Raw genomic sequence first — 134,760 nt, forward strand, 5'->3', positions numbered from 1 at the left:
CGGCTCCAGCGTTCCTCTGACACGCCCTCCTCCCGGTCCCTGGGTCAAGGCAGGACGCAGTCTGGTCCCCCTAAATGAAGTCTCACCGACAGCCGCCTAGAGGATCAAAGCGAGGGCCGGACCCTGGAATCTGGGTGGGGTGGGGTGCGGCTCCTGCTTCTAAGCCGTTTTGGCCCGAGGTCCGTGGAGGCTGCGGGTACCCAGGGGAGGGCGAGGTAAGATGCCACTTTCCCCTTGTACAGACCGCGCTGCAGAGGCGAGGGCACCCCCAGCTGGACCCGCCTTCCCCAGTGCCTCTGCCATCAGTGGGGTGAAGACCCTTGCTCTGCCTGAAGGCACAGATTTCAGAGCCTCTTCAAGGCCAGAGCTACGCCGCCTGCCTCATCCCCGTCGGCCAGAGCAGGGAGAGGTCATTCTCCAGGACAGCAACAGGGCGAAGCGCCTGTCCCCTCCCGAAGTCCCCATCACAGGCTGCGCCCATGTTCTTCCCGGCTCCCCCCACACTCGTGGGTGCCCCCCGAGCTCTGTCAATGCTGGGCTCCTCTCCTGGGGGACTGGTCTAGACCCCTGGCCGTCATCTCTACTGGTGACCCCAACCTGTGTCTCCACTCCATGCCACCTGCAGCGAGAGGGCACTGCCCCTGGCCAGCAAGCTAACCAGCCAAGGGGGTGCGGGAACCTCGGGTCTGGAGCCTCTGGGTCAGAGGCACAGACAATAATCTGTGCCACAGGCAGCTGAAGGCTGAGGCGGGTCGGGGCCTCTGACCCACAGCCGCTGGCCAGAGCCTGGGCTTGCTGGGGCTGGCCACCGGCGTCTGGACTGGAGGCAGCTGGGAAGACCCCCGACCTGTGGAACGGACCCTGTCTCTGGCCAGTGGGTCTAAGTGAGCTGAGCTCTCCCGGGCCCTGCTGCTGTCGGAGAGCTGCCTGCTGCTGTGGGGAACCTCACACCCACACCCTCACTGCACTGCGGGACACCCCCAACTGTGCCATCCCTCTGGGCGTTCAGACAACACTCTGGCGCCCCCTAACCGCCCGGCCTCTCTCCGCCATGTCTGATCAGACCCCCAGCGCCAGCTCCCAGCCGGCCCCGCGCGGGTCCCCACCTTGCACACTGAAGGCCTTTCTGTTGGCCCCATCACACCCCCACCCCCCCGCCGCTTGCCTCAATGCCGAGCAGAAAGCAGAGGTGCCCCCCACGACCCGACCTGCGACCTCTCACAGGCCTCTGCAGCCCAGGTTGGCGTCTGCCCCAGCGTGCCAGCCCCGGGCTGCCACTCTCGTCCCTTCTTTTCTGGACCCTGCTTGACCCCAGCTGCTTCTCTGGGCCCCCGTCTGGCCGATACCCAGGGGTCTCTGCCTGGATGGCCCTCCCCCACGCCGGTGCACTGGTCACCTCTCCTGGCCTCCCAGACCCTGTCACTCTCTGCCCTGGCCCTGGCTTCCTGTCTCAGGCCAGCACGCGGCTCCACCCAACACCACCGCCGGCTGTGGACACGCTCCTTCCCCGCCAGTGGACCCCAGACACAGGGGGATTCAGCCTGTGGGCCCTGTCCCCTAGCATGGGCCTGGCTCACCCCAGGGGTTCAGCCCATGTGCCTGGGGCACCGCAGAGCAGAAGCAGCCTGGTGGGGGAGTGACAGCCAGCTCCCCTGTCTTCATGGGGGCTCTGGGGTCCTTGCGGGCACCAGGCCATGACTGGACCCCAGCACCTCTTGCCCAGCTCCTGCCAAGGCCACCACTCGCCTGCCCCAGGGCCACCCCACTCTCCCTGCAGGTCCCCAGGTTTTCAACAGCATCTGGGGAGCTGCATTTTATGTGAAGCCTCCCAGTTTTGCAACCTTAGTCCAGATGTCCTAATTCTGTGTGTGTCAAAGACCTGGGCCCTGCAGTCAAGTGAGAGCTTTGTTCTCCATCCTCCTAAAGTGGCGGTACCGGGTGTCTTCACGCCCGCCCTCTACATCTAGGTCAAAGGACGGCTCAGATACCAGACTGTGACCCAGCACCACTCGGGGAGCAGAGGATGTGCGGGGCTTGTTTCACCCCCTCCTAAGGCACCTGCCAGGGACCTGTCGGGTTACCCCCCTCGGCTCCGGGCACACCCTACTTGTGCAGTGCCCAGCCCAGTGTGCTGTCCATGGCCGCCCGGGTAGGGATGGCTCCGTCTGGCCCAGCGCAGGCCTAGACCGGCTTGAGAGTTGTCTGAATTCCCTGCTCCCTGGAGAGCACAGTGACTTGTCTCTCCCTGCTCTCCTCAGTTCGCACAGCCTCTTCTCTTCATTCTCTGGTGCCACCTCCACACCCAGAAATTTGATCCTGTGCGCAAGCTGAGGACGCCCAGAAAAGTCAGCGATTTGCCTCTGAGATTACAGAAGCCAGCGCAGCAAGGCCCCGGGACGGGCCCACGTTCTTAGAAACCGGGACCCAAAGCAAAACGGCCCGTGAGGAAAACGGTGTGGCCCCAGGTGAGCTGACATGAAGGGGAGGTCATGGCTGAGGCAGATTTCAGGTCCCCCTCAAAAAGCCACCAAAGTCCTAAACATGAAGACCCCAAACATTTCTGAAACGAAACAACTGTCCCTTCATTCCCGGCCCCCACTCCCTTTCCAGGTCGGAGGCGAAGGAGCCCCCCACTGCTCAGGGCCCGCTGGGGCCGCCTGCACAGACCCCCGCCGGCAAGGCTGCACCCCCAGCCACGCCACTGCCCTGCCTTTGGGACTGGGGGGACCCACACAGGCGTGGGGGACAAGGCAGTTGGCGCGGGGGACTGAATCAATGTTTTCTCATTAGTGTTGCCGGGAAAGAGCGTTGTGGGGACCTGCGTGGTCACCGGTGGGGTGGAGCCCTCCGTGGCCCCCCAGGCCAGGTCGCTGCTCCTGGGCGGCTCTGGAAGCTTCCGTCCCACCCAGCCCCTGCCCACCTCGGGGTGGTCACCGGTCCCTGGGGGCAGCACGGGGTGGAGCCCTGCCTCAAGGACCAGGGTGGCGAAGCTGAAAGCAGATTCTGTCCTCTCCACGGCACAACCATTCACAGCCTCGCGGGTCCTGGAGAGGGACAACGGCTCCTCTCTCCCCGCCTCTGGAGCCGTCTGCCCCCGGCCAGCTCCAGGCCAGCTCCAGGCCAGCTCCAGGCCAGCTCCGCAGACCGTCTGTCCATCTGTCCGTTATTATCGTCAGGCGCAGGCCCCAGGCCAAGCCAGCAAGGGGCCTCCCGGCCTTGGGGCGGGCGGTGGGGGACTCTGAGGCAGGCTGGTGAGGCCTTCCAGTTCCTCCATAGCCCCTGGTGGGGGCGGAAGCAGCCCCCCCACCTCCCGCACCCCCCATGGACAGACAGTGCAAGGGTAAAGGCTCCTCAGTGCGGACGGGGCTGTTCGGGGGTGTGTGTGAGTCAGTCTCTCTTTTTATTATTATTTCTCAAATTTATGTTTTTATTGATTGAGGCGGCATCGGTTGTGACACTGTGTATGATCCGGAGTGTAAGATCCTCCCCTCGGGTGCGTGTCACCACCCACACCCCGCCCAGGCTCCCCCCACCCCGTCTCTACCACAGGCCACCCCCTCACCCCAAGTGCTCGCCTCAACGCTCGGATTTCTAGGGGTCTTGGGTTTATTTGTTTATTTTTTTGCTTATTTTTTTACTTTTTTTTTTTAAGATTTAGTTTTTTTATATATGCAAGAACTGGGTGCAGGCCAGAAGTACGGGGGGTGAGAGCACTCACCAAGAGACAGTGCGGAGCAGAACAGGTGGACCCATTGAAACACACTGCTGAGGGGAGCAGCGGGGAGTCAGGAGGGGTCTGCTGCGCCATGTGGGTAGCTCCCTGGTTGAGGATTGAACTCCTGCAGCAGAGGCTGCGCACAGAACAGCTTCATAGTGCTGAGACTCAACCCCTTGCACCACCAGGGTTTCAGTTTTAAAGCAAAGATTCATGAACGCAGCTGTACACCAGTAAGAAAAAGGACACAGACGTGCACAAATCATACGTAGATGATGTCATTGGTGAGTTTTGGGTTCAGAGTGCAGGCCCCTGCGTTTGGGCAGAGTCCCCATTTCAGAGCACAAGGTCAGTTTACCCAGGGGTCAGAGATGTTTGCACAGACACAGGTGAGGCTGCATTTCTAAAGGACAGGTTTACTAGCAAACAGAGAAAGAGGCTCCTGCAAGGCCCCAGGGGCACCGCCTCTTGCCAGGCAGAAGTGGCCGGGCAAAATGGTTGTGAGGAAATCCTGTTGGCCCTAGGTGAGGTGACATGCAGGGGAGGTTGGCGACTAAGGCAGATTTCAGGTCTCCCCCACAAAAAATCACCAAAATTTTAACACCTTGAGCAGCAGCCGCTGCGAGGGCAGCTCAGGGGCTGCTTGGAGCTTCTGGGGCCCGGGGAAGGGACGGGGTCAGCGCTGTCACAGCCTCAAGAACCACAGGCCACCTGGAAGGGCTCTCAAGCCTGCACCCCCTGCCCAGCCACAGGGCAGCAGGCTCCTTTGACCTAAAAGTTTCTTGGAAGAAAGAGATTCAGGGGTATAATGAAACTCCCAGCCGTGCCCACGAGAGAGAGAAAACAGGCCAAGTGCCCCAAGGGGCAGGGGCAGGTCCTCCATCTCCAGGCACGCAGCAGCAGGACTAAGACGTGGGGAGCCCGAATGTTGACTCAAAGTGTAAAGGCGTTTTAGTGGACGCCAAGGGATCCCTGGAACATCAGCAGGCTTGACGGAGGATGAGGACGGACGAGCTGGGAAGGAGGCACCGCGAGGCAGAAACGGCTCACCCAACGCCGGCAGCTGGAGGCGGGCAGGAGGGACGAGCACAGTCGCTGGCCCAGCCCTGGGGGCCAGAACCCTCCAGCGCCAGACCAGCCCAAGAGGGGTCCGAGGCCAGTGGCGGGGGGCGCGGACCGGATGGAGCTACGGAGATGGGGCCATCGAGGCAGCTCCCATCCCTTTCAGATTCGACCTGGTCACCCGAAACCAGCAGCCCTTCCAGGCCACTCCACGAAGGCGTGACCCCCCCAAAGAGAAGACTCTGTCAGGGCAGTCTCTGCCCTGGCTCGGGGCAGCGGCCTCCTGCCCGCCCGTGACCTGTGGCCACGCCGGGGCTCCTCTCCACCACCCCCTCAGCGGAGGCCGCTCCCCTCAAGGCCGCCCGCCGGGCACCACGCAGGCCTCTCTCAGCAAACCCGTCCCTCTCGGGCCAGCCCTTCCCGCCCGCTGGCGGCTGTGCCAGTGGCCACTTTGCGTCTCCCTTTCATAATCACCTGCCCTCTGGATACAACCCATGTCTCTGCCCCCTGGAGAATCTCGCCAGGGAACTCGCCGGTGCTGCTGGGAGGGGAGCTCTGGTGAAACTGCTACAGGACAGGGAGAGGGACACCCCAAATCCCCCAAACCTGGACCACCCTATTGCAAAATGTTTCCCAAGGAGTGAACCCAAGGGCCTCGCTTTTCGATCCCAGCAACTCCAAAAATGACTTCAGCTGGCTTGATTTGTTTTTAGAAAAAGTTATTTGCATGTATTTTAGCCAGAAAAACTAAATCGGGGATAAGCATGGAAAAAAAAAAAGCCTGCTTTAGGATGAGAAACACTTGGGGGATAAAACCTTTGAATTTGGGATCTTTAAGAATCTATGAACGGAATGTTTCTAACACTTCTTTCATCCTTTGAAGATAAAGTTATCCAGATCATCGGCCCCCCCCTGAAGACACTTGTCTTTGTAGGGAGGAGGTGGCAGGAGAGGGAAGACTCAGGGCTCACGTAAGGGGTTCAGGGGGGCAAAAAATGCAGCTGCATTTAGTAATATGTGTTAGTTTCTCTGGACAGATCGTAGGGGAGGTGCAGTCAGAAACTCAACACTTTAATAGAAACGGCATTTTAGTAAATGCTGCAGAGGGAGAGGGGTGGGAGAGGATTTGCCAATGGAGTTAAGAACCCGTCCCCTGGATTCCAAGCACAGGAGCACCTCCCCCACCCAGCACTTCCCCCACTTGCACACCTGGGGGGAGGGGGCGGGGCAGGAGGCAGAAACCGGAATGCAGCTCATCTCCTGTCCTGAGGCCCCACAGACCACCCTGCCTGAGATCAAACCCAGATCCGGAGCGGTCAGCCCTACGCCAACTTTTGAGTTATTTTGACCTGTAATTTTCCTTAAAACTCTCTATCCTGATTTAGGCATCAATGCATCATTTTCTATTTTCCTATTTCTTTTAAATATTTTATTTATTCATTCATTCATTCATTCATTCATTTATTTATGCATACAAGAGCTGGGGCATGGGCCGGAGGTGGGGGGTGGTGAGAGGACTCCCCAGAGACAGAGTGGGGAGCAGAACAGGCAGATCCACTGAAATCCACTGCTGAGGGGCCAGCGGGGAGACAGGAGAGGTCTGCTGTGCCCTGTGGGTCAGCTGCTGGCCAGGATCAAACTTAGGCCATAGTGGTGACAGCCTGAGACTTCACCCCGAGGCCACCAGGGAGGTCCCAACCCATGTTTCGTATTCATCTTTAGATTTTCTCTTTTATTACATTTTCAGCATACTTTAGTGAACACACTTCGTGTCCTCTGGGTCAAACTGCCAAGATCTGAGGTCTGATTCTACTGCCTGCTATTTTTATTGATATTTTCATTTGAATTGCTTTTAATAAAACATTTTAATTGTAACATTTTAATTTAACATTTAATTGTACACAGGAGTTTTTCCTGGATTGAGGGGTGTACTAGGGCTCTCTAGAGGAAGCAGAATAGCGAGTGTTTATTATAGTTGATTCACACCCTACGGAGCCTCAAGGCCTGCCCTCTGCAGCTGACGAACCAGGAAAGCTGGTGACATATTCAATCTGAGTCCAAAATTCTGATAAACAGGGACGCCGGATCTGATCATGAGCGTCCCAGCTACATCAGGGAGTCAGGTCACCCTTCTGCCTTTTTGTTCTAATCAACACCTCCAAGGGCGGGCGATGCCGCTGCCCATCCCCACTGGCGAGCACAGACCTTTGCTCAGCCGGGGTCCCGGTGTCAGCCTCCTCTGGAGACACACCCAGAACGCTGTCCCGTCGGGGCGCAGCCCGGAGGACACGGGCGGCATTTCTAGGGCCTCTTCAGACTGAATTCTTGGCTTGAAGTTTTTCTGGCCATCACCGTGCGCCCCCGGATGACCTCTTTCTGCAGTCAGATTTCAAGGGTTTCTTTGGTTCGGTTTTGTCCCTTCCTCTGCTTGGTTTCTTTATATTCCACACATGAGTGAAATCACCCGTATTTGTCTTTCTTCTTATGACTTACACCTTTCATCTGCTGTGGCTTTTGAAGGAGGAGCCGCAACAGCTTCCTGGTGATGGACGCTGTGAAGTCGCCGTGACGACTGCTGCGCCTTCCTCCCAGCGCAGTGGACAGCCGCAGCCCGTCCACTCCTGGCTCTGGTGGCCTAGGGGTTAAGTCCCAGCGCCGTCACCACTTTGGCAGTTCCCTTAAGAGTGAGAAAATGTCCCCTCTTGCCCCCAGCCCCGGGAAACTCCCCTTCCACTGGCCAAAGTGGACCGTCTGTCCATCTTTGAAGTGAGACTTCTGGGAAAGAATGGAGTTCGGCTCTGAGCGGGACGAGCCCCGGGCCCTCCTGGTCTGCTCCCTGGAGGTGTGCGGATCCCAACACAGATTCCAGAAGGTTGCCGAGAGAAGGGGACAGGAAGGCTGAGACAGCCACGCCAAGGGGGCTGAGGGAGAGACGCAGGGTGCAGACAGGCCCCCCACCCCCACACTATCCAGTGCAGAACTCGGGGGCTGGGGGGAGAAGCCGGCAGCCTGACTCTGCTGCTGCTGGAGGTGCTCTGGGGCCTTTTTCGGGGACAGTCCCAACACCACTGCGGGATGAGAGGCTGGAAGACTAGGGCGGGGAGAGGGACTTTGGACTCGGGGCAGGAAAAGGTCCCCCATCCTTTTCCCGCGAACAGGAGGAGGGCTGGGGTGGGAAGCTCCTTGGCGCTGGGCGCTGGGTCTCCAGGGGCTGCCGCCTGATCCCTGGGGTCGACTCCTGGGTCCTCGCTGCGGACACAGGCCACGAAGGTCCCCAGGGACGGAGCAGGGCCTGGCCAGCGCAGCACACAGCCCGCAGCGCCGGGCTCACACCCCACGGGGCCAGCGCTCTCTGGAATCCCCCCAACCCCCTAGTGCAATGCGAGGCTGGGTCTGGGGCTTCCCTCCGGGAAACTCCGCCTCCGGCCGCCCCCGCCCCGCCGGCCGCAGCCGGTCCCCTCCTGGCTCCAGGGGCCTGAGGGCGTCGCCCGGGCCGCCGACACCGCCTCCCGGGGTTAAAGCTGGAGGCGGGCGGGCCGGGACTCCTGCCGGGCAGAGGAGGAAGCCGGCGGAGCGGGCGCAGCACCGGGGAGGTGCCGGCGCGGGAGGCAGGGCGCGGGCCGCGGACCCAGCCGCAGGTGAGCAGGTGAGCAGGTGTGAGCGGGAGGCCGCGCGCAGAATCACCTGAGTGCCCTGCGGGCCAGGCCGGCGGGACTCGAGCCCGGAGCGGGCAGCGCCAGCGCGGCAGGTGCGTCCTCCCCGCGGGCTCCCGGGCCAGCCGGTCTTGGCACCGGTGCCCGGGGCAGGCGCCCGCCGTCCCTGGCCGCTCGTTGGGAGAACAGGGTGCCTGGAGGTCCCTGCGGGCGGGTGCCCCGGTGGGAGCCCTTGCCTGCTCCCCTGCCCCGCGGGCTGGAGCTCGGGTTCTGGGGGCGCCTTTTCCCGTTGGAGACGCACGAGGAAGAGGGCGGGTTGTGGATCTGTTTCTTTGTTTCGGGAAAATCTCTGCAGCCCTGAGTGTTACTTGAACTCCTGCTTCTTGGTGGGAGAAACTGGAAACTCGCTTAGATGCCGGAGTGATACCACCGGCACGGCGGGGACGGCGGGGCTGGGGGACGGTGGGGCTGGGGCCTGGGGCCTGGGGGCTGGGGACGGCGGGGCTGGGGACAGTGGGGACTGGGGACGGTGGGGCTGGGGACGGCGGGGCTGGTTGCGGAGGCCCCGGGGATGGCCGGCCGCAGTCTGAGCCCACTTTTGGGCTACCCAGCGGCCATCAGGTCCAGCTGCTGGCGTTGGCTGCCTCAGGATCCGGTCCTGGAGAGGCGGGCTGGCTTTTAAGGGTTCCCGCAGGGGAGAGGCTGGCTGGGTGTCCCAGCACCAGGACACAGGGCAGGGGACCAGCCTGGCTTGGGTGCGGGCCCTTGGCCCGGGAGTCGGACAGCAGGATTGCCTTAGGCCCCAAAGTTGCGCCCTGGTGGTGGAGGCGGGTCAGGAGGGATCTTGGTGCTCGCCCGGAAGGCAGAGAAAATCAGGGGCTGAGGTCCGCCTGGAAGGCAGGACTCACTGGAGCTTGGCCCCGAGGCTGGGCGCCCCCGGATTGGGAAAGGGGCACGTAGAGGCTTGAGTGCAAGGAGCTCCCAGCTGTAGAGAACCCCCAAATCATGGAAAGTTACAGAACCGAGAAGTGCACTTCCAAAGAGTCGTAGAAGCGGGTGTGAGGGGCAGGTTGTTGACTTAGCCTGAGCTGTGTGGAGTGCTCTCCAGGAAGTGCCGCTGGAGCCAGCCCCGCCTGGGGAGGGGGCTGGGAGTGTGGCGCACTGGGCGACCCCAGGGAGCAGGACCTGGGGGGGGACAGAGGCCCCTAGGCTGTGGGCTGCTGCTGAGTGGGGAGAAGAGGGCCCGGTGGGCCTGGTGACAGGGACCCCAGGAGGTCACGGGGGTTACTTCAGGCTTGCCCAGCTTTCTGGGGGTGGCACCGCCTCACCCCAGCGACCTTACGGGGGTGGGGGGGCCGATGAGGTCAGAGAGGCAAGGAGCACCCAGAGAGCTAATACCCCAGGGCCGGGGAAGTTCCCCAAACTGGAACCTGCCCGCCCACACTTCTGCTCTGTGTGTGCCCGTGTGAGTGTGTGTGTGTGCCTGTGTGTGCAAGCGTGTGTGCATATATGTAATTTCTCTGGCCCAAGCCGCAAGGGCCTTGGTTCTTTGCTGGGATGTTTGTTTGCTCCCCAGCAGCTTCCCTCCATTCTACCCCAAGGTCAAGATTGTGCTATTGTGGGAACTCACCCAGGGCTGCTCTGGGCGGGCCCAGTCACCTTCACTGAGGGGCGCACTTGGCCCCACCGGTTATAACAACAACCACAAAGGTGTTGGGGCACTCTCTTCCAGCCAGGCGTCACCCCCATCTCTTTATAACACTGAAATCAACATAAGGAAACTGAGGCAGGCTGGTCGGGATTGGGGAAGAGGAGGGCCAGCCAGACTCTGGGCACGTCGGGCAGCCAGGGGGACCCCCGGTCTTGTTCCTGCCCCCAGGAATGCTTGCTCCCGGGCACCAGGGCTGCAGAAGCTCCCAGTCCCTGCTCTGCCCCCCTGGATCCCAGCCTCCACCATCCTGAGGCTTTGTGGCTCTTCCCGCACCCTCCTTACTTTCCAGGGTGCCTGCCAGCGACTCCCCCCCAACATTGGATCTGCTCCACGATGGCCTGTAAGAGGCCACTGGGGTGGGGTGCAAAGGTGTCGCCTGCCTGAGCCCTACACTGGGCCTACTTTGGTGGGCCCCTTCCTGGGTGGGGGCTGGGAAGCCCTCTGGCCTTCTTGGGGAGCCTTGACTTGCAAAGCCTCAGTGCCAGTGAGCCAGGGCATGTTGAAGGGGGGCCACAGTTCTCCCTGTGCCCTGAACATTCTGGCCCCAATTACATGTGGGTCTCAGGGAGCAGCAAGGGCAGTTCTGGGTGCAGCCAGGGGCAGAGCTGAGGGTCAGGGCCTGGGAGCTGCTTTGTCTTGCTGGCAGGTGCGCGCAGGAGCAGAGGAGCGGAGGCTGGGGGTGTCCAGGCAGCACAGGGTCTTGGGAGAAAGACTGGACTCCTGGGGGCAGTGCGGTGACTTGGATTGGGAGAAGGTGACAGGCGTGGGGAGGCGCGGGGGCCAGGGCTGCTAGAAGTGAGGACGCCAGGCGTGTGGCTGGCATGTTCAGAGGCCGGGGTCAGGCACGCATTGTGTGCGTGTGCATGCGTGTGCGTGCATGCGTGTGCATATGCCCGGGGCTCATGAGGCAGAGCAGAGATGTTTGAAGAGCCTCGTGTGTTTGTGGTAGCGGAGGTGGAATTCTGGAAGTTCACGCAAGGGCAGGCGGAGAGCTCAGGAGGGGCTGAGAGGAAGGTGTGGCCACTGGTCACATTTGCTGGAAATGTGTTTCCCCGGGGAAAGGGTGGGGCATGAGCTGGCTGTCACTTCCCTGTGTGCGGGCAAGTTGCTTCCAGGGATCCTCCTGGCGGCCTGTCCCCTCCTGCTCGCCTCCCTCTGAACGGGCACAGGGAGGCTGTCCTGGGGGCGGCCAGGAGCTCCTGACCACGACAGTCTGCCCTGCCACTGAAGCCCAGCGCTGTTCTAGGATGTTTGCAAAATGACCTCCAGCGTTGGGTCAAGGAGTTGCTGGTGAGGAAACCCACTTTCCCAGACCACCTCCGCGGTATTCGAACTGTCTAAGCACCGGGAACTTGGTTTCCCTACCTTGACTTAAATCCGCCTCTGGTGTTTCTGGCCGCGGTGACTCCGCGCTCACCGTCAGGGTGCCTTAGCGCCGGGAGGGCAGCTCCTGCACTCAGGGCGTCCTGCTTCTGCGCCTCCTGCCGGGACCCCAGCTGGCAAAGCCACAGGCCCAGCCCTGCAACCGCTGTGCTCCTTTAGGGCCTCACTGCGGTTCGACCTGGGCAAGCTCTTTCTGACTCCCAGCCTTGGCAGACTTAAGGACTCCTCTGGCCTGCGGGACACAGGTGGGGGGCCTGGGGGTGGGGGGCTGTCACCTTAGGTCTGCGGGGCCACTCCGAGTGCTTCCCTTCCCTCTCTTAAATCTCATCTCACTCCTTTGAACTCAGGAAGTATTGAAGGGCCTCCCTGGTGGTGCAAGGGGTTAAGACACAACCTATGAAGCGGTCTGCAGCCTCTGCAGCACGAGTTCAATCCCCGGCCAGGGAGCTACCCACAGGGCGCAGCAGACCTCTCCTGTGCCCCGGCTGCTCCCCTCAGCAGTGGATTTCAGTGGATCTGCCTGTTCTGCTCCCCACTCTGTCTCTGGCGCATCCTCTCACCCCTGCACCTCTGGCCTGTGCCCCAGCTCTATAAATCTTAAAAAAAAAAAAAAAAAAAAAGACACTCATTGGGACGCTGGCTGCATGGCACGAAGCTGCATGTGAAAGATAAGCCCAGGGGGTGAAGGAAAACCCAGACCCACTTCCTGCCCTAAAAAGTTTTCTCTTGGGCCTCCCCGGTGGCGCAGCGGTAGAGCGCTGGGTTGTGAAACTGCCCGCAGCCTCTGCAGCGCTGGTTCGATCCCCGGCTGCTCCCCGGCCACCGGAGGAGGGTCCCACATGGCGCGCAGACCTCTCCTGCTGCCCGCTGTTCCCCTCAGCAGTGTCCTTCGGTCCTTCTGCCTGCTCTGCTCCCCGCTCTGGCTCTGGTGAATTCTCTCACCCTCCCGCGCTTCTGACTGTACCCAGTGCCTGTATAAACAAAACAAACAAACAAACAAACAAATAAATAAATAAATGCCTCTATATAAAAAAAAAAAAGAAAAAATATTTGTAAAAAAAAAAAAAAGTTTGCTCTTCTCAGGACAGCGAGGTGTTGGGGGGGAAGGAAAGGTGGCGCGGGCATCCGTCTCCCCTCACCTGCTCTCCTGCCCCTGCCCGTCTCCCCTGCGCTCCCCACCCTCCCCCCTTCCCGCGCCCCCTCCTTGCTGGGTCCGCGGCTGTGCCCCCTGCGCCTACACGTGTAGCTCCTGACTCTGGTCTGTCTCTTCTCTACTCCGTCGTGACACCCTGACAGGACAGGACACCACACGCTTGCTGGGGTGAGGCTAGGGGTGCCCCATTACGTGTTGGGGGTGGGGCTTGTTGCACGGTCAGAACGTGGAAATAGAAGCTCAGGGCCGGGGTCCTCGTCTGGGCCCCAGTCTCACCTCCCGTTCTGGGGTCTGGGAAGTCGGCACCCACTGGGGGGTCCTGAACGAGCACCCAGTGGGTCCTGAACGGGCTCCCCCGCAGCTTCATGAGGGCCCCCCACCTCCCTAGATGGAAGTCAGGCTGGTGGACACGCCTCACGCGCGCGGGTGGGTTTCAAGATAAGGCCCCGGCAGGTGTGTCTGGACCGTCAAGGGAAGACGCGGAAACAGAACCTTCCTGTCTGTGGCCGGTTTCACCCTGTCATGGGGTTCCAGGCACCATGGTGACCTGGTGCGTGACGAAGGGGTGACTCAGCCCCAAACAGCCTCTCCAGCCTCTTCCAGGTGGATGGGGAGGGAGCTGGGGTGGCGAGGAGCTTTCTGGCACGTTTCCTGGGTCCTCCGGGACAGGGCTGTGGGCTGGCGTGGAGGGCAGCCCGTCCTGAAGCTTCACGGAACAGGCGCTGCTGTCGGTTCCGGGCACCCGGGGGCGCTCACTCCGGGCAGACCGGGCAGGTCCACTGTCTGCGCGGGCCTGGCGGTGGGTGCCTGTGTCCAGACGAGCCTGGGGAGGCGGCTCCTGGACTCTCTGGACGCCAGCGCTTCCTCCAGCCCGGCCCCGGCCCCGCGGGAGACAGGCCCGGCCCTTCTTCTGCCAGAGGGAGACTCCCGGGCGGCTGCACTGCCCAGGTGGTGGCTGCCCGACCCCCTTCCTGTCCTGGCTCCTTGTCCCCACCGTGGGATCGTGAATGAATCGGAAGTGAGGATGTCCAGCCTGGCTCTCCCCTCCTTTGAGAGGGCTCTGAGCCTGGGAAGGCTGCCAGGGGGATCGAATTCTCAGTTCCTGAAACCTCAGCAGAACCTATAGCTGGGGACATGGCTGCGGACTGTTTGGAAAGTGATCTTAGGAAGGTGCTGGGTTTTCCCTGCTTAAACAAGAGCGGAGGGGAGAGCGGGGGAGGCGGGCAGGTGCGGGGGGGGAGGGTAGGGAGGGGGGCTCTGGAGTCTGTTCCCTGCAGAGCAGAGGTGGCAGGCGATAGCCTCTCCCGCGTTAATGGCCCGAGAGGAGCCGGTCCTGTGGATGGTTCTTTCTCTTTCCTCATGCCAGGAAGTGGTTTCTCTTTATTTTCCATCTAGAAAGGTTTCCACGTTCTGCGGAGGGCCTGGCTCTTATATTTCATCTTTTTTTTTTTTTTAAGATTTATTAATTGATGCATACAAAAACAGGGTGCAGGCCAGAGGTGCGGGGGGTGAGAGGATCCACCAGAGACAGAGTGGGGAACAGAACAGGTGGATCTACTGAAACACACTGCTGAGGGGAGCAGCGGGGAGTCAGGAGAGGTCTGCTGTGCCATGTGGGTAGCTCCCTGGCTGGGGATCGAACTCGTGCTGCAGAGGCTGCGGACAGCTTCATAGTCTTGACACTTAACCCCTGCGCCACCAGGGAGGCCTCTTATATTTTATCTTTACGTGAGGAGACGTCGCCTGTGGCTGGGCTTGCTCAGAGGCTTTAAGATGAGAAGACCCTCCGTCCTACTCCTGGCCAGCTCGTGTCTCTGGGTTTTATTTTTTGTGTTTTGTTCCTTTGTTTTAGTTTAACGAATCAGATGATAATTTTGCTCAGAGCACGCTGAGCTGCTGGGTCTTCACAGCTGCTGGCTGCACGCGGAGCCTGGGGGTGCTTTCTTGATACTTGCTGCAAACACCACAGATCTGTCTTTCCCGCCCCAGTTTGACATCTGCCAGCTTTAGGGTCATGTTTATTTAACAGAAATGTAGGTGACACATAGGGAGGGCTGGGCTCTGGGAGCTCATTAGCATCCACTTACCTCACACCCACCACCCATGGCAGGTGCTGCTGACTTGTGGGAGAATCTGCAATGTGAGTCAGCTTGCCCCAAGGCACAGCTCGAGGTCGTCCTGGAGGCTCAGCCTTGGCCGCTTCCTACTGCCCCTGAGCACCTGCTGTGTGCTGGGTGCCTGCAGGTGGGCTGCCCAGCCCAAGCTGGCAATCCTGGAAGCCCAGCCCTGCCTCCTGGAGCCATCTTGGGCACGGAGATTGCGAAGCTCGCTCTTGGAGGCTCCTCTGGTCTTTGGGACAAAAGGGAGCCTGGACAGAGCCAGGCTTTGGCTCTGGAGAGTGGGGGCAGGTGGGGTGTCCCTGGAAGGCATTTCACGGTGACTGTCTTTCTAGATATCTCTATAGCCCTCCACAAAGTCGGCAGACACCACTCTCTCTGCTTCAGTCTTCGAGACCATCCACATGGTGATAAGCTTTTTTAAAAAAGATTTATTTTGTTTATTTATGCATACAAGAGCTGGGGTGCACGCCAGAGGTGCAGGGGGTGAGAGGATTGGCCAGAGACAGAGTGGGGAGCAGAACAGACAGATACACTGAGCTACACTGCTGAGGGGAGCAGCGGGGAGACAGGAGGGGTCTGCTGGACCAGCTCCTGGCTGGCCGGGGTTGAACTCATGCCACAGTGGCTGCCAGTAGCTTCATAGCGCTGAGACTAACCTCTGCACCACCAGGGAGGCCCCTGATTAGCTCTTTACATACAATTTTTATTGATTCACAAAACAATCTGAACTTTGAGGTGTGACTTCACCTCGCTGGGTGTTCATGCAGCACCCCTGCCCTTGGTGCCACCCCACTCCGTCCCTGCAGGTGGCTCCAGGAAGAGGGTGAAGGTGAGGGCAGGTAAGCAGGGCAGGTGAGCACAAAGCTGCTGCTGGTTCTGGGGAAAGGTGACTCCCCTGGAAATCTCCTCCTTCTTTCTCCATCTGCCCTCTAGACCCCACCAGAGGAAGCAGCACCGCCTGTGTGTCTTTCTCCTAGGTCCTCTGGAAGGTTCCAAACCCTCCCATCACCTGATGCTGCTGGTCACGTCGGGATGGCGTTAAACTCGGTGAGTTTCTCTGTTACTGAGATTCTTGCTGGGTCCGCGTTCAAGTTCAAGTCCACGCTGGAATTCCCCTACATGGGCGGCTTTGCTGGCGCGGCCTGGCTGCCACCAGCCTGGGCGGGCGGCGTGTTCTTAGATGCTCCAGATAGACAGTGAGCTTGTGTGCTCTGGGCTGTTTTTGCCTCTGTACCCCTATTAAGATTAGCGATTACAATTTTTTTTGCCTTCTTTTAATCTCCCGCTCTGGTCTCAAGTCGTACTCTTTGGACTTTCGGGCAGCGCTGGTGAGCTATTAAACCGACCGGCTGCAGCAGCCTGCCTCTGGCTCATTCCTTTCCGATCACGCTTCCCCGGAGCCCCATTAAAAATTCTGAGCGTGATGTTGCCCCTGCTCAGAACACCGGTCTCTGTGAGCTCAGGCTTGACAGAAATAAGGGGAGCAGTCAGGGTGGGCAGGTGAGGCTGGGGTCTCAGCCCCCCGGGGCGGCCCCCCGCTACCCCGGGCGGAGCAGGACAGCGAGGAGCAGGGAAGATGGACGGGTCCAGAGCAGCTGACGTGCTGGGTCTGGGGCGCTGGCCTGGCGAAGGCAGCTGTGGGGAGGCAGAAACCAGCTGAAGGCGGAGCTGGGGATAAACGCTGAGGGCAGAGCCGAGCCCAAGTCCTCCCCCAGGGCCGGAACTCAGAAACCCCGCTTGTCCCCAGCAGTGCTGCGCTGCCCGCGGCCACTCACTAGCCCAGGGGTCCCAAGTCGTTTAAAAGATAAACGCTGACACCCCTCCTCGGGAGAACAGACCTCAAAGGGGAGCTTGCAACGCGACATGGGTACTATGAGGTGCGGTAAATGGCTGGCCCCCGGCCCTTCACACTCCTCTCTGGAAAATGGGTGTATCCCTCGTCCCTGGGCCATTGTAGGGCTTGCGGCCAGGTTGCAAGGAGCTGGTGAACACAGACACCTGGTGGCAGGTGAGTCCTGGGAGGGTTGGTGTTGCTATCCTCATCCTAATCCTGGGATGGCTGGATCCTGCCCCCCGGTTCTGCAGGTACGGGGCGGCAACTCGCTCTCAACCACCACACGCTTGTTCTGTCAATGTCTGACTAATCTGCTATGTCACCCATTCATTTTTTCTTAATTTGAGAAGCCAGCGACTGACAGTTCATTGAAATTGCTGATCATTTTCCTTTTTTTTTTTTTTTAAGATTTATTTATGCATACAAGAACTGGGGTGTAAGCCAGAGATATGGGTGTGTGTGTGAGAGGATTCACCAGAGAGAGTGGGGAACAGAACAGGCAGATTGCTGAAATGCACTGCTGAGGGGAGCAGCGGGGAGACAGGAGAGGTCTGCTGCACCCTGTGGGTCCCTGGCCATCGGGGATCCAGCTCTGGCGATAGCTGGATGGCGTCGTCTTTAACTCCTGCACCGCCAGGGAGGCCCTGCTGATCACTTTCACTCCAGCTAGCGGGGTGTCTGGCACCATGACAGACCCCAGAAGCACCCGCAGCCCTCCTCCCCCCTCCCTGGGGGAGATGGCTGAGAGCCTGGCCTTGGGGTACTCTGGTTCCCAACTCAGCTTCTCTCCCCGTCCAGGGATCGCCGCCAGGTTTCAGGCCTTACTATGAGAACCATGGGTACCAACCGGAAAGCCTCGGCCCCTCACCGCCCTCCGAGCCCTCCCTCCGCGGCGAGTACTACCCGTCGGCGGTGCCCGCGTACTCCTCCAGGGTCCTGACGCAGCACTCCTCACCGGCCGTGGTCCTCAGGGAACCCAAGTCCGCGCCCGGGACCGTGTGCACCTCGGGTAGGCCTCTCCCCCGATGCCTGTGACGGCGCCCGCTGGCTCCCTGTGCCCCAGCCTGCGGCCTGCTCTCGGGCGCTGCCCCCTCCCCTGCTCCGCCGGGCCCTGCTGCGCCCTCGCCTCTCTTCTCTGCTGCCGCCCGCTGTCCCCCGCCTCCGGCTGTCCCCCGCCGCCGGCTGTCCTCTGCCCTCTGCAGCTGGCTGTCCTGCCTCCTGCCGCGTGGTTTCCCAGGGCATCGTCTTGAGTCCACGGGGAGGTCCAGATGCAGGCAGGCCGGGGTGCCTTTGCCCAGAGCCGCAGGTCCCCCTCCAGACGCTGCCGAGGGCCGTGGGGCGCCGTCTCTCTCGGTTCTCACGATGTTTAGACACCGCGGGGCGGGCGGGGGAGAATCGAAGCCGTTCGTCCTTTGCTTCTCATTTTCATCCATCTCTTTCTTTTTTAAAATTAATTAATTAATTTTTAATTATTTTATTTTACATATTTTTAACGTCATTTTCTACTTTTGTACAATGTGCATTCTCGTCCCTCTCTTTCTGGCCCCGTCCCTCTCCTTTCTCGGCCGATCATTCTGCCTGCCTTCTCCCTGGACCCTTGCCGCCCCCGGCCCTCGTCCCTGGGGGATGTGGGGTGCAGCGGCGCCAGGTGGAGCCGGCACACTGTCAGCTCGTCCTGCTGCGGTCCCGGGAGACACCACACGGAGACGCAGCTCGCACACTCGACCCGGAGCAATGGAGCACGTTGGCGCGCCGGTGTGTGCCCACCACCCGCGCGCCAGCCCCCTCCCCGCCCCCCCACGTGCCCACCACCCACGACCCCCCAGAGTGCGCCCACCATGGGGCTCCTGCACTGCTGCCCCCTCACCCCCGGGTGCTCTCGGGCTTTTTCTCAGCGATTGCTGCACCTTTCACACACGGCTTGCGCCCCACTCTGCCAACCTCTGCCCCTTTTATTCCCGAGTTTCTACCCCTGGCGGCGCCCCGTCTTTCCTGTGTGGCTCGCTGAGTCCCTCTTCCCTCTGCTCGGGGAACGCTGTCTTTCTGCTGCTTGGCGTGGAGGTGGGGACCAGTGGTTCTCAATGGGGGGTGATGCTGGTCCCCAGCGACAGTCCAGGGTGTCTGGAGACTGTTTGGATTGGTGATAAGTACAGGAGGGTGTGCCTTGCGACCCCTGGGTGGGTGCCAAAGACGCTGCCCGCATGCCAGGGTGCACAGAAGGGCCCCCGTGGCCGGGAATGGTGTCCTTGAGGCTCAGTAGTGCCAGCGCTCAGCGCCATGGCCGCCCTCCCGCGCGTAGGCTGGAAGGAACTCAGGGAAGAGGGGTCGGAGCTGGGCACTGGCACCTCCTTCCTCTGCAAAGAAGAAGGCAGCGTCAGCAGCCGGGGTCCCTCTGGCGGCTGCACCTTGAAGGCTGGTGCTCATATCAGGCACTGCCCGGCCCTGGGGCAGAAGGAGCCACACTTTCCACTCACGTAGGGGAGACGCGGGCAGGGGCAGCGGCAGGCGTCCCTGAGCAGCTTTATGAGGGAAACACTGGAGCCGCCGCCTGGGATTCTGCATTATAAAAATGCCCTCGGACTTAAAATTCACTTCGTGAACTACCTGGTGTTATTTTTAAAAGTATCGCGTGGACTCAGGGCCGAGGGGAGTGCACGCGCCTGGAGGGCCGTGGCTGGCATGGAGCTGTTATTTTAAATTAATCGACTCTCTCTGAAGTAGTTTCGGGCTTACAGAAAAATTGAGTATGGACGTCCCATCACCCCCTTCCCACCGTCTGTCCTAGTGGGGTGCAGCTGTTACAGCCCACGCCGATACATCCTCTAAGCTGAAGCCCGAGGTTTCCGTTAGGAACCCGGCTCTGCTCGCCCGTGGCTTTGGGTAGGGACCCGTGTCCTTCGGCCCCGTGGGTGACAGAGGAGCTTCGCTGCCCTGAAGTTTCTTGTGTCCCACCACCTCCGAGTGTCCTGCAGCTGGACCCCAGCCCAGCACAAACCAGGACAGTGGGGACACTCTCGACCTTAGCCTGTCTTTTGCATTCGCGACAATCCGAAAAAAGGAGCCGCCCCCTTCACAGAGGCGCCGGTGCTCCTTGGGACCCCCGGGAGTGGGGTCGGGGCTCATGCTGTGGGTCTATCTGTCCCACTAGAGCCTGGACCGCCCGTCCCCACCCCCAGGACGAGCCTTTCCTCACAGCCTCACCGGTACGTGTTTCTGGCATTTTCCACACGGGCCACGCAGAGTTGACTCTAGAAACTAAGGCCGAGCCCACAACAGACGAAGCCGATCATGACCAGGGCAGTGACCCGTGAGTTCATGTTAACCCCAACTAGCGAGACAGCCGACCGGGGCTGCTCCAGCCCGAGCCGCCCTAACCCCAGAGGTGGGGCTCCGTTCCTCAGGACAGGGGGCCCAGCCTGTGTGCCAGCTGACCCACACCGAGAGGGGTGCAGAGCGCCCCGTGTCATAGCCCTGACCTGTCCCGCCAGGTTGCCTGATCTCAGGTAAAACAACACACAGGCAGGCGTCCATGGGGCGCGTCCTCCGTCGCCAGCGGGGCAAGTGGCCACTACCTTGTCCCCCGCCTGCGTTGCCACCTTCTTATTCTGTGGCTTGGAGGCTCAGAGGCTCACCCCAGACCTGTGGCCTCACCTGTCAGAGCTGCAAGCTCATGCCTGCCCCCCAAGCGACACCCCTGCCGGGAGTGCCAGGAAAACAGCCCTGGAATCCGCGGAATGTGACAAGGAAGTGGGAGGCGAGGCCTGGGCCTCATCAGATGGTCCCGCTCTGGTCTGGCCAAGTCCCACGTGGAAGTTCTTGCTCTGGCTGACTTAACATGGCAGCTGGGGTGCACCTGGCCCCTCACTGCCCCCGGCCTGCTGCTCGCCTGTCTCAGGCGCTGGGGGTCCACCTGGGGCTTCTCCCCTCTACCCCTCCGCCCTCCTTCCTGGGAGCTCCCGGGCGGGGCTTGCTGGCCGGGGCGGTGCGTTGGTGGTGGGGCCCTTCCTGCGGTCTCGCCAGGTGTCGGGCACAGGTGTGCCATCCCTGGTCTCACCTCAGGTTGAGCTATGTGGGGGCAGTGGAGCTGTGGCCTCGGGGCTGTGCTCTGAACCCACACTGCCCGCCGTGGTGGCTGCACGCACCCCCCCCCCCCACCGAGAGGCCCCTATTCTCCATGAGACGTGAGCCCAACGTGACTGCTGGGGGTCGGGGCTGGCGCTGGCTGCCAGCAGCTCTCCGCAGTGCTGGAATGTCCAGCGCCAGCCCTGGCCCCACGGGAGCCACGGCCTCAGGCGACCTGGAGTTGATGTAACTTACACGCGTGCGGCGGTCGTCGTGGAAGTGACACAGCCACGTGCAGCCAGTCCCGCGAACGGGCAGGGGCGGGCGGGCGGCCCCTGGCTGGACAGTCTTGCTGAGACCAAGGCTGCGCCCGGAGGCCACGCCGGGGCTGGCCTGGGGGAGGCGCCACCATGCTGCCCGCCCCTCCCCGCCAGCGCGTGTGTTAGATGACCGCCGCCGGCTCTGCGATCCGCACCCTGCGGCCGCTCGGGCTCTGCTGCCCCCCACGAAGTCAGCCTCCCCCGTCCTGGAGGGACGGGCCGCCCCGGGAGCGCAGGGGTGTCATTTCCTGCATCCGCACTGCGGGCCTTGGGCGCGTCCTCCGGAGCCTGCGGCTGACGGCTGACGGTGCTCTCCCCGCAGGGAAGAAGGTGGCGCTGTGCATCTCCCTGGTCCTGCTGATCCTGGCGGTGCTGGGCGGGGTGGCCGGCTTCCTGCTGTGGAAGTACAGTAAGTGCGGGGCTAACGCCTCCTCCCAGAGAGCTGTCTCCTCTTCCCTTCTGCTGCCAACCGACACGCGGAACCCCCTCCCGGCGCTGCGGGGGGCTCCTCGGCGGCCCCACTCGCCTGCTCCCTCGTGTGCGGGTTGTCGGAAGCCCGGGCACCTGTGGGGAGGACCCTGGTGGAGAAGTGGGGAGTTTACCCAGCGCTTTGGGGCACTCAGACCCTGGTTCCCCGCCCGGGGATCATACTGTGGCCGGCCTCCCCGGCCAGGCCTCCCCGCTGGCTCTCAGACAGCACCGTCAGGAGGTGGGACCGTCGTCCAGGTCTGAGCACTGGCCCCCTCTCCTCTGGCCCCCCCGGAGAGGCACCGGGGCCCTGGCTGCCTCCAGCCTCGTCCTGTGGTCCTGCAGGGCACTCAGCGCCTCCTTGTTAAAGCTCGGGCACCGAGATTCTTCCCTCTTGTTCTGGCGGGGGTGGGGGTGCTGGGCGCGGGGACCAGGGAGCTCTTGGCGGCACCTGCCGGTCTCAGCCTGGCGGGTCTCCCCTCTCCGCAGTGGCGAACAAATGCGCCTTCTCCGGGATGGAGTGTGGCTCCTCGGGGACCTGCGTCAGCCCCTCACAGTGGTGCGACGGGGTCCTGGACTGCCCCGGCGGGGAGGACGAGAACCGCTGCGGTGAGTCTGCGCCCCGTCTGCCCCGGGTCACGGCTCCCTGCTGGCGGCTGAGCCCGGGCTCCGGGCTCTGGGGGGGCTCCAACCCCCCCCAGTCAGAGGCCCCGAGGGGAGCCTTAACCACCACCGGCAACACCCCTGGCGGGCCGCCTGCCCCACAGCCGGGGTGCGCGCTCTTCTCTGCACAAGCTGCCTTGCAGGTTCGGGACACACATCTGTTGTCCGGGAGCGGCGACGGCTTTTATTATTTCCTTGGAAAATACTATATTCATTTCGGATCACAAAGCACAAGGGGGGTGCCAGGGCGATGCCCGTGAGCTCTTGGCTGCACCTGCCGGTCTCGGCTTCCACAACACCCCTGTCCCCGCCCCCGCCAGGCGCACAGCTGCGGGCAGCGCCCAGCGGGGACTCTGGCCTCCTGGGAAGCTGAGCAGACGCCCGCCCGGCCCAGCCTGAGGTGCCCGCCCACTGTACAAACACCGAAACCGACCCCCTTGCGCCAGCGGCGCTTTTCCTAAAACTCTCAGGATCGCGTGGGCCGCGGGAGAATGAGGCGGACACGGCTCGTAGAACCGCCCAGGCTTTAAAAGGCACTCGCTGCGCGACCGAAGCAGCAGAGACTCGGGCCCCTTCTGTATTCCCAGCCGCCTGAGCCCCAAGCTGTCAGTCCCGGGGTTCCCCATATCCCAGGGCATCGGGGGTTCCCCACACCCCTGGGCGGTGATGGAGGACAAGGCCACACGAGGGAAGAATTTCCTCCCTTCCTCCTTCTTTTCATCCTCCCTTTATTATTTTTTTAAGATTTATTTTCTATTTATTTACAAGAGCTGGGGTGCAGGCCAGAGGTGCGGGGGTGAGAGGATTCACCAGAGGCAGAGTGGGGAGCAGAACAGGCAGACTGATGAGATCCACTGCTGGGGGAGCAGCGGGGAGACAGGAGAGGTCTGCTGCACCGTGGGCAGCTCCCTCGCGGGGGATGGAACGCGTGCTGCAGAGGCTGCGGACAGCTTGATAGCGCTGAGACTAACCCTGCGCCTCCAGGGAGGGCCCGTCCTTTATTTTTTGTTTGCTTTGCTTTTGGCTTTAAAAAAAAAAACAAACCAAACCTTTAGAATGGCAATACCCACACATGGTACTAAGGGCGCGCAGTGGAAAGTGGGGCTCCTTCCCACTAATTCCCTTTCCAAGGGAACCGCTTGGCCAGTTCTTCTCTAATTTTAATGGTCCCCGCTTTTTTTCCGAGTGGAGGCAGCCAGCTCTCTGGGGCTGGGCCGGCCCGGCCCCCGCAGGCCGCTGTGAGCCGTCGACGTTCTTCTCCACACTCTTCTCCGCCTGTGTCCACAGCCCGTGAGCTGCTTTCTCTGTAGCGATGGGTCTTGGCTTTCTCCCGCCTCCTCTTCTCCCGGCCCGGGCTGCCCTGCGCTGCCAGCTCACCGCGCGAGCTTGTGCCCTCCCGAGCACACCTTCCTGGATGCGTCAGCCATGCAGCCTCGAGGCAGCAGACACCACCGCCCAGTGTTCTTGTCCCGGGGGTAGATGCCGTCACACACCTGGCAGCGGGCCGGGGCCGGGGCGGCCGGGGCGGGTGGGTCTGTTGGGGCAGCTGCTGCCGGGGCCAGGACGGGGCGGGGCCCCAGATGGGGCTGGTGTTCATCCACTCCCAGAGGAAGTCCAGGTCCTTCAACTCGTTGCTGTAGAAACTGCCAGAAGTGTTAATGCCCACACGGGGCACTGCCAGCCCCTCGGCCCGGACTCCAGCGGCTGCGTGCCTGCCAGGTGGCCTAGGAGATGCTGTGGTCTGGGCCCTGCCCTGCCACCTTGGCCAGCCACCAGGGGAAGCCTGTTCACCTTGAAGGTGATCACTGGGGGTGGAGGGGTGCTCCCAGCCTTGACGCCCTGCCTGGGGCGATGGCAGGCCATGTTTGCTGGGGCGCGGGTGGTCCTGGAGGATGAGGAACCGAGGCCCCCTCTGGCATGCGAGGGCTTGGCTCTGCTCTGGATGACTCTCTCTGAGGGACTGTCTCCTCTCGTGAGCGCTACCCAGCACGACCAGGCACCCCAAATCCACGGCGCTGGTGGCTGTGTACCCACATTGCCCTCCCCCGGAGGCACATCATCGGTATGGTCCCCCAACATCGCTTATTGTAAATACAGGTGGCCGCGGACAGGCTGTGCAGGAGGGCGGCGTCCTGGGGTCTCCATGCCCGGCCAGGGCCTTGGAGGCGCCGTGGTCCTGGCTGTCAGTGTCCACCGCGAGGTCTCCTGTGCCTCCGCTCCCGCGTGGACAGCGTGTCTGTCCCTGCAGCTCGCGGCCCTGCATCCCGAGCCCTAGCGTCCGGGGGTGACTCACCTCCTCTTTGTTACAGCGATGATGCGTTTGTCGCCATTGGCTTGAAGGGAGATTTTGGGGTGGAGTCGCACGCCCGTGCAAGAGAAACTAGCCAGGCACACGCAGCGTCCTCCAGGCAGGGCCTGTCTCGGTTGTCTGAGTCTTATTTATGCATTGAAACACCTTAGAGTTAAAATATGCACGAAGGTCAAAGTGCAGGAAGCAGCGAAGGGCAGGTTGTGACGATTCCCACCCCCCACTGTTTACACTCGCGCGCACACCTGGAGGTGGTCGCCACCGCGTCTTCCTCAGGGAGGATTAAGTGGGCGTCCTGCCCCCGGCCTGGAGCTTGTCCGCTCGGTGACACTCCTGCCGCCCAGCTGGCGGCCGGCGCCTGCTCCTGACTGTTGGCCCGCGTAGCTGCGGCCGTGTGTGGACACAGCGTGTTTCCACTTGGACAGCGAAAGGGGGCGGATGGGCGAGGACACGTCATCACAGGCCCACACGGAGCAGCCTCGCTTCCCCGGCACCCCTGAGCCCAGCCCACTCGCCGCCCCGCCCTGTGCGCTCCCCTGGCCGTAGCAGACCGCAGAGCTGGGGTCCAGGCCGCTGTCTGGGGGTGCCCACGCCCATGGGGTCAGGACCTTGCATCCGGAGGGCCGGCCATCCGTCCACTCGGATTATTTCCCAAGCCTGGGCTCTTGTGGCTGACGCCGCTAAGGACGCCGTGCGTGGGTTCCGTGTGAACACTGCTTCTCAGTCTGCGGGGCACTGAGCGCTCTCCCCGGGGAAGACCACGGAGGGGGAGACTTCCAGCCACGGGAGCCGGGGTGCTGGGCTGCTGGGTCGCCGGCCGTCAGCTCCGCTGGCTGAGACGCACATGCTCCTTCTGCAGTTCGCCTCTACGGACCCAGCTTCCTCCTGCAGGTGTACTCGTCCCAGAGGAAGGCCTGGTACCCCGTGTGTCAGGATGGCTGGAGCGACGCCTACGGCCGGGCCGCCTGCCAGGACATGGGCTACCGGTGAGTGTGGGCCCTGCCGGGCGCGGCGCCCAGGGTCAGTTGCGGGGTCAGAGGGCCCAGAACTTCCCTCTGCCTGCCTGGAAGTGCCTGTGTGAGTGCGGGGTCAGCTGTCTGCTTCCAGAGCTGGGCCCCGCCATCCCCACCCTGCCTCTCCTGGAGGTGAGGCACAGGCTCGCTGCCCCCCTGCTGGGCCTGCGTCCACTCCTGGGATCCAGCGCCACCACCCCCAGGTCTAGATGCCGGCCGGGACCTGGTGTGAACAGGGCTGGGGAGGGCCTGTAGGGACAGAGACAGCTTGACCTTCACTGCACGGCTGTAGGAGGAGTTTAAGGGGAGAGAACTGATTGTCAGCTTCATACCAGAGACAGTAGATTACGGGGTGCAGCCAAGGAAGGTGGGAGAGGAGGCAGGGGCACTCGGCCCAGGTGTTCAGCTCACAGTGTCTTGTGGGGAGGGCTGGCAGGCCGGCTTCGCGGGGAAGGCTGTGTGATGGTCCTTTCTTGAAAGTCATGGTTATTGAAGTAGCGTTGGTCTACAACACTGTGTATGGTTTAGGGGTACAGGTCACCCCTCTACAAATACATGTTACCACCCACACCCACCACCAATGCCCAGTGACCCCCCACCACAGTCCACTGCGTTGTGTCCCTATGCTCCCTGCTCCCCACCCTGCCCTTGGGTAGCTCCATCTGCAGTCAGATTTCTAGGTTGGGTTTTTTTTTTTAATCTTGTTTTGCTTTTGTGTGTTTCTTTGCTCTGTATATGAACGAAATCATTCAATATTTGTCTTTTTCCTTCTGACTTAGTCATCACTGTCCATTTTATCCATCTTGTGGCAAATGGCAGGATTTCATCTTTTTCACAACTGAATAATATTCCACGGTGTGTGGACCACACCTTCCCCATCCACTCTTCTTCCTCGGGCGCGGGGGTGGTTGCCGCTGGTGCTTGTGCATAGTGCTGGGTGAACACGGCAGAGCATGTGTCCCTTCAAATGAGTGTTTTTACTTCCTTTGGGTAGGTTTCTACACAGGGACTGCTGGGTCCTATGAACAATTGCTGTGTGGTTTCACTGCCACCTTCCCTTCCTTGGGTGTGTGCCCATGTGGTCTCCATGTAATTCCGGGGTGTTCTTGTATGCCAGTTTTCAAAATGGATTGCCACTTGCCAGAAAGTTTGTCTTAGCTGGGGAAGAGCTCAGCCCGCCACCCCAGCAAGGTGGATGTCACGGCAAAGCCTCTGGCCCTCAGAACCTGCGGGAACACTAGCTGGGGCGTCTCGCGCCCCGTAAAGCATCCTGGTGGTGGCCCTCCCCTGCCACTTGGCGCAGGGACGGGGCAACTTCACATGTAGTGTCCTTGATGGGGCCTGGGGCTGCTTCCCACGACGCCAAGGTCCCTCTTGGTCGAAGGCCACCCAGGAGGAGGGTGCCCTCGGCCGGGTGATGGTGCCGGCGTCACACTGCTTCACCTTCTCTCTGCTGCAGGAATAGCTTCTACTCGAGCCAAGGAGTCGTGGACGACAGCGGGGCCACGAGCTTCATGAAGCTGAACTCCAGCGCCGGCAACATGGACCTCTACAAAAAGCTCTACCACAGGTGTGGGATTTCTTCATTCGTTTGCAGAGGAGGAGCCTGGGGACTGCTGTCCTGAGCCTGAGGTCGCCAGCCTGTGGCTCTGGCGTGCGCGGAGTCTCTTGCTGGGTGCTGACCAGGCTGGTCCTTCCTGGAGCAGTGACCATTCATCGGCCGTTTTCTTTGTGCCTTCTGCCCTGTGCCCTGTGCCCTGGCTGCCAGCAGACAGCGCAGCCGTCATGGGAGTCCACCTTTCAATGTCTTCACTCCCAGGCCCTGGAGCTGTGCCTGCTGTGCGTCGGGGTGTCCCGAAGAACGGAAGAACATTTCAGGCCCCAGCCCAGGGGATCAGCTCACCCAGCTTGCCCTGGCTCTGCCATCAGAGGGGTGGGCGGTGCTGGGTCTGGCCGCTGCAGCAGCTGGTCCAGGTCAGCCAGCATTTCCTGTACCCCCACAGCCCGCTGGCCCAGAGTGGTCATGGTGTGCCCAGGTCCCATGCCTGGCGGCCTGCTGGTCAGCAGTGGGGCAGGGGAGGGGCTTCAGCTCCCTGCTCGTATTGCCCGTTTGCAGTGCCTTGCGCTGTCCCTGCCATCCAAATGTTCTTGAAGCGAAGACCCTAGACCTATATCTCCGGGGCGCCCAGGTCCCCAGGCTCAGCCCAGGTGGCTTGCCAGCCACCACCCCCTGCCAGCCAGGGGCCAAGCGCCGTGTTTTGGGGGAGCTCAAGCTCTTCATGCCCCCTCCTTTTCTCTGGGTGGAGGTGGAGGCAGGTTTGCATTCCTGTGGCTGCAGCGTTGGGGCTGGTGTCCCCTGGGCCTCGGGAGCCTGGAATGCGCAGACGAGGGGTGAGCATGGCCAGGTGTACCTCAGAGCAGCTGGCAGGCCGTGCCGCCAGGGCCCAGCACAGCTGCCCAGGCTCGGCGGGTGCGGTGTTTCCTGTCCAACCAGTGTGGGGGCCGCTGCGGAGACCCGGGCAGCTCGGTCTCTGCATCGGTGGCTCCACGAGCAGCTGCAGAGCTCACGGGGAAGAGGAGGTCGTTGCTGGCTCGTGGTGCTGCGGGGTCCAGGGCAACTGCTTTTCTTGAAGAGGCTGCCCTGAGTCTCCACGCCCGCGAGGCTCCCCTGGACGGCCGCTGTGAGCCGGGGCCGGTGCTGCCCAGCGGGCCTCGCGGAGGGGTCGCCCTTAGTAAACGTCTTCCCTCAACGGACGTGTCCGCTCTGGGCACTTGCGGCCCCCTGTCCCCAGCCAGCGTCCCTGGACACACCTGTGGTCACGGAACCTGGGTGTCCCCGGGCAAGGACTCAGTCTAGGATGCGGGCTCGTGGGCGCCGGGGGAAGCCCCAGGAACCCGCTGTCTGTGGAGCGACGCTGTTCGAGCGGGTGACGGTTCTAGGCCGCGGGCGGCGTGTGGCCGGCCCCTGCCGGGCTTGGCAAAGCGCGGCCATCGTGTTAGCTGGCCCGGGGCTGCTGGTCACTGTGTGGCCAGGAAGGTCCTGTCAGTCCATGCCCAAGAGCGTGTCCTGCCCCTTCGGTGCCCAGGTTGGGTGTGGACGCGCTTGGAGCGGGCTCTGCTCGCCGCTAGTGCCTGGCGTCAGCCTGCTTCGTCCTCGGCTCCTTCGGGAAACGCACTTGTGCCAGACGGGGGGTTACCGCTTTCTCATCTGTAACCTGGAATGTTCTCCCAAGTAGCTTTTCTTGCACTCCCAGGGTATTGGTTGTTCTGGTTTTTTGTAGCAAGTGTACAGTAGAAGCAGGAGCCTAATTCCTTCCTTACGAGGTTAAAGGCGACTTTAAACCCCAAGAATAAAATTGGTGGTTAATGCGACGGAGTCTGTGCCGTTGTTACCCCGTTTTACAGGTGGGAGAAGCCAAGGCACGGGGAGGTCGTGCCCAGGGTCGCACAGCCGGGACTTGAGCCCGGTGCTCTGACCAGGGTCTGCTCTGACCACGGACCGCTGCGCCCTCCACAGGGTCACTTTCCTGTCTGACTCTCAGCCGAGCGCTCTCCGTGAGGACTCTGGGGAAAGACGCGTTTCTCAGTGTCTCCCTGCCTGAGGGTGACCCGCGGCCTGTCTTCTTTTGCAGTGACGCCTGCCCTTCCAACACCGTGGTCGCGCTCCGCTGCGTGGGTGAGTGGAGCCGCCTTCCTGGCCGGGTCTGAGTGGGGCCATTCCACGCCTCAGAAACCAGCCCCCCGTCCCCTGTGTCTGGGGTGAGGAGCGGGAAGGAGACAGGGCCGGGCCGGCCCAGCCCCGAGGTCTCTGTTGGCGCCCTGGTTCTGCTCAGGGAGCACCTTTGTGGAATTCTGGGGGACACTTGTTCCTGGAACAACTCGGGGATGGGGTGCCCGCGCCCTCCCCCATTCCAAATCCGCGTGTGGCAGACTCACCTCTGAGTCTGCAGGTTCAGCCGCTGATGTCACGTGTGGTTGAATCCGTGTGAGCCTGTGGATAGGACCCCACAGAGCATGACCCGCCGTCCACTCTTGGGGTTCAGGCTGTAGGCGCCTTGGCCCCACAGGGATGGCTCTTGAGACCCCACGGCGCCCTGTGCCCCGACAGAGGCGGAGCCGGCGGCCTCTGGCCTACCTCTCTGCGTGGGGCTACTTGCAGTCCCCAAGCCTGCTGCCACGATGGAGGGCGCTGTGTCCCGTGAGGACCTGGGCCTGCAGCTCAGCGGTCACTTGGAAGAGGGGGAGCTCCCAGGGGCGCTGGGTGGGCCATGCTGTCCCTGTGGTGCCGGCAGGAGCTTCCCGGCCAGCCTCCACCTCCTGGCACCAGCACCCCCAGGGAGGCACAGAGCCGAGGGATGCATAGGGAGACACTTTAGAGGCGTCTGGCCTTGACCTCCATGTTGGGGGGACCGAGGACAGGCAGGGGCTCGAACACCCAGGGATTTGCCTGGGAAGCCCCGCCCTCGGCCCCCGCCCTTCCTTTCCCACCTGGCTCCAAGAGTGAGCTTCTTGGGTCTCTGAGGCTCCCCCTGCGCCCCCACCCCTGGGGCCCATCCGGGGCTGGGGGGACAGGCTCTCTGCTGATGGGGCGAGGGGGTGAGGGCTCAGACAGGAAGGCCGTCTCCCGTTCTGGTGAAGACTGGGTCCTGCAGCGCCCGCCGCCTCCTCCGCGGGGCCCTGGGCTGGGCGGCGGGGGCTGGCGTGGGGTCGGGCCAGTTCCCAGCAGCTGCCCTTCCTCTTCAGAGTGCGGGGTGTCCTCCAAGATGACCCGCGAGAGCCGCATCGTGGGCGGGAGCAAAGCCCGCCCCGGGGACTGGCCCTGGCAGGTCAGCCTGCACGTGCAGGGCATCCACGTCTGCGGGGGCTCCATCATCTCCCCCGACTGGATCATCACGGCGGCGCACTGCGTGGAGGAGTACGTGGGCGCGGGCCGGGGCGGGCGCGCGCCAGGGTGGGCCTCGGCAGGGGGAGGAGTCTTGGCCTCGTGTGCCGCGGTGGAGGGGTGCCGGGTGCCAGGGAGCAGTGCTGGTCCCGGGCTTGAGCAAGCTTGGGTCGGGGTCCCATGCGTGCAGGGTTCTGGAAGACGTGGGGTGCAGCAAGACTGGGGGGTCACTGAGATCAGAATTCTTCCACGGAGGTGCTCTTCTCCACCTCCCCTCCCCTCCTTGAAGCCCTGATGGCTTGGGGACCCCCAGGGTGCCCTCCGGGAGGGATGCGCCAGACACACCCAGGGCCAGACACTCCCTGCGGGGCCAGAAGGTTCTCTGCAGCCCCAGTTAGGTTGGCCCAGGTGAGGTTGGCCACCGGCGTCTGTGTAGACGGGCAGCTGTAGGCCCAGTGCTCGCTCTCGTGGGGGCCGGCCTGGCCCTGCTGGCCTGGGACGGTGCGGGGTGTGGCCCTCCTGTGCAGGCCTGTGGGCCAGGTGCGCCGCCTCGCCCCAGGAGGGGAGGGAAGCACGGTTGTCTCCCAGGCTGTGCGCTTCTGCTACCAACGGCCCCGAGGGGCTGGGGTTGTCCAGAGGAGACGGCTGGGGGACGGTGACGCCTCATGGCCTCAGACCCTGGTTCTGCTCCTCAGGACCCCCGTGAAGCCCCTGCTGTGGTGGCGAAAGGCTCTAGCCGGTCCTGTAGGAACGAGGCTGGGAACCTCGGGGCTTCAGGCCCAAGGGAAAGGGGCCTGGGAATTCCAGGGTCCAGGCTGGAGAGAATCACCCAGGAGGGACGGAAGCTGCCCCTGGCACGGGGTAGGGGATGAAGTCTGGGTGGGGGGCCCTGAGCCGTCTGGCCTGCCTCCCTGTGGCCTGGGGAGGGGTGTCTGGGCTCGAGGCTCTTGAAATGAGTTTGGCGGGTCTTCTTCACCCTCCAGGCCGCTCAACAACCCGTGGTACTGGACGGCGTACGCCGGGGTCCTGAGGCAATCCTTCATGTTCTTCGGGACCGGACACAGGATAAAGAAGGTCATCGTCCACCCCAAGTACGACACCAAGACCAAGGACTACGACATCGCCCTGATGAAGCTGCAGGCGCCAATGACCTTCAACGGTGCTGGGCCCTCAGGCGGCCGGGGCCCTGCGGGTGGCCAGGGCTGAGGGCGCAGACCCGGGGTGGACTGTGGAGGGGCGGGGAGCCAGGGCTCTGCAGGGGCTGCCGCCCGACCCTGTGCCCTGGGGGGCGCAGCCCCTCACGCTTCCCCAAAACACAGGCGCTCTGCTGTGGGGCTCCTGACCCTCCAGGGCCCGAGCAGCACCCCAGCCTCAGCCCACCGGGGGCCAGCAGTGTCCCCCCTGTGTCGCCAAACGTCCCTGCGGGCCGTGTGCCTTTAGCTGAGAAGCGCTCTGGCCTCCAAGCCCAGAAGCACGCTGAGGTCATGAGGCTTAATTTAAAAGATGAAAAGCGAACTTGGCTTCCCGGTCTCGACCATCCGAGGTCCTTCCACGCCTGTGGGTCCAGAAGTAAACCTCACGCCTCCCACACAGTGCTTGCCTGAGAGGGGAGTCGGTCGGGCGGCGGCCAGCCCGGACTGGCGCTTTCCAGCCGGCTCACCTGTGCCTTTTCTTTCTCTCTCACTGAGAAACCTCTTTTTGAATTTCTGTTTCTTGCAGATTTAAGCTTGAAAAAGTTAATTGTGTATTTTTAAAAGCAGGTAGTTCCATTTACAAGGGGCTTAACCTCCAGAAGGGAGCGCCTCGCCTCTGGGGCAGCTTGTGGACGACAGTGGGGTGGAATCCAGAATTTTCCTGGGGTGGGGCGGGGTGGTGCCAGGCCCCCGCCCCCCGGGCTGGGTCAGGGGGGTGACTGTGGCTGGCGCACCCGTCCCGGCTCACAGGTGTTCTCTGCTTGAAACAGACAGGGTGAGGCCCGTGTGCCTGCCCAACCCAGGCCTGATGCTGGAGCCCACGCAGTCCTGCTGGACCTCCGGGTGGGGGGCCACCTCCGAGAAAGGTGAGGCCCTGGCCAGGTCCCGCGGAGCAGGGTGTTGGGCTGGGAAGTGGCAGGTCCGGGTTTTCACCCTATTCTGCTACCAGGTGATCAGATGGCTTTGTGCCTCAGTTTCCCCATCTGCTGGGTGGGGAACGTCACGCCTGCCCTGCCTGACAGGTCTTTTCAGGGTCAAATAGAACGACGTGTGTGTCTTAATAACTGTCCCAGCACACAGCCTGTGTCTGTGTCCGCGCTGCCTGCGGCTGCCTGGACCTGGGCGTGCCCGCAGCGGCTCAGGGACGGTGGGCATGGTCGCCTGGCCTGGGGTGTGTGGGCAGCTCTGCCGTGAGTGCCCACCCCCTGCTGCTCCGCTCCCTTCGGTGATAGTTTCGCCTCACCTCAGAGACTAGTTTTAAATGAAGGGGCCCCAGCTGCCCTCTTTTGATGGAGTTGAAATTACTTGGCAGCACAGAGAGACATTTTATGGGTTGTCTGCATCCTTCTTCCCAAAGGGTGGGGATGGGGCGCAGCGGGTGGTGAGGGTGGTGTCGGGGCCTTGGCCCGCAGCCTCTAGGACCAGGACGAGAGGGAGAATGGACGCCCCTATGGGGTGCCTCGTGTGGGCCGGGGGTACAGCAGTGAGCAGGAGCAGACGGGAACCCCTGCCTGGACCTTCATGCTCTCCTGGGCAGGCCGGGGGACAGCGTGGCCAGGCCACAGGAAATAGCAGGACTGCGGGCTTCCCAGCAGCAGAAGGCCTGGCTGCTCTGGAGGGGTGGTCAGGGAAGACTGCTCGGCAGAGGTGATGTATGAGCTGGTGCTGAGTGACAGGGATGTCTAAGGAGCACAGGGCCACAAGGAGCCAGGACTGAGGTCAGGGGGGGTGTAAGGGGGACCTCATGGGCTGTGGTGAGGGGACTGGCTCTTAGCCAGCGAGAGCCAGGGAGCCGGGACAACCTGATGGGAGAACAGACACCAGATCTGCTGATGGACGAGGTGGGCAGGGAAGAGAGTGGGAGGCGAGGGAGCGGGCCCTGCGGCACATTGTGCCCTTTCCAAAGCTGGGGTGTTCCAGGGGTGGGGTGGAGATTGAGCACGCCAAGCCTGATGTCCATCCGAGCTGAAGTCCAGACAAGATGGGTCTGATGGGCAGGCGCTGGAAGGGAGACAATGTGGGTGATGGAGGTTGTTGGAAGGCAGGGAGCCCCCACAGGGTCCAGGGAAGAGGGGGCGAGGAAGGAGGAGAATTGAACTAGTGGCTGGGGCTGAGAGAGGATAGTTCTGGAACACAGCGGAGCTCTGTGGCTCCAGAGGCAGGAGATTGTCAACCAGGCTCTGGGGTGTAGGGGTGACCCGGCTGTGTGGGGAGGGCTTGGTGTTGGGAGGGGAGGAGGCATGGCTGCCTGTCTAGTGTGTGTATGTGTGAGTGTGCATGTGTGTGTGACAGTGTATGCATGCTGTGTGTGTGTGCATGCGTTTGTGCATATACATGCAATCGTGCGTGTGAGTACATGCATGTATGCATGTTTATGTGTGCATGTTGTGCATGCATGAGGGTGTGTATTCTGTGTATGCATATTTGTGTGCGAGAGTGCATGTGAGTGTACGTGCACGCGTGCATGTTTGTGTGTGTGCATGTGTGTGCGTGTGCGCGTGTGTGTGAGTGTGGAGTGTCCCTGGGGGCTGGGAGCTCCTCGCGGGACCTGCTGCAGCTGAGCGCTGTGGTCTCTTGTGCGGCAGGACAAACCTCAGACGAGCTCAACGCGGCCAACGTGCGCCTCATCGAGACCTGGCGCTGCAACAACAAGGCCGTCTACAGCGGCCTGATCACGCCGGCCATGATGTGCGCAGGCTACCTGCAGGGGACCATCGACTCCTGCCAGGTGACCTCGAGTGCAGATCGACCCCTCCAGGAAACCTCAACCTTTGGGCCTGGCCGGGTCGCCGTAGGGATGCGCGACGCCTGTCCCCGGGGCGCCCGCGCTGGGCGGCTGTGGGAGGTGACGCCCACCCCTGCCTTCTCCACGAGGCCGTGACTCTGTTCAGGCGTCGGCGAAGGGAAATGCATACTTTGACTATTTAAACATCTGGACAGTGACGTGTTGGGTGCCCGTTAGCTGGTGGTCCAGATGATCCGATGCCGGCTGATCCCCGCTGGTGTGGAGTCTGTTGGGGGTCCCGTTCACGTTGCCTCGTTGGAGGAGGGGTGACGCCCTGGAGCCCCGGGCCCTGCCCGCGCCCGGCAGGGTGTGGACTGCGCTGTGATCTGTCTGTGACTTGCTTGTCCCAGGGTGACAGCGGAGGCCCTCTGGTCACTTTGAAGAGCAGCGTCTGGTGGCTGGTCGGGGACACGAGCTGGGGGTCCGGCTGCGCCAAGCCTAACCGGCCCGGGGTGTACGGGAACATCACGCTGTTCACCGACTGGATCTACCGGCAGATGCGGGTGCGTGTCCGTCTTCCCACCGCTGCCTGATGCCCTGGGCAGCGCCGTGGGCGGTCCCGTCCGGCCGCAGGGGAGGGACTACTGCCGCAGGCGGGTGACGTCCAGGCTGCCTCCTGGCCTCGGGTTTGCGGTCCGCACGCCCTCTGACCCCTCCCCTCCACCACCTGCCAGGGGCACGGGCGAAATGGCTGACAAGCAGCATCTGGCGGCTGGTTGGAGACACGGGTTGGGGGTCTGGCTCTCCCGACGAGTGTGGGGTGCAGAGCTGACCAGATCTGGCTTGTGCCCTGCTGGCCGCACTTGGTTCTGGCTCAGCCGACTGCGTCCACCCAGCCAGACCTTGGGGAGGCCAAGTCTGGCGATGTCCACGGGCGGGGCAGGCGGCTTCATCCCCACTGCAGGACCCCTCTGCATGCCCTATTCTCTCCCAGGGCATTGCCCACTTCTCCCTACCCTCGTGGCCCTGCGGGGGCTGAGGAGACAGCCTCCCTCGAGTCCCCTTCAGAGTCAGGCAGGCCCAGGCATGAAGACAACAAGGAATGGGGTTCAAGACCTGCAGCAGGGGCAGGGCCAGGGCTAGCCCTGGGTTGGGTGTAGGCAGGCCTCACCCAAAAGGGGGCTCCGGTACTGTTGAGTACCAAAAAGGAAAAAACATTGCACCGAGCAGTTTCCATGAACGCATTGATTCTTGAAGGGGCTTCAGTGTGTGTGTGTGGGGGGTGCTCCCAGAGCCAGGCTGGTGTCTCCCTCATGAAGAGGGCAAGACTGGGGGCTCTAGGGGACCCCAGAGCCCAGCAGGGCCGGCCGCAGCATAAAAAGTCTGGGTGGCAGGAGAGAGAGTGGCAGAAAGAGGAAAATGGCCCCTTTCTCCAAGGTTTCGGCCAACCATAGCCCCAAAAACGCTGTCCACAGTGAGATGCTTTGCGAGAGAAACCCCGTTCACGTAACTCTTACTGCCGGGTGTGGTTAGAATTGTTCTACCTTCTTATTAGCGATGGCTCATCTCTTCCTGGGCCTGTCTTACCAGTTAGGCTGTAGCGCCGTGTGTGCGCCGAGCAAAACCCGGCACGTGCAGGGTCTGTGCTTTCTGTCTTTCTGTAGCTGCTGGGAATTTGGGGGTACGAGGGCGAGGGTCAGGCTTGATTCTCCCAGAGGCCTGTGTTCCAGCTGCTTGGAGGACTCGATTCCCCACCCGCCACTTTCTGTTCGCCCCAGGGCCTTTGCACAGGCTCATCTCGCCTCCTGGAGCTCCGTTCCGCGCTGGGCCTAGCACTCGGCCCTTCCTGGCTGCAGAAGCAGGACCCTTTGTCCCAGCCAGCGTGCTCGTTGGGGCGCTAAGCGTCTCCTTTCAACCTAGGGGGACATAATTTTCCACGTTTTTTTGTCTTAAGAAAATCACACCGTTTCTTTTTCTTTTTTGAACAGGCAAACAACTAATCGGCACGGCCCTGTCCTGACCCGGGTCCACCAGAAAACCAAGGACTGACTTTGCCTCCCTATGCGTACTGTGTTTTTACGAGTGATTCGAGGTCCCCATCTAATTAAATCATGAGCTTGTCTGTTTCTGGCGCTCTCCACAGTTCTGTGCAGGCCACACGTGTGGCTCCTCCCCAGGCTCCCCACCCTCCTCCGGGGCTGGCCCTGGGTGCAGGCCCCTTCTGCACAGGCAGAGCAGCCGCGTGAGTCGGCCCCTTGGGGTCTTCCTTCCGTGCCTTTTTGGGGGTTGCTTTGGGGCTGCACACGGTGCTGGTGCCGTCCACTGCCCGGCACCTTCAGTGGGAGAGGGACGGGCCAGGCAGCCTGGGGGCCGCTCTCAGGCTCAGCCTGTCCCCCTGGACTTCCGGCTGCTCATGTTTAGGGCCCCAGATGGAGGCCGGAAGGAAAGGGCCCAGCTTTTCCGGGGTGATGACTGATAGTCACCCATGGGGACTAGGAATCTTCTAACCCCGCAGGGGTGACAGCCTGGCCGGCGAGCCTGGGAGCTGGGGAGGCCACCGCACACACGACCCCCCCTGCACACCTGGGCAGGTGACCCTCCCAGGGACACCTGCCTCACTCCCGCTCCTCGCTGCCTCTTGAGCTTGTGCTCACCCACCATGGCGCTTACCTCGGCGGAGCCGGGTGCCTGCGGACCCTCTCGGGCCTGCTAATCATGTGGAAATTAACATCACCTGGGGAAATCGGGGGTGCGTGATTGAAGTCCCACTTTCCAAGTGATTTCTCCATGTTACTACCTCAGTGTTTGTGGAATCTTGATGGCGATGTCTGTGCTCCCTCCAAACCATCTCTCTCCTTGCCACGGATGCCCACTGCAGGCGGGGGCCGCTTTTACCACCTGACTGATGGAATGTTCTGGAAATGAGAGCTTTGAGGAACAGCCTGTGGGCACAGCCAAGAAGAGACGGGGCTGTGGCCACCCCCAAGGGGTCCCAGGGGCTTTGGCCTCAGCAGGACTCGCCTGTCCCTGGACTCCTCTCAGGCACGCTGCTTTCCAGGAGTTGGAGAATCCCGCGGCTGGGACTTGCCTGCAGCGGGGTCCGTGGTCCCGCTCACAGGGCACCCCGCCCACCTCCACGCACCGGCCGCCCCCGGGCTCCTAGACACGCAGCCCCCCAGCGGCCAGTGGCCTTGCCAGAGCTTCCCGCTTTCCGCCTTAGGGCCTTGATTTATTTATCGACCACCGTTTGTCTTCTGTTCTGTATCTTTTATAAATTGTAAAATTCAATTGTGAAATGCTGTACAAATAAATTATGCATTTTTTCCAAACAAGAGTGAAGTCTCTGGAGAGCAGCCTGGTGAAGCTGCTCTCCTTGCCGGCAGTGATTGTGGGCGGCAGGGCTGACGCGGCCACGGTGGCCGGTGGGGCCAGCAGCTCTCTGGGTGGTCCCCAACCAGCTCAGCCGGCCCTGCTCTGTTGGCACCCTGCCTCTAGAGTCACGCCCTGAGCCCAGCTCCCCGCTAGGCCTCTGGCCCTGTGTCCCCCAGGTCTGCAGACCCACCTGCCCAAAGGCCAGCCGAGTCTCCGTCCCCTCTCCTCCCCTCTAGCCACCTCTCTGAGGTGCTGCTGTCTGCTTCCCCGGGAGCCTGCACCTCAGGTCCTGCAGGGCGGTTGCAGGTGAGAGTGGGGTTTTGAGTCTGTTCTCGTTCTTTTCCTTCTCCACCCCAGCAGGTGGCGTGGACTTGCCAGGGGTGGGGGAGGTGGTTTGTCTGCTTTAGCCCCAGGTGTGTTAAAATTGTGGGGACAGATGTGACAAAAACAGGAAGGACAGCACACGTTCAGTGAGAAGACACCTTCATCTTGCGACGCCTGGTGGTTACGTCCCATAAAGCCGTGGTGGCCTGCACTGCACCGAGTGTAGCCGAGGGGCCTCCCTGGGGGCGCAGGGGTTAAGTCTCAGCACTACGAAGCTGTCCACAGCCACTGCAGCAGGAGTTCGATCCCTGGCCAGGGAGCTACCCACACGGCACAGCAGACCTCACCTGTCTCCCCGCTGCTCCCCTCAGCAGGGGATTTCAGTAGATCCACATGCTCTGCTCCCCACTCTTTCTACCCCCACCCAACTCTGTCTCACCCCGCACTCTGGCCAGCACCCCAGCTCTTGCATGCATAAAGGAAAATAAATCTTAAAGAAAAAGATACTGCGGACAGCCAAGGTCAGCTGCTGGTGGCCACCCAGCCCTTGTCAGCCCGCCAGGCTGTGGCCTTGTTTTGTGGCCAGTTCTGTGGGGCCACTTTGGGGTTGAACAGGTGCTGCTGGTGTTAACGCTACAGGGAGCTCGCTCCTGCGGGGGTGGTCTGGCCGCCTCGTCCCTGGGCTGGGGCCACTTTAAACAGTGAAGCTGCCAGCAAAGCACACATGTGCTCGACAGGCCCGGGGTGTGCCCCGAAAAGCGCCCTGTCCACAGCCCCAGCGTCCCGCGGCCCCAGGGCCAGCGGGAGCCCAGGGTGCCGGGGCAGCGGGGCACATTTCCAGTTGCAGTTTCCACTGTGGTCTGTGGGTGTCGCCAGAACGCTGGGGTCTGCAAAGGGCTGCCGGGTTTATTTTGAAGCTTTAAAAAAGCCTGCAAGGCTGCGGGAGGAGGCAGCAGCTCCAAGGGGCACGGGACACGGGTGGGGTCAGGACCCCAGGCTCCGCCGCCACCCTCGCCCGCAGGCCTGGCGGTGCCAGAGCTGGCGTTAAGCCTGAGTCGAACTGGCTCCTGTGAGCGTGTGTGTGTGTGCGCGCGCGCCAGGAACCCCTGGAGAGGCACGGAGGTGCTGATGCCCACTGTTTCCCGGGGACCCCCTCTGGACCCACCCCCAGATTGCCCCAGAGAAGAGACCTGGGGGGCATGCATGGCAGGTGTCCACCTTCCCCCCAGAGCGCTTGTCCTGCTTGGCTGGACACTGGTCAGTTTCCAATGCCCGGGCTCACTGCTGCCGAGTCAGCCCCTGCGCCCCGGACATTTGGGAGAAGGCCTGCCACCTGCAGCGGGGCCATCCGCACCAGCAAGAGGCCACTGGGCCCGGCCAGACCACACGTGTGGCCGCTCAGTGCCCACGGCCGCTTCCCGTTCTGTTTCATTTCTTTTCTGCGCGAAGGGATCCCAGGGTGTCCAGTGACACTTGCAGACGGGGTCAGAAACGCGTGTTTTGGGGGCGAGATCCAGCAGATCCGCTGCTGCAGGCCTTCAAGACTCTCGGGAGCCTGGAGACTGCAGCCCCTGGACTCCGCACCGGCTCCTCCCGGGGCCCTGGGCTTTCCACTTCCTTCACCCATTTCTTTTCTTCAACTTTATCCTGCTGCCTCAAGCCTCCAGCAAATAACCGGGCCCTGATGTTTTTTTCTGCTGGAGTCTTGTGCAGCCCAGGGGAGGGAGCTTCCGTGCCTCCCATCCCCAGCCTCTGGGGGGTCCCCACCTGCTGGGGTTGTCAGGATGCTCCCCAAATAAAGAAGGTGTCAGAGCAATGTCTGGAGGAAGGCGTTTATTATACACAAATGGACTGGCTTCTAGAACAGTCACTCAGTGGGCCAGTGTGCCCCAACACAGAGGGACACAGACACCCTCTTCCTGGGAAGCTGTGTGTGTGGGAGGGGGGATGCACCTGCTCCAGTGCCCATGGAGGTCACCTGCTTCTCGGGGGTGGGGGTCTCTAGTCTCCATGCTTGACCCGAAGTGAGGCCCCAACCTCTTACTAAGTCCATCTGCTGGGAAGACAAGCACAGCGGTGATAGCCGGAGGCCCTAGGAACCGCCTGTCTGTAGATGGGTATCTAACAAGGATGCTGGGGTGCTGCGAGCAGGGGTGGGGGAGCAGCCCGGTGCAGACTCCCCGGGGCGTGGCGTCTACCCCGGGAACTTGCCCAGCTCACGCAGAGCCTGGGACAGGCGCGCCAGCTTCTCCTTGAGGTGCCGCCTCCTGTCGCTGGTGTCGCCGCGCTCCTTCAGGAGCCAGTCGTAATTGTCCTTGTCCTGCAGCAGCTGCAGCATGCTCTTCTGCAGCTCCTGGCTGAAGGTCTGCAGCATGTAGAACTGGATGACCAGCGGGACGTGGCTGGAGAGGCGTTTGCTGACCTCCTACAAGGAGGGAAAGAGGAGGGTCACGGCAGGGCGCAGGGGACATGGCCGTGAATGGCTCGGGCCCCTGAGCCCCGGGGAAGGCCTCCCGTGGGCTGAGCCGCCAGTGTGGGTGGCAGGGCCTGGTTAGCAGGGTCTGGCTGGGGGGCAGGTGCCAGCCAGGTCCGTAGTGCCGCCTGCTGCTCCTGCTGGAAGAATTTGGGCAAAATGTGCTTGAGAAAGGGAACTCACGGCGCACAAAACTGCACCTGCAAAGTAAAGAAGTTGTGCCTTTAAAATCAACACTGAGACTCTTCAGCAGAAGAGGCTGCGCCCCAAAGCCACAGCAGGGGCCTCTGAGTTTTGTGCGGGACCCCCGCCCCTCTCCGGCAGCCACTGGGAGGGACACATGCTGGGTGGAGATGGCGGGTCCCGGGGGTCCCTCATCCTGGCTCCTGTGCCAAGCTCTGCGCCTCAGGGTCCCTCTCCACGCAGCAGGGAGGACATCGCACCCGGCCGCCTGGAACACCAGGAGAGCCACGGCGGGCAGACGCGGGCACGGGGAGGCTTTCACGGGGGCTCATGGGCAGAGCCTGGGGCGCAGGCTGCGCTCCCAGGTGGAGAGGGAGGCAAGGAAGAAGAAAGGCCGATGAAGGTGGCCCAGAGGGTGAGGGGCCACCGCGGCCGAAAGGAATAGGCATGTCTGGGGGGACGGAGCAGGTACCCAGGTGTGTGCTGTGACTTCTGGTGTGAACACGGACAGAGCCACTGTCCCGAGCCACGGGCCCAGCTCCGGGCCTGGAGGCAAGGGCTCAGGGGAGGGGCAGTGAGCAGAGGACACCCTTTCCTGGAGACGATCTCCCCGGTGAGCCAGGGCGCGGGCGGTAGAGCTGGATTCGGGGAGCACAGGAGGGGGCCGCGCGGTGAATCACACAGGTGGGCCCTGTTGCCGCGAGATGACTCCGCAGCGCTGGGAACAACCTCTGAGGGTGGAACCCGCCACCTCCGGACCTCCCGGGGACCTCGCTCGGCCCAGTGCCCCAGGGGCGTGGTACGAATCCACAACCGGCTCTGGAAAGAGATGGAGCAACACTCCGCAGGGCCGGGCCGGGCCTGCCCGCGCTGCCTTACAGCCAGAGGGCACGGAGGCTGCGGCGGAGCTGCTGGGGGCAAGATCAGGCAGTGACCTGGTGGTCGGGGGCCCGGCAGGAGGGAGGCGGGTGACTAGGGGAGAGGCAGCGCGGCCGCGGGCTGGTTCTGAAGACAGAGGATGGGCCGGGAGCCCAGGGCCACCTCAGGAGCTGGACACGCACAGGAGCAGCTGTGCTCGCATCCCGGGAGGCCTCCGCCTGCCCCAGCCTGGACGGGCGAAGCGGCCTTCTGTCCGAGCCCGAGGCCGGGCTGCCGGGAGCGCCCCACTGTCCCAAGCTGCACTGGAAGGACTGAGGCTGGAAAGGGGCGCCGGGCGGGAAGCAGCCACTGACTGCAGAGGGAGGAGGAGGCTGGCAGGCCTCGGGGCCAGGGGTGCTGCAGGGAGGGCACCCGCGGGGGCGGGGCTGACACCGCACACAGAGGCCACGTCCACCAGCGTCATCAGGAGACAAAGTCCTTTCCAAGTCTGATAAAAAGCACAGACACCCCCAAAAGCAAAGGTTTAAATCCACGTTAGAGATCCTGTCTCGTCTAATGCGAGGCACAAGGTGGAGCCACTCGCAGACCCCAGGGCTCACCCCTGGGCTGAGCCCGCTCGCAGGCGCCCCCAGGCGGACAGTTTGCCGACAGACAATGGAAGCGAATCTCGGGCTGGGGGAGCCTCCCGAGGGGCCGTCACCTCTCCCCTATCAGACTCGAAACCAGCCCTTTCTGCAGACTGAAGCGCCAGGGAGAGGAAACCGGCTCCAGCTAACGCTGACCATCCAGAACACGTGTTCCCTCGCTATGGGGCCGGTTTCCCGTGTCGGCCCGGCCAGACACTCATTCAGCCAGACACCTGTCTAGGCGACGCTTATTCCCGGCTCTGGGTCTTCAGCAAGGGGGGGTCTTTGTTGGTGGAGGGTCTTGTCAGGACCGCAGTGCGTGCCAGGCACAAGAAAGTGGGGTGCATCTCGTGGGCTACATGGAGACAGGCCAGCGTGAGGCAGGTGTCTCCGGCTGAAGCCTCCGGGGAGAGCTGCCTTTGCAGGCAATGCTCAGTCAGGGGCTCACCCCACTCGCCCCGCTGGGCACGCGAAGAGGCTGAGGGAGACGCCGTTCTACCAGGAAGACAGCTGGGGCTCAGAGAGGGTAAGTGGCGGGGCCAGGGCCACACAGCCAGCCGAGACAGGCTGAGATACTCCAGCCCTCCTGCTCCCTCTGCCCCACTCTGGGGAGGCGCAGAGGACTGGCAGGCGGCCGGCTGGTCGGCCCTGCAGAGACAGTGAGACTCCAGGGAGGGGCATTCGAGGTCAGCATCTTTCGGAAAATGTCCTTCCAGGACGCCCTAGACTCACCTTGTGGTAGGCTTCCAGGTGCTCAAAGATCTCTTCCATGGAGGACTCCGGGGAAATGAAGGTTTGGAAAGACTGTTTAGGCTTCTTCCCTCCTTCCTTGTCCTGCTCTCTGACCTGCTGCAAGGCCCCCCGGTAAGTCTGGTCCTGGCAGTAGACGATCTGCTCCATCTGGAAGTGCAGCCGGATGCACTTCTCGGCTGCTTGTTCTTGTTCTGTTTTAATGTCCTCGATTTTGGTCTAGGGCCAAAGACAGACACAGGCTCACCGGGGAAGGGCTCACCGTAGTGTCGGGAAGTGGGCTGTCTGCTAAGTCCACAGTGGGGTCCCCACTTGAATGGAAATGTTCCTGGCTGAGGATCTAAGGGGCTCCCATCCGGGAGGAACAGAACCTCCTGGGGAGCCTAAGCTGCATAGGGACCCCTCACCCCCAGAGCCCAGATTCTGCGGATCCATCCTCTGCCTGAGTGCTTCTCCACCCCAGCGGCACTGGCGTCAGAGCGCAGGCTGTGCAGGGCCGCAGTGACAGCTGGGACTCACCAGCACCCTGCCCTGGAGTCTGCAGATGCAGCTGCCCAAGAGCGGGGCCTCAGACCTGGTGGGGGGAGCCCCACACGTGACCCTAACCTTCTCTTCCAGTCCATCCGGGCCCCAAGGAAGGTGCCTGGGTGCCTTCCGCTTTGAGTGGCAGCCCCAGGCCCCAAGACCCCTGTGCTGGGTGCTAGGGATGTGCCCCCAGACTGGTGGGTTGAGAGTCTGAGACTCTGCTCGGAGGCGGGCGCTGGGGAGGCCACGGAGGAGGCTGAATGCCCGAGGGGAGACTGTGATGGCTTCAGCCCTGAGGACACCCCAGAGCCTGCCCAGTTTCTCCCTCCCTCGAGCCCCTCCCTCCCTCCCTCCTCCCTTCTGGTCCTCCCCACCCCTGTGAGGACTCCCGGGAAGGCCCACACGCCAGGAGCTGGGGCCTCTTCAGACACCGGCTGGGGTGTCCTGGCCCCAGCACCATGAGAAACCCATCTGGGGCGTTTAGTCAGAGCAGCTGAGCTGGCGCGGCCCTGTGAGGAGTCTGGCCTCCCGAGGAGGAAGGGGCAGACTCTCCTCCTCTTCAGCTCTAGCTTCAGCCCTGAAAGGTGCCCCCTTCCCTCTGGACTTCCCCATGCAGCGGCCAGGGTCAGGCCATCCCGGCCAGAGGCGCCAGCGCCCTGCATGCGCCGGGCTCTCTCTGCCCCTAGGACTGTAACGATGCGCGTCCTGGGCTCTCTCCGGGCCCTGCCGGGCACCTGCTCGGGGCTCGGACCCAGGCACCACCTACAAAGTCGCTAGTGAGGGCCACCGTGCGCTCGGTCATTACATGGAGAACAGGAGCGCCGTGACAGTCTTATTCCAAGAAAGCAGGTTTCCAGAGTCAGGCTTTTCTTGAATAACCTAGTCCGTTTACCTTGCTCGTTCTGAAGAGGTTGAAAAATTCGTTGAAATTATTTTCCGAAACGTCTACAAAGGCATGTCGGGTCAGATCTGGTGAAAGAAAGAAAAGCCCCCGGAGTTGGAAGAGTCGGGGTCACCTCCACGGGCCACCAAGAAGAACAGGACACAACGCTCGTGGCCCCCGCCCAGCCCTTGGCGGGAGACAGGAGGGGGCCTGCCTTTGCTCAAGAAAACCCCGGAAAGAATTCCAAGGCTAAACGTCCCCCCGGCAATGCATCTGACAGTTAAAATTTTCATCCTAAATATAACTAGTTGCAAAGAATGCAATGTCTGCCAAGGCCTAAGTGTGACGCCACGTCACAGACCACGACTCATTCTCTTCCCCTCTCGATGGTGTTTAATGGCCACGTCGCCCATCTGAAGAGAAAGCCACTCCGAAGCCCTGGCTTTCATCAGAAGATCCGCATCCGTTTCTTTCTTCTCGAAACTCCCATTTGCATTTGCCTTTTCACAGAATTCTATCCCGCCCCCCAGGCACCCTCTCACGCTGGGGAGCTCGGACTTCACGGTGTGCATCTCTGAAGTGTGCACACACACTACGTTGCCTTCTAGCTTTGCTGCGTGATTGTGCGGCTCTACACGACACGCTGCCTCCGGGAGTGGAGTCGGAGCGCACGGCCGACCGAGCACACAGCTGGAGCCGTGGCCGTTACTCAGCCCAAAGAAAGCATTTATCACTGGCACAGCTGTTTAAAAAAGTTTTCAGGGCCTCCCTGGGGGCACAGCAGGTTGAGCGCAGCACTGTGGAGCTGTCTGGCGCAGCCTCTGCAGGGGGGATTCGATCCCCGGACGGCCAGCGGGCTACCCACAGGGCGCAGCAGACCTCTCCTGTCTCCCCGCTGCTCCCCTCAGCAGTGGATCTCAGTAGATCTGCTGTTTTGTTCCCCGCTGTCTCTGGGGGATTCTCTCACCCTCCTGCGCCTCTGACTGTACCCCAGTTCTTATATAAATAAATAAATCTTTAAAAAAATAAAAATCAAAATAGAAAAATAAAAATGTTTTCAATCAAATGTTATAAACTTAGAATTCCTTCACCTAACGATATAGTTGCAGGACTACAGCTCCACCATGACTCTGTCTGTGCTGCGCAGCCCCCCACCCGGGGCTCAGGGCCCCCCACACAGACCCCAGGACCCTCTGCCCATCCCCTCACGGCACGGCCATCATTGCCAGAGTCTAAGAGTTGTTTTCATTGTGTTCTGCCAGTTTGTTCTGGCAAATGAGGGGGAGTGTGAGCACCCTGACTTATGGATGACCGTGGGGAGTAGAGGGGGCTCAGAACGGTGAGCGCCCCTGAGCTAGGGGCCCAGGACAGTGAGCGCCCCTGAGCTGAGTGCTCTGAGCTGGGGGGCCCAGGTCTGTGAGCGCCCTGAGCTGGGCCATCTAGGGGCTGCTGAGGGTAACTGGCAGCCAGCAGGGAGCCCCGGGGCTGGTCTCCACGGGTGGCTCCAGCCCCCCCACCTGCAGGGAAGGCCCGCGGGCAGGCCCGGAGCTCACCCGCCACCTTGTGCAGCATCTGGACCGCGGGCTCCTCCAGGGCCTTCACCTGCCGCCGCACAATCGTCTCGAACGTCTTGTAGTTCACGAAGCCCGGCAGCTCCCGGCCGCGGTACTGGTTTTCGAACTTGGTGATCTCTCTCCGGACATCGAGGTAATCTACACGGCAGGGAGGAGAGCTCTGAGCCACGACAGCAGCCCGGGGGGGTTCCTAAACGCAGGGCTGTTCGGGCCACTCAGGCACCAGGCACCAGGCACCCTGCCCGGCGCGGCAGCCTCGCCAGCGGGCCACGGGGAGCGCCCAGGCCTGGCCTTCCCCTGCGGGGCCGCTCCCACCTCTGGCTGCTGCGAAACCGTGCAGCCTGCTGCTCCGAACGCCCTATTCGCGCTTTCCGGCGAGCCCACGCGAACACACGCCTCCTCTCGGCACATGCCCGCGGAGGCCGCCCGGGTCGCGGCGGCTCTGGGCCTGCTTCTGGCCCGCTTCCAGGCTGCTGTCCGCTTGCACCTCTCCCGCGGGGAGTGGCTCCGGCCCCCTCACAGGCTGCGGCCCCCTCACACCCTTGCCAGTGCTTCTACAGCCCAGGGAGTGTGAGGAGGGGCCCCGGGGGCGGAACCCGAGGCCAGGGTGCTACTCTGCTCTGTGGGCTCACTGGCCACTTCGGTGTCTTCGCTTGGGAGATCCGCCTCTTCCAATCACTTGTCCAGCAGCAGTTCTTAGCGGAAACTGCACCTCTGGATGGTGTGCAGGCGTTGTCTCCCATTTTGAGGGGGCCGCCACGTTCCTGTGCCCTTTGACACACAATAGTTTTTAGTTCGGGCAAGTCAATTTCATCTGTTTTCCTGGTAGCTTGTGCTGATGTGTCTTATCCGAGGGCTCACCGCTGCACCCGCGGTCACGCACGTCTACACCTGTGTCTCCTTGGGCGCGTCGCGCAGCGGTAGCTCCTACATTTTAGTTCCGGGGCCATGTTGAGCGCTGATTCCCGGAGCCCGTCTAGGCCGTCGTGTCTGCGTATACACAGGGTCGCTGTTCTGCGCCCTGTCCAGACCCCGTGCCCTCTGCCAACGAGGAAACAGACTCGAAGGCGGCGCCTTTGAATATGTGAAAAATGAGTGATTCATCCCTCCTCCCCCCACGTTCGTTACTCACAGCCAAGAAGGGTCGATTTGAACCTCTGCTCAGCTAAAGTAAGTCGTGGAACCCACCAGGTTGTTTGAACCAAGTAGTCCCCTCAGTTCTTACAGCTTTACCGCTGCTCGAAGTACACCTTCCTTAGGCTTCTGGAAACACCCCAAAATAAATTTCAGATCACACTTTCTACTTTTTTCAGACTGTTGAGGACTCGGAGGCAGGAGGGTGGCCCCAAGCGCTCTCTCTTCATCGCTGCTGCTATACGATCCACTCGGACGCACATCAGGCCCAGACTGAGCTCGTGGACCGAGATGGGCCACTTGGCTGCCGTGTGCTGGACTCTCAGAGCATGGTGCACATCTGGTGAATCCTTGCTGGGGAGGGGGTGGGTTCTTCCAGAAGCTACAGTTGGTTCTAGCCAATTAATCTGCATTTTCTCTCTGGGTGTCACGTGAAATAGTAAGAAAGGTGCTTGCTGGGGGAGCTCAGGGGCAGGTCTCAGCAAAACTGGCCTTTGCATCACGAACTCCTTCTTCTCACCAACCGACCACCTGCATCGATCCCACCTCCTTCTGCCCCACGCCCCATCTGGCCCCCGGCAGCACCCAAGTCTCTGGGGCCACCATTGGCACTTTGGACTCACCGTTTTGGAAATTCCGTTCAACCACCATACTCCACTTCTGAAACTCTTTCCGGATTTTGGTAAAAAGTCTCATTTCAGATGATTTCACAGTTTCTTCCCCTTCTACTAAGATGGCGATGTCCTCATTAAATGCTTTAAGTTTCTGTCAAGAACAATAACATAAGTATAAGTGGAGGAAGATTGGAGGGCGTGTGCATGCAGAGGAAGCAGGGAGTCATTCTTCACTACCTTCTGGGCCTCTGCGGATTGTGGAAAGAGCGGGTGTCAGGCCCGTCAGCCCCTCACTGCCTTAAGGGTCTGGATGAGTGCTGGTGACAGAGACTCCGCAGCTGACTGTGCTGCTCTGCCCTGCCCGCCCACAGCCCCACATGGCCTCAACACCAACCCTTCGTGGTGCTAAGCCGACAGAATGCGTCTGGTTCAGCCGTAGGGGGTGAAGGAAGACACGCACAAGGCACACAAGTCCTCTGCGGACACCGATGCGTGAATCTCCCCTTGACACGACGGCGCACTCACCTCTATCAGGAAGAACAGCTTCTCGTTCTCCACCTCGGGGATGTCCTTGCCGCACTTCTGCAGCTCGTCGTTGACTTCCTGGTGGCTCTCCTTGATCTGACTTTCTAACCGTGGCAGAGATTTCTGGGTGGAAAAGAGAGAAAATGGTGGAAATACATAAATAGGGACGGGAAATGGAGACGCAGCTCCCGGGCCCTCTGTAAGGTCGGGCAGGGCGTGCTGGCACATCTGACTTGCTGTGTCCTCTCGAAGGAGGGCTTACGGCGCGGGGGGCCACAAGAGCCGCACCGCTCTCCTCCCGGCCGCCCCCTCTGCCACTGGAAAGAGCTGAAGCGCCACAGGCCTGGTTCCCCTGCCTGGGAAGAGCGACCGAAGGCAAAATTCCCTCAAGGGTCATGTCACTTAAACTCGGCAGGGAGATGAGGAGAAGTCACGGGGCTAGCAGTTTCTGAAAACACTGAGTTGGGATAAGTTGAGATTCAAACACATTTATGCTGCTATAACAGATTAAAAGTTACGGGGACTTCTCTCTCTGACAACACAGCCCACGGCACTGCCGGCCGCCCTCCGGCACAACCTCACCGCACTGGCTCCAGTGGCAGAGGCACCACCTCTTTATTCTACTTTATTGCTTTTTTCCATTGCCTGGTTGGTTTTCTGTTTGTTTGTTTTCTTTAACCAAGGCCACAGCGGTCGACAGCTCTGTGTATGATTCAGAGGGAGGGGCTCACCCTTCAGCTGTGTGTCACCCCCACCCCCACTACCCAGCCCCTCAGTCCTCCGTAGAAGTGCCCCCTTGAACGTGCCACTGAGCTGGCAATTAGTAAGGACACTTAAAGGTGAAGGCCAGGTGGTGCTGGGCACCCAGGGGTGCGAGATGAAGCTGCACTGGACTCAAGGTTATTTGTAGAGAAGAGAAAGAGAACTGCCTGGTGCCAGGATGAAAGATTAAAAACTCAGTGGGCTCACGTGAAGCGGTGAAACCTAATCAGCAAGCCCCTTCCTTCTGCATAGAGCTGGGGCCCCAGAGAGCTGCGTCGTCACAGTGGTGAGTGCCGGGCCCTGCCCTGGCCTGTGAGTGCTGCACCTCAGCGCTGCGTTGGGGGGAAGCACAGCTCCTCTGAGAGGCCGGCCAGTCAGCCTGCAAGCCCATTTGCTGCTCAAATTCACACTCACTGGTGTGCACCAGATTCAAGCTGAGCATCTAACGTGGTTCAGACTGTGGGCCTCCCCCAGGCCTGGCAGAAGCAGGCCTCTTCCTGGAGAGACCCACTTGAACCCCGACTCCCCCAATGCCCACAGATAAGTCCCCGTCAAAGCCCCCCAAGTTGTAGGGGGTCATGGCAGCCCACCCAGCCTCCCGACACCAGGAAAACGTGCAAGAAAACCTTGTAAAAGGGGTGAGAATGTGAAAAAGCAAGAGCCCTGTCCAGACAGACTGGAAACAGGACCTCTTAGAACTTTCTGGAGTGAAATAAAAGTGTTCCAATTACGAAGACATGATGCTAGGGGCTGGGGAAGAGAAGATCAGTCAGCACAGGCTCATGCTATCTTAGTTTCTGTCCAGGCCGAGGGGGTGAGGTCTGTTGGCCTCCCCTGGGCATGGTCCTCTGACCAGCAGGCTCCACGCCGCCTGGCACCTTGCTAGAAATGGAGACCCTGAGGCCACACACACTCCACCCCCTGACAGGAGCCTGCACCATTGCATGCTACACAGAACCAGCCTGGCTGGGAGGGGTGGGGGGGTGGGGGTGGAGGGAAGATGGGCAGCTGGGCTTACGCAGATGTGTGTGATGAGCTCGGAGGTCAGCCTGTCCGCCAGGTTGGGGATGGAGGCCCTTCCTTCGTCCAGAAGCTCCCTGCAAGAGAAGACAAGGTCCACGCCCACTTGGTGCAGCAGGAAAATGGCGTCAGCGCCTGCTTGGTCGTGGACAGTTGGGATCCGGCCCCTCCCGCTAGCCGGGACAGCCTGCCTGGGTGCCCTGAGGCCCAGGCTGGACCGCACTGCTTTGTGACTGACGTTCAGGCATTTCAGGTCCACGAATCATGGGACAGGAGGAGCCTTTCCTGCCGCCGCGGTACACCTGTCTCGGGACGCCTGACTGCAGAATCGGTCTTTCTAACAAGACACCTCGACTGACACCCACAGACTCGCTTCACAGCACACACCTGTGAGTAAGAGACGGGCGAGAATCGGCACCCTAGGCGCCTGGGGGCTGGCTCCGGGCACCCCGGCCCAGGGCTGCTCGAGTCCTGGGCTTGCCTGTCCCCGCACATGTCCGAACCCACTTTACATCCTCTCTGGACTACGCACATACCCCGAGGCCCAGCAGTGCTATGAAATGGTGGGGTGCTGTTCCGTGGCGTGGGGTTCAGTGCAGACACAGCTTGAGCACGTGGCGTGGGCACGGTGGGGGGCCAGGCTCCCCAGATGCAGGTCCCGGATGGAGACAGCCTGGGGCTGTCTGGACACAACACATAGCTGGACGCCAAGGGGGTCACGCTTCCCCAAGACAGGAACGTCCACCCCACTGCTTGGGGCGAGGAGCCAAGTCCTCCCTGCCCTGCCCCGGCTTGTGCTCCGGGAAGGCTTTGGCAGGGCGTCGCATTCTAAAGGACTTTTTAAGATACAAGCTGCGGGGAGCCGGCAGGCCGGCCTGCAGAGGCCTCACACCTAAGCTTCCGGCTACCCAGGTCAAAACTCTAACTTGTGGTGAAATATCCGTAACGGGAAAGTTCCCGCTGGAACCATCTGAGCGCACAGGTCTGCGGCGTCACGCCCGCGCACACGGCTGTGCCCCACCCCTTCACCCGAGCGGCTGGACATCCCGGACTGTCTCCAGGGAGCACCCACCCACATTGCCCTGCCCTCCCCAGGCCAGCGAGCCTGCGCACCTGAAGTAGGGGTGCTCCTCGAAGAAGGCCCGCTCCTTCTGCAGCGCCTGGGCCAGGCTCAGCCGATCCTGGATGTCCTTCTGGCCCCGGCACTTGACGATCATGTAGCCTTTCTTCAGGGGGCAGATGAAGTTCCTGATCACGTCCACCACCTTGTCTTCCGTGCCTCTGTCCACCAGGTCAGGCTTGGTCAGGATTCCTGCGAGCCAGAGACTTTCTGTCAGAGACCGGAGATCTCACAGCTGCCACAGAGCCCGAGGAGGCTGTCAGGCCTGGACGCAGCTGCCCTGCTGCCTCCCAGTGCAGTGGGGAGCTGGTCCCCGGTCTGGGCACTCAGGCCCGGAGATGGCAGCCTACAATGCCTTTCACTTTCCTTCTGCATGCGGGGTGCTCATGCTGTCTGGCAGGGGCTCCGCCAAGGCACCCCGACAAGGCTCGGCCACCAGAGGGCCCTCACAGTGCCGCCCGCCGGGCCACAGGGAACCCACGCCCCTCGGTGCCACTGAGGAATTGGCATTTCTAGGACAGCGGCTCAGGTGGGGCCTGGTCCCCTCAGAGAGGCAGGTCCTGTCAGGACCATCTCGAGCTTTTGCAGGGCCCACTGCAAAATGAAAACCAGAATCCCATCCGGACTAAGAGTGGGTCTTCGCGTGGGGGCCCGTTTGACCACCCAGCGCTACAGGGACCTTGCACGGGTCAGACCTAACCCAGAGGCCAAGAGTGTCTGTGCCCAGCCCAGCACGTCCCCAGCCCGGCCCTGGCTGGCCGCAGCACAAGCAGGCCACAGGTGGGGGCGCAGAAAGGCTGAAGAGTGGGGTCCTGACAGTTCCAGGGACGGGGGCACATGGGGCTGCCTCCGCCCGGACTTCTTGTCGTGTGTGAAGGTGAACGACTTTTTGTCGCATCACCACGCTCAGGCAGTCTGCTGTGCTCAGCCAAACACAGATTTTCACATCAGAGTCACGACTGCAATATTTTGCGGGGCCCAGCTCAGGCAGGAAGAGCTCACTCACCTGTGTGCAGCTGAGCTGCGGCCGCCTCCAGAGCACTTCCATCGTGCGAGACGGAATCTCTTACTAAATCCCCCTGCTCCCCACCAGGCCGCTGCCTCTCCCCCCTGGCTCCCGGCCCTGTGCTTTGATTCTGTGGATTTGACCCATGTAGAGATCTCACATTCGCAGAATCCTGCAGCATCCACCCTTTTGTGACTGGCTTACCTCACTCAGCAAGCGTGTGAGGTCTCATCCCTCCTCGACAGGTGTCAGAATGTTCTTCCTTTGCATGGCTGTATACTATTCCACTGCATGAATGGACCCATGTGGTTTATCAGTCCATCTGGACACAGGGGCTACTTCTACCTCAAAGGCACGAACTAATGTAATTTGCTTTTTGGTTCTGTCCCCGCCTTGGGCTCACCATGCCCTAGACAAGCAGGCTTGTAGGATCAGGAGCCAGCCGTGGCCAGCAGGAGCCAACAAGGCCCATTTCACCTGGGCTCACTGGGCCCCAGACCCACTCCTTCCAGGTTTTAAGAGCTAGGGGAAGATCCTCCCCTGGGGTGTGTGTGCTGTGAGCCAAGGGATGCCCTTCCACTCCCCTCACACCGGGGGGTGTCCCCACACTCACCCAGGGTCCTGTCGCCGTCGGGGTCCACCTCCCGTGCCATGCTCAGAGCCTCGGTGGTGGCGATGTCCACGTTGCTGGGCACCACCACCAGGTTGATGGTCTCCTGCCTCTGGATGTACTTCCTGATGAGGCTCTTGATCTGTGGGGAGGTGAGAGGAGACCTGTGTCTTCTAGACAGGAAGGGGCATGGGCAGGCCTGGCCCCGTCAATGCTGCAGGCCCTCAGAGTCCCAGGCGTTCCCAGAGAAACCGCCCTCAGATGCCTCCTGCTGGCACCTCGCAAGCCTGAGTGTTGAGAAAGCCAGTTCCCTGCTGGGGGACCAGAGCTCTGGGATTGGGAAGCTTGAGGGTTCAGCCTTTCCCAGACTCCTAGGACCTGACCTCTATGGTCACGATGAAACCACAATGCCAGAATTGCTCCATCACTCCTGAAACCCGTGATCCAGAGGGCAGGAGTCCCCGACCCAGAAAGTCCCTCTTCCCGCGTGACCCCCCGCAGACACAGCCCGGGTCTGCCCGCTTAACCTGCCACAGAGGTCACTGAGGCCAAAAGTGACTTGCTGTGTAAAACACAAAATCCGTATTAAATGCATTTGTAGTTCTCCCTGTTGGCGTCCGGCGGGGTGGGGGAGGTGGCGCCACCCCCGCTCACGCCTGTGTCCACGCGTCACGGCCAGCGTCCACGCGCCCTTGCTCCGTCGCCCCCCATAGCCAAGGTCGGGGCAGAGCCCGGGTCCTACCTGTGCCCCGATGTCGGCTGGCTGGTTCCCCACGGCCACCCTGGTGATGCCGGGAAGGTCGATCAGGGTCAGATCCGGGACGTGAGGGGAGCCGATCTCCAGGCTAATCAGCTCGTGGCTGATCCCCACGCCCTCCCCGGCGATGACATTCTGGGCTAGAGGGAAGGAGAAACAGACCCTCAGAGGGCGGTTGGGGAGGGACGCCTTCCAGGGAGCCTCCCCACGCCTCTCCCCAGTGGGTTGCACCATGAGGGCATAAGGGGGCAGGCTCCCGATTCTGGAGCTAAAGCTGGAGCCAAAGGGGACCTGAAAAGGGGCCTGGGAACTTCTCTGCCAGCCGCCGGCTGACCGCCTCGGGGCTTCCCCAGGCTGGCCCTGGTGCCGCCAGGCCGGGACTCCCTGAGGGCCCCTAAGGGCCTCCCACTGACGGATTAGGAAACCAGTGACGAAGTGAAGTTAAAATAAACGCAGATCCACGGAACTGCAACACAAGGGGTCACGGAGGGACGGGCTTAGTGAGTGCAGGCCCCGCCATGCTCCTTCCCCACGACCTTCAAGACAAGGCCTTACTTCTCTCAAGGAGCAGCTAATGCCACTGGACTCCTTGCTGCGCCCATTTTGAGCACGAGTGTGCTGTGTACCATGAAGGACTAGAATGGGGGGAGGGACAGGAAGAAGGGGAGGGAGCACCATGGTCCAGGGAGGACTGAGAGCTACGGGACACCCCAGGGAGGACTCTACGCTGTGAAGGAACCATCCTGGCTGTAAACTAAGGTCACACCACTAAGAACAAATTACAAATACACAACCATAGATGGAGACAGTAACACCAGCGGGGCCGGGGCGGGGCATAGCCTGCCACCACCCACCGCCCCCCTGCCCCCATTCACCAGAGGCGTCTCGAGGTCGAATCTTCCAGCAAAATGCTTAGAAGACGGCCCGTTCGCCAGGGACCGGAGGCTGGAAGGTGGACTTGCTGACTAAGTCATGCGGGCTTGGGAGCGGACGCCCCCGGATGGGAAGCGCCTGGAACCCAGAAGCAGCGCTGGGCGCCCACCTCCAGGCATTGCTGCGGGAGAACCAGACGTCTGTGTGTTCCGCCCGCGCGACGGTGGCCAGCTCGCTCACCGGACCTCGGTGTCCCCGCCGGCGGGCACTGCCCTGCTTTCCAAGTGGCCTGCGCCTACCCCAGGGGGGCCTGGCCGAGGAGGGAAGTCACAGGTGTGGTGCCGCAGAGAGGGACGTGCCGGCCCCAGGCGTCGCCTCTCTTGGGGTTTACAGGTTTAAAAGCTCAGTCTCCCTGGCCCAGCAGGCATGACGTTGGAACCAGAAAAGGGGAACTGGAGAGTGAGAATGACTGGGGCTGGCGATGGAACCAGATGTCTGTGGCTGGAACAGGGCCTGTGCCATGAGAAGCTGATGGAAATTCGAAAGCAGCGCAGGGACCCAGCAGGCCCGACGCTTTAACACACATCAGCAGCAGCGCAGACCTGCGCCCTGGGCCTTGGAGATTCGGCGCCAAGCACAAAACGTGCTCAGACGCCCCTCGCTGCGCAGACCCTGCCTCTCACTCTGCTTGTCTAGCAGGAGGTGCAGCAAATCTGCTTTCCTACTTTCCACATCACCCCCAAGCCCCGTGATCTCCCTCTCACAGCAACCGCGTCTTGCTGCTGGGGACCCTTGACCACTGCAGCAAAAGCCGGAGAGGATGATCCGCCCCCGAGAGAAGGACCTGCCAGAAAAGGGCCTGGGCGAGTGAGGCCGTCCCGACCGTGTGCGCAGCCCAGCCGGTCCAGAGCTCTGCCCGGCGGACCTCCCAAGGCGCTGCTGCCCTCGGGACAGTCGTGCCCGCTCTCTCCCACGGCTGGACGTCAGCCAGCGCCGGCCACTTAGTCTCGCTACATGGCAGGCGGTTCATGCACCTCCCCCAGCACGCGCGGCCACGAGCGGGGTTGCCCTTTGTCCTCATCTGCTCTCCTGGACCTAGTTCTCCTTCTGGATGCTTCCCACTGGTCTGTGTGGCTCCCCCGACACCGGCCACAAGTCGGCCGGTGTGTGCGAGAGGAAGCTAACACGCGGAAAGGACAGGCCCCGGCCCTCACCAGGGCTGCGGGCATTCTGAGATGCCCTTGGGCCAGGCTACCGGGGACAAGGCTCCATGGCCACACCCTCTTCGTCTCTGTAAGGGCAGCTCCTGAGTATCCGGGGTAGGAGCGCTCGGGAGGCACATGGCTCCAGGTCTGGTGACAAACCAAATTTTAAATCCTCATTGTTCTCATTTTCTTACATAAAAGCTACAGATTACTAGGGTCAGATTCCGTCAAAGCTCTGGTCTTAGTAAAGGCAAGGGGAGAGAAGACACAGGGGCGCTGGGGTCTGCCTGGAGGGAGTCCCGGGGGCGTCCCTGGGGGAGGACAACCCCTCCCCCACTGGACATGGTCTCACCTTTATTGACTTCCTGTTCCACCTCCGAAGCATCTGAAATCTCAGCCTCAAAGTCCTGGTAGCTGATTTTGCCTCTCCAGCAGTCTTCATGCATCAACTTCTTCAGCCGCAGCACCAGGGGACACCGCGTCACGATCCCTAGGAGGCCACAGGCAGGTCAGTTCTAGAGTCTGCTCCTAGCGGCCGCGGAAGCCCTGGGCTGGCTGAGCTCACGCTTCCACATAATATCCAGGGAGCCCCTGGGAAGGCTGCGGCATCTGTCTGGGAGGCCTCGAGCGTGTGCATGTCGAGTGCACATTCCAGGTGATTTTTTGCTCACTAATTCTTGAAGTCACCATTTGAGGCTTCCTGCTTCACCCCAGTGCTCTGCCATCATGTCAGGTGACAAATGGCAGAGGGAAACCCCCAAACCATGTAGATACCACCCCCACCCCTGTAGTCCCACCACACCTATCAGGAAGGAACTCGGGTCCCACCAGACGCCAAACACAACCCCCACCTGCAAACTCCTTCCATGTCCTACATGCATTTCTGTGTTCCACCTCCTGTCCAACCTCTTCCCTGGAGCCCACACAGATAACCTTGGCCTGGTGGCTTAAGCAGCACCCGCCCCCAGAGGCCCGCCTTCAGCCCCGACGGAGTCATCCCTTGGAAAGAGACCTGAAAAGAGTCCTGGGATGGGGCCCAGACAACCTACCCAAACATGTGCAAGGAGAGGCTGTGATAGGCTGAACTGTGTCCTCCCCAATTTATAGGTTAAAATGTACACCCCTCACGCCTGCAGTGTGATTGAATTTGGAGACAAGGCCTTTCTTTAAAGAGGGCATTAGGGTGAAACGTGGTCACAAAAGTGGGACCCTAAGCGATATGACTGGCATAATTTTAAATAGAGGGCAAGACACCAGGCCATATGAAGACACAGGGAGAAGACAGCCCTCTGCAAGCCAAGGAGAGAGGTCTCAGGAGACACCACTCTGCTGACACCTTGATCTTGGACTTCTGGCAGAACCGTGAGGAGCATATTTCTGTTTCTTGAGCTGCTCAGCTCACACTACTTGGTCAAGGCAGCCCGAGCTGACTGATAGGAGGGCAAGTGCTCACCGCTGCCTCTGGGCAGGGCGACCCCGGACAGGGCCTCCAGCACGGAGCTCTTGCCCGAGCTCTGGTCGCCGATGACGGCGATGGCGGGCAGGGCCAGGTCCTGCTCCACACCGAGGGCCCGCAGGGAGTCGATGAGGTCGATGCAGGGCCGCACCTTCTCCTCATAATGGCAGTACAGGCTGTTGTCGGGCTTCTGGAGAAAGCAGAGTCAGAGGATTTTATCATAGCTTGCAGGTGACACGGCATCAAAGGCAACTTCAACTGGTCTAATATGCAGGCTACTGGGGTTCCCAAAAGAGAGTGGAAGAGGAGCAGAAGGAAATATTTGAAAAATTAATGGATAGAATTTCCCCAAATTTGGAACTATTAACTCAAAAATTCAAGAAGTTCAATGAACCCTAAGCATAAGAAACATGAGATAAACTACATCAAGTCACATTATAGTCAAACTGCTCAAAACCAGTGATAAAGAGAATACATTTAAAAGCAGTCAGAGAATGACACACTACATCCAGAGGAACAAAGTTGAGATTTACAGCGGATTTCTCATCAGAAACAATATAAGGGAGAAGTCAGTGGAGAGGCATTTTTAAAGTACTTAAAGCAAGCCCTGTCAGTCTAGAATTCTATACCTAGCAAAAATATCTTTTTAAAATGAGGATGGAATACATTCATGTGTTCCTTAACGACAGAGGCCTTCTATTCTGAGCATGTGCTGTTGAGCCATTATGCCATGATACACCATCATAGAGCGCAAATCACACGTCAAATGGATGAGCCTATTGACAAGTCTACACTATGGTGCAGAGCCTACTGGGACCACCATCATACAAGAAGTTCATCTCTGACCAGAATATACCCAAGCGATGCATGACTGTGAGACTTCTTCAGACAAATGAAAGGGGAACGGCTTCATCACCAGCAAGCCTGCACCACAGGAAGTGTTAAGGAGGGAATCAGGGTAAAATGAGGTCATAAGTCCTTCAGGTAAAAGGAAATGATTCTGAACAGAAATCTTTATCTATGCAAAAGAATCTACACCAGCAATGGTGTAACTAATACATTTTTTTTATTATTTAAATATTTTAAAGGATATTTGAACCAAACTACTAAGTACATATTGTGGGGGTTTGATATAAGTAAAATTAAAGCACATTAAAAAAAAGCATAAAAGCTAGGAGAGAGATGGACACTTGCTATTGTAATGTTCTTATATTAAATATGAAGTAACACACTGTCACTGAAGAGGCATGAGATAAACCCTCAAACAATTATACGTAAAAAGTCAAAAAGGCAATAAAGTGGAATCATAAAAAAATGTTTGCTTGATTAATTCAAAAGAAGGCAGAAAAGGAGGAAAGAGAAAATAAAGAACATATAGGGCAAACAGAAAACAAAAAGCAAGATGTTCTTCTCAATTATATTAACAATCAATTATATTAACAATCACAATAAATAGAAATGGTCTAAAACCCCCTAGAATTTTCACAGTGAGCTTGAAAACGAAAATGAAAACAGGGCTATCATTTGGTTTCAGTAATTCTTGTACAGCTAGAGTAATCAAAATAATTTTGATGTAAAGTGGGAGAAAGCAAAGTGGAATACACATCTGGAGATAAACTAGCCCACACAAGAACAGTGCGTGAATGGTGCGAAGGGAAGAGGAGCTTCTCGACAGATGGTGCTGGTCTCCAACCTGTATTTTGCACCATACACAAAAATCATCCACAACGGGGCCTCCCTGGTGATGCGAGGGGGTGAACACAGCACTGTGAAGCTGTCTGCAGCCTCTGCAGTGTGAGTTCGATCCCTGGCCGGCCAGGGAGCTACCCACACAGTACAGCAGACCCCTCCTGTCTCCCCGCTGCTCCCCTCAGCAATGTATTTCGGTCAATCTGCCTGTTCTGTTTCCCACTCTGTCTTGGTGAATCCTCTCACCTCCCACACCTCTGGCCTGCACCCAGTTCTTGTAATCATAAATAAATAAATCTTGAAAAAAGAAATCATTCACAGCGGCTCATAGAAGTCAATGCAAAGCCAAACCTGTAGAACTTTCAGAAGCAAAGAGAGAAGAAAATGTCTGTGACTGGGGATCAGGCATATTACCTGTGCCCCCCAAACACAACCCATCAAAGAATCAGCTGATAACTTGGGCTTCATCAAAACTGACTGATAAGACAATGAAAGCCACTGAGTGGGAGAAAATCTATGCAAGATGCCCCAGCTGACCAAGCACAGGACCCTCAGCATCCCGCCCAGGAGAGGTGGGGGAAGGGGAGGGCAGCGCTGTACAGACAGGCAACCTCAAATGGACGTAGCTCAGCTCTGTGTGCACAGGGGTTTTGGGAAGCGAGCACTGTTACCTGATCTTGCGTCCCCGTGATAGCTTCTCCATTGAGCACCAGGTCAAGGTCAGCAGCAGAGCCCTTGGCTGGGTTTTCTCCCTTAACTTGCACCATCTTTTTCTTCTTCCTGTGGTATTTCTGCTGAAAATCCAGCTGGTCACCATGACCACAAATCAGAAGCAGGCACTTTTCATCACAGCCCTGACCCCCCGCTAGGCTCGTGGGGGCCCCGTGAGCCCACCACCCTCTATTGACTGAAATGACGATGATGGGAGCACCCCAAAAGCAGACAGGGGACGACACATGCTACATTCCTGCCTGGAGGGCTTCCAGAGCATGTTTCCTCACCCCCATGTTTTTACAACATTGGCATTTTCTGTCACAATTTTAGGTTGAACAAAAATAGTTTCACTATTAAATTTAGTGGCAAAGATGCAATTCTGATGCATTCTTTAAATCTACATTTGGGGCCTCCCTGGTGGCGCAGGGGTTAAAGGCAGCACTATCAAGTTATTGGCAGCCACTGCAGCACAAGTTTGATCCCCTGCCAGGGAGCTACCCACATGGCCAGCAGACCTCTCCTGTCTCCCCACTGCTCCCCTCAGCAGTGGATTTCAGTGGATCCGCCTGTTCTGTTCCCCACTCTGTCTCTGGTGAATCCTCTCACCCCCACACCTCTGGCCTGCACTCCAGTTCTTGCATGCATAAATAAATAAATAAATCTTTAAAAAAATAAAATCTACATTTAAAAATAAAATTGTTATGAAACTCTTTCCAATGAAGCTGAGAGGATTTCTGTGTGACGGTCATTTGCTACCCAAATCTATCGTTTAAAAAAATGCATCAATTCTTAAATCTTTTGCTCTGTTCCTCTAATCCTCAGCTTCACATTTTCACTTTACTCCCCTCACAGAAGCGCAGCTTAATGTCATTTATTTTAGTTATAAAAATGGTTCACTGACCACTTCATCATCCAAGAAATGGACAGGCGTCCTTCTGAAATTCATTTAAAGATTGTTCTGAGATCACGAGTATCTAAATATTAAATTTTACACATCTGACAATCTGGATTAAAAGTAAATGAAAAAATTTTTTTCCTACGACTTACAATACATGTTAGAAAAAATTTTATAAAGTCCTTTCTCACGTCCGAGATGCCTTCTTTTTACTTGAAGGTACAGTTTCGATGTGTTAGCGTCACTGCTTTGTCCTAGCTGTCCAGGAAGTCATGAAAACGTCCACGAGACCAAAACCCAGGTGAGCCCCGAGCGTGCCCAGAGGGGCGTCCCCCGCGCTGGGAATGGCTTCGGGAGCAGAGTCACAGTTCCGGAGTCTCTATATAACTCTTGAATATTTTATTTTATTTATTTATTTTTTATTTTAAAAAGATTTATCTTTTTATTTATACAAGAACCAGGGTACAGGCCAGATGTGCGGGAGGGTGAGAGGATTCACCAGAGACAGAGCGGGGAACAGAACAGGCAGACGACAGAAATACACTGTTGAGGGGAGCAGCGGGGAGGCAGGAGAGGTTTGCCGCGCCATGTGGGTTGCTCCGAGGCCGGTGGGGATTGAACCGGCGCTGCAGGGGCTGCGGGCAGCTTCACAGCGCTGCGCTCAACCACCTGCGCCACCAGGGAGGCCCAACTCTAGAATATTTTAATTCTAAGATAGAAATGAGGGCACAGACGCTCAGTGACTGACCTTTTCCCAGAAGTCCCGAGGCTGTCGTCTCTGCGTCCCCTGTGTAATCTTTGGTCAAGAGCAGCGCTGTTGACAGAGCAAGGTCCATAAGCAAAATAAAATAAATAAAATAAAGGCGAGAGGCATGGGAGCCTTTCATTGGAAATGGGGAAAAGGTGATTTGTAGGGAGATGAAATTTAAAGAGGACTTTGGAAGCTGGGGGTCTGCCACGGAGCCCGGCGGCGGCAGCCCTGCGTGGAAGACCACAGCTGCCCCCAGGTGGCCTCACTGGACCCTGTCTGGGCCCCACGGGTGCCCAGGGCTAGCACCCCAGTGCCCTCGAGTGGGCCGAGAGCACAGGGTTGTGACCGTGCTCCTGTCCACTGTTGCACAAAGCAGCATCCCCTGAAGGCCAATCCGGTGGGTTCTGTCTGCACGTCCTCAGTGTCCACCCTTCTAGCACCACCTGAGTCTGGTGCAGGAACAGCGCCGCCTCAGCGCTGGAAACTGGTTTCTTCCTCAAGCCAGCAAGCTCGCTACCCAGACTCACTTGTCAGAGGAGTCACTCTCCAGTGTCGGGGGAATCAAGGGGCGCTCCCAGCCCCAAACTGCTTGTGAACTAACCCGTACCCCCCTTTGCAGACAAGGCGGGGGCAATCCAGGCCCACCCCGAAACTCTCCCCTTTCCAGCTTTCTGCTTCCTCACTGCTGCTCAGCTCGCTGCTCACGCTGGGCCTCCATTCTGGCTCCCTCGGGGCGGGGAGGAAGCGGGGACTGTCCAGGAGCAGTGGGCTCTAACCCTTCCAGCAGGCAGGTCGTGTCCACTCAGGTCCACTGTCCAGGGGGTGCCTGGTCGCCTGCCCCTCTGCCCCAGACCAGGAGAGGAGAGTCCCCACGGTGGGGATGGGGATGGCATCAGAGGGGTGTCCAGGGGTTCTGCCCATGTGGGGACACTGTCCCGGCAGAATAGAAGGGCAAGGGTGGGGGGCCAATTCTGCACCCCTGGAACCCCAACAAGGACCATCTACCAAACAATTCTTAGAAAATGCCTGATGCAGAGAGTCCCCCTGCAGCCTCTGCTCAGTTTGCAGAAGATCCCGGCAGGTCTCACATTCTCCTTTTCTCCCGGAAGCGTTTTGCCTTCCCAGAGGCTGACGTGTAAGTGTTGGCAGATTAGAAGGGCGACATCTCCGGCTCTAGCTACTGCTCTCTGCCAATCAGAGCAGCCGGGGGCGGGCTGGGGAGGAGGCCTGGCGGGGAGGGCGTCCGCACAGGAAGGAGAGGCCGGGCTCTGCGGCCAGCAGCGGCCGGAGGAGCAGAAAGGCGACCGGGCTGGACATTTTAGCAGCCTTTGTACCTGCTCCGCAGCCAGCCTGGGGGCGGGGTTCACTGTGCCTGCGCCTCCTGTGAACCGCCAGCGTCTCCTGCCTCCTTCCAGCCCCACAGTGGTTACCCCGTGACTCCGCCCCTGGCAGTTGCACCCCATCACCTCAGCCCTCAGCGTGGGAAAGGAGGCTGGGCATTCCCCACTCCACCGAGGGGCGCCCGCCAGGCAGCGCCCTCTGCTCACGCCTCCCCTCTCCCACCCGCCTTTCCTGCCTGTCCGGCCCCCAGCGTCCTGCGGGGGCTTCTGCTCAACCGGCCTCTGCTCAGCAGGAATAGCGAAGACCCCGGTCTCCCCAGACGGCTGTCCTGCCTGGCTGGTCAGCCCTCCTGGGCAGGAAACACAAACCTCGCTCAAGAGATGCCCCAGTCCGGGCAGCAGAGGTTTTGAAACTTTCCGGTGGGCACCCCTCTCAGACACGCCCCTGGAGACTCTCTGAGCTCCCTTTCCCTCCACTGCCCACCTCCTCAAGCAGAAAAGCTGCAAGTAAGGGGAGAGGCTTTTTTTTTAATGGGTCACCAGGAGCCTCGGCTCGTGGCCATCCAGACTCAAGCCGGCCCTGAGTCCAGCCCCAACACCATCGTCATCACCGGCCTCCGCCAGCACCAGCCCGGTGGGTGCCAGGCAGCCCATCGCCCCGGGCTCCCACCTTGCTCGCCAGAGCCGCACTCACCTGCCCTCACCTGCTGCTGCCCCGCGGCTCCAGAGGAAACTCAGCTGGGCTCTGGGCCTCCGCTTTAATCTGCGCCGCCCACCTCCCCCTCCCGACCCCGCTCCCGCCCAGCGCCGCGGAGAAACGAAACTGCAAGGTCTGATGGCTGAAGATCAGAAACGAAACCTAATCCTGCGCCAGCAAACCCTCCCCCCCCCCCCAAGGCGTGCTGGGCCACAGCTCTGTCCCTGGGGCTCGGGGGCGCACCCAGACCCTCTGAAGCACATCTGGGCGCAAACCAGGAGCGAGACTCACAGTCCGCAAAGCTGCACTTGGCCGGGATCTGGGCACGCCCTGAACCGCACCCACCTCCAGGGCCTGTGTCCCTGCCGGCCCCTGCCAGCTTGGGCGGGCGTGGGGTGGGGGGGGGATTCCTCCATGGCCCGGCCCCTCTCCCCATGCAGACCCGCACCACAAGCCCCGCTGCTGTGTGGCTCATGATGGCTCTGGGCAGAGAAGGGTGGGCAGGGAGGTCTGAGGCCCAGGGCTGTGGCCCTCCTGGGGGGCTGTGCACGGCTCTGGGGGTGAGGTGAGCTTTTCCCTTTGGAAGGGACAGGCACCCCACCTCCAATCTCCTTTGCTCACACCCTGCCTCCAACCTCCTTCACTCAGCTCAGAGTCCCTGGGGACCCTGCCCCAGCTCCAGCACCCCCTTAGGCAAAGCCAAATACACCCGGGGCCAGGTGAGGAGAGGAGGGGAGGCCAGCACTGCCCCCTGCAGCCCCGCAGGCACCAGGCGGGTCTGGGCAACCCCGTGCAGCAGGCCACCGCGCTCCTGCTCCTGGGAACGGCCTGACAGCCCTTTCTGCTGGGGACAGTGCAGCCGTGGCGGGCGCTGGGAGGAAAGCTGTGGCCTTGCCTGCACGCCGAGCAAGATGCTCTTCCTGCGGGCTCTGGTTCAAAAACCACAGGAAACCAGATGACGTGAGAGTGGTCTGGCCTGGCAGGGGGACGTGAGAGTGGTCTGGCCTCGCAGGGGCAGACCCGGGGGCTCATTTTCGGGAGGTGCAAGTGCCGGGGCCTGGGGGGCTCGTGATGACTGACATGGCTGCTGGTCTCAGGCAGCTCCCTGGAGCCGCCCGGGGCTCGGGTGCGCTTCAGTAATAACACAGGCCTGGCCCAGATGCAGGTGCTTGGCTCGGTGTGGCTGCCTCTGCGAGACAGAAGCGCCCCAACAAGCCAGGAGGGGTGAGAGGATGGGTCTCTCTCCATGGGAGTCAGGCTGGGCCCCTAACTGCCCCTCCCGCTCAGCCCCACAGCACCTCACACTTCTGCACCCCACCCCCAACGTCGGCTTCTTCTGGGGATAAATTCTCCTTCCCTGCCAAGTCACAGCTGCCATGTCCGTCTACGCAGCGGCCCAGGTGTTAGGGGGAAAAGGCTGTCCTAAAGCTCATTCCATACAGGCTTTGTGGCCTCCACCCCCACCCCAGGCCAAAGCCAAAGACACTGGGAACTCCACATCCCATCCCCACCCAAGGGAAGGTGGCTGGGACCTGAGGGTGGGGTTCAGCAGCCAGGTTGGTATAAAGCCAGACACGTGGGTTTTGGAGGGGTCCCCCATGTTGGCTCCCCGCCAGCTCGCAGCGTTCGGCCAGCTGAGAGTGCCTTTGGGTTTCCAGGTCGGCGGATCGGGTAGGACGCATGAAAGACTTTATTTCCCTATTTTCTCCCTGAGTTGTCCATTTTCCTTCTTTCCTTTTCCCTTGTCAATAAACCTTTTATGAACCTTCTGTGTGTGCCTGTCATGGAGTATTCATAAGACCCTTGTAAGCACGCGGGTGAGGACCCCTAGCCAGGAACCCGTTCAATATCGGGGCTGCTCTATAACACAGGGAGCTCCCTCCAACTTGGAGTCACGCTGGCGGCCCCACCAGCCTTGGCTCAGGCTAAGATGCCTTGTCTCAGAGGGGATGGGCCAGTGGGGCGCGGCGGGGTGGGCCGCCCCCTCCACCAGGTGGGCCTTCCTGCACAGAACCACGTGCGTCAGCAGGGTGGAAAGTGCTCCCAGGTGTGGCTGAATCAGCAAACTGCAGGACCCCAAAACCCCGGCACCTCCCACATGGGTGATACTGTGTCCCTCCCTTGAGACTGAAGGGCGGGTCCCCCAAAGGTTATGGGGGCCTCGGGGAAAGCTTGCTGTCTCTCCACCTGCCTGTTTCCGAGGAAGCCCTGCTTGTGCCCGGAACCACCTGCTGCTTCCTCAGCTCATTGGTGCCTCCCAGTCACACTCCATGCTCCTCTAGTTGCTCCGTGCTCCTGGGCCCCACCTGGTGCAGCCACACCTGCCTCCTGCCCTTGCTCCCCCTCCACGAAAGTGCCTCTGGCCAACGCAGGACGTTCACAGGGAAGCAAGCATGGCCCGTCACACGATCCCACCCCCCTACACCCGCCCCCTTGCCTGTCTTCCCTTGGCCCTGTTCATCCCCTGCAGCCCACTGGCCTGCCCCACCACAGGGAGGGCTGAGCTGGTGTCATGGTGACCCCAGTCCTGTGCACCCACGTGTGGGCCCCAGCTCCAGTGGTACATTTCCCCAAAAACCTGTGGGAAACTGATAGCACCCTCCAAAGGGGCTGGGGTGCCCCACTGCAGGGGAGGGATGGGGTCTTCCAACCTGCTCTGCTCGGCATGTGCAGCCCACAGCACCCTCCTCATGGAGTCCCACACGCTTGTGTGGATGGGTGGGAGGCTCCCCAGTTAGGGCGCTGCACCCCACACCTGCCGGGCTTCTCCTTAGAACACAGCTTCTCGGGGCTCTCCCCAGGCCCAGACTTGTCTCCTCAGAACCTCATGCCCCCCACACCTGCTGGGTCGACCTCAGCCTGTCTTGGCTCCTGGGGGGGTGCATCCTGCCCTGGGCCAGTCAGACCCTCTCCCCCCCAACCCCCCCAGGGTGCAGCACTCGACAGATGTTCCTATGAGGAACGAAGGGCGTGTGCGCGAGCACAAATGGCCGCATGAATGGACAGCGGAGTCCAGAGCGCTGGCCCGCGGCCCGGCCTCAGGGGAGCTCGAGCTCGGGAGCAAAGCCCCAGGCCCCTGGACTTTCTTTCCAGCCCCTCCCCCGCCGCCCCCACAGCGCCCATTTCTGTCAGTTCAGGCTGGATTTCGGTTTCTTTTCTTCCTTTTGGTTTCCAGAAAGGAAAGTCAGCCAGCTGGACCAGCCTGGATGGAGTTCAGGGGCGCGGGAGGGAGCTGGGAGGAGCAAGTGGTGCTGGGAAGGGCGGGGAGGGGCAGTGCTGGGAAGGGCGGGAGGGGCAGGGCCTGCGGAGACCAGCCTGGCTGGGAGGTCGGGCAGAGCCTCAGGGCCAGCAGCTTGGGAACCCCAGGAAAGCACCTGCCTGGGGCAGAGCTGCCTTCTCCACGCTGCGGGCCCTTTTGTGCCACCCAGGCCGGTTTTGTCGCTGGTCGCTGGTCAGGGACCACTGCCCATATTGCCCAGACCCGCCCCCCAAATCAATCTGCATTTTCTGGGGCTTCTCCCAGGAGACATTTGCATCCCTCCTCACTGGGGCTGCCTGGTCAGGACCAGCCAGAGAAAGCCAAATCCCCACCCGAATCCGGCCCCTTCTTAGCCACCTCCGCTTCTCTCCCCCAGACCCCAGGCCTCCGCCCTCTGGAGCCCGCGCCCAGGGCTGTGAGGCCACCCCCCTGCACCAGCTGCGGGCGCCGCTCGCTCTCACTCGTCTGGGTGGGCTTCTTGGGCCTGCACCCCACTGGGAACCAGACCCTGAACCACAGTCAGCAGGGGAGGGCGCGTGTGCACGCGTGCGTGTTCACAGTGACAGCGGGGGAGGGCGCGTGTGCATGCGTGTGCATGTGTGTGTGTCAGGTGTGTAATGTGTGTGGTGAGTCTGGGGTAAGAAGCAAGAGCAGGGAATACATCTTTGTTTTACTCCTGCGTTTTGTTCAGGGGCTGTGCCCGTATGTGGGGGCGGGTGTGGAAGCCCCCAGTCCCATCTGCCCCCACTGCTGTCTGCTGAGCGGGGCCACACTGCCCGGCCTGCCAGGCAGGGAGGGCAGCTAAGGCCTGAACCTGCCCACAGACTGGAGGGGTGAGGGCGCCGGTCAGCTCTGAGAGGTGCTGTGGCAGGTGCCAAGGGTGTGGCAGGCCCGGGGGAGAGGGGTGAACGGGGGAGGAACCCGGCCCCGTGATGAGGGGGGGCTCCTGGGTGATTAGACCACGAGCCCTGCAGTGCTGGTCGCCGTGGTCAGCTTACGTGGTCAGGTCCAGACCCTGCTCTGACCTGCTGGGACGTCAGGTGAGGGGCGGGTGCTGTCCCCCAAGAAGCCTGCAGGGCTTGGCTTGGAGACGGTCTCTGTGGATGTGATCACGATGCTAAGGCTCTGGAGAGGCGGCCATCTCATCCGAGCCACCAGACCCCGGGGCTGGCGTCTGTAAGAGAGAGGAGGGGACGTGGAGACACAACGGCCAGTTGAAGGTGGACACAGAGACTGGAGGGAAGCCAGGCCAAGGAACCCCGCGAGCAGCTGGAGCCCCCAGAGGCTGGGAAGGGGCTGCACAGACTCCCCCCGGCCCCAGGAGGAACCAGCCTGCCCAGTCCCTGACCTTAGACTCTGGACTCCAGAGCCTCAGAGAAGAAACTTCCCTGTGATAAACCCGCAGCGGGGGGCCTCTGCTGCGCAGCCTGAGAGACACGTGGACTCCCTCCGGCCCTGGCGCCTTCCCTGGGGCTTGCAGCTGGACCAGTCAGGACCAGTCGGGGCTGGTCCTGAGGTGGGGAATCAGAAGCCTTGACTGCGTGTATACACACACGTGCGTGTGCCTGGGTGTATACACTTGTACACGTGTGTGCGAACGTGTACGTGTGTGAAATACATGGAACCATCGAGGGGAGGGTTGGAATATTCAATTTATGGAACAAATATTAAATATCAGACTTCATTTTTCGCAAGCTTTATTTTTATTACAACATTTATAATAAGGAGTGAGCCAGGAGGCGCGCAGCGGGGCTCGAGACCCTCCCTCGTCTCTTCTACTCTGTGTACACATGGCCCGACTCACCCAATGAGGGGAAAAGCCACATCAAAAGACGTGAAGGACGCCTACACTGGGGCCAGCGTTGTCTTCGAGCCTTTCTTCTCAGAATCGTTACCTTAAATGTTGCGACACAAGTGGCAGGAAACTCAGGCAGGGGCCCCGACCTGGCCACTCTAGTCAACGCTACTCAAGTCGTGGAGCAAGCCGCTAAGCCAGATAAAAATTAAAAGGCATCCAAATTAGAAAAGTACAATTTTCTCTGCAAAACATAAAGATTTCACACCAAAAAAAAAAAAAAAACCCCGTCAGGACTAATGAACAGTGCAGCGAAGCAGCAAGATACAAAAACAACACGTAAAAATTCATTACATTTTTGTGAGCTAACAGTGCACAATCAGAAAGGAAATGAAGAAAACAGTCGCGTCTACAATGGCCACGCGCTTCGGAGTGACCACGGAAGGGGAAGCGCGTCCACTGGACATGACACAACGCGCTGGAAGGAACCGCAGGCGGGGACAGGCACAGGCCGCCTGCGCCAGGGCCCCTGAGGCTGCAGCTCCGGCAGGTCAGCACCGCGGGAGGGATCGACCCCTTCGGTGCGATTCCAGTCAAAATGCCAGTGACGGCCTTTGCAGAGACAGGACACCCAGCCTAAGATTCATGTGGGTTCTCACGGGACCCCACAGAGCCAAAGCAGTTTCTGAAAAAGCAAAGGCCGAGCTTCTCAAACTTCCTGACTTCAAAACTCACTACAGCGACAGTCCTGGAAAGTGCGGCTCGGCCTCCAGGCAGCCAACCGGGCCCAGCGCAGGAAGGAGAGGACGGAGCAGGAGCCGGGACCCCGCCCCGCGGAGCGCAGCGGGCAGGACGGTGGGGTCGGTCGAGCCCCACGGGAGAGGGCGGGCTTTTCCACAAACGGTGCTGGGAACTGGGAACAGGACACCCGCCCGTGGGAGGCAGCCGGGCTCGTGTCTAAAGCAGACGCAGAGGTTGGCTCAAAAAGCGTCCAAGAACTGCAGGTGAGAGCTGGAGGGAAGGCGCGGGTGGGGGCTGCTCGGGCGCGGGCCCGGGCAAGGAGGCCTTGTGGGTGGCGACGGCGGAACCTGACCAGGAAAGGATCTGCTATGTTTTGGGTCCGGAACCACAGGCTTCGTGCACATGACCTGCGGCACCGGCTCGGCGCGGGAAGTCTGCGGCCGTGGCGTCACTCGCGCCCGAACCCCGTCCGGGAAGGCCGCCGTCGGGGAAGCAGCTCTGTTCTTCCAGTCCAGAGACGGACGTAGCGGTGACCTCTATGCTTTTCAAAATACGGTTTTCCTTATCAAGGATCAAATTGCAGGACTCGAGACTGCCGTGGGGGCTCATCGGAGCAGAGTGGCGTCCCTCGGCTGTCGCTCCTGGCCGGCTGGACACATGGTCCAGCAGAGGATGGCGCACAGGTGACCAGGCCAACTGCCTCTGAAAGTGGCCGGCGGGGACACCAGCCCCACAGCCCACCGCTGGGACTCCGTGCTGGTCTGTGGTGTGGCCGCCACTGAGCGCTTGATAGCGACGAGCCGCGCTAGGGGCTGGAAACGAGAGGGACGATGCTGATGCCCCCCTCCGAGGACCATGGGCAGGGCACGCTGGGGGAGGCAGGCCGGGCCACAGCGGTGGAGGCAGGTGGGGCGCAGGGCGAGAACTGCGGGCCTAGGAGCAGCGCCCCAGAGGACTGGTGCGCAAGAGGAGGGTCTGCCCACAGGAGAAGGGGCCTCCTGCACCACCCCTCGCAGGCAGCGCAAGGAGGAAGGACCTGAGGGGGAGCAGCAGCTACCCCCTGGAGCTGGAGAAATTATAGAGCGCCTGCCGGGCCTGGGCCAGCCGGTCGATTTTCTCCGTGAGGAAGATCCTCTTCTTGGCGGTCTCGCTGTGCTCCTCCAGCAGCCAGGAGTAGTGCTCCCGCTCGTGCAGCACCTGCAGCATCACCCCCTGCAGGTCTTCGCTGCTCTCCTTGAGGACGAAGTACTGGATGATGAGCGGGATTTGGTTGGAGAGACGATTGCTGGTTTCCTGGAAGCGGGGGGAGAAGGGTTGGCTGGAGGGATCCCCGCCCCAGCTCTGTGGTTCTGGAGGGAAGCCTCGGGGTTCTTGGATGAAGGCAGGGTTACCCCGCTAAATCTTGCCGGTCTGTTGTCCCCACTCTGGGGCCACCCACAAGTCTTGGCAGGTTTCTCTCTGGGCTTTTGTACCCAGCTCCTCCTTCGGCCCTGAGGAGTCACCTCGTGGCTCAGCAAACCCACACGACATTCCTGCCTCCACCTAACAGGAAGCCCTCAGCCCCTCTCTGACCCTCAACCCCTCCCTGGTGGACCTTCTGACCCCACGGCCCCCGGCAATTGGGACTCACTTCAATGCCCCTCCTCATAGGCAGACCCTGTTTGCCCGACAGCCAGACCCCATGTCCTGTAAGCCTACTTGCTATCCTCTTAAGAAAGGACTTCGGGGGGCCTCCCTGGTGACGCAGGGGTTAAGTCTCAGCACTGTGAAGCTGTTGCAGCCTCTCCAGCACGAGTTCAATGCCCAGCCAGGGAGCTACCCACATGGCGCGGCAGACCTCTCCTGACTCCCCGCTGCTCCCCTCAGCAGTGGATTTTGGTCAGTCTGCCTGTTCTGCTCCCCACTCTGTCTCTGGGGAGTCCTCTCACCCCCACATCTCTGGTCTGTACCCCAGCTCTTGTATGCATAAATAAATACATCTTTAAAAAAAAAGAAATGAAAGGGTCTTGGAAGCCCCCACCCCGCCCCCGCAGCGCCTCCTCTCCACGCACCCTGATGCTCTCGCCCCTGGATGCGGGACTGGGAGCCTGAAGTCTATTGGGGCAAGGAATTAAGGTAAGGGAATTTTCATCATGTTTTGCGGGGTGAGCACACTACAGGCGCACCCCACAAAAAGGCTGAGCACTCTGTAAGCGCCCGGAGAAACTGAGTCAGTGTGAGCAATGTGAGCACGGGTCGTGTTTGCCGAGGCTGTGGTGGCGCCGTCGCGATTGACACACAGCGTAGGTTTTATCGGACTTACAAATTAGAAGGGATGTCGGGTGTGGGACTGAGTTTGAGCACAGGCTCTGCTCATTAAAAACCCAATGGGGCAGTCACGAGAGGGCCTGCACGGGGTCAGCGGGCATCACGATTCCAGCCGTGGGGCGCCCATACCGCGGAAGGGGCTGCAGAAGGGGCCACCCTGACGGCCCCTCAACTCGTGCCCCTGCACACTCACCAAGAAATACGCGGTCATGTGCACCCCGATTTCAGTGAAGGAGGAAATCGGAGATTTCGCCTTTGAAGGGTGGGCGCCCTGCAGACTCGCAAAAGTCTGGACCGCAGGGCTGAACGTCTCTTCCCGGACCTTGCTCAGAACCAGGCCGTAGATGCTGTCATCGCAGTAGACCAGCTGCTCCATGCTGAACTGAAGCCGGATCAGGTTTTCTGCTGCTCCCACTTGTTTCTGTGTGATGCTTTTGATCTTGCTCTGATTGGATAAGAACGAGAAGCCTTGGCTTCTCCCCTCCCTACACCCCTGCAGTTTCAACAACTTCAAAACTGCTATTATGCGGAACATCACACTTAAAATAACCTTAGGCCTTAGGAGGCCTGAGGCTTGACAGGAGCTTCAGGGGCTGCCAAGCCTGGCGGGCCCGCCCTCCCGCAGGCCCCTGTCCCACCTGACTCATCAGCTGCTCGGAGAGGACACTTAAGTTACGTGTAGGAGACGTAATCGAAGTTTTTTTTCTGGCTGCCCGGAGTGACAGAACGAGCTATTGATCCACTGGCCCAGGCCAGGCCAGAGGATTTTTTGTCCTGAATTCAAAGGGAGCGGGAACACCCTTCTCCCCTTTACTGCAAGGGGTTCGAGCTGCTTAGTGGAAACCCACAGAGCTCCGGAGGGGCCTTGTAGGCCCTGCTGTCCTTTTGCTAGAAAACGATTCAAATCGCCAACCCGTCCCTAACCAGCCTTGTGCTCAGGCCCCAGCGGCAGCCCCGCGCTGCCAGGCTGCGGATTGGAGGCCGTGGGCTAAAAAGCCCAGGAGCACAGGCCAACGGCTCCGAGAGGAAGCACAGCAGCCGCCTTCCCCAAAGCCGCCTGCCCAGTCCCACGGCCGGAGCCTGGGCTCGTGCTTCCAGACCACACACCCAGAGCCACGCGGGGCCAGACGCGGACAGGCCGCCGGACGATGGGCAAGCAAACTGGGCGCTCACCTGGACTACTTGATGCAGGTTCAGAAAATCACCAAAACGTTCTTTGGCTGTGTCGATGAAACTGAGCTCAATCATTTCTAATGCGAGAAAGAACAAAGACACAGTGAAATGCAGGTGGGGTGAGAAGGGGTAAAAGACACAGGCAGGTCGCGCCCCGTCGAGGGCTCAGCTCCCCAGATCTGCAGCCCAAGAGAGAAGGGGGTGTCAATCCCAGGGAGAGATTAATTCCTGCCATCTTTGTGGGGTGTGCGCCTCTGCGGGGTCTGCGTCTGACTCTCCCTTGCGGGCCCCAAGAGGGTGAGGCGTGTCGGGGCAGGACAGACATCTAGAGGCGAGGTTTCATGCCCGGAAGTGGTCCTCCCCTTGGTGTGTGAGGCCCCTCTCCCTGCTGGCCCCCGCCCCCCACGCCTGCGCTCAGGACACCGAGCCGTGGTTGGTCCCATGTACTCTGCAATTCACAGCTGTGTCCATGCCCCGCCTCTGGCCCTTGACTTGAGCCGCTGTGTCCCATGAGTCTGTCTATGTTGATGTGTTTGCTGGGCCAGCCTGCGAGGCGCCCAGGAGCGGGGTCCCCGAGACGTGTGGGAGAGGCCTCACCCGCAACGTTGTGCAGCATGGTGAGGGCGGGCTCGACCAGCTGGCTCACGTACTGCTGCACGATGGCCTCGAAGGTCTTGTAGCTGGCAAACCCGGGGAGCTCTTTGCCGCGATACTGCTCCTCGTACTGGGACACCTCCTTGTGGACAATGGTTTTCACTGCAACAACAAACGCATTCACCACCGCGAACCCTAATCATCCCACAGGCGTTCTGACACCCCCTCCCAGGGGCACCTGCAGTGTTGTTTCTACTTGGAGTTTTTTTTTCATAGTGAAAAAATATTCATGGCCTGATACCACTTTTAGAAAACACGAATTTTATTCTATGAAAATATGTTGCAATTTTAAGTCATCGCCCTGAGAGAGACATTAAGACTTCATAGTTGGGGGCCTCCCCGGTGGCGCAGCGGTTGAGCACTGGGTTGTGAAGCTGCCCGCAGCCTCTGCAGCACCAGTTCGATCCCCGGCTGCTCCCCGGCCACCGGAGGAGGGTCCCACATGGCGCGCAGACCCCTCTAGCCGCCCGCTGCTCCCCTCAGCAGTGTGCTTCGGTCCTTCTGCCTGCTCTGCTCCCCGCTCTGGCTCTGGTGAATTCTCTCACCCTCCCGTGCTTCTGACTGTACCCAGTGCTTGCATAAATAAATAAATAAACAAACAAGCAAATAAATAAATCTTTAAAAAAAAAATAGAAATTCATAGTTGGTAGAAAAGGGGCCTCCCTGGTGGCTCAAGGGGTTAACATGCAGCACTATGAAGCTGCCCGCAGCCTCTGCAGGCAAGTTTGATCCCCGGCCAGGGAGCTACCCACAGGGCGTGGCAGACCTCTCCTGTCTCCCCGCTGCTCCCCTCAGCAGGGGATTTCAGTAGATCCACGTGCTCTGCTCCCTGCTCTGTCTCTGGTGAACCCTCCCACCCCCCACACCTCTGGCTGAACCCCAGCTCTCGTACACATAAATAAATAAATCTTTAAAAAAACCATAACTGGTAGAAAAGGGTCTGATTCGTTCAATGAAAATAGACACCAAACATTCTTGTAAGAACTTGAAGATCTTCCAAGAACACGCCCCACTGTCGTTGGGGTCTTGCCACCAAAGTGGATAGTGCTGGTATCAAGTGCCGGAGCACAGGCACACATCACATGCTTGCACACACCTGTGCACACACCCACACCCACACACATGCTCACAGGCCTCTGGTGGGGGCACCACTGGAGCCCAGACTCTGCCTGGCAAAGCCGAGAGGTCCTTGCCCCACCACTGCCCCCTTTGGCCTTGGGCCGGGGGGAGAAGAGAGGGGGAGCTGGGTGCGTGCATGGTCTGTCCTCACAGCACGGCGTGAGGAGAAGCAGAGCTGGCCCAGCTGCCTCTGGTTGGGAGCGAGGGCCTCGCTCTGGGCAGGCCGCCTTGGGGGTAGGAAGCGGCTGGCGGTTGCTGAGGCCCACGGCCTCTGGAGCAAGCATGCTCTGCTCTGCGCACACGCTTTAGGTGCCAGAGGCAGCTCTACCTCGGTGAGTACGAGACCCCTTTGGGGTCACCCGGCCCCAGCACTGACCTTTTTGCCTATGGTCTTGAAGGATGAGCTCCCACTTGTTAAACTCTTTTCTGACTCGGTTACATAAACGTATCTCTTTCGCCTTTACAGTTTCTTCTCCTTCTATTAACTTTTCAATGTCACGGTTGAACCCCTTTATTTTCTGAAAATGACGTTAAAATCATCAATCTATGCTGAATTATTTTAAAGAGCAAGGACATGGTGCTGCAGTGTGGGGTGCCAGGGACTGGGGGGCTGCAAGGGGATCAGCTCATGGGCCCGCCCCCGCCCCCAGGGTAGACCCCTGGAGTGCAGCCCCAGCAAAACAGGGTCCCGGCCCACCCCGGGAGGGACACTCAGAGGACCGCCCCAAGCCGGGCCGTCTGCAGGGGCCTGCGGACAGAACCGGGCTCCGGGCGTGGGAGGCGGCGGAGCCCAGAAGCCTCACCTCTATCAGGAACAACAGCTTGTGGCTCTCGCTGGTGGGGATGCTGGACCCGCACTGGCGCAGCTCCTCCGTCGCCTGCTGGTAGCTCTCCCTTATTGTGTTGTCTAAGAGCGGGAGCGATTTCTGAACAAAATAACAGAAACAGTGAAGGGGTGTGGGTGAAACGCTGCTGGCAGCTTAGTTTACAGGCAGATCCCACTGGAACGCCAGGGGCCCCGGCTTGCCCGTCACTGTGCGGGGCTTGCCGGGACGGGGCCTGCCAGGGCGGGGAAGGCGGCACCGGGTACGGAGCCCTGGGTCCTGCTGCACAGTGGAGGGGCGCCTGTGGGCCCGCGGGGGCCTTTGGTTTGGTGGTGCTCTGCGTTCAGAGGACAGCGCCCTGGAATGGCTGTAAGGCTCCTCAGTGACCGTCTGTGGGTGACCAGCCAGGAGCCCCAACTGCGATCGTGGGTGCTGGTGTCAGGCTGGGTCCGGGCTTAACGGTCACCGCTGCAGAGGACCATGAAGACTGGGACAAGGGAGGACCCGGGCCCGCCAGGTGGCTGCCCGTGGGTCATGCAGGCGTCCCAGGTCTGCAGCGCACGGCGGGACGCAGACCCGGGGCTCAGACGAGCAATTGCTGGTGTCTCCGCTGAGCTAGGAGGCACGAGTTCCAAAGGTACCTGCTCGCCACCTCTGCAGCCTGCCCAGGCGAACGCGGCAGGTGCAGACGCCTGAGGAGACCGGAGCCAAGCTCTGCTGTGGAGAGTGAGCTCCCTGCGGCCGGCGTGGGGGCGGGTGGCCGGGAGGCGTCCGTGAGGAGCAGGCCCACACATTGGACAGGGGAAGTTCAGCAGCTCTCACGGGCCCTTCTGCCCTTTTTTTCCCTGGATAATGTGACTCTAGAGGCAGAAATGGATTCACCTTTTCCTGATTTTCAGATGATGATCATCATGGTTGTCTTGAGTCTCAAAAAATTTTTAAATGGTACAACTTTTAACTTCAAATTATTTAAATGTGGAGAAATAGTATCCAGACCCTGGGTGTTAACAAGCTCCCCAGGTGGCTCACACAGAGGGGCTGGAGCGCCCTGGCCCCCGGAGGGAGGCCTCCACCGGGGTGCCGCATCATTCCTCAGGGCCTGGGGTGCAGGCCTGGGCTCAGCTGCACGGCCGCAGGTAACAATCAGCCTTCCCTGTTGCTCAGCCCGGCAGGAAGCCCCCCCTCCCACCTGCAGGCCCTACAGATGTGCTACATCTCATTAGGCACCAGGGCCCCCTCTCCTTAATGATGCCATGAGACCTTGCATGTGGTTCCCATTTTTGAGAACCAGGAAAAACTGAACACTATTTCTTACAAGTTTGAGGTCGGGGAAATGCTTTTACACCATGAAGTTAACAACCCACGAAAAAGAAGGACAAGTTGCTAAGCCGGCGTTGGTTCCTTTGACACCGCTAAACCTTCATCGCTCTCCTCTTTGGCTTTTTTGCTGCCTCCCAGTGGACTGGTTCAACTCTTTGTTTCCGTGTCAGGGAAAGACACTCTCCTATGAGCCTCTGACCTTGAGGGTTTGGTTTTCAGAATGTGCTGGTTTGCTCCTTTGGGCAGTTTGGCAGGGTATCTTAGCCCACTCGTGACCTTGGGAGTGACTTGAGCAGCTTTGGGTAGGAAGCCCCAGCACTGGGCAGTTTTTAAAATTGCAAAGCAACCCACTGACTCACAGTGATGTGTGAGATGAGCTCGGCGGTCAGCTTTTCTGCCAGGCGGGGCACTGTGGCCTTTCCATTTTCCAGGAGAGCCCTGAAACAAGACACAGCTTCAGTTTCTGGACTGGGCTTGGAGCATGGATTGGTGAACTCAGCCCTGGGAAGGCCACCTGCCCTCAGGAAGGCCAGGTGGAACCTGAGGCAGATGGGTTCTAATTATGGAGGGAGACTATACCTCACAAGCATGGTGCTAGGAACGTTTTGGTCGTTTTCTCTTAATCATCCCAACAAACTCATAAGGTTAATGATCTTTTTATCAGGCAACAAAACAACCTAACTTTGTATATATAAAGTGGTTTGTCCAAATTCATATTTTATTCTTCTACTAATTTTGTATCCCCAACAGTTAAACGAAACCCAAGAAAATCAAAGCTCGAGGCATCATACTTCCAGATTTCAAAACATATCACAAAATTATAGTGATTAAAACAGTATGGTACTAGCATCAAGAAATAGATATTGACCCATAAAATGGACTAGAGAGACCAGAAATAAATGCATGCACATATGGCCAACTGACCTTTGATGTCAAAAATACACAATCAGGAAAGGATAGTGTTTTCAGCAAATGTGGGGAAACTAGATATCCATAGGCAAATGAATGAAGCTAGACCCTTATCTTATACCAGGCACAAAAATCAACTGACAATTGATTAAAGGCTTTAATTTAAGACCTGAAACTATAAAACTCCTGGAAGAAAGTGGGGGAGAGCTTCATGACATTGGTCTTGGAAATGATTCGGTGGATATGACACCAAAATTTCAGGCAAGCAAAGCAAAAAATAGACTAAACTTTAGACTAAAGTGGGGACTACATCAGACTGAAAAGCTCCTACACAGCAAAGGGAATGATCTACAGAGGAATAGGCAGCCTATGGAACCGGAGAAAGTACTTTCAAAGCCCGTATCTGATGAAGGGTTTATTACAAGAATATATAAGAATCTTCTAAAACTTTATAACAAAGACAATTAAAAACCCAATAATGGGCTAAAAAGTTGGATAGAAATTCCTTCCATGAAAGAAGATATCAATGGCCAATAAGTGTATGAAAAGATACGCAAGGTCACTTATCAGCTAGGTGCTGCCCATCAAAACCACTTCCCGTCTGCTAGGATGGGTCTTGCAGAACAAAACAAGCGAAAGGCAAATGCAAGGGAGGACGTGGCGACCTTGGGCGCCTGGGCGCTGCTGCAGCTGTGTGGGGAGCAGTGCCAAAGTGGCTCAGAAAAATTGAAAAGAGGACAGCCATGTGATCCAGCAATGTCGCTTCTGGGTACATATCCAGAGGAAAGGAAACCAAGATCTCAAAGAGACAGGAGCACGCCTAGGCGTGCTTGTCCACGTTCCGGAAGACGCAGACGCAACCTCAATGCTGGAGGCTGGATGGATGGATAAATGGAACATTCCACCCCGAACAAGAAGCAAGTTCTGTCGATGTGACAGCGGAATGAACGTGGAGGGCATGCCGCTGAGTGGAGCGAGTCTGTTTGAGAAGGGCGAACACCGCGTGGCCGCACACACGCCAGAGTTTAAAATAGTCAACCTTGTAGAATCAGAGGGTGGCATGCGCTGCAGGGGCTGGGCATGGGGAAGTGGGAGTTATAATCAGCAGGTGCAAACTTTCAATCAAGCCAGATGAGTAGGTTCTAGAGAGTTCTACTGAATGACACTACATCTACAGTTGGCACTAAAGGGCTTCATAGACACTGAAGTGTTTCACCACTATCCATTTCAGAGAAAGAGGCAGACATGGAAGCGCGAGGTGAGTCGCCTGCCCAGGACCACACCCCAGGCAGGTGGCTGCAGCAGGTCTGCTGATAACAGGAGTTCAGGCGGGACCCCGGGGGTCACTGCACTTTCCCTACATGTGGCCCCTGGACCAGCTGCATCCGCCTCCACGGGGGGCTTTTTGGAAACGCAAACCTTTGGATTCTGACCTCAGAACCCAGGGCCAGCCCAGCCAGCGGACACTGAGGAGCGCCTACAGGCCCTCAGAGATGAGGGCCCCACCGCAGGTCTGATCGCGGTGACTGAGGGCAGAGGACACGGTCCTGGGAGAGAGAGGAAGGGAGGTCTGTCTCCATGCACTCACCACCCACGTTTATAAAAGTGGGATGACCGGGGCCTCCCTGGTGGTGCAAGTGCTTCAGCGTCAGCACTGTGAAGCACTCCAGCCCTTGCAGCAGGAGATCGATCCTCGGCCAGGGAGCTACCCATAGGGCGCAGCAGACCTCTCCTGTCTCCCCGCTGCTCCCCTCAGCAGGGTATTTCAGTGGATCTGCCTGTTCTGCTCCTCATTCTGTCTTTGGTGAGTCCTCTAACCCCCCTGCATCTCTGGGCTACACCCCAGTTCTTGTATGCATAAATAAACCTTTAAAAAAAAAGAGTGGAAAATGTAAAAAAAAAAAAAAAGGACAACCCTCTCCTGCGTGGGTGTTGGTGTGGGGCTCAGAGGATCATGCAGGAGAGAGCACTCTGGGAAGCCACAGCGGCCCCCCACCCACCCCCGCACCGGTAATGCCATCAGGGGCCACTGGGTCGCAGGGCCCAGAGGAAGCAACCAGATGGAGTGAGCCGGGGACTCTGGCAGCAGAGCAGGAGGGCCTGGGCCGCCGGGCAGGTGCCGCTTCCGGACACTCACCTGAAGTGCGGGTGCGTCTGGAAGAAACTGATTTCCTTCTCGGTGGCCTTGGCCAGGCTCTGCTTGTTCATGATGTCCTGCTGGCCCCGGCACTTCACGATCATGTAGCCCTTCTTGAGGGGGAACACGTGGTTCTGAGCCACATTCAGCACGTTCTTCTCGGCTCCCTTGTCCACCAGGTCGGGCTTGGTCAGGATCCCTGTGGGAAGGCGAGACACAGGGGGACGGGCTGGCATGGGCGAGGGGCTCCCGCATGGCCAGGATGCAGCCCCCACAGCTGTCCCCGGCTGCGAGGCCGCCGGTTCTCTCCCTGCCTGTCTCACAAGTCTAGAGGCTGCTTCCTGCGCCCGCGGGTACCGGGTACCAGGCGCCCCCCCACATCAGACCTGTGCCCCCCATCGGGTTCTGGCCCAGCCTTCCTGCTCAACGGGGCCGGAAGCTCGAGCTCCTAATGTTTGTGGCCCATGAGGCCATCACCGCTGCGTTTCGGCTCACGGCGGACACCTGAACGCCGCCTCCTGGTCCTGGCCTGACCCCGGCTCGGTGGTCACGGCCGGCCATCTCGTCTACCTCTTCCCGCAGCACCGGCTCCTGGGCCAGGGAGCTGCTGGCTGAGTCTAACCGTCCTGCCCGAGGGCGTCCTTTCCGCCTCGAGGTTGTCACGCAGACGGTCGTGCTATGGGAGCAGCGCCTCGGGGAGGGGAGACCACAGCCCGGAAGGCCCTTCCCCGGCACCAGAAACCATCCACGAAGATCCCTGAGCACGTGTTACTCGGGGACAAAGTATGAGCGCATAAAAATTGAGGCTTGCCAGTGAGGGAGGCCCTGGTCACCCCGTGTCTTGGTGGGATCTGAGGACAGCGGCCGGGAGGACCAGGTCGCCGGCTCTCAGGCTCATTCCTGCACTCGTCCAGGGAGAGGGTGTTTTATAGGGGATTTAGGGGTGCCCAGGCCCCTGGAAGAGCCAGGCCAAATATGAATTCTGCAGACGGGCACCACAGAGGCGACTGGCAACAGGTCCACTTGTCACCCAGGCCTCTCGCACCCAGAGGTGGTGCGAACGTTACCTGTGCAACAGTGGAGCTGACGGCCTTTCTGCTCCCGGACCCTCATGGGGGACACGCAAGGCAGCCTGGCCCCACATCCAGAATGGGGGTGAGTGCAAATGAGGGACAAAGGAAGAAGAAAACCTCTAAATCCCGGCCACACACCCACGCCTGCCTGTGAGTGGAGATGGCCCTGGCCCCGGGTTCTCGCTGGGACAGAGGAGCGTGGCCTTTTCAGAGGCGGCCACATTCCAGCACCTTCTAGACCGGTGTCTCCCTCCCCTCTGGCTGGAGCTGGCTCCCCGTGCTCACCCAGGGTCCTGTCGCCGTCGGGGTCCACCTCCCGCGCCATGCTGAGCGCCTCAGTAGTGGCGATGTCCACGTTGCAGGGCACCACCACCAGGTTGATGGTCTCCTGCCTCTGGATGTACATCTTGATGAGGTTCTTGATCTGGGGCCAAGGGGCACAAGGAAGGCACGTCCTGGTCACCCCAACGCTAGGCAGGGCGGCTGTCCCAAGTGCAGCCCCTGCTGGCCTCTGGGCTGGGACTCGGCCCGGTGCCGCCCCAGCAGGTCCACCCCCTGCCCGCATCAGGCTCCCTGGTCTCCTCTCCCTGCAGAGCCGCCCTCCCCCCTGACGCCTGAGTTGCTGCCTCTGATGGGAGGAGTGTGCTCATGCGTGCGGTGTGTGTATGTGTGTGTGTGCAGGGGTGCATGCATGCGGGGTGTGTGTGTGTGTAGTGTGTGTGTGTAGGGGTGCATGCGTGCGTTGTGTGTGTGTAGCGTGTGTGCAGGGGTGCATGCTTGTGGGTGTGTGTGTGTAGTGTGTGTGTGCAGGGGTGCATGCATGCGGTGTGTGTGTAGTGTGTGTGTGCAGGGGTGCATGCTTGCAGTGTGTGTAGTGTGTGTGTGCAGGGGTGCATGCATGTGGTGTGTGTGTGCTGTGGGTCTATGGGGTGTACGTGGTGCGTGGCGTGTGGTGTGACTGTAGTGTGTGTGTGTGTGGTGCGGCTCTACGTTTGGGGTGTGCATGGTGCCCCCAAAAGCCGTGGGCCCTGTCGCGATGTGCCCTTCCCCAGCGGCGGGTGCTGGGGCGACCCCGGGCATGTCCCCGCGCAGTCCAGCCCAAGCCTGGCACCCCGCCCGCGGGCTGAGGGGGCTCGCAGGGGCCATTTCACTAGAGACTCCAACGTCCTCTCGGACGCAGGCGAAGGGAACGCGGGCGAGGTTCCCCTCAAAAGCCCGCGCCAGCGCCCTTTCCTTCCGCATGGGAGCCTGCAGGGCAGGTCGCCGGGGACAGACGTTCTTACATGTCCGTGCAATTCAGTTCACTCCTGCGCCATCCTGTGGGGTCACTTTGTGACTCACAGAATCTCGGGGCAACGACTGCTCCCCAGAACAGTCCCCTGGAGGAGGTCCTTCCAGTCATGAAGCAGTGGGGCGAGGAGCCCACGGGTGCCCAGCGGGGCGGCCGGGGGGCCGGAGGGGCCAGGCTCAGGGTCTGGGCCTCAAAAGAGGGAGCCGCCGACCCTCTGTTTCAGGCCATCCCCATGTGAGGATAAAGGCTCCTCAGACTGAGCAAGTCGACTCGTTGCAGGTGTTTCTGGTAAGTTCCTGGCTTTTCCCAGACCCTGCCCTGAGGTTCCCTGATGGGGGCGGTCCGCTTGGGTCGCACTATCTCCACCCACGGTGCTGGCCTCTCCTGCCCAACCAGCGGTCAGCCTGTGCGGATGAACGCATGTAGGGTCAATCGTTTTTTAAATTACTGCTAAAATTAGCAGACTTCAGGTAAAATCAAACTGCTGACATGCTCAGAGCATCAGTGCAGCTGGTAGCCCTGGACCTGGGCCCGCACGCTGACCCCCACCCCGCTCCCCAGGGATGGGCCGGGCCTCGTCGAGCCAAGGGCCCTCCTATTGCTTCCCTGACCCTTCAGTGGGGCTGGGGCCACCTGCACACTTGGGGACACAAGCAGAGTCCTCAGACGTCTTCTGATGTCAGCACGACAACCCCCCTAGTTCCAGACAGGCTCACCTGCACCCCAATGTCCGGGGGCTGGTTCCCCACAGCCAACCTGGTGATGCCCGGAAGGTCGATGAGGGTCAGATCCGGGACCTCGGGGGAGGTGATCTCCAGGGTGATGAGCTCGTGGCTGATGCCGACACCGTGCCCAGCGATGGTGTTCTGGGCTGCGGAGGCCAAGCGGGGAGACCCAGGGTCCTCATGAGTGAGCGTCTGAGAGGTGACGCGTGTTCGGGGCACAGGACCCCACAGCCCCCTCCACCTGGCACGAAGGCACACGGGCCAGGTGTTCCCTCTGGGCATTCGGGTCTGGCTCTCCTTTATTCTTTGTACTGTTTCCCGTGGACGCGGTGGCTTTAATATACACCCACAAATTCTTCCCACTGCTCCCCTCCCAGGTGGGGTCCCCAGTGGCTGGGCTGGAAGCACATCTCACAGGCACCGTGGGAGCCCCCGGGTGGCCAGGCCACAGGGCATGGCGACTCTAGGGGTCCCTTCATGAGGACCCCAAGCGACGCACAAAGGGTGGAATTGAGGCCCTGCAGGGACCAGCCGGTGGCCCCTCGCGAGTGGCCACATGGCGCTGAGGCCACATGGGGCTGAGACTTCCCAGACCAAAAGATGGGCCCCCCGAACCAGGACCTGTGTCATAGAGAGACACCTGTGCCATCCAGGAGGCCCGTGGCCAGAGGGTCAAAGGTCTGCTTTCGCCTGCAGGCAAGTCCAGTGTTTTGCACAAGGAGCCCTGTGCTTTCAGTGTGCACTGCGCCCCTGAATCCTGTCACGGCCCCGCCCGGGCGGGTTTCTCTGCTTTCATGGCATCTGACCCACAGGGTGGGAGCGGGTGGGGGAGGGGTCTGGGTAAAATCCAGATGCCCACTCGGTGGGTCTGGGGGGTGGCAGTGATCCTGCCCTCCGCCAAGCCCCGGGATCCTTGCCACTGGGGAACTAGGGCCAGGCTCTGCAGGACCTGCTGACGGCTGGAGACAGACTGGGGGGCCTTGGTGAGGAGATGTGGGTGCAGCCGTCACATTGCAGGGTGCGCGTGCAAAGGACAAGGTCAGGCCACAGAGATTGAGGGTCACCAGCTCCCGGTGGCGGGGGGTTGTCATCAGGCCACTGGCTAAGGGCTTCCTCGATTGCCTCGAGCTGGCCGGCCTGCCCTGCCCGCAGCCCGACCCCAGGCACCCACACGGTGAGGGTCATCCTTTGCCTGCTTGCCTGGTGGCTGAGAGCAGGAAAGGGGAGAAGCCTGGGGTACAGGGGCAGGGCTGCAGAGGGGGACGGCCCTCGGCCCCTCCAAGGGACACAGAAGAGGATGCCGGAGCCACTGAACCTCGGGGACTGAATCTGGTAAACTTTGCTCACTGACCTGTGGGCAGGCCCATGGCGGGAGCTGTGTGGACACAGGGTGACCAGGCCCTGGCCAGCAGGGCCAGCAGGGGTGTGGGCTGGGACTGGGGGTCCTCCGCAGGACACCGCCCCCCAGAGGAGGGGCAGGAAAAGACCCAAAGGAAGAGCAGGAGGGAGCCGGAGGAGGTGGAGGGGCAGGGTGGGCGGCAGCCCGCGGCAGAGCCGGGAAGGAAGGGCAGGGCTCCCCGGTGGGACTGAGGAGGCCCCAAGGCCCTGGAGGGGCAGGCGCTGGGCCGCGGCCCCCGCAGAGCCCGCAGCGGGGGACCCACCTTTGTTGATCTCTGACTCCACCCGCGAGGGGTCCTGCAGGCTGAGCACCACCGTCCGGTAGCTGAGGGTCCCCCTCCACGGCGCCCCCTGCAGCTGCTTCTTCAGCTTCAGCACCAGCGGGCACCTGGTCACGATGCCTGAGGGACAGTTCCCCAGAGACCCGCGTCACCCTGAAGAGGAAGCCTTCCGGGCGTCCTGGCTCTTCCCTCCCCAGGTCCCCGCGCCCCCACGCCCTCCCCTCTGCCCAGGACGAACCCCTGCCGGGCCTGGCGGGTGTGGGGGCGCAGGCGGAAGCTGGGAGGGGGACCCTGCAGGACCACCCTCTCCCCACCTTGACGACGCCACGTCTTCTTCATTTCCTCTATAATTATTTTATCAAATCCTACGCGCGCAGCGGCTGACCCTACAGACACCCTTTCCTCTCTCCGGGGAATCCTGCCCACGCCCTCCCCTGTCACCGGACGTTTCGAAACGCGAGGAAACGCTGGAGAAAGACGCCGCCATCCCCCGGCAGGAAGGTGAGCAGCGCAGCTGCGCGCACAGGCAGCCCCAGGAGCCCCCGGGGCCCAGGCCTGGCGCTCAGGGTGCCGAGGCGGCCAAGGGGCTCAGCGCGGGGCCGGGGGACAGGCAGACCCGCCCCGCTGAGCCGCCCGGGGCCCGAAGCTGGTGCCGGCCTCTGCGGCCGTGGGACCCGGGTGCTTTCGCCCCAGGTGTCCGGCCGCCTCTGCGGGCACTGCTGACCTGTCCCCCCCCCCGCCACTCACCGCTGCCTCGGGGCAGGGCGACCCCCGACAGGGCCTCCAGCACGGAGCTCTTGCCCGAGCTCTGGTCGCCGATGACGGCGATGGCGGGCAGGGCCAGGTCCTGCTCCACGCCCAGGGCCCGCAGGGAGTCGATGAGGTCGATGCAGGGCCGCACCTTCTCCTCATAATGGTTGAACAGGCTGCTCTGGGGCCCCTGCAAGAGGCAGCCGGGCTAGGAGGCCTTGGCCTCGGGGATGGCCATTACCCCGGGAACTGGGGGCAGAACGGGTGGCGGTGGTGGATGGCAGGGCTGAGGGGTGGGCGGCAGGGGTAGGGGTGGGCAGCAGGGGTGAGGGGTGGGCGGCAGGGGTGAGGGGTGGACCTCACATGTCCTGGGAGGCTTTGCTGCTGCCGCGTGGGGGCTGTTTAGATGGGGAGGGGTGGAGGTGGGTTGCCAGCAGCGGGGCCTGGGGTTGCCAGGTGGGGGCGGGTGGTTGCAAAGTCCCAGGGAGGAGCCAGCGCCTGGGGCAGAAGCCCCCACCCCCATCCACAAGGGCCATCATTGCCCTCGCCTGGGCCTCTCTCTGGGGCTCTCAGAAGTACCCATGGGGGCTGGGCGGCACCAGCTGAGCTGTTGGGTTGGACCAGACATGTAGGTTCTGGTACCGTGGGGGAGGGGGCACCCCACAGCCACTTAGCGCCCTTCCTGAACATCCCTGCACCCAACCGACCGCTACCATCTGTGGGCCCCGGTCCCCTCCCTGCACCTGCTGGTCCTGGGAGAGGCAGGGGGGGTCCTGCGTGCCCTCCTGCGGGGCTGGGGCTGTCTCTGCCTGTCTCGCTGCTGCCTTGTGGGGCCGTGGGTGCTTCAAGTAACTCATTTCTTTTGGGTGGTGTCAGGAAGCGAAGACAGAGGGAATCGGGGACGGTCAAGATCCCGGCCGTCACGCGAGAGCTGGTGCCCGCTCGGGGCCAGAGGGCGCGTCCAGATCTCCTGCAGGGACAGAGGGAGAGGCCCCTCACCAGGCGTCCTGACCTCCCTTCAGCCACCCCATCTGCAGGCCCCACAGGGGCCCAGTGCCCGGTCTGCGGCCCTGGGGCTGGGACATGTGTATGTGTCTGTCGCCTGTGGCTCAAGAGACAGCAGCCCGCAGGTGTGGGGAGGCGTGTGGGGAGGCAACGCCAGCTGCCCCAGCCCCCGGGCGCGCCCCTGTGGTCACGCTCCTGTCTCCTGTTCGCCATCTCGGCAGAGAAAGTGGCACCAGCCCCCACCGTGCTCTGCCCCGCTGGTCGCCCCCACCTGGGCCCGAGCTCCCGAAGGCTCAGAGACCGCCCCGCTGGACGCAGACCCACGCCAGCAGACGCTGGGCCTGGGACCGGTCCCTGCCCGATGGGAATGAGTGGGGGGTGGGCGGCGCGCCCTGTCAGCCAGGGCAGTGCAGGCGCCTCATCTGGGGGCAGGCGTGGGCAGATGGAACCCCTGTGAGGACCTGGTCCCTGGGCGGGCCCAGACCCCGCGACGGGTGATCTCAGGGGCAGCAGAGAGAGTGGACACAGAGCCGCACCAGAGAGGCTGGGAACGGGCTCGGCCCCACAAAGACCAACATTGCAGAAGCCAGAGACCCCGGGGGCTCCTTTCTGAACCACCCACCCGGAGAAAGCTGTAGAGCCTCCCGGCAAAGCCCCATCACCCACCCCCAGCCGGTCACCCCACCCCCATTCGCAGCTGCAGGGACGGACAGGTCACCTGGGCTTCTGACCCACCTGCTGCAGACCTCCCGTCCCACGCGACCCCTAGGGGTCAGAGAGGGCCCGCGGGGTTCACGGCTCAGAAGCGTTTATTGTAACAGGAGAGAGCTCAGAAAGCCCGGGGCTGAGGTGCATGCCAGGGGATGGGGAGCGGGCCACGCTCTGCAGGGGCGCCAGGCCCGGCCCCTGCATGTCTCAGCCGGGCCCCGCAGGTTGGCATGGAGGCTCCATGACCTGGACAGTTTCACTCCCGGCTTCTGACCGCTGAGCTGCCTCCTGCACCTCAGGCTTCGGAGGTGGGAGACAGCTCCAGCGCCATCACCAGGCTGGCGCCTTAGGTGACCAGCCCCACCCTTTGGTCACCTTGGGGTTAAGCCACGGCCGCCTCATTAACATAACAAGTCGCCTCATTAACATAACAACACAGCCTGGTTGCTCAGGAAACCCCGAGGTCCCCGAGGGGGACCAGCTCCAAAGCACACATTATTGCAAATCACAGCATCAAGGGACCGCGAGGCCTCCCTCCCAAAGATGGGCCCTGAGAGAGGGGTCCCTGGTCACCCCTGTGGGGCCACAAGACTTGGCCAGATGCAGGAAGGGGGGTGGGCTGTGCCCCAGGCAGTCACCCCTTTTCTAGAAGGTGCCCTGAGTGGGTCTTACAAAGGCAGAAGCTCACCGCTTTGGGATTGTGGGGCTCCCCTCCCAGCCCGACTCCTACCTGCGAGCTGGGGACAGAGCCTGCGAGCTGGGGACGGAGCCGGCAGCCGGACACCGGCCTTCCTCCACCCCTTTATATGGGTGTGAATCACTCCTCCCCATTGTTTTCCTGGAACCAGCAGATTGAGAAGTGAAACCAAACAGTCAGGCCACAGAAACGAAACCAGAAAAAAGAGATGCTGAAGCACCCTTGCCAGAACCACACCCGTGGGTGCCCGGTCAGCCCCTCAGGGGCCACTGACCGCCTGCAGGGAGCCCAGGCCGTGGCTCTGGGGCCCGGGAACCTGCACTGCGAGCCAGGGGGAGCCACCGGAGGACGTGGTGGCCTGGGGCAGTGGCGCCCTGGGGCTTTCTGCCTTCTGTGCTGTCCAGCACGGAGGCTGCCCAGTGTCCCAGATGGGGCCTCCCCGAGGCACAGAACACGCTGGCTAACTCCAGCAGCGCGGGCTGCTCAGGCGTGTGACCTGCCAGAGCTGAGACCCCCTCTGGCCTCAGGCCCAGCCAGACCAAGGCCACCCTCTGCCAGGGTCAGCGCTGGGTGCCGGCGTTCATGCACCCGGAAATCACCCCGGGAGCACATGCCTGCCCCATTCCTATAGGGAGACTATCTGATTCCTACAGGGAGAACCGAAGCCCCCAAATACTTCTGACATAGGATTTTTTTAGGTGGATTATTTGTAAGAGTGAAGCTGATACAGTTAACAAGTTTGTCTTTCCCCCATTTTTTGCAATTCCCCTTATCTAGCATTAACAGGATTGATGACTTGTCTTTCCCATTTGTTGCAGCTTCCCCTCCCCTTGGGAAGAAAAACAAGCTGGCGCCCACCGGTTTCCCTGCAGACCCTTCCCCCTCGCCCTAAGGAAAACAAGTTGGCGATCACCCCTCTCTGTGCCTCCACACCTTCCCCTTCCCTTAAGATGAAGGAGCTGACACCCATCCAGCTCCCTGTTGAGCTGGCGCCCACTGTCTCTGTGCGGACCCCTTCCCCTCCCCTTCCCCTCCCCTTCGCGGACCCCTACCCATCTCCCCCTGTATAAATACCCCTGCCCGCTGCCAAAGAGCAGGACGGTGGTTTTTCGGACATGAGTCGCCGCCCTCCTCATTTGTTGACAAATAAAACCGCTTTCCTTTTCCTCAAACTTAGTTTCCTTTTATTGGCTGAGGGAAACTGAGGCCAGCGTTGGGTAACAAAGCCCCTGGGTTGGAAGACCTCCCTCCGCCCCAAGGCGCAGAGCTCCACAGCTGTTATCGCAGAGGAGAGCCAGGAAACCTGCCGCACCCACTCCCTTGTTTATAGGGCTGGCGCGCTCCCCCCACCCACCCACCCACCGCCTTTCTGCTCCCCAGAGCTTTCTTGAGTGGTGGTGGTTTTTTTTCTTTTTTGGCTGATGGTGTTATTTAAGGGGGGCACTTGGTGCCAGTTCTTGGAGAAGCTCCCCTTTCCTGGGTCTCTCCCACGCCCGGAGGCATCTGCAGGTTGTTCAGTCCCTCCTGTGACCTTCCTCTAATGGGGAGAGGGATCTCAGCCAAGGCCCTAAGGGGCTGGAAGGAGCAGATCTCTCTTCCCACAAGGCCCCAGCTTGGAGGTTCTCCTCTGACAGGGCAGGGCAGAGGCGTGAGGGAAGGGGGAGGGGTCAGGCATCCCCACCCTGGTGCCCCAGGAGCCCCAGGTGCAGGAGAAGGAGTCCCCCGCTCCAGGCCCACAGCGCTCTCCCTCTTAGAACTAACTTTCTGACCAAGGGAAAGCCAGGCCGAGTCCCTCCTTGCCCTGCTGAAGGTCCCTGGGGGCACGCTTTCCTCTAGAGAAGGGGTGTCAGGCTTGGAAGCAGCTCCAAAGACGCTGGGGCCAGCGGCTTTGTGCATCATCCCGAGGCCTCTTACACTAGGCCTGCTCCCCCCGCCCACCCCCAGGCTGCTGCTGCTGCTGCTGGCACAGACCCAGGCAGGCACAGAAGCCTCTAGCTGAGGCGGAGGCATTAGGGGTGTCCCCACACTCCTGTCCACACAGCACGCAGCACCCCCTCCCGCCTGCCCCGACTCCAGCGGCCTCTCCTGGAGGGCTGGCCAGTAGAGTTAGGGTGTAATTTCCATAAAAAGGGAAGGTCCCTGCTCCCTGCCCGTCCTGTGAAGCTGGGGCAGAGAAGTGGGAGGAACACCTTGCAGAGGCCCCGAAGAGGGCGCCCACGGAGACCGAGGAAATCGCACTTCTCAGCACGGGGCCGGGTCAGCGACGGGCGTCCAGACGCGCAGACCAGACACTTGGCGGGGCTGACGGGGCGGCCTTTACCTGGACTGGGCTTTGAATTTGCTCCTTTCCTTCCAGACGCCTTGCCCGTCTGCCCCTGTCCTGTGGTCCCTCAGAAGGTGTCTTAGATTTAGGGCAAGCTTGGGGGGCTCAGGGAGCCCGCTCTGGGCCAACCCTGTTTGCTGGGCATTGCCCACCGGGGGCTGGGGAACTTTGGGTGTTTAACTGGAGACCTGCCTTCCTCTCGCTGTGCACACGAAGCTCCTTCACACTTAGAATACGCTTTGTCTTTATGGGGCGGATGGCAAAACCCATTTAAAGCGAGCAAGTTTGGGGTCCCGGGGTGTCCCTCAGTCTCTCCGCTCACACAGTCCCTGGCCAATGGAAAGGGCGGGGTCCCTCCTGGCTGTGGTGGGGGGGGGGTGGTGACAAGCCCCAGGAGTGACAGCCCCAGCTGCTCCCCAGGGCAGGGCTGCCGGGAGCGTGAGGAGGCTGCTGGTGGGCAGGTGCAGGCCTCCGCGGGGCGGCTGGTGTGCAGGCGCAGGCGGCTGGGGGGCAGGCGCAGGCCTCCGCGGGGCGGCTGGGGGGCAGGCGCAGGCCTCCGCGGGGCTGCCGGGCCTGGATGCGGCATCACAACAGCATCAGACGGTGAGCAGAGAAAAGCAATCAATTTAATGACGTGTGTGTGGAAATTGTCAGGGCTGCAGACTCTCAAGGCTGAAGGCGGGGTGGGGGGTGGGGGTTGGGGCTGCCTGACCTGATCTGGAGACCTGGGTGCCAGGAGAGGGGGGCGGACTTCTGACCACAGAGGAGAAAGGGGCGACCTCCTTCCTGGGAGAGCAGACGGGCTTCTGTGAGGGGCGCCGCTAAGCCCGGAACCATGAAAGGGGAAGCAGTCTCGGCTTCTCGGGTCAGGACCCGGCAGAGCTGCGGGCGGTGGCCCCTCCGTGGGCTGGGGAAGGAGGGAGGACGCGGGTGAGGACAGCTGCTTCCTCCACTCTGCGCTGGACACTGCACGCGGGAGCCGGGTGTTGAGGGGAGCCCACTTGGACCCCCAGGGCCTTCAGGAAGCTGTGGCCTGGGCCCCAACCTGCTGGGCCTGCTGAAGGTGGCGGGAGCGCAGTCTCCGGGACTTGCCCACGCAGGAACCAGGCCTGGACAATTGAGGGTACTGTGCCTGGGTGGGGGCACCCGTGAGATGGCTGGGGGCGGGGTGTCTGGGTGGGGGCCCCCAAGAGCTCTGGAGGGAAAGAGCTGCCCATACCTGGTGCCATTTAAGACAGATGCGTGTCCGGAGACCAGGAGTCCAAGGTCTGGGGTGCCCCACACCCCCGTAGGCTCTGGGAGCCGTCCTGGGTTCCTCTCCCCGCTGCTGGGGGTGCTGGCCATCTTTGGGGTTCCTTGGCTTGCAGAAGCCTCACCCCGATCCTGTAGCATCCTCCCCATCTGTGTGTCCAGGTTCCCCTTAACAGGCCCCAGCTACCCCGGTTCCCAACCACCTCTGCAGACCCCGCCCCCAGGCCGCAGCTCCAGCAGGGGCTCCGCCAGCTTCTCCTCCTCGGTCTGCAGACCCTGCTGCAGAGGGGCTCCCCTGCTGCCCGAGGGGCCGCGTGCAGCACCCCGCGATCCCATCCGGACCCAGCACGCGTGACCATGGCCGCTCCCACTCTTGCCCTCCCAGGGGAGGGCGGGGCGGTCACTCCCTCAGCGGCGTGTAGCTGACTCTCCAGTCCCCAGGGCAAGGGCATGTGCAGATGCGGGGCTTGCAGGGCTCCTGGCAGGGGCAGGGCTTTGGGGGTGTCCCTGCTCTCAGGCTCCTGGCCTACGGGTGCTCCTCCAGGGGCCCCACACCCGCGCAGCAGCGGGAAAAGCAGGGGTGAGCCACTGGGGCTTGAGTGGTCAGCGCCCTGGGGATGCTGGAGGTCGGGGTGGGCTGTCCCCGTGGCTTTAACAAACATTCTTCAGCCAAGGCACAGCACCCTGCTTTGGCTCTCCTGGCGCTGGCCTTGGGAGGTCCTGGCGCTGGCCTTGGGAGGGAGCAGGGCTGTGTCCTCATGGCTGCCAAGCGCCTCCAAGGAGCTGCCTCCTGAGAGCAGATCCTGGCCCCTCAGCTCTCCTCCACACCTGCTGGACAGAGGCCCCCCAAAATGAAGGCAGAGACGGGGTCTCCCTCCCCATCAGCTCGGGGGTCGCCGCTGGGGGTGCCCAGGTTTATGGAGAGAATGAGTAGGGCCAGGCGCCGGGCTGCAGCTGACCCAGAGCTTGCCCGGCCCTCTGCGGGCGGCTCATTAACTGGGGAGGGCGGTCCCCCGCAGGGGGTGTGCTGGTGGTGAGGGAGAAAGGCTTCTCTCTGGTCCCGTAGGCAGGGGGTCCCACTGAGAGCCAAGGAGGCCTCCAGCTCCACGGTGAACACTGGCATGAAAGCGCCGGAGCACGGATCAGGCCGCAAACACTGGCTGACAGACAAGCAGCCGCAGACCCACGCCGGCCGCCCAGACACCGGACAGGACTCTCGGCCGCTCCACGCCGCATTTATCTACAAAAGATATTTATTAAGGGGGCGCAACGCTAGCTGGGCCCTTTGGGTATGCAGCCTTCTATCTGGATCTCTGCCGGCCAGCCAGAGTATCTGTTCTTCGAAGGATCGAAGTGGTTGATCTGTGGAAAGGAAAGAACGGGGTTTTACTTACTCGCTGGTGGAGGCTACTGGGAAGGGCCAGCCTGGCAGAGAACTGCCTCCTGGAGAACCAGCTCCACCCTCCACCGGCACCTCATTTCCTCTCAATGCATTTCTTAATAGCATTCGAGCCAGAAGCTAGAGTCACTCCAGAACCTTCCGTGTGGAGCGAGTGTTCCACAGCTCACGCTTTCCAAGAGAGCCGCCAGCAGTCACCTGCGGCTGCTGCGTCCTTGAAACGCGGGGGGGGGGGGGGGGGGTTTGTGGAGCCCACGGACTGAATTTTAATTTTACTCCATTGTGACCGGTTGAAATGTAAATGCTCGTGGCTCCCAACCGGCCTCCTCCTCCTCGCTGAGCCCAATCCGTGCAGACACACAGCTCCTCCTCTCGCCCGGAGACCACTGGAGGACTGTTGTGGCCGCGAGCTGAACCCAGGAAGCTGGGTCTGGGGATGGGGGGGCGTGGGGAGGCAGGGAGACCACTGAGGTGTCCCACACCACCGGGAACTAGGGCCTGCAAGTCTCAATGTGCCACGCCATGAGATGTCAGTGGTCCCCGGCACCGAAGGTGACCCCCACTCTCAGTGGGAATGAGACACAGGGCAAGCTAGAAATTAGGCAGTTTTAGGGACAGTGCAGGAGGGGACCTCTGAAGAATTTAGGGAGGCTTCAGAGATAAGGACAACCAAGGGAAAGTAACCCATTCCACTAGGAAAAACAAACATGCCAGGACCAAGGACAACATTGTTAACGCTGGTCCTGGTTTCCTTCAGGTGGTAAAGGGAGGCGGAGATTGGAGAAATGGAGAGTGGTTTCATTTATGGACACATTAGAAGGGCAGCTGTTTAACTTCAATGCAGGGATGCCCATCGGAGGACTGGGCCATAAAGATAAAGATGCAACAAATGGGGAAAGAGAAAGCTGCTAGATAAGGAATGTGAAGATCCCCCACCCAGCAGCAAATTAAGTGAGAGAGCCGAGAACCAGCCAATCACAGAGACGGGTGGAGCTGCAGAATCATCAGGGAAAGAAGGTCTATATTCCCTGAGACACGACTCCACTTGGGCTTCCTTGCCCCTCCCTGGCCTGGCTCCCTGGCCTGGGAGTCCCACTTTATTTCTGTTCCTTTCCTCCTCAATAAACTTTTTCTTCTTCTAAACAAACCTGCCTCTTCTCGCTTGCTTGTCTGAGCGTCTGCGAAGTTCCTGCTGCGGCTTCGTGAGACACCAACCCGTGGGGGTCTAGTGGCCGGGGCTCAGCGCTGCCCTGCAGCCTGGGATCTGTTCCTGGCTGGGAGACTAGGCCTGACAATTCCGGTATCAGGACGTGTTGGGAGCCTGGCCACGGGAGACCCGCCAGCTCCCGAGTAAGCAGCCCCCAGGGGCCCGGCCCCCCACCGCGCCCCCCAGTTCTCATAGCCCAGGAGACCGCTTGCCACGGTCAGGTCTACACTGAGCTCTTGCAGCAACTGGATGATAAGTCTCAACCCAGACAGGCAGGCAGGGCAGGCCTGTTCCCGGCATTCAGCGAGAGCTGCTGGCCCCTCTCAGCCCCCTGAGCTCCGGGCCGCGCCGGGGCCTCCTGTTCCAGACACTCCCGCCTGTGAAGCACCCGCGGACCAGGGCCACGGCTCTTCTCTCTGCAGCAACAACGGGGCTTTGCTTTTGGCACGAAGCTAGACCTGTCGGCGGAGGGGCTGACCGCGCGGGTAAAGAGGGGTCTCGTCTCGCTCCTGGCTTTCCTGGTCCTGTCTAGACAGTCCCCCACGCTGGTGGGAATGACAGCCACTGGGCACCGTGTGCGTCCCCGCTGTCCCTGCGCGCTGCTGTGTCCCCTGCTCACCGTGCTCTCCCCGTAAGCGATGGGCGTTGGGGGCTGGGGGCCAGGCGCTTGGAGGGGCTGGGCGGCCGTGCAGGGGCAGGAGGCAGGGAGGGCAAGACAGCCGGGACAGAGCAGGGAGGCAAGAGGAGGGTGTGGCAGGAAGTCCGCGGGTGACCACGGAACAGATTTCCTCATAAGGATCTGCCCCAGCCCTGCGCCTCCGAATCACGCAGCTGGGCCCACCCTGGGGACTGTGGGTCCTGGGGCTGTGCGGACCTGGGCGCCCCTGCTTCGAGGGAGGCTCCCCTGAGAAACAGCAGGGCGACCCCGGAGGCCTAGCTGTCCTGGATTCCAGGACTCTGTCCGGTTCCCGGCCCGGCTCTCACTTAGTCCATAGGGGCCTGCGTGGCTGGCGCTGCCCTGGCCTTTCCACGCAGAGGCTCAGAGGTTAGGCGGCTTCCCCGAGACCACACAGCCAGGCCGAGGAAGCCTGTGGGTCGTCATTCTCCAGACTGGCGCGCGTGTGCGGGGCGGAGGAGAAGGCGGCCAGTCTGTGGAAGTTGCTGGGAATAGGGCTCTGCCCCCTCAGCTCTGGCTCTGGGCGGGCACCGAGCTCTCGCGCACAGAGCTGGAAGCCGAGGCCCGGAGAGGCTTGTTCAAGGTCACACGTGTCCCGGCAGGCCTCGCAGCGGACACAGCCCCCTCGGCTGTGCCACCTCTGGGCACGCACCCCTGGGTGGGCCCGGGCAGCGGGGCCCAGAGAGCTCCCCACGCAGGCTTGAGCTGAACCCAGGAAGTTCTCCCCTGGTGAACCTGCAGCCCCGAACCTTGGCAGCGAGGACACAAACACGGCCTGGCCCCTTCTCCTGGAGTAAGGAGGGCGCCTGAGGGGGCAGGCAGGATGGGGAGCAGAACCCAGGGGTGTTCACCTTGCGCGGGGCAGGGGGGCAGAGCCCACGGGAGCTCGGGAGGGCCCGGCGTGGCCCGGCTAGTCCGCGGGAGCCACGTGGGACGCGCTCACCTTCTCTCGCTCCACGCCGGCGGGAAGCTCAAAGCCTTTCGCTGCGAGGAAGACCCAGCTGGATCTGAACTTCATGTTCCTGATCTCCTTACTCCCCAGGGCCTCGATGGCCTTCTTGGCGTTCTCCGTCAGTCTGGGGGCGAGAAGGAAGTGAGCGACCTGGAGGCCGGGGGTGGGGGGGGTTGTGTGGGCCCTGCGCCTGTTGGGGTGGGGGGGGGGTTTGGGGGGCTCCGCCCCTGCCAGGGCAGCGGGGACCCCATGGCCCGGGAGGCTCGGCCCGGAAGCAGGCGAAGCCTCTGGGACTCGCCCCGCTCAGCTGTCGGCACAGAATCCCCGTCGGCTCTGAAAGCCCGAGTCTCGGGGCCTGGTGCCGCCGGCGCAGCCAGCTCAGCCCGCCCTTCCCGCCGGGCTGTTTGCACCACAGAACGGGCCACAGAAGCTGCCGGAAGGTGAGAGCAAATGCCCCAAACTCTCCCTTCATGTGCAGAAAAGTGAGCGTTCCCTTAGAAAACACTGCTGTTGTGAGAAGAAAACAATACACTGAGATCTTCCTAAATAAGTTCATCCTGAGCTTCCCAGGCGTGTGTCCGAGGCCGTCGGAGGGAAACACTTTCTTTCCACAGAGGAGCTGACGGCAAGAAGAGCTGCTGTGAGGGCGGCGAGGCCACTGGGCCGGGAGGCACCAGGACTGGGGTGCCCCCTGGGCCGAATCGGTGCCCGCCCCTCGCCCCCCACACCTGCAGTGAGCCGGCTCCAGCGGGTCAGAGACGGCCGCGGGGCCGGGCCAAGCTACAGGCCAAACCGGGAGGCTCAGAGCCCGCGTTCCCGCACGTGCAGGGGTCTTGCCTGCGCGCGACTGGCAATGAAGACAATTGCTGCCGCCTGCAGACGGCTGAATAAACAGGCCGCTGGACCGCAGCGAGGAGGGTGAGGGTGGACGCACGGGGATGGAGGTGCAGACCCGTGGCAGAGGAGAGCTGAGGGTGGGTGATGGATGATGGATGGACGGATGGACAGATGACAGACAGACAGAGAGGACAGGGCAGAGAGCGGCTCTGGGGTCATGCCCACACAGCCTCGTGCAGGCGAGCGGGCGTGTTACTGGGAGGGGCAGGCTCGGAGGATGCTGAGCTGGGGTGCACGTGCACAGGGTGTCAGCCACCTGGCCAGCCCCGTCACAACTGCACCCAGGGGCCTCCCGCCACCAGGGGGCGCTGCCTGAGACCTCAGAGGCTACCCCGGCCCCGCGGTGACCCTTGCGCGTGCCCACCTGGTGCTGCCGTCGTCGTGGGTCACCATGAAGATGAGGGACTTGGGGGGCACGCCCTGGATGAACTTTGTCATTGGTCCAGAGTTATCTGTGGGTCAATGCAAATCAGTTTTAGGGTCTTCTCTGGCCGCGGAGCTCCTGCCCCCACCTGCGCTCTGCCCTCGGCCTCTCGTCCACCCGACAGCCCCTGACGTGTGCATCCCCCAAGTGGAGGGAGTCCGGCCCAGGAAGGGCAGGAGGCAGCCTCCCCGCAGACTGGGTGAGGTGAGCAGTGTGCCGATTAGAGGGTGCCAGCCTTCAAGCGGTGAGCCGGCAGCACAGTGGGGGCCCCTGCAATTACCCACAAGGTCTGGGACCAGCTGGGTCAGGGCAGCCCCAGGACCTGGACATGCACCTCGGATACGAGGAATGCAGACACCCAGGCCAGCCCGGGCCTGGCTCAGTCTTTGCTCAGAGACCTGCTGTGCCTCAAGGGAGGAACACAGGCCCGCCTCCCACTCCCCCACGCTCCCTGTGGGCCCCCGGGCCGCCCCGCAGGAAGGGCGTGGCCAGGAGAGGACAGGCACCGGGGGTCCAGGAAACCGCACCAGCCCCCCAGCACCAGAACTCAACAGACGGAACAGAATCAAAGATGCCTCCTCCTGCCGTCACTGGACACGGGCTCAGGGACAAGTGTTGTCAGAGAAAGGAAGTTCCCCAGGGGACACCTGCAGACCGGTGCTCCCCTGGAGAGAGGCGTGTGGAGACGGTTCTAGAACACGCATGTGAGCCCCTGGAGATCTTTTCAAGAGACCAAGAAAGAATACTTGACATGTCTGTGTGTGTGTTTTTCGTCTGTCTCTATGCTTTTGCTTTCTGATCTTAACAAGGAGAGTGTTTTCTTACCCCCTTCGTACATATCGAAATACTGCGTGGCTGTCACTTTCCCCGTCACGTCTGAAAGGAAGAGAAAGAGCTTTCAAAGGACAGTCCAAGGGACTCAGGGTGCCTGGGGCACCGAGGCGCATCTCCCCAGGAAGCCCCCGGGATGGGGCAGTAGGGAGGAGCTCTGCAGTGGGGCGGGGCTCTCCCCACAGCCCCAGCCCCTCTTCGGGGTCCTTCAGGTTGCCCACTGGATCAGCAGCCCGGGGATGCCCCTCGCCCGACACTGGACAAGGCACCCAGGTTGCTGGGGTTGGGGGGGGCAGAGGAAACCCAGCCTGCTCCCCACTGTTCTTCCTTCCAGAGCCTCCCTGTGGCTTCACGAGGCCAAAGGAGCTTCCTGAAGGCCCCAGGGGCCTTTGATCACAGAGGAGAGAGCTGGCTGGTGGGGGGGCCCAGGGTCCCTCGCATCTGGCCTAGCTGGTCTCACCCCACCTTCTGCCCTCCTTTGTTCTCTGTGATTTTTCATTGAGATAATATTGGTTTATAACACTGTGCGATCCAGCCGTACAGTGGTTTTTAAAGTCTGCTTCTAATTGGTTTCAGGTTTTATTTTTATTAGGGACTACAAAGAATCAGTAAAGTGAGACACTGAAAAATAATTTTTATATTTTTAAGCTGCATCCAGAAATAAATCTAGACTAAATGGTAGACAAGAACAACAGGAACACAACACACGGCACACACATAACACAGGACACACCTACCACACACACCCACCACACACACAATGCATAGCACACAGACCCACATCACACTAAAGCATCTGTGAAAATCCAATCAGAGTTTTGAGCAAAATTCTAAAGAAAACATTTGGGAACTTACAGTTGACAATGGCGATATTTATTCCTCTAGCGACGTTTTTGGTCTTTTCTCCTATGAGCCTGAAATGTAAATGAGCATTAGTGGAAGACTCTGATCTTGCTTGTAGGGAGCGCCTGCTCTCAAGACCCCTTGGCAGACCCACTGCCTCGTCCACTGCCATGTCCTGTCCCCTTGTCCCCTCACGACCAGGCAGGCTCTTGAAAGCCCCTACTGCCCCCTGCACATAGCCCCCATGGGTGCACAGGTTCAGGCCCTCAGGAGCCAGGAGACGCGTGTGTCTGACCCTCTGCACAGGTGACGGAGCTGCTTTGCTTAAATATCCACCTCACTCTCTTCCCGCTTGTATAGTTTTTGAAGAAAAGCCCAAAGTAATGCTTATCCTGTTCCTTTAAAGGTAAGGTCCCCTCCCAGATTCTTTCAGTGTTTTCTCTGTCCTTACATTTTTGATGTTTGAATTGATGTATTTAGCCGGACATGTTTTAATCTTTTGTGTCGGTTTCTGAGCTTCCTGGATCTGTGGTTTCGTGTCTTGCAATGACTTTGCAAAATTCTCAGCAATAACACTGCTGTTACTCGTGTTCCTTTCTCTCTTTCTTCTTCTGACATTCCAAGGACATGCTCAGCCTTTTGCAGCTGTTCCACAGATCTCGAAGACTCTGTTCTGGTTTTTTTTTTCCCCTTCCTCTTTTTCTCAGTTTGGGAGTTTCCATCGACATATTCCCACACTTGCGGATTTCCCCTTGGCCTGTCTGGTTTATTGACAGGCCCATGCAGACACGCCTCCTTTCTGCTGCAATGGCTTTTTGAATTTCTACCAGGTCCTTTGGACTCATTCTCAGCATTTCCATCTCTCTTACATGCTCATCGTTTCTTGTACTTTGTGCACATTTCTTTATTAACCTCCTCAGCATATTATCTATAGTCATTTTAAATTCCTGATCTGCTAATTGCAAAATCTCTGCCTTATTTGGGTCAAGTTTTAATGCTTGCCCTGTCTCTTCAAACTGTGTTTTACACCTTGTCATTTTTTTGTTGAAAGCCAGACAGGGCATCCTGGGTGAAAGAACCTGAGGTAAACAGGATTTGAACACAAGGCTTTATGTTCACCCAGGGACTGGCTGGGTTTATATTTTGCTGGACCTGTAGCTGTCAGAGGCTAATCTCTCCACTTGATCTTGGCTGTTGGTAGAGACTCTTTCTAAAATTAGGTTTGAACCTTGCAGTTCTTTTCAGTTGCAATTCCCTCCAATGCACAGGACCCCAGTCCTCTGGTGGTGAGATGAGAGGCAAGGGAAAGAATTCTGCAGTTCTATTAGGTCTTGGCCTCTCAGTGACCCTGCAGCCCTGAGCTGGTCAGATTTTTTCTTTCATCTCTTACATGAGAGTGGCAAGCCAGAGGAACCCGGAGTTGGGTGCCCCCACCCCCAGGTCTGCTAGTCTCTGGTAAACCACATTGGTAAGACTGCTAAGACGGTTTCTCATTGAGGGAGGTCACTTTCTTTTGCATTATTTTCTGTTGCATTAACACTGGCTAACCACACTCTGCAACGATTCAGGGAACAGGCTCACACCTCTTCTGATGTGTGCTACCACCACAGCCACCACCAACGTCCACAGAGTCCTCCACCACAGTCCCTTGGAGGCAGGTCCTTGCTAAGGAGGACAAACACTGTGGCTTGTTTCAAAATGGCTCGTTTCCTCCCCTCGGTCAGAAGCACTCTGAGAGCCAGCTGTGGCTCCTGGAGGAAAAACTCAGGAAAGGGTGGGAGCTCCTCAGCGCTCAGCCTCCAGGAGTTTAATCTCCCAAGCCAGCCTGAGCGCACTCCCAGCAGCTACTTACCTTTCCAGGAGTCCCATGGGTCACTGGCTCCAGGGGGCTCTGCTCCATGCAAGGCGGGTTCTACAGACCCGCTGGCTCCCTGGGGGTCAGGGTGGTGGTGCCCTCAGTCCTCCTGCATGTGTGTTCTTGGTATTATGTGGGGGCCGGGGCATCTTTACTGTGGTCCAGTCAAAGCGTTGCTTCCCTTTAGTTGGCAGTTTTAGCCAGGTATATTTGTTTCGTGGTCCCTTCATACTCTCATTACCTTTCCTTTGTCTTTGCTTTCACCATGTGGAAAAACAAAAAGGCTTTCACTTGCCCTTTCTTTGCTTTGTCACACATCCTCTAGTTGTCAGGGCATAAGCATATTTTATCACAGCGTCCCGAAAAAGGAAAGACAAAATGTGGAGACCATTGTCCGCTTTTGGCAGAGATTCGGCTGAGTCAACTGTGATATCTGGTGACCCTCCATGTCTCAGCCTTGTCCTCCAGCCCTCCCGTGAGGTCTGCCTTGAGCAAGAATCCTATTAGATCAGATTAGACAGAATCCCCCTGACCCGTTTCCTTCCCTAAATAATTTTCCCTCCACCACCCGTCCTACTGCCTTGGTGACACCTTCCCCTGCATTTGTTCCCCGCTGCAACACCCCAACGCAGCGGTTCCAGACCTACTGCCAGGCCCGCTTTAATAACCTTGGCCCTACTGCCCACAGTGTCAGGGATAGATTTCATGGACACTGCGCAGTCGCTGGGCAGGAGCAGCCGAGTGGAGCAGGGCCAGAAGCACAATGTGGGGTTCAGGGTGCAGCGACTGGAGGCTTGTCAGCAAGCCCCTGCCCTGGACACCGAGTCACACCCCCAAGCCTCCACTCCCAAGCGCTGCCGGAGGGAGAGGACTTTGGTTCTGGGCAATGACTTCAAAATTCAAAGTGGAAATTATTTCTAATTTAGAAGCTGATAAGCAGCCAAACCATCAATTAACTGAGAGAGGAAATGAATACACTTGCACCATGAAGAATCTATTGAAAAGTTGACCTCTCTTCATCCTTTTTCTCAGGATGTTATTGGAGGATGCGCTCCAGCAAAACAAGGGAGGACAGCGTGAGAAAGTGGAGGAGACGGTTTCCAGGTGATGGGGGTCGAATCCCAGAGGGGAGGCCAAGGTCATCCCTGGGATGGCAGTGGGAGGGGCCCAGAGGCCACCGGCTAATGACTGGAGTGGCTCAGAAGGCGCAGCAGCAAAGCTTCCAGCAGCTGGCAAATACATGAGAGATGTTTCAACTACAGGAAAGTTTGGGAATTCAACTGATGTAAGTCCCAGGTCACCCACGCAAGCAAACAACAAAGAAACAAGCAGACAAAGGAACATGAAGGGCCTTCACTTAGTCACGTTCAAGGCCACCCTGAATATGCCCCTCACGCCAACACTCACAGTCACACGACCAAAGCTCGAGAGGGTCCTGAGTTTGCCAGAAATACCGACCCTGACCTTGAAGCGAGCTTTCTCCGTGCCGGGCGACCTGACAGTGGCCAGCAAGTGTGTCCCACGACGGGACAGAACATACGCTCCTGGGGATGGTGATGACAGAGCACCAGGGACCCGCGCACCCGCTGTGCAGCCTGAGCTGGAGCGACTCGGCTCCCTGCTGTGGGAAGACGGCCCCTGTGCCCCAGCTGCTGGCTTCTCCGCACCAGGACATCCCCGCCAAGTGCAGCCCCCTCAACCCCTCTGGAGAGTACGGTCACTTGACTGGGAGGACGGTGAGGAGAAAGGACGGAACCGTGTGACAGAGGAGGCGCGAGTGCCTGTCATGTGGGGTCCACAGGTCCTGCCCGGAACGGGAGCCCCTGGAGGGGTTGTGGGGCCTGTGTTTGGAGACATGGCTGTCGGGCGGCACAGGCCGCTGAGCGTGGCCATCGAGTCTGTCCTGGGCAGTGACGCCTGCAGTTGCCCAGGAAATGCTGGTCACAGCAGGAAACAAAGGCGGAGGCTTCCCCACTCCTTCCTGCATGGGCAGTACAGCCTCTGGACCCTGCACCTCCATCCCAGGAGCTGCTCCAGGAAACCGGGGCCGACCCAAGCCTGCTTCTCAGCATCGGAGCCTTAGCCTCAGCCTTAGCCTTAGCTCTGCGGAGCACCGAGAACACGTTTGAAAGCAGGAAAGCTGCGCTTGGGGTGCAGAGCCAGCTGCTGGCCGTCCCCTGGGCCGCGGGGGCTGCAGTGGACTCTGGTTGGCCACTTGCCGGTGTGCAGGGGCGGCAAGTTACCCAACCCTCGGGGCTTTGTCTCCTTGTCTGTATTATTGTGGGGAAACGTACCGATTTCACGCGGGGTGACGATACTAATACTGGAAGGCCTGGGCTGGGCAGTGACCTCACAGGGAGTCATCAAAGTGTGCTGGATACTGGTACCAGGTCCTGCGTGCCAGGGCTTATGTGCTAGGTACTAGTACTGGGTCTTGGTGCTGGCTGCCAGCACCGGGCAGTGTGCCGGACACTAGTGTCAGAACTATGTTGCACACACTGGGCACTGGCACTAGGCCGTGTGCCAGGCATTAGCACTAGGACTGTTGGCCTGCACCAGGGACTAGACCGGTAGGTGTGGCTGTCCCTCCGCCCAGGGTCAGAGCAGGCTTCAGGCTTGTGGAGCAGAGGAAACTGGCTCTGGGCTGACCTTGAACAGCGCCCTCTGGCATGCGACATGATTCTGGTGGAGACAGACTGTCCCACCCCCAGGGTTTCCCTCTCCTGACCTTGGGATCCTGCTGGGTGCTTGGCCCAAACCCTCATCTCCTCCGGGGCTCATGGCACACTCAGGACACAGACAGGGGAGGGGTGGATGGTAGGCCGGGCTGGGCAGGAGGGCAACCACGCACACGAGGGGCTGGAGGGTCCGCTTTGGAGGGAGGCTAGGAAAGGCCTCCCTGTCGGGCAGGCCCACCCTGCTTCTTCCCCTTGGTGGCAGTTATTGGTGGCCTGATGTGCAGGCCCCCTCCAGACGGGAATGCTGGAGCCCCCAGGCTGGTTCCAGGGCCTCTGGCAGCAGGGCCTCGGGAGAGGCGGTGCCGTTAACAGGAAGCCTTCCCGGTCGGCCCCAACCATCGTGACTGGCCCCCTGACGGGGAGGGCTGGATGCAGGCAGTGTGAGGAGACCAAGGCCAGCTGGGAGTCAGCCTGGGACAGATCCTTCCTGGGGGCCCTTGAGACCCGCCCGGGACACCCTGACCTTGGCCGTCCCGCTGCCAGGCCCCGAGAGGAAGCTCGTTGTTGCCACTTCAGACAGTAGGCGAGGGCGGGCCTGGCCCGCAGGGGGAGGTGGTGGGGACCGTCCATGGCCAGGAGAGCCGGTGCCGGTGCGAAGCCCTGGCCGCCTGCCGTCAGCTGAGCGTTCGCCCGAACACAACCCAGAGACGCCGACCCCAGGCCTCCCAGGGAGCCGCCGCGCTCTCAGCTCTGCAGGACGGCGCTCCCGCCTCCGCTGAGGCCACGCGGTCTGCCCCGTGGGCGGGCGCCCAGAAAGGGCAGACCGTGGGGCCAGCTGCGCGCCCCGGTACTCACAGCTGGTCCTCGAAGCAGATCTTGGCGTAGTTGTCCCTGCCGCCCCCGCTGAGCAGCCGGTAGGCGTAGGTGTTCGGGGCGCACGGGGTCCAGTGGTCGCATTTTTGCCTCTTGGGGGCTGGGGCTGCAACACACCAGAGGAGAAGGTCACTCGTGTCAGGGGCGCCCGGCTTGAGCGTGAACGCGCCGTTCTGTCGGTCCCGGTCTTCACACGGGCCTCTCCGGGCGGGAAGGCCAAGGGGGTGGGGGGCGCCACCTGAACCCGTGGGGTTGGGAGCTGCCCAGACACAGCGCCGATGTGCCCGGCTTTCTTCACAGATGCGCGGAGGGCGGGGTGCTGAGCGGGCACAACAGTCCCGAGGGCTGGGACCCGCTGGCCGGGGCGTCGTCCCAGCCGGCCAGGTGTCCTCTGAGGTGTCCTCTGTACAGCTCGAGAGGAACGGCGTGGGTCTCGGGGTGCTGGTGACCAAAGACAGCCATCTGTGGGCGTCCATCCAGCCTCTGCCTCCGCACATCCCGACACACACACGCTCAGTCACACATGGTCACCCGTGCCACGCTGGCCGGGCTGGCCCCTCTCGCCACTCGGGCCCAGCGTCCTGGGCATTTCTGCCCAGGCAGCTCTGACGTCGGCAATGGCAGGCCTGGAACATGTCACTCAGCACCCCCGTTTCACAGCAGTGAGAAGTGGGGAGGACCAGGCATCTGTCTGAAGATCCCAGCTGGTCCCAGAAACCCCTCGCACTTCCATCTCGGGGAGCTGCATGGGCACCACCACCACCTGTGGCCCCCTTCACAGGAGTGGCTGTGTGACAGGGTGGCTGTGTGACGGGGTGGCTGTGCGATGGGGTGACTATGTCCGGGGTGACTGTGTTCAGGGGTGCCTGTGTGATGGGGTGGCTGTGTGACAGGGGTGCCTATGTGATGGGGTGACTGTGTGATGGGTGCCTGTGTGATGGCGTGCCTGTGTGACAGGGTGGCTGTGTCCAGTTGTGGCTGTGTGACGGGGTGCTGTGTGACGGGGTGCCTGTGTGATGGGGTGACTGTGTTCAGGGGTGCCTGTGTGATGGGGTGGCTGTGTGACAGGGTGGCTGTGTCCAGGTGTGGCTGTGTGATGGGGTGGCTGTGTGACGGGGTGGCTCTGTGACAGGGGCTGTGTGACGGGGTGGCTGTGTGACGGGGTGGCTGTGTGATGGGGTGGCTATGTGATGGGGTGGCTGTGTCCAGGGGTGACTGTGTGACGGGGTGCCTGTGTGACGGGGTGACTGTGTTCGGGGTGGCTGTGTGACGGGGTGGCTGTGTGATGGGGTGGCTATGTGATGGGGTGGCTGTGTTCAGGGGTGACTGTGTTCAGGGGTGCCTGTGTGAAGGGGTGGCTGTGTGACGGGGTGGCTGTGCGATGGGGTGACTATGTCCAGGATGACTGTGTTCAGGGGTGCCTGTGTGACGGGGTGACTGTGTTCAGGGGTGGCTGTGTGATGGGGTGGCTGTGTCCAGGGGTGGCTGTGTGACAGGGTGGCTGTGTCCAGGGGTGGCTGTGTGACGGGGTGGCTATGTGACAGGGTGGCTGTGTGACATGGACACCTGTGTCACAGGGGTGACACAGTCCTTGCCCACAGACCCTACTTCCCACTGCACTGTCCTTAGTTGAAGTTTAGATCCCACGTCACCAGAAAAACAAATCCAGAAGCCTCTCAGCCCGTGGGGGCAGTGGGGAGCTGGCTGTGCTCGTGGACGGCGTGTTTCTGCAGCTAGCACACGTGCCGTGGCCTGCAGAGGCCGAGGCCTGCTCAGGGGAGCAGGGTGCAGAGCACACAGCCCTGGGCCCAGGAGGAGAAACCCACTCCCGTGAGCCAGCCCCGCAGTGCTCTGAGGGCCACGCTGGGGCCGCCCTCCCCGCCCTCTGAGAGGACTGAGCTTGACAGCACATCCCGGCCCTCAGGCTTTTCCGGAAATTCCTCCCCCAGCAGAAGGCAAAGTGCACAGGAGGCCGGGGGTCCCAGCAGTCAGTATGGCCCCTGCTCGTGGCCTCCTGAGGACCCTCTGCCAGCCCTGCCTGGGCCCTGCACCCCAGAAGCTGCTCCGCCAGGGAGTTGGCCCGGGGGCCGGGCCTGGCCATGAAGACAGACGCAGGGCCTGTGAGGCCGGCCCACACCCGCCGGCCCGCGTTTCCAGGAACAGGTCCAGGAACCTGTCGTCCTGACAGACTTCCTGGTTCGGCAACCCTGATCTCTTTCACCCGTTCAGATGGGGAAGATGGTTCTAGAAATCCTATCCCGTCACGGCAAACAGGAAAGGCGACTCCAGGGGGCAGGTGGCGTGTTTCCACCCCCTCCCTGCTCTGCAGGAGACTAAAGTCCCGGCCACTTGGAGGAACCGTGAGCTTGTCCCGATGAGCGATGACCGTGATGTCCCCCAAGGGCGGTGATGGCCGGGGACAGCGTGGGGCAGCGTGAGGAGGCACCGAGCAGGCACAGCACCGCAGGGGCATGGACAGGGTGGAGTCCCGCCACCCGGTCGCTGGCGAGGGGAGCCGGGTCATTGGCAGGCGGCACGTCTCAGGGTGGTGTGGTTGGGCAGAGCTGGCTCAGATGTGGGGAGAAGCTGACACCATCTGCAGCATCCCCCACATACAGACGAGGAGCCCCTCAAAGGCTGTCCGGCTGCCCCGCAGCAGCATGAGACCTGGGGTTCATTTTCCTGGCTGCCCCCCATGAACCCTCAGCACCCATCTCGGCAAGGGGTGACCAGTGGCACGGCTGCGGAGCCAGCATCCCCCGGCTGTGTCCTCTGGAGACCGCCCAGCAAGGCGCATGGGGTGCGTGGCTTCCAAACCCGGCTGACCATGCTCACCCCCAAGTGCTGTGACCCAGCTATCTGCGGGTGCCGTCCCCAACTCCGCAGGGACAGCAGCAGGGGGCGTGGACAGGGTCAAGCAGAGCTCACCAACGGCGCCCATGCCCACTGAACCACACGGAAGCTGCTGTGTGACAGCTCCCTGCCAGTGAGGGGGCACCCAGGAAGGACACCTGCCCCACCCTTCTGGGGGTTGGGCCCACCCAAGGGTGCTGGAGTTCACGCTTAGGGAGGCTCCACGGAGTCTGAGCTCTTCCCTTAGGCTGTTCCTTGTTCCTCTTCCTGCCAAAGAAATCACAGTTCCGGGCGTGGCCCAGCGTCCTGAGCCTTCCATGGGCCCGCACGGCCACGTCACACCTGTCAGCCTGGCGCATCAGAAGGCCGGGCCACGTGTGTGCTGGGGGGAGCTCAGGGACCTCGCTGGTGGCGCTGCACTCCGCCATGTCAGCTGACCCATTCACCCCCCAGTCTGCGCCCACCAGCCCCGGGGGTCTCGGGCGCCTCCCAAGGGCAGGCCCCGAGCAGCGGGAGGAGGACCACTGCCCCGGGTCCCACACCGTCCCGGCTCCGTCACGGGACTGCAGTCACAGCAGGGCCCCCAACAGGGGATGGAAGCCACGTGAACGGGGTCTTCCAAAGCCTAGACCGCAGCTGGTCTCAGCAGAGACTTCGTGTTCTGCATAAAAGCCAAAGAGTGAGCCCCGGAGGGCGTCCCCACGCCCCACATGGGGCCCCACGCCACTGGGCCTTGCCCAGCCGCCCTGCGGTGAGTCCGTCACGGGAGAATTCACCGTGAAACTGCGTTAAAAATGAAACACCTGCTCCCTTGTAACACCTGTTAAAAATGAAACCTGCCGCACCCAGGTGCCAAGAGGGAAGCAGCTGGGAGACGGGCGGCCGGCCGCTGTGGAGGACGGGGCGGCCGACGGCGGTAAGCCCCGCTTGAGAAAACGCCCGAGACCCTTGGCATTGGCAGGACACCCAGCCCGGGGGACCTGGCGGCTGTGTCAAAGGCCCCGCCCATCGGGCTGCGGCAAGGACGAGCCTCTGAGCGGCTGAGGGCGCGGCCCGCCATGGAGCAGGCCCCCAGGCCTTGGACCCCACACAGCCACTCGGCTGAGGCCCAGCAGGAGAAGCAGAGGCTGCTGGCCGGGGCTGAGTGACCGCTGCTGGCCAAGAGGCCTTCGAGTAGGGTCGCTAGAAGCACCACCTAGCAAGAACCGGCAGGCCCAGCTGCAGGGGTGGCACGCGGGGTGGCCCCCGGGGACTACTGTCTCCTGGTGCTGGAAGGCGGGGTCCCTGTGGTGGGAGCAGGGGAGGCGAGGACAGGGTCCCCAGTCTCCAGGGAGGCTCCACCCTCCCCATCACACAGGCCATCTCCGAGGACAGAGGCGCCCGGTGAGCTGGGGGGGCTATGGGAGCACGGCAGGGACAGTGTGGGGAGACCGTCGTCCCAGGAGGCAACATTCTGGGTCCACACCGGAGGCTCCACCGCCCGGCTGGACAAGATGGGCCGGAGCCCTCGCCTCGAAACTGGCAGAGCAGATGCTGTTGTGTCCCCTGCACATTAACGTGATCAATGTCTTCCCTCCCCGAAAACCACCTCCGTGACAGTCAGCTCCCTCTCTTTTTGGCCATCAAAGGTAATTAATCTGGAAAGCAATAGTTTTCACAAAATTTTTTAGTCATTTCCTTGTTCTTCACATTTGTGCAAAGTAATTTTGTAAAATTCATTTCTATATTAAAAATATATTATCTGGTTACAGTGAGACTTCATCAAAAAGGTCCAGAATATAACTTGGGGTCCCACACATGTTTCCCTTGAATTAATTTTTTAAAAAGATTTATTTATGCACACAAGAGCTGGGGTGCAGGCCAGAGGTGCGGGAGTGAGAGGACTCCCCAGAGACAGAGCGGGGAGCAGAGCAGGTGGATCCACTGAAATCCCCTGCCAAGGGGAGCAGCGGGGAGACAGGAGAGGTCTGCTGCGCCCTGTGGGTCACTCCCTGGCCGGGGTTGAACTCAGGCCGCAGAGGCTGGGATAGCTTCATAGTGCTGAGACTTAACCCCTGTACCACCAGGGGTTAAGTACTAATTTTTAAGGGATATTTTTTATAATTTCACTTTATCCTCAATTCGAGGTGTTCTGCACACGCGTGTTCTCATTGCACACCATCTGTGTGTGACGTTTTGTGTTCCTCTCCCAGGAGCGGGTGGACAACAGACCCTGAAGGCCTGAGAGGCCAGAGAAGCCACAAATGCGTGGCCTCTGCCAACAGCCACGTCCCCCCACGATAAAGCAGCCTGTCTCTTTCGTGGAATAAAAAGCAGAAAAAGAGGACACGCCTCTTGGGCTGGCTCCTCGTGGCCGCCTGTGGATTTAAAGCGGGGCTGTCAGGGCCAGGCTGGGCCTCCGGCCTGGGGCAGTGACCGCTGGTGCGTGAGCTGCACTCCTCTGGGCTCTGCAGGAATCTCCTGGTGTCTGCACACAGGCCAGCACTTCGTTTGTTCTGCTTTTAAATGGGTCCTGCCGCCCTCTTGGAGCCCACTTCACAACCCACCTCACCCAGGACATGGGCTCTCCCGTGGCTCCAGTTCTCCGCCGCACGCACCTCCCCCGGCCTCCTCCTGCAGCGGCGTTTGCACGCCCGAGCCACAGCTGGTGCCGGGCCTCCCGACAGCGGGCCGCGCAGACCAGGGAGCCGCCGGCTCTCAGCCCACACACACCCACACACGCCCACACATCCCCCCACACATGGATCTGCCGACCTAGAGACCCGCAGTCCCTGCGTCATGCCCCCCCCCCCCCCCCCGCTCCTGCTGAGCCACAGAACAGGGCCAGGCCAGCGGGAGGAGCGAGACCCCGCAGCCGCCACACAGCGCGGGTCCCCCTGGCTGCTGGCCTCAGAGCAAGCGCCGCCCGGCGGTTCTGCCCACCACGTGTCTACCCACGCCCAGCATCGCTTAGCGCGGAGGTGGCCGCCGGCTCTCTCCGGGGCTGCTGCGTGCTCCGGGACAGCGCCTGACAGAGGCGGCCCCGAGAAGCCGTTCCATGGTTTAAAATGTCTCCAGAGAGCCTGGCCCTGGGCGCTCCCGGGGGAGGGGGCTGGGAGCCGGCCCAGGGCGGGCAGCCAGAGGTCAGGCTGATTCACACGGTGCTGGGTGGGGACCCACTGGGAGTGCCGTGGAACAGAAGGAAGTGGCCTCTCCCTCTGCTCCTCTCCCTCCTCCCCTCATCCTCGTAGCCACATAAAACGGCTCGTCCAGCAAAGCTCAGCCAGAGCCCCTGCCCTCGCCCTGGTCACTGCCGAGCTGCTGGCGGCGCGCGCGGCACCCACCTCTGAGGACGGGCTTCTCCCCGAAGCCGCGGAGGTTGTAGGCAGCGCTGGAGAGGGGCGTGTCCGGAACCAGCTCGGCCACCAAGTACCCGCAGTACCAGGCACACAGGGAGGCAAAGACCAAGAGCACAGCCTTCAGGGGCCCTGTGGACAGACAGACGCACCTGTGGACATCGAGGCCTGGCCCTCCACCCGTGCGCCCACCCACAGCAGTGGGGGGTGCCTGTGGGAGCCCCCCGGGGCAATGAGGCGGGCTGAGAAGCGCGCAGCAGAAGAGGCACGTTTTCAGGGCTGCCCTCCTCGCTGGCTGTGGTCTGGCTCAGAGGCCAGCGTCAGCGATGCGTCTGCGGCTTTGCGCCCAACCCCTGGCAAGAAAGGCCGAAGTGACCGGCTCCAGACTGCGGTGGCTCCTGGGAGGCAGGAGTGGTCAGTGCTGCACCTCCTGTGCGGAGGCCAGTGCTGGGCCCGAGCGCGCCACTGACCTGTCCCCCTGGAGAGTCCCCGGGCCTGCTCCTCCCAGCAGAGCTGCGTGCACTGCACGCCGGGCCCCGGCCAGCCGCTGGCTGCTGGTTCATCATGCTCTAAGGGACGACTGGCTCCCAGACAACCGAGCGCTGGGACAGCCCTGTGTCCCCACGGGCCACCCCCAGGCCATCCTGCAGCTCTTTCTGGTCGTACCCCCTAAATGTCCACAGATCAGGTCATTCAGAATGACCAGGGTGGCCACGAGCAGGGTGGCCACAGGCCTGCACAGGGGACCAGAACGGTGTCCGTCAGAGGGAGCGCAGTGTGCGTTCACGGGCCACCGAGAGGGAGGGAGGAGGCGGTGGGGCGAGGGGAGGGACGCGCCTGACCCCGCACCCTCATGATGCTCCGTCCGACCCCCTCGGGCAGAGCGTCCAGTAACCCCCTCCGAGCTGGGCCTCTCCCTGCCCCAGGGCTCAGGGCAGCTCTGCCTGCCAAGGTTTCCCAAGCACCACCCCCCGCCAGCCCCAGGCCCCTGGGAGAAGCCCCTGATGACACCCCACTCCTGAGGGCCCCGCCTGGACTGACCTGCCGCCCCTGCCTCTCCTTGGTCCCAGCCCGGCCCACGCTCCCGACAAGGACGTCCAACATCTGTCTGATGGGACACCAGGGCCCAGACCCAGATGGACCCCTGGCCTCGCCTGGCTCCTGGATGACTCCCTCTGCTGCGCACGTCCGGCCCATGTCACAGACAGGCGGGGGCAGATGGGGGGTTCAGCCTGGACCCCACACGACCCTCCTGGCCCTGAGGGGTCCATGGCCAGGCTGGTGGGTCTATATTACCTCCGGAGACGTCTCCTTTTCTCCGCTGCCACCCCCAGGCCACCCTACGTCCTCTCTGCTCTTGCTGGCACCAAGTCCGCGGCCCGTGTGCCCCGTGGAGGGTGCCTCGTGGGAGGCACAAAGAAGCTCTGGTCTTCTCCAGGTCCTGCCACAGCCCCTGACCCCCCGTGGCTTTCACCATCCCTGACTCTAGGGCAGACGACCTAGGGGGTCTCAGGGAGTGTGAAGGGAGGGCGGCCAGGTGACTGCGCTCGGGTGGCCCGTGCAGCCAAGACCGCGGGCCGGGGACTGCGGCTGGCGTGGACTGTGGCGGCTGTGGAAGCCAAGGCCTAGAGCCACAAGCCCCTGGGTGGGGCAGCTCAGCAGCCCCGGGACCCACCGTGGTGAGAACCCAGGGCCTGCACCATCGGGAGGCACCCCCAGCCCGCCCTGGCACCTGGACAGGGTCCCACGGGCGCAGCAGCGGCAGCGGGCAGACTCGGTTGGGCCCTGGGGGGCGAGGCGGGGTGCCCGGGGTCCGGAAGCTCCTGGGACTCTGCAGCGGGACCCGGCTGTCCGGCGGGGGACAACGCCAGGCCTCCTGACTGTCCTCGCTCGCTCCCGGCAGGCACGCGATGGCCCCGGGCGCAGGCCAAGTGCAGGGGGCGTCTGGGCACGTCCTCCTCGGGCAGGCCCCGCCTCCAGGGCCACGTGTCCTGGGTGCAGATTCCCGGGGGCCCCAGACTGATGCTGAACAAAGTCACCCCCAAACCAGGCTGCGGGATGGGGATCTCGGGATGTGCTGCACTCCACACTCCAGGGCCCTTGGGGGGTGTCCTGGGCGCTCCCCCTTTCCTGGTGGGCAGCTCTCCCATCAGGTAAGACGGGTCGGCTGCCCGTGACTGCGGCCTCGCCATGCCAGGCCACCCCCGTCCTGGGGTGAGGCACCTGCCCTTCTCCTGGAGGCCCGGGGTCCCCAGGTGGGTGAGTCCTGCTTGGGACTCGCTGACTTGTGGCTTCAGCTTCTGCTGCCCCCGTGGGCTCCCCGGGGGGCACAGGCCTGTGCACACGAGCTTGTAGGCAGAAGGGTCGGGAAGACCCACGTCTGATCGCCTTGGCCGCCTCGCCGCCGGGTGACCTGCCACGAAAGGTCCCCGCGCCGACACCAGGTGTGGCGCTGTGAGGATGATCTGCCAGGCCCAGCCCAGCCAGCCAAGGCCGCGGAGGCCAGTGTCACCCAGTCCAGCCGGGAGCTACCCCGGGGGACAGGCCACGCCTCCCCCAGCGGACGGCAAGCGTGGCTGAGCAGAAAGGCGCTAAATCTCGAGTTTCTGGGGGTGAGCTCCCTCCGCCACACACCCCCGGGTCAGGGCACAGCAGGGGCTGTGCCGGGTGCACCGGCTCCAGGTGGGCGCTGAGGGCGGCCTGCGGAACGGGTGGGTGGGGAGGGACCTGTCGCCTGAGCATGTACAACTAAGTGACCAGCAAACCCCGACAGTCAGAGCCCAGGAGAGAAACCGCGGAAAGACCCCTCCTGACCACTCCAGGGAGACCAGCGCCCCAGGGTGGGGCTTTCTCCCCCAAGAGCTCGCGGTCCCCACCCATTTATCCCACAGTCCACACCCGGGCAGGGCTGTGACTCATAAACAGCTCTGCAGAAAAGGCCAGGGAGTAAAATGAAGCAGCCCTCCGGACTCGCCCACACCCGGGGGTGGAGCGGCCAGGGGTGCAGCCTTCAGGGCGAGGGCTGGGGGGGGCTGCGGGGTGATCACTCTGGAGCCCTGCCTGGCGGGCAGGAGAGCGCTGCCCATTGCCGGGCAATTCGGGAGGCTGCTCAGGAGGACCCCAGAGGCAGCCAGCCCAGCCGCAGGCAGACGCAGTGCCGGGCAGCTACCCGACCCGCAGGCCAGGGACCCCGCCAGGAGCTGCCGGGAGCCCCGACTTGGAGAGAGGAAGTGAAATAGGGGGGTTCACCCCTTTCCTCTGTCCTATCTTTTCCAAGTCTTCTGCACCTGCCAGCAATTTGATAAAAGGAAAAAGTACAATCAGCTTTCTCTGGAAAGGAGCTCGCGGCAGGGCCTGCTCCCCGCGCAGAAGGCCTAGAAGGGGGGCTTGGCCGTCACTCTCGGGGCTCCTGGTTGCTGGGCTCCTAGGGACTCTGACCCTGGGGCCCTGAGTCCACACCTGCCTCTGCCCTGCGCCCACAGCTGCGCCCCAGCGCAGGGCCTGATCCCCTCCAGAGGGTGCCCTCACCCCTCCCGGCCCCCCCCTCGGGGGCTGGGGCCGGCCTGAGCTCACCCAGCACCTACTTTCCAGGCAACGCCCCCTCGCTGCCCGGGGCCTGCACCCCGCCCTGGGGGACGCAGCGCCCCGGACGAGGCTGCAGGCCGCCCTGGTTCGGAGCCGGCTCTGCCAGCAGACCCGCCCAGCCCCCCCATCCCTTCCCTGCCCGCTGGGAGAGTCCCGGGAGGGGCGAGGGCCCCTGCACCCCGCGCCCCCTTCCTCCGCGGAGGCGTCGCACTCACCGGCCGTCCAGGGGCGCATCTTGCGCGGCGCCTGCTCCCTCCCGCCGCGCGGAGCCGTCCCGGAGACACGCCCTGCAGGCGGCTGGGGCGGCCCGGCAGGTGGAGCCCGGTCAGGCCCCAGGGAGGCGTGGCCGGCAGGTGCGGAGGGACCCCACCCCCACCCCGCCCCACCCCTACCCCACCCCGCCCCGCCCCGCCCCCACCCCAGGGTGTCTGCGCGCAAATACGGGTCGCAGGAGGAGGGGGGCGGGCAGAGCTAATTGACAGGACAGAGCCCGCCCTGGGGTCTTCTGATGGGGGGACCTGTGACCTTGAAGTCCCCCCCAGCTTAATGCCGCACAGAGGAAAATGGCCACAAGATAAGCCCTGGCCCCTGCAAGGTCAAGGGCGCAGTCCAGTCCCTGGGCTCTTGCTGCCTCCCAGTAAGCTGGCCTGCGTACCCCTCCTGCTGCCCATCTCCTGGGGGTGAGGAGGGGCCTGTGCCCCAAGGTCACAGTCACAGGTGTGCAGCACTACCCTGAGGCTGCTTCCCGGGCCAGAGGCTACAGGGTGGGGTCAGGCAGGGGTGTGTGGAGTTTGCCAAGACGTGCCAGCCGGGAACAGCAGCCTTCCGTCTAGCACCCGCCCCGCAGCAGCCTTGGGGACTCCACAGCGCCGTGGCCTCAGGCCACAAGGCAGTCAGTCTGGTGGGAGAACAGATATGCAGGGTGGCAGGGGACCTGGCCCCACCCAGGAAAAGAAACGCCTCTTTCCCTTCTCCCCAGCAGTGCGCGAGTGGCCCTTGCCAGCCCGGGACTTGGGCCAGGGGCTGTCACGGAGGCACTCGGCCATGACCATCCTTGCCTGCTAATCAGCTCTGTGTGACTGTATCCCGGAGCCGGGGACACAGGCCCTGTGGACAGTGTGGCCTCACTCCTCCAGGTTGCCTCCAGCGGCTCTCCCCCAAACCAAAGGGGCCAGAAGACGGTTCTCGGCCAGGACCCCAGCCCCAGGCGGCCAGCACTGCAGGTCAGTGTGGGAGGCCCTGCTGAGTCCTCCCCCAACCTGCAAAGCAACACGCCCCCCTCCTGCTACCCCAACAACCACAGGGGACCAGCTCCCTGCCGTGAGTCCTGGCTTCATGGCTCAGGAATCTCTCCTCTGTAAAACACGTGATGTGGAGGCCGAGCTTCGGTGTCGGCGTTCATTCTTTTACGTGGTGGTGACGAGCACACACACAACATAAGATCCGCCGTCTTTTGCCAAAGTACAAAGATTCCTATCTTGGAGTGTGCGTACGGTTCAGCAGTGCTGAACATCCCACACTGCTGCGCAGCTGGTCCCAAGAACTTCTCGTCATGAAACTAGAGCTCTGCGCCTCAGCAGCGGCCTCGGGCCGAGCCCCCAACAGCCATCATCTCCGAGGCCCCAGGCTGCACAGCTGCAGGCGCTGCCTTCCTAGGACCACCGACTGCACTTGGCGCGACGTGCTCGAGGTCACCTGCAGGGTTCCAGTCCATCTCCAGGCTTCAGACAGTCCATTCTAGGATACTCCACGCTTCTTTGTCGATTCTGTTGGACACTGGGTTGCTTTCACCTCTTGACGAAGCTGAATAATGCTGCTGCCAACGTGGGTATAGTCTTTTGAGACGCTGTTTTCAATTCTTGCAGGGCGCATGCCACATCATAGTAGTGTTATAGGACAGCCCCGATATTGAGCGGGTTCCTGGCTGTGGGTCCTTACCCGCGCGCTTACAAGGGACTTAGGAATACTCCACTACAGGCACACACAGAAGGTTCATAAAAGGTTTATTTTTTTTTTCTTTTTTTTAATTTTTTTTTTTAATAGAGGCATGCTTTTATTTATTTATTTGTTTGTTTGTTTTGTTTATACAAGCACTGGGTACAGTCAGAAGCGCGGGAGGGTGGGAGAATTCACCAGAGCCAGAGCGGGGAGCAGAGCAGGCAGAAGGACCGAAGGACACTGCTGAGGGGAGCAGCGGGTGGCAGGAGAGGTCTGCGCGCCATGTGGGACCCTCCTCTGGTGGCCGGGGAGCAGCCGGGGATCGAACTGGTGCTGCAGAGGCCGCAGGCAGCTTCGCAACCCAGCGCTCAACCGCTGCGCCACCGGGGAGGCCCCATAAAAGGTTTATTGACAAGGGAAAAGGAAAGAAGGAAAATGGACAACTCAGGGAGAAAATAGGGAAATAAAGTCTTTCATGCGTCCTACCCGATCCGCCGACCTGGAAACCCAAAGGCACTCTCCGAGCTGGCCGGACGCTGCGAGCTGGCGGGGAGCCAAAATGAGGGACCCCCTCCAAAGCCCACGTGTCTGCCTTTATCCCCACCTGGCTGCTGAACCCCACCCTCAGGTCCCAGCCACCTTCCCTTGGGTGGGGATGGGATGTGGAGTTCCCTGTGTCTTTGGCTTTGGCCTGGGGTGGGGGTGGAGGCCACAAAGCCTGTATGGAATGAGCTTTAGGACAGCCTTTTCCCCCTAACAGTAGTTCTGCTTTTAATTTTTCAAGGAACCTCCATACCTCCATACCATGGCGGTGTTTCCATGCCACTCTCAGCACACAAGGCTCCTATTTCTCCACAACCTTGCCCGCACTTGCTATTTTGTTTTGGTGTCTGCCAAGTTTTAATAGCAGCCGTGCTAGTGGGTGCAGGGGGCCATCTCGTCCTGGCCACACACATGTGATCTTTGCAGAAATGTCTACGCAAGGCCTCTTGCACACCTTGCAGTTTGGTTTTGCTGCTGCATTGCTGAGCTCTAAGAGATCTTTGTTTCCTGGACGTTGACTCCTTATCAGATGTGTGGTTGGCAGATGCCTCCTCTGCCTTTCCACTGTGTAAACTGCATCCTGATGGATGGAAGGTCTTACGTTTGAGATGGTCCCATTTATGTATTTTTGCTTTTGTTGCCTATGCGTCTGGTTAATGTCCAAGAATCATTACCAAATCCAATGACATGAAGCTCTTCTCTGTGTTTTCTCCTGGGACATTTACAATGTTAGTTCTTAACATCTTGAGTTAATTTGTGTGCCTGGTGTTAGGGAGCCTGTTCTACTGCATGTGGGTGTCCAGCTGTCTCAGCATCCTTTGCTGAAGAGACTGTCCTTTCTTCCATTGGGTGGTCTGGGCAACCTTGCTGAAGACCACTTGGCCACACAAGCCAGGGTTTCTTTGGGGGCTATATATCATATATAGCTGATCATGTCAGATATATAATCTCTATGCCAGCGCCTCCACCTGCCTTTTTATGCTGTAGCTTTATAATAATTTTTGAAATCAGCAAGTTCATGTCCCTTCAACTTTGTCTTTCTTTTTCAAGGTTGTTTTGGTTTTCAGAGTCCCTTCAGATTCAGATTTTTCTGTTGCTGAAAGAAAAAAAACAAACAGTGCTGAAATTTTGATAGGGATTGTAAAGACTATATAGATTGTTTGGGGTAGTATTGATAGTTTACCAATATTAAATTTTCCAATCTATGGCCTCCAGACATTTTTTTATTTGTTGGGGTCTTCTTTAATTTCTTTCTGCACTGTTTTCAGCAGATAAGTCATTCGCTTCTTTGGCTGTGAGTTAGGGCTTGTCTTCATTTTGCTTAAGTCACTGACAACCTTCTCCAAAGGCCTTTAACAAATTCTCCCACTCAAGTTCCCTTTGCAGCTCCCATCTTTAAACACGACCTAAGTTTCACTTCTGGGGCTCTATACCCAGGAAAATTTTTTTCTTTATAAAAAGGAAATGCTATGAAATTACAACCATGAGATATGTAAGGAACCCTATCAGGCCAACAAACAGTGGGGTGACCCCTTACCAAATTCCTGGTTAACTGCTTGAATGTTACCCAGGAACATAAACTGATCCGTACTGAGATGATGTATTCTTGTATACATGGACAGTGCACATGAATGCAGGTTAAGTGAGAAGAGAGGAGCACAGTGGGCACTGCTTCATATAAAAAGACCAAGACACATAAAAATGAAAAAGCTGCTGCAAAGTCACATTAAGTGTCAAAATCCAGATGCACAATAAAAAAGCATCTACCCTCTGCTGCCCCCATGCAACTCTTTTGTGCTTCTCTGGGCTCATCTTCAACACTCTTCTCTCTCTGACAATCCTGTCCCCCTCATTACACCCATTTCATAGAATTCCTCCATCCCAGACCAGCTTCCTCCTGGTCTGTGGCTCCGCTGCAGCCTTCAAACCACTCTTGCTATAGGCAGGCCCGCTTGTTTCCTTCTTACACAAAAGATATCATATCAGGCAAGGCATTTCAGGGCTTGTCCTGTGTTCTGTGATATCCTAGAGGGCATCATCCACCAGCAGACGCTGTCCTCTTCATCCCACATTCGTTTGTATTGTGGGTGAGCCACATCTTTAAACCACACCTTCTATTGCTGGAGGGATCATGTCTTATTGTAAGGCTGTGAACCTTTTAACCACAAGTTTTATTTGAGATAAAGCTATTCTTTTGGTAGGCCATAGAATGATACCTTTAGTCTTCTCTGCTATTAGCAATGAGAACGTTTGTGCAAACACTTCTGTAGGGTCAGGAAGACACAGAGCAGGTTTTCTGATCCAGCAGACCGGGTAAAGGAGGAGTCCTGGAACCTCAGTGGCTTTTGTAGGTTTTTTATTTAGATTTACCAGGCACATGGCAGGCAGGGGTGCTGGGGGGCCCGGAGGCTGGCTAGGCCTCCCAGCCCCCAGCAAGTCTTCACTCTATCTGGGCTCTCCTGCTTTCTGTGGTGGCCTAGTTCTCGTGGTTCTTCTGCTTCTGCTTCTCTGCTTCTTTCTCAGCTTCTGCTGGCATCCCCGTGACGCCGCCCTTAAAAGCCCAGTCTCAGCCCAGGTGAATCCCATCTACCTAGGCCCACACCCTCCTCCAGGTGCCGCCATCAGGCATGCGTTCAGGACCGCAGGGATCCTTCATCAATCCTGATGGCAGGAGGGCAGAAAAGCCTGATACTTTTACCTTACCCTACAACCACTTAGCAGAAAAGCTACCTGGGTTTCCATGCCTGCTGCCCGGGGCCGCAATACCTGTTGGTCCACCCATCCCCCACAGGACACTGTCCCACTCTGACCCACGCTCATGCGCTGCCGGGTGGGAGTGGCAGCTCAGTGTTGTTCTAATTGCATCTTTCACTAAAATGATTGCCTTGGCATATCTTCATAGGTGTAAAAATCATGTGCAATTTGTGAGCTTTTCTTTTTGCCGGGAAACTATTAGTCACATTCTCTGCTCATTTTTCCATGGAGGTGCTAGTCTTTTGCTCAAGCTTCATAGCCTGGGAAATAGTTTGCTGACTAGATAATATAGTTGAATTTTTAAGTTGAAATGTATAAAGTGATGAATCACCTCCTCACCTGTCTCCTCTTTACCTAATAGAAAACCAGAGCTATTAGTCTCGTGAGTGTTCCTCCAGAATTTCTTTATCCATGTCCAGCCAGATAAGAATGCCTCCCCACCACACACGCGCCGTCACGTGCTCTCACGGACTCACACTGTGCTGATCTGCCACTCGCTCTTCCCACAGCTGCCAGGTGTCCTGCAGGGGGACGGACATTCACTGACCTAGTGGGTCCCCCCGACAGATCTTCGGTTCCTGGCCACCTTCTCTTAGATCTGACCCTGTAACGCCGGCCTTTCTAGTAGAAGGTTTCACTTGCGTGAAATCAATCGATCAACCAACCAATCAATCAATCAATCAATCTCCTAGAAGGGAAACTGCTGGCCTTGTATTATTGGTGGTTGATGGAGCTCAATGCAACAGATCTCAGTGGAGGGCACACCTGCTGACACACGCCCCAGCCTTACGGTGCCTGCTTGTGCGTTTAATGGCGTTTCCAGTATGCTTTTGGCTGTCCTTGATTTTCACCTGACTTACCTACCTTGGGAAAGCACTGCTCTTTAAACTGGGGCTCCCCTTAAAATGCTACACTCTCAAATGTAAGGCAGCCAAGACAATAAGGAGCCAAGGAGGGGGACGCTCCTGCAGATGTAAACAGAGCACGAAGCCGCTCCACCCCCACCCCTTACGCCAGAAGGACACCCACTATGCGCCAACAAGTAATTCAAAATTGTGCGCTGCTGTCCACCCTTACAGATCCATAGTAACCAGCCCCTCAGTGCAGGTAGTGAAACCATACCCTGATTGCTCTACCTACAGCACGGAAATTCCTCCTGCGACTCCCACCCCCCAGGGCAGTTAAAAAAAGATCTGACTTTTCTTTTTACAGCTTCTGAGTTGTAGCTTGCTTAGAAAGCTCTCCTTACCCCCATTAAGACACATGACCAGGCCTCCCCGGTGGCGCGTGGTTGAGCGCTGGGTGGCGAAGCTGCCCGCGGCCTCTGCGGCGCGGTTTCGATCCCCGGCTGCTCCCCGGCCTCCAGGCGAGGGTCCCACATGGCGCGCAGACCTCTCCTGCCGCCCGCTGCTCCCCTCAGCAGTGTCCTTCGGTCCTTCTGCCTGCTCTGCTCCCCGCTCTGGCTCTGGTGAATCCTCTCACCCTCCCGCGCTTCTGACTGTACCCAGTGCTTGTATAAATAAATAAATAAATCTTAAAAAAAAAAAGACACATGACCCCCTACACTAAGCGTCGGTGGCATGTAACACACTTCCTCTGCCAACCACCTGCCTGCTGCTGCCGCTGTTCATTTTCCTCTGTCCACGTCATGGGGGCCACGCCTGGACTTTGTGTTCTGTTCTCTCTGCCCTCCGGCCTCGCTTCTGCTCAGAATGTTCCTAGAGACACCAGAATGTGTCCTTTTTTGTTTTGGATTCCGAATCACACCCTCTGGCCACGGAGTCCCCACAGGGGCTGGTTCAGTGTCAGAGGCGACACTTAGGGATCTGCTCAACCCTCCCAGCAGCCTGAAGGGAAGCGAACCTGATCCTTTGCTTGATCCAGGCAATGATGCCTCCAGCACCGCCTCCAGCCCGTCCTGGGGTGCACACCCCCAGGGTCTGCTGAGAGCACACAGGAGGATGCGGCCAGGGTCTGCAAAGACGTACTGTAATCGCCACGAACCCGAACTTCTGTCAATTTGTAGCTACCTATGACCTGGCCCCCATCATAAAAGCTCAGGTGGAGACTGAATGTACTAGAATGCCCAGAAGTTTCTGGAAGCGAACTTCCTTTGCTCTCCTGCAGGTGTTGGGCCTCCTGGCTGCGGCTTCACAGGTGGCCGCTCCTGTATTTGCCACCTTTCTGTGTTGGTGCCAGCCTGTTCCTGGTTGCCCCCTTGGCCCTCCAGCCGGAGCGCTCCCGGTTCCGCTGCACCTGCTGTGACATCTGTTGGCCGAGTCCGCTGCCGTGGCTAGAAAGGTAGAAAAGGTAGAAATACCTTTTGGTTCTTTTGGGAAACTGCCCTATTAATTTTTATAATTCTCTTTCCAAAGTTACCTGAAGTGTACTTTTACGTTGCTGCTCCTAACCAGCCGAAGGTGGTCCACACCCCGTGGTCCTCATGGGTCTGGAGTCTTTGCCAGCTGCTTGCCTGGTTCTGACTCAACAGGCTTTTTGTTTGACCAGCTTGGCGCTGGGCATTGATTTGAAAAAAGAAATGCGTGTGTGTACCCTTACAGGCGTGTGTGTGCGCGTGTGCATGTGTGTGTGAAAGGCTGTCCTGAGCCTGCAAAGATAATCTTCTCCAGAGAAGACCAGCGTTTGCTTCTGCTCGAGACCTCCACCTCTGGGGGCCAGCCTGACCCTGTGCACACTCGAGGCTGGAGAGCCCCTTGGTGACCCAGCTAGCCCCACAAGGGGCCACACTCCCCACAGGCTGCTCACAGACATTCCGTGCGTGTGGAGTGTCACGGCCAGGCTCCCCGGCTCTCGGCCGGGGTGAAGCATGGTTCCCGCACGCTTCCCGGGGCGGGGGGAGGCCATGGCAGGCTGGGTTCTTGGGAGCAGCACACCCGGCTCGCGAGGGCTGGTCCCAGGGGCAGCGGCAGCAGTGATGGTCCAGCAGGAGCTGCACATGCGAGGCCCTGAGTGAGCGTGTGCCTGTCCCTCGTGGGCTCCCGTCTGCCCACAGAGGGGTCCCCAGAGAGGCCTTCCCTGGACACTGGAGTGCAGGCCCGTGCCCTGCCCCCTGCTCCCGAGGGCCTGTCTCCATCACGCAAGCACCGTCCTCGTCCCCTTCCGGGGGCCGCTTCCGCTGCGCCTCCTCGGCAGTGCCAGGCTCCGTCAGGCCGGGCTCGCCCAGCGTGCCCTGGACCCCGCTTCTGGAGCAGAGCCCGGCGCAGGAGGCTTCTCACAGGATCGCTGCGGACGCGTGAGGACATGAGCTGGTGCGTGAAGTAATGATTCTACTGGAGGAGACGCGTCGGGTGGGGCAAGTGCTGGGGTGGCGTCTTCTGAGTCTGAGGGAGCCGGTAGAGGCCGCCCGAGGGGCAGAGCCAGCGATTAGGAGGACGATTAGGGCCCTGGGGACAGGAAACAGAGCCCACGCCCACAGCACCCCTTCTCACAGCCCAGTCCCCTGAGGGCCACAGAGCAGAGGCCTCTGCAGTCACACCCTGCGTCCTGGGACCGGAACCCAGGGGAAGTGGCTTTTTATTTTAGTAACACATTTTTTAGAGCAGCTTCAGGTTCATAGCAAAGAAGAAGATAAGGAGATCGCCCGGGCACCACTGCCCGGTGTGCACAGCCTCCCTACGCCGGTCATCCGCACACAGGGGGTGTTCGTAACCGGCAAACCTCCACCTCATGACCCCCGGAGGCCCTAGTGGGGGGGTCACTGGTGGCGCTGTGCATTCTGTGGGTTTGGACCAACGTGCAGTGCACACCCCCTCTGCCACCGGGCCCTGGCAACCACTGATTTCTTTGCTGTCCCCAAAGTTTTGTCTCTTTGAGAATGTCATATGGTGGAATCACGCAGCGTGTGACTTTCTCAGGTCGGTTTCTTTCACTTAGTGATGTGCACGTAACTGTCCCCAGGTCTTTACACCACCGAAGGCTCATTTCTGAGGAATATCCTACTGTCTGGACAGACCGGCTTATCTCTCTATCACCTGCCAAAGGGCGTGTGCCTGCTCCTAGGCTCCCGCCATGATGTGGAAAGTCGCAATAGCACGAGCGCACAACCTCTCGGCCCGTGGGAGCACACTCCACGCTGCGTGATTGCCAGATGAGAAGGTAGGGATGTGTTTGTTTTCCTAAGGAGCTGCCAGACTGTCCTCCACAGTAACTGTGCTTTTTGCATTCCCACCGCTGGATGAGAAACCCCAGCCCACACCCGGACCCAGGAGGTGGGAGAGGCCAGCGGCTGCCTGTCCTCAGGGCTGTGGAGGTTCACATCGTCCTGATTTGCATTTCCTTGACCAGTGACACCATCTCTTCCTGCGCTTACCTGGCAGCCGCATGCCTTCCTTGGTGAGGCTTCCGTTAAGGCCTTTGGCCCATTTTTTAAAAGTCCGCTTGTTCTCTTGATGAATTTTAAGTTTCTTTGTGTATTCTGGGGAGGAGTCCCTCATCCCTGGGTCTTGTCTCCTTGCTCTCCTGACGTCTCATGAAGAACAGAAGCTTTGCTGTTAGTGACGTCCCGCTTATGGCAGCTTTCCCCGGATGGCAGCTTCGGTGCTGCGTCTGCAGGTCACCGGTCAGTGCCGTCTCTTACATTGCCGTCGAGAAGTTTTGTAGTTTTGCATTTTACATGTAGGTCTGATCCATTTTGAGTCAAGAAATGATCCATTTCTTGCATGGGGGTGCCCAATCGTCCCAGCACCATTTGCTGAAAAGACTATTTTTGTTGTATTGTCTTTGCTCCCGCCAGCGGGCGGCCGCCTCCACGGACGGGCCGGCTCCGAGTTCTCTGCTACGCTGCGCTGACCCGCCCGCCGTTCCTCCCGCCACCAGAGCACGCTGGGAGAGTCTGCTTGGTAGCGAGCCTGGCAGCCCGGCGGGTCTCCAGCTCGGCTCTCCACCTCTGGCCTTGTCTCTGAGCCTCCTGCCTCTTCACGTCAACTTTAGAACCAGCTTGCCAGTGTCCGCAAAACGCCTGGTTGGGATTTGATCGGGACCGCGGTCATCGACCGTCTGACGTCTTGATAATACTGAAGCTTGCTGGCCCCCAGACAGAATATTTTTCCATTTATCTTTTCTTTGATGTTGATGATCAGAGTTATATCATGTTCTTCACAGCTGTCTTGTATGTTTACACCCAAGTATTCCTTATGGGGGGGCAGTAATTAAATGGCATTGTGCTTTCAATTTCCACTCCAGTGCTCACCGCTGGGGTATCAGAAAGTGACTGATATGCGTGTATTAGCTTCCCATCTTGCAACCTTATTATAATCAGTGATGAGCTCCAGGAATTTTCTACATAGACGATCGTGTTATTTGCGAGCAAGCCAGCTTTATTTTTTCTTTCCCCATCTGTAACTTCCCCCGCTTTTCTTGTTTCACTGCGTGGGCTGACACCTCCGTAGAATGCTGAAGAGGAGTGGATGCCTTGCCTTGTCTCTGACCTTAGGGAAGTTTGGGAGTTTCTCACCATTAAGTATGATGCTAGTTCCGGGTTTGTTTGTTTGATTTTAGATATTCTTTACAAGTTGAGGATGTTCCCCTCTAGTTTATTCAGAAAGTTTTTTTAAGATGTATTTATTTATGCATACAAGAACTGGGGTACGGGTCAGAGGTGCGGGGGTGAGAGGACTCCCCAGAGACAGAGTGGGGAGCACAACAGGCAGATTGACTAAAATCTACTGCTAGGGGAGCAGCGGGGAGACAGGAGAGGTCTGCTGCGCCCTGTGGGTCAGCTCCATGCCTTAGATTGAAAGCGGAAAGCCGCAGTGTCTGGGGCGCTTGACAGCGCTGAGACTGTCACCCCTGCACAGTGGGAGGCCCCAGCCAGCGCCATCTGTAAAATGAGCTCAGCTGGATTTTCCTGCTGTCCATCGAGAGCCACATGCTAACCTGCGATCTCTTCAGCCCCACTTGTTGTCCCCTCTCTACGAGGAGCAGAGCCGCTGGGTCCCACACCCCAGGGGGGCCAGGGGAGGTTCATGTTCCCGGTCCTGCAGGCTGGAGCCCAAGGGGGTGGCTGCGAGGGAGGGAGTGGGTGAGGCCTCTCTTCCTGCCTGCGGGGGCGGGGGAGCTCAGAGTGCGTGCGGCTGTGTGCACGTGTGTGTGCGTGCACCTGACTTGTGTGCACCTGCGGGGAGAGCGGTCTGTGAGGCGGGACGCTAAGCCACCCTGGAGGTTCTGCCTCGTGACCTCAACTGACCCTAAATACCCCCCATGGGCCCTCTCCAAACATCCCCCGGGCATAGGGCTTCCACAAGGGCGGGAATCAGGACGGGGGCTCAAGCTTTAGCCCACTCTGCAGCCCCCAGCACACCCGGGCACACCTCTCTGGAAGCTGGAAGGAGCTGGAAGGAGCTGAAAGGAGCTGAAAGGAGCCATCCCGCAGGGAGTCCACAGGGTCTCCAGCTGGATTCAGCCGGGAGGGCGCACGGCCAGAGTCTGGGCGCACCTGGCACACACAACCGTGCCCTCCCAGACTGGTTCATTCCAGACCACGGGCATCAGGGAGGGGTGGCGCCTGCTGGCGCTGACAGCTGCTGGCCGCCGGGCTCTGCGTGGCGTCTGTCAGAGGTGGGGTGGCGAGGAAGCAGCGCTCCCGAGGGGAGCACGGCACGGTCTCTGCCCGCGGTTTGTCCCCGTGGCGTCCGGCGGAGCAGGCTCAGCGGGCGGACAGGACGCAGGGCAAACCCCGCACTCCCGCCTGCTGCGTTCTCAGGACGAAACCCGCCTCGAGGCCGCGGGCAACGTGACGAGCAGTTCAGTCCACATACATGTGTAGAGGCGACGAGAGATCTAAAAGCCCATTCAGTAAACATGCCTGCCTTCTTTCTACAGAGAGAAACAAGAGAAACTGGCACCTTTACACGGACCAAGGCCGCCTGGCCTGGCCAGCCCGTCCTCCCCACCCCATTAGCAGAGAGAGGTCGATGACAGCAGACACTCAGCCTGGATGCGGCCTGGGGCCAGCGGCTTTGCTTGCGACCCCACCCCCCACCCCCTGCCCCTTCCAGACGGGAGCTGCGAGACTGTGCCAGTGAGTTGCTCATGGTGGCGCGGCGTGGGGTGCGCCGAGGGCCCCGGGCGCCTTCCTTGCCCCGTATACGAGCCCTGGAGCTGCGGTGCTCCAGAACTCTCCACCTGGGAGCCAGGCACCAAGCAAATGTTCAGCTCATTTGCCTGCAGACTCTTCCTAGAACAACTGAGCTGCGTTTGAATAAACAAAGTCCATGGGAAGCGCGGCGCGAGAGAAGACTGCGTTGGCTCTGTGGCGAGGAGGTCTAGTTCTCACCCCAGCGCTGCCGCTCTCCCGGCCCGTCCACTCAGCCTCCCGGCCCGTCCACTCAGCCTCCCGGCCCGTCCACTCACCCTCCCGGCCTGTCCACTCAGCCTCCCGGCCCGTCCACTCACCCTCCCGGCCCGTCCACTCAGCCTCCCGGCCCGTCCACTCACCCTCCCGGCCCGTCCACTCACCCCCCGGCCCGTCCATTCACCCTCCTGGCCCTCAGTTTTCTCACCTGTGGCCTGGGGGGGGTGGTCGCCTGCCGTCGGCCTCCCATCCCTGCACCTTGAGGCCAGTAATGACAAATGTAGTGGCCCCGGGATGAGCGCCCAGCCAGTTCTCCCTTTGGGCAGCAGGGGGCTGGGGACCCCTGGCCTGATTGGGCAGAAGCTAAAAGCGGCTGAACTCAGGCGCGCGCCGGCTGATATTCATGCCGTGCGATTGGCTGTGGGAAGTGCAGAGGCCCCCAGTCCCCACGCCCCCCCCTCCCCCGGCCTCCACTGTCCCCGGTGCCGCTGCCGCTGCTCTGGGCTGGGGCTGCGCTTAGAATGGCCAGGCCCTCCCCCGCCCCAGCAGCACAGACCCCCGAGGTCCGTGTCACTGTCCGGGAGGGACCCCAGGACCGACGTTCTCGGTGACTCCGGTGTGGAGGCGGAGTCCGCTCGCCGGCTCGGTGGGCCTGACACTCTTTGCACATGGGGCCAGAGGGCTCTGGGGAGGGCCAGCCTGTGTGGGGAGTGGGTGAGGAAGTCGGGGCGCAGGCAGTCAGGGCCACGGGGGCCTCAGCCTTGATAGCGCCCCGGAAAGCAGGAGAGGCCCTGGTGCCCACCCCCAAACAGACACCTGTGCTGACCAAGCCTTGCCCGGTCTGCCTTGCAAGAGCCGGGTACCACCTGGTCCAGGAGGCCCCAGCCTCGGCTGGTGATGAAAGGCCAAAGCCAGCCAGGAGGAGCCCGTGGCGGGGCCGGCCGACCGAGACATGCGGGCAGGGTCACGCTCTGCCTCCTCAGTGACGCACACGAGCCTGTTTCCTGCCCCGGCCCCCTGTCTGTTCAGGGAGCTTTCCTGTCCTTCTCCTCATCTGACCCTGAACTTCTTGCTTTTCTGCCTAAGGCTGGTCTCAGCGAGACAAGGTCTGAGGACCAAGCTGTTGGGGTCCAGCTCCCGGACCCCAGCCTGATTCGGTGGGCTGTTTAGCGCCACCCCATCTGCTGTCCACTAGTGACCCCTGGGTGGTCCCAGGGTCTGCATTGCCCAGGAGCTAGTGAGGATTGCAGAACCCCACCCTGTGCGGAACCCCCATTTTCACAATGGAAGAGCACCCGGCCAGGCCCCTGGAGCACCCGTCACAGGATTCTTTACTAAAATAGCAAAGGGGGAGCCTCCCTGGTAGCTCAGGGATGAAGTCTCAGCGCTATCAAGCTATCACCAGCCACCCCAGCCTGAGTTCAACCCCTGACCAGAGGGCTGACCCACAAGGCGCAGCAGACCTCTCCTGTCTCCCTGCTGCTCCCCTCAGCAGATCCGCCTGTTCTGCTCCCCACTCTGTCTCTGGTCAATCCTCTCACCCCTGCACCTCTGGCCTGCACCCCAGCTTTTGTATGCATAAATAAAAAAAAAAACAACAAAAAAACACAAACAGCAAAGCGCAGGTTGCATGCGGACACGAGGTCAGAGCCCCGGGCTGCGGGGGGAGGCCCTGGGAGGCCCTGGCCCGGACAGGGACCGGCACTGGGAGTTTGGTCCCTTGCAGCCAAGCCAGCAGGGTGCCTGGGGGACGCCAGGCGAGACGGTATACCTGGGTGGGGCCGGGGTCCTTGATGGATGTGGGGGGCAGCCAGATGGGGGAACCTCCATGATATCTTAATCAGGAGACGGGGCGCGGGCTCAGCCGCTGTCAGACAACACATTGCAACGCCCCCCCCCCCCCACCCAGCCTTGAGACAGCCCAGGCTGCCTGGGAAGGCCTCAGACCACCACAGGGCGGGCACCCCCAGCAGAGCGGGAGGGGAGCAGAGAGCAGGCCTGCCAGGCCCCCTCTCTCCTGGAAGGCCCAGGCCTGGATGCCCTCGGGCCTCCCACCCCCTGGTGTCCGTGCAGGGAAGGGCACCAGGACCCTCACGCTAAACAGGCTTCAGGCTTTTTCCACCAGATGCCTGAACGACCTCTTCCTCCTTCCTCTCCCCCCAGGGGCCTCCTCTTGCGTCCTCACCTGCTTTTGAAAAGTCCCGCAGTTCCCAGTGCAGAGGAGACCTGCCGGCAGGGTCTGTCCTTGGCTCTTCTCTTTCAAAGACATGAAAAGCTGCTTACACCAGCTCCTCCATTTCCTCCACGAGTTCAGCCTCACCAGTGTTCACAGATTCGTTCATTCATTCATTCATTCATTCATTCATTCATTCATTCATTCATATGCTCTGTTCAAGGGAGGGTGTTTGTGGAGCAGCTGCTCAGGGCCCCCAAGCTGCTGGGCGGAAAGCATCCCCTAAGGCCCCAACTCACAGGGGTTGTGGCCCCCCCTTCAGGCCACAGCTGCTGCTCCCGCGCCCGGTGAGGAGCAGGCCCAAGTGCCCGCTGGCCCCAGGAAAGCACACGGGACCAAAGATCCCGTTAAGAGGGAATCTGGGGAGACCAGCGCCTGCCCGGGGGGCCAGCCCAGGGCACGACTCTGCTTCCTGGAGGGGTCCCCTGCAGGCAGGCAGACCAGTGGGTGGGGAGCAGCGAGGGGAGCGGCACGGGGCGGAGGGTCACGGGCCTCCTCCGGAGTGAAACCCATTGCTCCTGCTGAGTGCGGGGACGGAGAAGGGCTCCCCACATCCAGCCTGCCGACGAGCCCACTGTCTGGGGATTGAGGTGCTTGAATGAGAGTGTAGGACACGTGGAGAGATTGAGACAAGCCACAGTCACACGCTGATCCTGAAAAAGAGCCTTCTGAGCAGGCACGGGACAGCCCACCACTGTGGGCCCCCACCTGCACTCCTGGGGCTGGCAGAGTGACCACAGGGCTTTCAGCCCATCTCAGAAGGGCCCGGAGGACTTCCAGGGGGAGGTGAGGCAGGCTGGGCTGCAGGCTGACAGGCAGTCCCTGTGGGGTGTTTAATGAAGTGGGGGCAGCACCTAAGCCCGCTACCCCGGCGTGCCCTTCTCCTGGGCCCTCATGTCCTTCCCGGTGTGTTTGGGGCACCTTGCAATGGGCGCCTGGGCGGTAACAGAGTGTGGTGGGCACAGAATCACGGGCAGGAGGGAGGAGTGGGCTGTGCCCACAGAGCGGGGCCCGCGCCAGTCCGCGCCAGGGGGCGGAAGAGGACTTTGGGGCCTCCACTGGGCGGTGCTGGGTCCCGCAGCAGGGACGGGCCAGGCAGGGCGAGGGGCCGGGATCACCTGGACTGTGCACCCCCAGCAGGCTCCGAGTCGGGGCTGTCCTTCTCTGCCCCCCAGCGAAGGGCCGGGAGGGCGGGTAGGGAGCGGCCAGGAGGGCGAGGGCCCCATCAAAGCAGAGGGTGGGGAGGGGGTCGGGCACGGCCACTGTCCGTGAAAGGCCCCGCCTGGGTGGGCTGCTTGCCCGCAGGTGGGCTGTGCTCTCTCGGACCCAGCTGACCCCGGGAGCCCGGCGTCTCAGGGTGGCCGAGGTCCCAGATGTCAACGCAGCGGAAGGCAGAAAACAAGCCACTGAGCGCAGAGGGCTGGTCCGTGGGAGACTTTCAATACTAAGCACAGATTTCTGTTGTGCCGCCAGCACACACCGCGGGCTCCTCCCGTGGGGGGGGCCTCCCTCTGCCTGCCCTGACTCCTCCGACTCCGAGCTCCGCTCCTGCCCGCTCCCCGGGTTTAAAGGTGTTTTCAGTAGCGACGCGTCCCTCATAGGCTGTTCTGAGGATAACGAGTCATCATCTCTAAAATGCACAGGCAGGATTTTCTGTTCAATAAGTGTTAGTTTCAATCCTCACACGTATCCACAATATGTTCCCTGAAGCTTTCCCTGACTGTTTTGATGCTAGCACCCGGCTCGTCACGACGCCCAACATGTGTTCCTCTTCATGGCTGATCGCCGGCCTGTGAACCAGCAGCACAGAGAGCGTGTCTTCAGAAAGCTGGTTTTGCAAGACGGGGCTCTGCCGCCGACTGCGAGAACTGGAGATGGGGGGCCCTCCCCGTGGCTCAGTTTCCTTCCTGTGCCGCAGCCAGGTGGACGGGCCGGGCTGCAGGAGGGCACGCGGGGGTTCCGCCAAGATTCCTGCACCTCTAACCAGCATATCTTGAAGATTCTGCTTTAGAGGCGAATGGAGGTGTGGACGCCCTTGAGTCGCTCCTGGGGTGTAGCTTCGTTACCTGCGTGCGCGGGTCGGTTCTGCTGAGAAAACTGAAGCAAAATGAAAAAAAGCAAAGCACGAATAGCACAAGGTTTTGCAACAGCGCCACCTAGTGGCCAACATGCAAAGTGGCATCTTGCCGCCCCTGGGTGCTCCTGGCGGCCAAGCCCCAGCACCGACCCTGCCTGGGAAACAAACAGCCGAGGCACGAGGAGCTGCCACCTGGCACCCGAGGGTGCCGCAGGCCCGGAGGTCAGAGACATAAGCGCTGGTGAGGGCGTGCGCTACCGGTGGGAACGTGGCTGGGTCCAGCCCTGTGGCAAGCAGTGTGGAGGCTCCTCACAATGTCATAAATAATTCCATCGTGTGGCCCCGCAGGTAGACCTATGGGTGGGTGCCCGAGGCACACAAAGGGATGCGTGCACCCCTGCATTCACTGCAGCACTGTCGCGTAGTCACGCATGGAAACCCCCGCCGTGCGCAGGGACCGAGGAGTGGGTGGGAAGGCCGGTGTGCGTACACAGTGGAGTACTACACAGCTGTGAAAAAGACGCACTCCTGCCATTTGCAACAACGTGGACAGAGCCGGAGGGGATGACGCCAAGGGAAATTAGTCAGAAGGAGAAAGACAAACACCAGATGGTTTCGCTCCCGTGTGGAATACAGAGAAACAAGTCAAAGGAACAGCCAAGACCGAAGCAGTGACGAGCCCTGGAATCTGACTGTAGAACTGAGTCTCCCAGAGCAAGAGGGGGGAGGGAAAAGCCAGGCAGGGAGGGGAAAGCCAGGCAGGGAGGGGTCCCCGTGGGCTGTGGGGCCGCGGTAGTGGGGGTGACATGTATCTGAGGGGTACGGCCTGTACCTCTGAGTCACGTTCAGCATTGTAAACTGGTGTCACCTCAATTTAAAAAAAGTGCAGACTGGAAAAATTCCCTTCCTGTTAGAAAGGAAATGCCCGGGCCTATCCAGTATCGCCTCACCAGCTAGTGGCTGGAAGTTCCTTTTCTTTTCTTTGTCTGGGTTTATCAAACTAAGGGTCCAGTCCATGAAAGAAGCAGCTTCCTCAAGGTTGGGGCAGCGGCCAGCTCCCGGATGACGTCTGCCTTTCTTTGTTGCTGACTCCCCAGACGGGTCTGACCAGGTGATCCTTTCTGCAACGGTGACGTCAGCACCCCGGGGGTGGTGGGGACTGTGGCCGGAGGAAGAGCTTGGTTTTCCGAGGTGGGCAGAGCTGGGCCCACCCCCAGGCGGACACTCCCCTGCCTGTGTTTCCGGGGCGCGTGAGCTGGTGCTGGGTTCCGTGGGGGGGACACCGTGTCTCTGCAGGGGGTGGCGGAGCGGGCAGCCAGGATTCCCAGTCAGGCCACAGCCCATGCCCAGGGCCGGGCTGCCCAGCCCGGGTCACTCCTGGAACTGAAAATGTGCTTCCTGGCGGCTCTGGCCTGCATCTGCCTCCCATTTTCAGCACCTGAATGATGGGCGCAGCCGCTCCCACCACTGTTCTGCTGTGGTGCTTTCCGGGGCGGGCGCCAAGGCCACAGTCACCCGCGGTCACCAGTTGTGGCCCGCAGTGAGGTCAAAGGAATCTCAGACCCACCGGGTGGGAAGCATCGTTTGCTCACACTGCCCAGCCCTGGCCAGGCCCTCTGCCTGGTGGACTGTCCGAGCACAAGGAGGAGACGTCGGAAGCAAGCCCGGGCTGGGGTGTGCGGAGCCGCGTCTGCGAAGGAAGAGCCTCTTCCCTCCGGGCGGAGCCTCCCAGGCGCTACAGCCCGGAGACCGCCATGGAGGGCGTTCCCGACGGCAAATATAGAATAACTAAACCTTTTGCAGAAACACAAGCTACATCTAAGAATTCTGCATTGAGGGGCGTTCATCTGAGTGTAGACATGACGCGCTCTGCAGCGCGCCCTTCGCTGCTGCTCCTCCCTGGTGGCTCGGCCACCCCCACTGGGGAGGGCCAACCCTGGCCAGGGAGCTGCCCACAGGGCGCTGCAGACCTCTCCTGTCCCCCCGCTGCTCCCCTCAGCAGGAGATTTCAGTGGATCCGCCTGCTCTGCTCCCCACTGTGTCTGGTGACTCCTCTCACCCCTGCACCTCTGACCTGCACCCCAGCTCTTGTGTGCATAAATAAATACATCTTTAAAAAATGAAGATAATCTGTTAGTGCTTTTTAGCTTCCATTCAGGAGCATTAATGGCCAGAGATGGAGGCTCCGGGAAGTTTAATTTCTTTGGGGTAAACGTGGCCAGAGGGGACCTTACCGCAGGGACTTCGCCTCACCTGGCGTGGCGCGCTGGCCGGGGAAACCCGCCCTGCGTGGGGAGAGCCGCGGGCGTCCCGCAGAAGAACCAGGCTAGCCCTTGGAGGGCGCCCTGCGTGGCGCCGGCTGGGGGAGGCTTGTTCCAAGCTCCAGGCTCCCCGGACGCTGTGCTCACCTTCTCCGGAACCTGGACTCCTCGAGAGAGTCCGCGTCCATGTGCGCTGGGAAAAGCCCAGGTACAGGCAGCCCCGGATGAGACGGACACCGACGCTTGCTGGCCTCCTCCCCACGGAGGCTCCCCATCACGAGGGGGCAGCCCCCTGTCCTCAGTGCCCTGGCTCCTGCCGTGCCAGCAGGAGGAGACAGACAGGGAGTCTTCACAGCCTTTCCTTAATGGGGCGATGGTGTCCCCACATCAAAGATTCAGGCCTGGAGGCCCCTGAGCACCAAGGCTGGGGCGCCAGGGCCCTGCGCAGAGGGCTGGCCCTCCCTGTGCCACGTCCCACCGGGTGCTGTACGGCCACAGGCCCCTCTGTGGGGACATCTCGGGTGTAAAGTCCAGGTGTGTTCACCTGCCCCTAGGATGCCATTCTGCAGACCTGGCGCTTGCTGAGGCCCAAAGCTGTGGTTTGGGTGATGAGACGCAACATTCCGAAAGGGACCGGGAGGGACGTGCCAGGGCTGAGGCGGGCAGCGGCGACAGAGGGCGGCCACTCCCAGGGCAGCTGGGGGAGCCTGCCTCCGGGGCTCAGGCTGTGACGGGGACTGTGCCAGTGCCCCCTGGGCCGCCAGCTCCTGAGCCTGTCCCAAGAGTGTCGGGGCACACCCTGGCCCTGAGCCCGGCCCCTCGGCCTGGACTGGACTTGGCGTCTAAAGATAACCCAAGGCAGGTTTCTCCTTGCCTGATTGTTTGTTTTTGACAAATGACACATCCAGAGAATTTCCTTTGGAAAGTTCCTAAAAGTAGATTGTGCTAAAAACTCAGGGTGGGGTGAGCTGCCCACGATGTCCCGGGTGGTTTCCTGTGCCCAGGTCTTGTCCGCACTCTGCTCACGAGGCATGCATGGTCTAGCCACCCCCCTTCCAGGATTCTGGAATTTTCCAAGCCCTACTCATCCTCTTCTCGCCATTCCCTTGAATGAACGCCCCCTCGCCCGGCTTGGGCTGAGGAGGTCCTAGAGGTGAGGGCTGTGGCAGCTCTGACAACGCAGAGGTCCAAGATCCAGAAGTTAAAGCTACTTGGACAAAGAGCTAATCCTGCTTATTTCGTGAGCATACTGTGATTATATTTTTAATTTTCCTTCTCCACTCTCAAAATGCATTTTCCAGCTTGTTAATTCATTGGTAAACAGCCCTAAGTTCAAGCCTGAATTTTTAAAAATCCACGAGAAATGTACACAGCAACTTCTGTTGCGTGGCGTTTTCTTGGCACTGAAAAATCTAATATCTTTCTTGGCAAAACCCATAATTTTACATTTTATGGGTTTTAGTTGTTTTTTCTAAAAAAGAAGAAACCTTACTGGCAGGTTTTCCTCTGAACAGTCCTGCAATCAATTCTAGTAAGTTTGTGCGAGGGAAAAATGCACTGGGACGCCGCCCGGTGACTTGGTTTCCACTCGCAGGGACAACGTCAGAGAAGCTCGATTGTTGTTCCTTCTGGGACAGGCTGCTGAGTGGTGGAGGCCAGAACTCAGATCCTAAGCAGCCCACACCTGGGGCCTGGCAGCAGGAATTTAACACATTTGCATTCTCCAGGGGAGCCCATTAAATAGTGGAATCACCTGGTGGCACAAGGGGCTAAGCATCAGCACTATGAAGCTGTTGGCAGCCTCTGCAGCACGAGCTTGATCCCCCCGCTCGATCCCCAGCCAGGGAGCTACCCACAGGGCGCAGCAGACCTCTCCTGACTCCCCGCTGCTCCCCTCAGCAGTGTGTTTCAGTCAATCTGCCTGTTCTGCTCCCCACTCTGTCTCTGGGGAATCCTCTCACCCCCGAACCTCTGGCCTGCACCTCGGTTCTTGTATGCATAAATAAATAAATCTTTAAAAAAAATAGTGGAATCATCCTCCTCTTCAGTGAGATAACGCAAGGCCCTAGTCCCAGGGCTTCGCAATGTATTGGGGTTCCACAGCAATTCTGAGTTGTTAAAGCTGAGCTCCTGGGAATTACTTTCCTAATTTTGAACTGTAATTGACCTCACATTTATCTTCACCGTTGTGGTTCATGATGAATCAGGTGAAACTTTCCAAGGGTTTGGGAGCGGACTGTGTTCTGAAAAGCAATCCCCTCGATCACATGTGAGGATTCTGCTTCTATAATACGAGGTACTTGGTGTGGCTCCAGAAGAAATACATGCCAGCGGCCAGGTGCCAGTCACTGTGGTTCTTCTGAATTCCGGAGGAAAAACACCGACTCACAGTCCCCCTCTCACTTCTTGCTCTTTTCCATAAACAGTTTCAGTTACTGAAGACAGAATTTCATTTCAGGCTCCCAAATAACT

The 134,760-nt window shown here is 60.4% G+C and overlaps 4 protein-coding genes across 11 annotated transcripts; 1 reads left to right on the forward strand and 3 right to left on the reverse strand.

The window, feature by feature from the left end:
- Positions 1–8,386: 8,386 nt before the first annotated feature.
- On the forward strand, positions 8,387–37,516 carry TMPRSS2 (transmembrane serine protease 2). Of its 3 annotated transcripts, none has more exons than XM_037524482.1 (14): positions 8,387–8,415; positions 15,775–15,844; positions 17,430–17,640; positions 21,336–21,422; positions 21,971–22,090; positions 25,312–25,438; positions 26,925–27,035; positions 29,098–29,141; positions 30,209–30,380; positions 31,331–31,506; positions 32,311–32,406; positions 34,126–34,268; positions 34,676–34,828; positions 36,254–37,516. In XM_037524482.1, the coding sequence occupies exons 2-14, from the start codon at positions 15,830–15,832 to the stop codon at positions 36,263–36,265; spliced, it is 1,467 nt and encodes a 488-aa protein (XP_037380379.1). In that variant the 5' UTR covers positions 8,387–8,415; positions 15,775–15,829; the 3' UTR covers positions 36,266–37,516. The 3 variants fall into 3 exon arrangements, with proteins under 3 accessions (XP_037380379.1, XP_037380378.1, XP_037380377.1); XM_037524481.2 differs by having other exon boundaries at positions 8,392–8,423; XM_037524480.1 differs by lacking the exon at positions 8,387–8,415 and adding an exon at positions 13,208–13,227.
- Positions 37,517–39,784: 2,268 nt separating this feature from the next.
- Positions 39,785–63,087, reverse strand: MX1 (MX dynamin like GTPase 1). 6 transcript variants are annotated; one of them, XM_037524918.2, is made up of 15 exons: positions 63,030–63,087; positions 60,983–61,048; positions 59,297–59,431; positions 56,934–57,126; positions 55,833–55,970; positions 53,388–53,542; positions 52,649–52,787; positions 51,023–51,221; positions 49,908–49,986; positions 48,128–48,250; positions 47,612–47,753; positions 45,834–45,992; positions 44,290–44,366; positions 42,855–43,091; positions 39,785–40,386 (listed from the first exon to the last, which is right to left on the reverse strand). In XM_037524918.2, exons 3-15 carry the CDS (start codon positions 59,390–59,392, stop codon positions 40,156–40,158), a joined length of 1,968 nt encoding a protein of 655 aa, XP_037380815.1. In that variant the 5' UTR covers positions 59,393–59,431; positions 60,983–61,048; positions 63,030–63,087; the 3' UTR covers positions 39,785–40,155. The 6 variants fall into 6 exon arrangements, with proteins under 6 accessions (XP_037380815.1, XP_037380818.1, XP_037380814.1 ...); XM_037524921.2 differs by having other exon boundaries at positions 59,297–59,416; positions 63,020–63,087; XM_037524917.2 differs by having other exon boundaries at positions 63,020–63,087.
- Positions 63,088–68,934: 5,847 nt separating this feature from the next.
- MX2 (MX dynamin like GTPase 2) lies at positions 68,935–87,278 on the reverse strand. The gene is made up of 14 exons (XM_037524922.2): positions 87,222–87,278; positions 85,522–85,748; positions 84,776–84,968; positions 84,011–84,148; positions 82,341–82,495; positions 80,619–80,757; positions 79,261–79,459; positions 76,574–76,652; positions 74,874–74,996; positions 74,447–74,588; positions 72,895–73,053; positions 72,298–72,374; positions 71,318–71,569; positions 68,935–70,110 (listed from the first exon to the last, which is right to left on the reverse strand). The coding sequence occupies exons 2-14, from the start codon at positions 85,633–85,635 to the stop codon at positions 69,871–69,873; spliced, it is 2,010 nt and encodes a 669-aa protein (XP_037380819.1). The 5' UTR covers positions 85,636–85,748; positions 87,222–87,278; the 3' UTR covers positions 68,935–69,870.
- A 4,720-nt stretch (positions 87,279–91,998) lies between these two features.
- Positions 91,999–113,433, reverse strand: FAM3B (FAM3 metabolism regulating signaling molecule B). Its single transcript, XM_037524925.2, has 8 exons — positions 113,386–113,433; positions 109,574–109,717; positions 103,380–103,503; positions 98,004–98,062; positions 97,143–97,193; positions 96,258–96,345; positions 94,988–95,120; positions 91,999–92,124 (listed from the first exon to the last, which is right to left on the reverse strand). Exons 1-8 carry the CDS (start codon positions 113,402–113,404, stop codon positions 92,035–92,037), a joined length of 708 nt encoding a protein of 235 aa, XP_037380822.1. The 5' UTR covers positions 113,405–113,433; the 3' UTR covers positions 91,999–92,034.
- Positions 113,434–134,760: the final 21,327 nt, after the last annotated feature.

This window comes from Talpa occidentalis, unplaced genomic scaffold (assembly GCF_014898055.3).
Source record: "Talpa occidentalis isolate TD23 unplaced genomic scaffold, MPIMG_talOcc4v2.1 talOcc4.4, whole genome shotgun sequence".
Lineage (NCBI taxonomy): Eukaryota > Metazoa > Chordata > Mammalia > Eulipotyphla > Talpidae > Talpa > Talpa occidentalis.

Excerpts from the sequence above, each read along its gene's own strand:
- TMPRSS2 (XM_037524480.1), top strand. Across the intron at positions 29,142-30,208 it reads GGTCGCGCTCCGCTGCGTGG|AGTGCGGGGTGTCCTCCAAG; the intron begins GTGAGTGGAGCC and ends CTTCCTCTTCAG. Across the intron at positions 31,507-32,310 it reads GGCGCCAATGACCTTCAACG|ACAGGGTGAGGCCCGTGTGC; the intron begins GTGCTGGGCCCT and ends TGCTTGAAACAG.
- MX1 (XM_037524918.2), bottom strand. The coding sequence starts at position 59,392 with ATGGTGCAAGTTAAGGGAGAAAACCCAGCCAAGGGCTCTGCTGCTGAC. Across the intron at positions 47,754-48,127 it reads AGCTGTTCTTCCTGATAGAG|AAACTTAAAGCATTTAATGA; the intron begins GTGAGTGCGCCG and ends TGTTCTTGACAG. Across the intron at positions 40,387-42,854 it reads ACCTGGAAGCCTACCACAAG|GAGGTCAGCAAACGCCTCTC; the intron begins GTGAGTCTAGGG and ends CCCTCCTTGTAG.
- MX2 (XM_037524922.2), bottom strand. The coding sequence starts at position 85,635 with ATGAGTTACTTGAAGCACCCACGGCCCCACAAGGCAGCAGCGAGACAG. Across the intron at positions 84,149-84,775 it reads CGCCCTGCCCCGAGGCAGCG|GCATCGTGACCAGGTGCCCG; the intron begins GTGAGTGGCGGG and ends ACTGTCCCTCAG. Across the intron at positions 70,111-71,317 it reads ACATGACCGCGTATTTCTTG|GAAACCAGCAATCGTCTCTC; the intron begins GTGAGTGTGCAG and ends CCCCGCTTCCAG.
- FAM3B (XM_037524925.2), bottom strand. Across the intron at positions 97,194-98,003 it reads AAATATCGCCATTGTCAACT|ACGTGACGGGGAAAGTGACA; the intron begins GTAAGTTCCCAA and ends TCTTCCTTTCAG. Across the intron at positions 92,125-94,987 it reads CCGGCGTGGAGCGAGAGAAG|ATCAACCACTTCGATCCTTC; the intron begins GTGAGCGCGTCC and ends TCCTTTCCACAG.